Source organism: Macaca nemestrina, chromosome 11, assembly GCF_043159975.1.
Source record: "Macaca nemestrina isolate mMacNem1 chromosome 11, mMacNem.hap1, whole genome shotgun sequence".
In the NCBI taxonomy this organism is placed as follows: domain Eukaryota; kingdom Metazoa; phylum Chordata; class Mammalia; order Primates; family Cercopithecidae; genus Macaca; species Macaca nemestrina.
This window is the reverse complement of record NC_092135.1, coordinates 52782957-52927135: the sequence shown is the minus strand read 5'-3', so window position 1 is coordinate 52927135 and position 144179 is coordinate 52782957. Positions and strand designations below refer to the sequence as shown.

Genomic DNA, 144179 nt, shown 5'->3' with positions numbered 1-144179 from the left:
TTATTTCAGAGCATGTGTTCTTGAAAGATTAATGCAAATCTAGGCAAACTTCTAGGCCAATTTTGGAGTATATTAAAAAATGATCATGAAAATAAGCGTGTCATGTAATCTGGATTTCCTAGACTTGGAGGTTTTAAGTGAAATAATTTTTATGCTAAGAAGAAAATATAGTATTATTATGATTAAATATAGTACCACAAATATTTACCTAACATTTGGCATTTGAAATTATGTGTGTACTTTTATATTTGTGTGTCTATGTGTGTGTGTGAGTGTGTGTGAGAGACAGAGAGAGAATGACCCAAAATATTCCAAACTGAAGATTTTCTGACACGTTTTACCCTTCAAGTAAATTAATTCTAATTCTATAGAGGAATGTTGAACCTGTTGCCTTGCTGATGTTTCTCAAGTTTGAGAAATTGCATCCTGTCCATGTTGGCTAAAGAGAAACACATTCGAGTAAAGTAGCATACATGGAAACAGTGCATACAGTTAGAAAGTAATCAGAATCTTACTACCTGTTTAACTATTTCAATGTTTATTTAAAATTTGAGTTGGTGCCCACACCACTAGACGAATGTGCTTTCTACTTGTTGATATGGATGATAGCGTTGAAGTTACTTTTGAAGTTTCAGATTACTTTTGAAAAGCAACTTCATTTTTCCTTATTTGTTAATCTATTTCTTACACAATTTCTCTCAAATAATCTGTTTATTATATATAATATTTTGTTTATAATATAAAATGTAATTTTAAAGCACGTAGTTCAATGTTCTCAGGCATTTCTCTTTTAAGATGGTGTAAGTATACCACTGATTTCTGCTGCTTCTTTGCCTAAGTTTCCCGTGATGAAATCTGTGTTACCCTTAGCATTTACATTATGGGTACTTAGGTCAGGCTGATAAATAAAAGTTTATTAAAAAATAAAGCAAAAGACAGAAAGAATTGAATTCTTTGCTCACAAACATGTAAAAAAATTATGATTCAAACTTATATTGGAGATTTTTCTAAAAGCAAGTTTGTATAAACTATGAGTGATTATATTTCAGAGGCAAGTTTTCTGCTCATTGTAGCATCATTTTCTTGAGTAAAGATAAATGAGATCTTGGGAGAAGGTGGTTGGAACAGGAGTATGGTAGAGTGGTTTTAATAGATTCTCATTCCTCATGGAAGCTGTCTGCTTGATAATTAAAGCTTAGTGCATTGCCTTAATCTCATCACAAAAAGATTGTATGTAAATTATATTGTAATGAATTGATATTAGGCAACATAGGCTGCATAATTAAGTGTAAGGCTTTAATTAAAACAACATTTCCAAACTATGTGTGCAGGTACGTCATTTATGGATTTTATAAAAAATGCACGCCCTTTCCTTGCTGACTCAGAATCCTTGCTAATGGGACTAATTGTCAAAAAAAATTAACCTGTTTCTAGTATGAGTCAAAAACAAAGTAACATATCAAATTTTAAAAACAACTAGCTAAAATATTTTTGCTTATTAATAAGATTTAAAAGTGTAATAAATTGCTATAGAACAAAATTTAACTTTTTTAATGGCTACACTGTCACTGAGTAGTGTTAAACATTGAAATTATGGGTTTACTGATAGATGTGTTATAAAAGGTCAATAAAATGAATGTTTCTGCGTGTGGAATGGAATGGATGATTAGTTTCTTGAATAATAATTTGGCCATAATTGAAGTCTTTTAATATTACCCAAATAAATGAACAATCTCCATCATATTATAATATTGTTTTTTCTGTGCTATATATCTACTGAGTTTATGATGTAACAGCAAGAGAAAATGTGTCAGGAAATAAGGTGATTTTATTTTTAATTTATACACAGCAACTTAAACTTTTTAGTACACAGTTCAATATGTACAGTTCTGTAAATATTGAAAAATACATAGTGTCATGTGACTACCATTACAATCAGGACACAGAAAAATCCCCTCACCACAATTAAATGTCTTATCCTGTCCGTTTGTAGTCACATCCCCCGCTTTCCCTTATTCCTGGGAAATAATGATCTATTCTTAGTCCCTATACATTTGTATTTTTCCGGAAGTCATGTATATGAAATCCTACAAGATGTAACTTTTTTTTTCTGGCTTTTTTCACTTAGCATACACCTTTCTAGATGCAGTCATATTTTTGACATTCATCCATTGTTCATTTGATTTGAATTCTGACAGGTATTATATTGTCTAGGTGTGTGAGAATGTTTATGCACTCACCCATTAAAAGTTATTGAGATGTTTTTAAATTTCAGTTATTAATGAGTAGTGTTTACACGTACATTTGTAACTTTTTGAGAGAATTTTTTTTCTCTGATGAAATACTTAGAGCAGGACTGTTAATTCCTATGGTAAGTATATGTTTAACTTTAATTAAAACTTAACACACATAGAGTGGAAGAAAGAGAAATTAGACCCTGATGACATAACTTGAGCCCTGAATTTTCTAGAGATTGAAGAATAGTTTACTCTTGGGTTTTTCAGATGATTTTCTGCACTTGCAGGCCAAAATTTCCAAATATATTACCAAATTCTTCTCAGTGCACAGTTCCTATGGTGCCCAATTCAGTGTTTTTCAAACTTGCATGATTATTAAAATCAGCTAGTGTTTATTAAAAATGCAGATGTCCAGATGACTATCCTGAAAATTATATTTTATTAAGATTTCCGTTTTTAAAAAATTGTCCTGATGTGAATATTATGATCTAGAAGTTCATATCATCTAGAAGTTCTGTTAGTTCGAGCTAACACAATAATAGTACAATATTTACAATATTAAAAACTATTAATATGCTACCATATTCCACTTACTGAATATTATATGATTCGCAAAATTGCTTAGCAAACCAGTATACAGCTACAGAATCATGGAGTGCTACAGATAGAAAAGCAGTAGATACAACCTGCTCCAACAGCCCATTCTTTACAGTGAGAAATTTGTAGCTGAGAAAAGTCATACACATAAATCCCACAGGGAGTTAGCAGAACAAATACTACAACATGAGCCTCCTGCTAGTTTCAATTTATCTTGCTACCAAGCTCACATGTCTAAATTAGAAAATTATGAGAAAAAATACATAAGTAACAAGATACTGAAAAATCCACCTTTATAAGCCCAAAAGGGCTTATAGCATGTTGTCAATTCTTAGCATACTGTTTATGAATGGGGACTCATTGTTTGATCATTATAACAAAAATGAATACTTTACTTTTTAAACAGACTCTAAAAGCTTATCCTAACTCATGCTGTGATTTTATAATCATAATATTTAATACTTACATACCAAGTATCTTATTTGTAATAGAAAATTGAGAGATGTTATTGATGAAAGGATTTTGAGAGTAGATAAGTCATTCATTTTTTTTTTGTGAAACATTAACCCAATAAATTGCTTGAAAAATCAAGTGATCCCAAAGCAACAGTCCCAAACAATAAACTCAAAGGGTTTTACATACCAACTAAGAATTTTTCAAATTTATTTCCCAGTGTTCTGAAAAATTTATATGAAGTAGATTAGCTCCAGAGGTTGCTGATTTAAGGGGTTAATTAACATCACTTGATAGATATAAGGTCCAAAACTTCTTCACATTATAAAATGAAGCATTATGAACTGAACATCCTCATTATTCTTTCTTCCCCTTGAGTAGTCAAAATCAAACTGATTGCCTTCTATAGCTCAAATTGTTAAAAAAAAAAAAAAAAAAAAAACTTCCATTAATGCTGCAGAAAGTGATATTTTAAATAATTTGTTGCCATTTTAAAACTCCAATATTATCCTCACTTTAGCAATGCATGTACTGAAATTGGTGTGATACAGAGATTAGCATGGCTCCTGTGCATGGATGACACACAAATTTGTGAAGCATTCCATATTTTTAATCCAGTCAAATGATTCAAGATAAAATGGCCATATTAAGAAAGAATCAAACTGATATGATAGGGCTGAAGAACCCACTACAAGAATTTCAAAACACAATCAGATGTATTAACAGCAGAATAGACCAAGCTGAGAAAAGAATCTTAGAGTGCAAGGGCCAGTTTTTCAAATTAATTTAGTCAGGCAAAAATAATGAAAAAAATTAAAAAGAATAAACAAACCTCTGAGAAATATGGGATTATGTAAAGAGGGTAAACCTATGACTCGTTGGCATCTCTGATGGAGAAGGAAGGCGTGTAAGCAACTTGAAAAACATATTTGAGGATATTGTCCATGAATTTTTTCCCAACCTTGCTAGAGAGGTTAACATTTGAATTTAGGAAATTCAGAGAACCTCTGCAAGGTACAATACAAGATGACCATCCTCAAGACACAGAAACATCAAATTCTCTAAAGTCATTAAAAAGAAAATATATTAAAGGCAGCTAGAGAAAAGGGACAGGTCATCTACACAGGTAACTTCATCAAGCTAACAGCAGGACTTTCAGCAGAAACCCTACAATCCAGAAGAGATTGGGGACATACATTCAGTATACTTAAGAAAAGAAATTCCAACCAAGAATTTTATATCCAGTCAAACTAAGCTTCACAAGTGAAGGAGAAATAAAATCTTTGTCAGACAAGCAAACGATTAAGGAATTTGTTACCACCACATCTGCCTTACATGAGGTTCTTAAGGGAATGCTAAACATGGAAATGAAAAGTCACTACCAGCCACCATAAAAACACATTTAAGTTCATAGAATATTGACACCGTTAAGAAACTCCACAATTAAGCCTACATAACAACCAGCTAACAACACAATGATGAAATCAAATCCATATACATTAATATTAACCTTGAACATTAATGAACTATATGCTCACTTGAAATGCACAGAGTGGCAAGTTGCATAAAGAAGAAAGACCAAGTATATGCTATTGTCAAGTGACCCATCTCACACACAATAACACCTGTAGTCTCAAAGTAAAGTGATGGAGAAAGATCTATCAAGCAAATTAAAACCAAAAAAGAGCAAGGGTTGCTATTCTTATTTCAGACTAAACAGATTTTAAATAAACAATAATCAAAAAGAACAAAAAATGATAAACATTTCAATTACATAACGATAATTACATAATGATAAACATTTCAATTCAACAAGAAGACTTAACTATCCCAAATATATAAGCACCCAACAGTGGTGCATCCAGATTTATCAAACAAATTCACAGACACCTACAAAAAAAACTTAGATAACCACACAATAATAGTGGGAGACTTCAACACCTCACTGACAGTATTATAAATATCATCAAGGCACAAAACTAATAAAGATATTTGGGGACCTAAACACTTGATGAAATAGATCTAACAGATATATAGATACATGTTATATAAATATATATTATATATACAGAATATAATATATATTATATATAATATATATTATATTTATATAGAATGCTTCCCCCATTAACCACAGAAAATACATTCCTCTTATCTGCACATGTCACATACTCTAAAATTGACCACATGCTCAGCTATAAAAAAATTTCAAGAAATTAAAGAAACTCAAAGTTATATCATCCGCATTCTTGGACCACAGTATAATAAAAAATAAAAAGCAATACCAAGAAGATCTCTCAAAATCATACAATTACATAAAAATGAAACAAGCTGCTCTGAAATGACTTTTGGGAAAACAGTGAAATTGAAGCAGAAAACAAGAAATTCTTTGAAACTAATATAAACAAAGATACAACATAGCAGAATCTCTGGGACACAGCTAAAGCCACGTAAAGAGGAAAATCTATAGTACTAAAAGTGCACATCACAAAGTTAGATTTGTTAATTTCAAATTAACAAACTAACATCACACCTAGAGGAACTAGAAAGACAAGAGCAAACCAACCCGAAAGCTAGCAGAAGAGAAAAAATAACCAAAATTAGAGCTGAACTGAATGAAATTGAGAAGGAAAAAAACAATAAAAGATCAAGAAAACCATAAATTGGTTTTTTGAAAGCATAAATAAGATTGATAGATCATTAACTAGACTAACAAATGAAAAGAGAGAAGAACCAAATAAACACAATCCAAAATGAGAAAGGAGACATTACCACTGAACCCACAGAAATACGAAAACATTCCAGGACTAGTATGAACACTTTTACACACACCAATGAGAAAAACACAAAATAAGAAATGAATAATTTGCTGGAAGCACACAAATTCCCAAAATTGAACCAGGAAGTAACTGAATCCCTGAACTGACCAATAACTTGTTCTGAAATTGAACTCATAACAAAAAACTATCAACCAGAAAAACCCCTGGACCAGAAAAAGTCACAGCTGAATTCTGCCACATGTATAAAGAACAGATGGGACCAATCCTACTGAAACTTTTCCAAAAAATCTAGGAGAGACTCCTCCCTAAACTAAATCTAAAGCCAGCATCAATCTGACAGAAAATCCAGGCAGACACACAACAAGAAAAGTAAACTTCAGACTAGTATTCCTGATGAACACAGATGTAAAAATCTTCAACAAAATCCCAGCAAACCAAATCCAGCAACACATCAAAAAGCTGATCCACCACAATCAAGTAGGCTTTATTCCTGTGATGCAAGGATTTTTCAACATACACCAATTAATGGATGTAATTTGTTACATAAACAAAACCACATGATCATCTCAACATACACAGAAAAAGGTTTGGATAAAATTCAACATTCCCTCATTTTAAAAACTCTCAGCAACCTTGGTACCCAAGGAATATACCTCAAAATTATAAAAGCCATCTATGACAGAACTATAGCCAACATAATACTGAATGAGTAAAAGCTGGAAGCATTTCCCTTGGAAACTGGAAAAAGACAAGGATGCCCACTCTCACCACTTCTATTCAACATAGTACTGTGAGACCTAGTCAGAGCAATCAGGCAAGAGAAGGAAAGAAAGACATCCAAATGGGAAGAGAGAAAGTCAAACTATTTCTCTTTGCAGACAGTATGAATCTGTACCTAGAAAATTCCATGATCTCTGCCCAAAGGCTCCTAGATCTGATAAAAAAAAACTTTAGCAAAGTTTCAGGATACAAAAGCAATGCACAAGAATCAGTAGCATTTCAATAGCCTTGAAAAGAATAAAATAACTGGGAACAGAGGTAACCGTGAAGGTGAAAGATCTCTACAACGATAGTTACAATGCACTGCTAAATGAAATAAGAGATGACAGAAACAAATGGAAAATACTCCATCCTCCTGGATAGAAAGAATCAGTATTTTTACAATGACCATACTACCCAGACAATTTACAGATGTAATGCTATTTTTATCGAACTACCAATGACATTAATTTTTTAAACATTTCAGTAGTTGTTGGGGTACAGGTGGAATTTGGTTATGTGAATGAATTGTATAGTGGTGAAGTCTGAGATTTTAGTGTACCTATCACCCAAGTAGTGTACATTGTACCTAATATGTAGTTTTTTAATCCTTCACCCCTTCCCCACCCTCCTCCTTCTGAGTATGCATCCAAGTTGCTGCAAAAAAAAATTCATTCTTTCTTATGACTGAATAGTATTATATGGTGTATATATATCATATTTTATTTGTCCATTCATTGTCCAATGGTTTTTTTCAGATAATTAGAAAAAAAGTATTCTAAAATTCATATGGGACCAAAAAGACTCCAAATAACAAAAGCAATCTTAAGCAACAGAACAAAGCTGGTGGCATCACACTATTTAACTTCAAGCTATATTATAAGGCTGCAGTAATCAGAACAGCATAGTGCTGGTACAAAAATAGCCACATAGACCAACTGAATAGATTAGAGAACCCAGAAATAAAACCAAGCACCTACAGCCATATGATTATTGACAAAGCTGATAATAACAAGTAATGGTGAAAGGACTTCCTATTCAATAAGTGATGCTGTAATAATAGGTTAGCTACATATAGAAGAATAAAACTGGACACCATTCTTTTACCATATACAAAAAACAACTCAAGATGGACTGAAGATTTAAATGTAAAACCTAAAACTATAAAAACCCTAGAAGAAAATCTAAGAAATAGCATTCCGGACATTGGATCTGGCAAAGATTTCATGACAAAGATTCCTGAAGCAATTACAATAAAAACAAAAATTGATAGGGAGGACCAAATAAAACTAAAGAGCTTTGGCAAGACAAGAGAAACTATCAAGAAAATAAACAGAATAACTAAAAATGCGAGAAAACATTTGCGAACTATGCATCTGACAATGGTCTAGTATCCAGAATATATAAGGAACTTAAACATATCAACAAGCAAAAAACATATAACCCCATTAAGAAATGAGCAAAGGTATAACTCCCAATGCAATCCCTTTGCTCATTTCTTAATGGGGTTATATGTTTTTTGCTTGTTGATATGTTTAAGTTGAGTTGATGGGTGCAGCACAGCAACATGGCACAAGTATACATATGTAACAAACATGCACGTTATGCACATGTACCCTAGAACTTAAAGTATAATAATAATAAAAAATAAAAAATAAATTTAAAAAAAGAAAGCAAAAAAAAAAAAAAGAAATGAGCAAAGGACATGTACAGACAATTCTCAATAAAAGACATACATGTGATCAATAAGCATATGGAAAATGCTTACCATCATTAACCATTAGAGAAATGCAAATCAAAACCACAATAAGACACCCTCTCACATCAGTCAGAATGACTAATATTAAGAAGATAAAAAATAACAGATATTGGTGAGGTTACAGAGAAAAAGGAACAGTTATACACTGCTGGTGGGAATGTAAATTATTTCAGCCACTGTGGAAAGCAGTTTGGAGATTTCTCAAATAACTTAAAACATAACTACCATTCAACCAAGCAATTCCATTACTGAACATATACCTAAAGGAATATAAATCATTCTATCATAAAGATACAGGCATACATGTATTTGTCACCACACTATTCACAATAAAAAAGATACGCTATCCTCCTAAGTGCCCATTGATGGTAGACTGGATAAAGAAAATGTGGTATATATACAACATAGAATACTATGCTAGCATAGAAAGAACAAAATCATGGCCTTTGCAACAGTATGGATGGATTGGAGGCCATTATCCTAAACAAATTAAGACAGGAACAGAAAAACAAACGGACAGAAAGAAGGGAACAATAAACACCAGGGCCTACTTGAGAGTGGAGGGTGACACAGCTGGTGCTCCACCAGTTTGTATAAGCAGTGACATTGGAAAGTAGAGTATTTTGCCCATAAAATAACTTGTAAATATTCACAGACATTTGGTGATCATTCTCAGAAAATTTTTAAAAATAACACTTTAATACAACTTTTATTCCATGGGACACAGCATCTGCAAGCACGAACTCATCATATTGACACATGGTACTGTCCTGGAGTTGTAATGAAGATGTACTCGATGACAAGTACCAAATAATTGATTATTGACATCTTTTGCCATTGAATTAATTTACCTTGAAACAGATCATTTATTAATGAAATAAGAAAAAATATATTATTTGGATTTCCTTCCTTAATTCTAGTAACCACCCAAAGCTGACAAGCTTAATATTACTTTTTCTAATATTATGTGGCATCGTATATTTTATGATCATTTGTCCTACTGTTAGAAAACAATGGTCTCTTTTCCTTCTTTAATGATTTTTTTAGCATTAAAATTACAACATAGTATAGAGTTTTTAGAATTTTTCCTAGTATCTTGGAAGTATGTTATATTTTGCCAATTTTATCAGCATTCTTCATTGTAAAATAGTTCATTAAATGTAACATTTTCCTTCTTCATTAGAACAAAAATAATGTTGGCAGATCAGACACATTGATGACTGTTATTTGTGGAAAATACTTAAAATCCAGTTTGAAATATATAACTGAATAATGTTGATGCATATTATTTGTAGTTAAAATAAGAAATATGTAGCAAATAAGAAATAATTATTTTAGAATATTAATAGTCTTTTATAAACACGGATTGACACAAATATACTATACTGGTATCTAAAAGCTCTCAAACAGTTTTGCAATGAGTGGTATGATTTCTAATATGTTCAACTATTCGTGGAAAATTTGGAACCAACTAGACTACAATAACTTCTCATTTTACCTGTTAGGTTTATTTCTAGAACATTCAGTGTCATTAAAGCCAGGGGGAAAAAGTATTTTTGTGTGAATTTACATTTTAAAAAATAATTTTTAAATAACTGTTTATGTGTGTGTGTGTATATATATATATAAAATATATATTTGTATTTATCAAGGCATTTGAAAGATAAGTGGTATGTGAAATCATTGCTTCCTGTTAAAAGCTGTGCTACACATAGCAGAATGCCTTGTTTCTGTAGCACTAACCAATTAAATACTAGCATTACCGTCTTATTATTGAAACAGAAAAGGCTCCCAAATTTATATAATGTCCCTTAGGAATTGCGCTGCCCCAGTGAGAGTCAGGACCTTGAACCTTTGGCCTCTTAATCGATCCTGTGTGCTGCCTGAAGCTCCATATTGATCGTGTCACCACTCTGCTTAATATACGTAAAATAAACTGCAAATTCCAATATCCTGCATCATCTTGCTCCAAACCCAACTCAGAATTTGTCTCTGTTAAGATACATTACCTTAATGCTTCCATTCATGAAGAACTCTTACATGTTTGAACTCATACTTTTTCTTTTATGTAGCATTTATACCGTTCTACACTTTACTTCTGGTATGTGTATCTCTGCTTTTATTTTTACATCATGTGGATTTGATATAGATGAATTGTTAGTTATAATTGATGTGTTCAGAAATTTTAGTCACGAGAAATAAATAACATAAATAAAATTATTCTATGCTGTAAATGTTATTCATATACTTACCTCCAAAAATAGAATAATATTAAGGTGTTAAGAAAACATTCTCTCATTAAAATCTTTTAGGAATACAGTTCATTCTAAAGCTCAAATAACAAGACGAAAAGTATAAAAATCCTTTTCAGATATTCAATTGCGTTTGATTATTGGCAATTTAATGAATAAATTTGCTTTGTTCTCAAATCATTTTTAATTAGAGAGTCATATTCTCACTGACTTCTTAAATTTTTCACTGCATTTCTCCTGGTTCAAAAGTGACAAGAAAGGGATTTATGGCCAATAAGAAAAAAACAAAGCCTTTCAGAATGAGGCTGTCCCTATATGTTTGCAGCTGAATCAAAATGATCTATAACTTTCAATGGGACCAATTTGCTACAAAGAGTCTGCAAGATTCTTTAAATGACAAAGAAGCCAGAAGTCACAGTCCCAGCTGTTCAGGGCACAACGTGAGTAAGTCACAGTGAATTGGATCCATAAAAACATTTATTTTTAAAGCGATCTACCATGGAAATGTGAACTCAGCTAAAGAGACTTGTTAAATTTGCTCAATCCCAGAGGCTTTAATATTAAACAAAAATGTGTTCTTCATGTTATATATAAGTCTTTGGACTAACAACAAAAATATACCCAGCTTTATATTTATTAAAGAAAAATATAAATGAATAAGGAATTGAGGAACTGAGAGAAATGCTAATAGATACAAAAGGGGAAAAATTGTACTTAGCAAGTTGCAGATAAAATAAGGAAAATCAAATTTTTACAGCTGGAGAGTAAATAAGTCAACAAGACAGGTTATTCCCTTCCAGGATAATTACCAATTGGGAAAACTGGGCCTAGCATAGAATGACTTGGGATTATACAAAAATACACAAAACTAAAGTTTTGATTCATCTCTGCCACTTGTTAGCTAAGTGACCTTGTTCAAATTATTTAATTTTTGTGGGACTTAGTTTCACCTCATTTCTTCTTAGTTTCTTTATTTGAAAATGTTATTGGTCTTTAACATAATCTGCCTATTATTAGAAATTTAAAGCCAATTTATAGTCTATATTAACACAAAGTTTCATGTTTGAATTGCTTTGATAACTGTTCTTCCTTTAATAAGGCTGGGCATGGTGGCCTATGCCTGTAATCCCAGCACTTTGGGAGGCCGAGGAGGGCAGATCACAAGTTCAGGGGATTGAGGCCATCCTGGCCAACATGGTTAAACCCCGTCTCTACTAAAAATACAAAAATTAGCTGGGCGTGGTGGGACGTGCCATGCCCCACCCAGCTACTTGGGAGGCTGAAGCAGGAGAATCGCTTGAACCCGTCACAGGGAGGTTGCAGTGAGCCGAGATCACACCACTACACTCCAGCCTGGTGACACAGTGAGACTCGGTCTCAAATAAATAAATAAATAAATAAATAAATAAATAAATAAAATCCTTTCACTGAAAATATCTTTGTATATCACATGCCTTGGTTTGCCACTTGAGACTAGTGTACATCTGACACACCATTTTGTTTTATTTTATTTTTTCTTTAACTTTTATTTTCAGTTCTGGGGTACACCTGCAGGATGTGAGGGTTTGTTACACAGGTCAATGTGTGCCATGGTGGTTTGTTGCACAGATCATCCCATCACCTTGGTATTAAGCACAGCATCCATTAGCTATTCTTCCTGGTGCTCTCCCTCCTGCTACCCCTCCTCAGACAGTCCCCAGGGTGCATTGTTCCCCACCATGTGTCCATGTGTTCTCACCATTCAGCTCCCACTTATAAGTGAGAACAGCGGTGACACACTGTTTTAAAGAGTAACATGATTTATTTCATTTGCACCTGTGCATGGCATTTTGGCTGAAGTATTTGCTAAGGATTCCTAGATAGTCCTAATGACTTTTTCAGGTTTTCTTACCCACTTGGTACAAGGAAAGTTCATTTACACACTAAGGCACTTATGCCATGTTCATCCTGGGTTCACAGAGAAAGTAAACCACAACCATAAGTCTAGATTTGAAGTCACCCTAGTCCCTCCCTCAAATTACAGGGAGTGTTGAGAGTCCAAGATACTCTGCAGTCAGCCCATACTAACTGCCGTAAAAAGCACACATGTGACTACATTGTATAAATTCATATTAAAACTATTTTTGCCTGAATAAAGGATATAACCGTCTCTATAAAGTAGTATAAGAAATTGTTACCTATATAACCGTAGCAAATTAATTTTTTTTCTGTTCATCATGAACAAAACCAAATTTTATATATGCATATATATGTGAGGGTATGTTTGTATATACGTGTGTGTGTATATATATATGCATATACATATACAATTTTCTAGTGTTAATTACATACTAATATATATTTCAGGTGAAAGTAAAAATGTCAAAAACAAATACTGAGGAACTGTAACTTCAGCGATAATATTTATATTGTGCTGACATAAGCCTCCCATCAAAAAACCCTATAAAATTTAATAAAATATGTGACATATATTTTTAGGCCTTCAAAAAAGTATATTCAACACTGCAAGTCCTAAAAGAAGAAAAGCTCATGGTTTTCCTACTGATTTCAGTAGTTCTCTACCTGAGAATAATTTCCCAATTATGACTCATTGAGTTGAAATCCAACAGATCATGGCATCCCCTCTAAGATGCCAAAGAACAAAAGAGCAACAACAACAACAGCAACAAAAACCTGAAGAGATAACAAAGAAAGGCCTGGGATGGAGTTTCATATTGGAGTCCATATGGGACTAGCTGGGAGTCCATGGCTAAGAGCTGAGCTGCCTGTCATCAGGTTGTGATTACCTGAGACTTACCAGAAAGCTGTTTCAACAAGGTTCAGAACAGAACACAGATGCTTGAAATTAAACAGCACTGATGCACTTTGGAGATTTGGCCTAAATGAAGTCGAGAAATGTTATTAATGCCTTATTAACACTTGAACATCCAGCTGAGGTACCACAAAAGCCATAGAAGTAAAGACCTACCTAGACTAAGGTTTATTCAAGACCTGTTGAAACAAAGCTTAAAACCAAACTCTGACATGATCTGCATGAGAGTATAGCCATGAAGTCGTGTTTCAAAGAGTAGCCAAGAAAGACATGACCACTAAAATAATGTTGTATCATAGCTGGGATCCTGGAGTGGAAGAAGGTTAGAAACAAACTAAGAAAATCTGAATAAACTGTGTACTTTTAAATTAAAAACAATGTATCAATATTGGCTCATTAATTGTGACAACTGTGCCCTACTAATGAATGTAAGTTGATAATAATGGAACTGGTTGTGCAATACATGGGTGCTCTGCACTATTTTCACAAGTTCTCTGTAAATCTGAAATTATTCTAAATTTTTAAGCACTATGTAATACCACTGCACAACCTATATAATGGTTAAAATCACTGCAAATGCCATTTGGCAGGACAGGAGATTGAGGCTCAAAATACATTTAGGGGACCTGTCAAAGGACACAGAGCTAGTAAATAAGTATTGGGGCTGGTGGTAGGCCGACAATGTGGGGCCTGAGTGCTTTTCACTCTGCAGCCTGATTCTGCAAATTTGTAGAAACTAAGTCCAGGAAATGACAGTCAATGATGAACTGCCCCAGGCAGCAAGTATAAAATGATAGGACTCCACTTATGAACAGGATTTAATAATCCTTCCTTACTCCTAGTTTTCAGTGTTTAATAAAATTGCCATAACTTTCTTCAAACATTTGCTTGCTTGATCAAGAAAGAAACCTTTTCTATTGGAAGTAATCCAATTACTATTAATTCGTTTTCTTAAAAAGCAAGAGGAATGAAACTATTCAAGAGCATTTAGAGAACAACAGGAACGATATGAAGATTACTCTAAATTTACAGTCAGTTTATTAGACTCTAAACTTAATATATATGTTTTCTGTATACAAAATGAGATTTGCTTATTGGGATACTCGCCTGTATAGACTGACTCTTGGGAGAAGACTGTGTAAACTTTTCTCTCTCTCTTTTTTTCAGGTTCTGTGATGTATTTGCCTGAGGCAAATTGCACATATCCACTTTTATTCCAGTAAAGCCAAACATCATCTTAAAAAGTTAAATGCAAATACTCCCCCAAAGAATGTTAAATCAACGTAGAATCCCTGAGTTTATAGTTATTATAGCTGTGGATCTCATGAATCTTTTAATTATGTCTTCTGGATTGCTAAGAATATGCAGTCCTGTGACGTTTAGTAATGTAATATAGGAAAATGTTTTGTACGCAGTATAATGCTGTATCCCAAATCCTTAGGGCTTTTTTCCTTGGGGAGTTGTACTTCCTCTGGATGTTTCTCGGTATAGTTTTCTGCTGTTGTTTAATTAGCCATCAGTCTTTTTGGTGTTTACATACATCCCTTCCCTGTTTTGTACCTTAACCAATGTGGGGCAAACCCATGCTCCCTGTGGGTAACCCAAACACATCTTACACGAATCAGCTATCCGTAGTAGAAATTTGTTAAAGAAAGTAGATTTTGGATTATTTTTGCTCTCCCAGCCTTTCACACACCCCCTTCTCTTTTGGGAGAAATAATATTGAGATGTTGCATCTTCAATTTTCAGGCAATATCCTTCAGTGAAGCTCACTCCAGCACAAGATCCCAAGGAGAGTCACGTGGGCTCATCTATGCCAAGCTTAATATTCCATCTCTGATCACCTGATCCATTGCAGACTAATCAAGTCAGAGGTAACGGATGTGTAAGGTGGATCTTGGAGGGACTACTAGAGGCCTAAATTAAGCCATATCTGGGAAGCAAGCTCAAGCTCTTGATTTTTCAGTTTATATGACCTAATGAATTTTTTTGACTGAAGCCACTTTGGATGGGAGTTGTGATGTTTGCAATTAGAAAATTACTATCAGATACAATGTAGGCAAAGGGAAAAGGAATACGGGGAACTGATGAACATGGAATAAATAGATAGCCCTACTTATAAAACATCACCACAACTGTGAAAAATCTCAGAACTTACCTTCTACCTTCTTTCTGGCTTCTCACCATATTTCTGGCTCCTCTTTATTCTATCACATTTCATCACGTTCTACCCTCTCTCCAGGAATCCCTCTCTGTCTTCCTCTGTAACTGACTAGTACAACTACACACTGGGCTTCATTTATTATGCAGATAAACTATAATTTTTTAGGAATTGGTCAGTTAATTTTTAATTTTTTAAAATTTAGTGTACATGCTCATGGTATAAAATTAGAAAGGCACTGAAAGGTACACAACTGAAAGAATGTTTTCCCATCACTACTGTCTCCCACATATCCAATTTTCCTCCCTAGAGATATACATGGCTACCAACTTACAAGAAGAAATTCAAGAACATTTTTGAAATATTGTATGGGTTTTTAAAGAGACTCAATAGATTACACTTTTACAGATAATTTTGAAGAAGAATAATTGCTTTTGTTATTTATTATTATATCATTATGCAAGGAATATAGATAATAATTAGATATATAATTTTATCCTTCTTAGAGAATTACATAGTAATTACCTTTTCTGTTTGTGCTCAAATTTATTTCTTAAAAGGGATGAATAAGTGTGCATGACTGAAATAAAATAGAAATAATGACTCTATATCCCTCAGTTATTTTATGTATTATTATAAAGTTTATACCAAAGGGATAAAATCAGAATATTTGTATAGTAAATAATATTAAACATATTTTGAATTATGCAGATAAAATGTCCACTTAAAGCTAATTAATTGTCTAAAGATCAACATCCTACTTTTCTTTTTATAATTGTATATCATAAAATTAAACACTAATTAGTCACTATCTCATTAGAATTTTTCAACCGTGATTTCAAAATTAAACCAACTGTAAAGTACTACCTCATATATCAAAAAAAGTAGAATGCCACTGAAATGTTATAGTATCATATTTACTTTCATTAGATTCCTGTTATTGGAGATCAGCATTCCCCTGGTTCAGTTGTCTCCATCCAGGCTCTGTACACATCCAAGAGGCACATATTCATATATAATCCTTGTAGAATCTAATTATTTTGCCCTGATTCTCATGTAGTGCTTTTCACTACTTTTGATTATCTGTGAAACACATGAAAATAGAATCAAATTTGTTTTTTGTAATAAGTTACCAACATTATTAAGCTAGGCCAGTCAGTTTTATCTTTTCATTATTTTGTAGCATAAAGTTGTTTGAAGGAATATACATGTTCTGACTCTAATTTAGAGCCTGTGCATCCTAAATCCTGGAAACTAGAAAAATTTCTAGTTATCACTGTGCCTGAATTTATAACACTTTAAAAACATTTATCCATACTTGGAAGCATGAAGTTACCTCTAGGGCTTGAAAAATCCCCCCAATTTGTCTGAATTCTTTTTTCTACTTATACATGATGAAGAGAGACATTTTGGCAACGCTGAGCTAGATTTCCCAATTGTCATTTAGCTATACTTCTTTGCATTATCATTCCATTGATTGCCTCAAGGGATTACTGTGAATTAATTTAACTTATAACAATCTAATTAACATTGTATTTTTAAATGAAATATAGGAATCTTGCAACACTATAGTTTCATTTATTTCCTCATCCTTTGCACTATTCTTTTTGTATATATTGTTTCTACATACATTAAAAACCACTACCATGTTTTTATGAAAAATTAGTTCATATATACATGTATTTTTAGAGAAATTAAAAGCAGAAAGGAAAGATTATATAGTCTTTTGTATTTACACATATACTTATCAGTTTCGTTCCTTCATTCCTTCTTGTGGATATGCATTAAAATATGGTTTCACTTCCCCTGGGATTAAACAAATCCCTTTGGCCTTTGGCCAACACAGGTCTGCTACTGATAAATTTTCTCTGTTTTTTTTTTTTTTTTCAATATGAAAACCTTTCTTATCTTATCTTGAATTATGAAAGACAGCTTTTCAGTCACAGGGCTGAAATTGTTAAAAACCAAATGACTAAGAAGATCTGAATTACAACACAAGTAGAACTTCCAGTCTCATAAAGTGTCCATTGTTAAAGTGAGGTCACTGATTGGGAGCAAATGGGATCCTATAAATTGGGGTAAAGACACAAAAGAAGACCCCAGTGAAGCTATGGACATTGAACACCTAAGTACTAATGAGTCTTCTTTGCCAGTAGAAGAGGTATCCCTACCGCAAGTGAAAGTGACCTCCTCATTTATCAGAGGTATTGGCCTTTCCAGTCCCAAAAGAAGTGGCTTCCATATCCCCAGTGAGTGATAGCTCCTTCCCACACTCTGCAGTATCAGCCTTTCCATCTCAGTATGAAGAGATTAACCCTACACTGACTGAGGAAACTATCATGGCCTCCTGGAGGCACTTACCATGCAAGACTGCTGATTCTTTTCAGGACCCATACCCACCCACCACCTCTCTTTGCTTCTAGACCTATAACTTTACTCAACTACCAGCGGACCTATAAAGACAAGGTTCAATATGTGACCCATTAGGAAGTGAATTACACTAAAAAATAACTACTTCATGTTTTTAATTTATGCACACAAAAACCAGAGGACATATGTAGAAATGGATACTAAAGGTAAGGAACAGTGGCGGAAGAAACACAAAGTTGGATCAGGATGAATTTATTGGCATGGGTTCACTAAGTGGAGAATCTGTGTTCAATGATGAAGTTCAGGGAGTTAGAAAGAGTTCTAACCATTTGTTTAGTTGATTAGATGAAACATGGACTAAAATGTGGCCTATAGTGAGTAAACTGGAAATGCTGGATTTGTAGAGTCAAAACAGCAGTTTGAATAGTCTGACTTACACAGGCTTATGGTGTTGGCTATTTGGTCATGGTTGTTCCTAGAAGCGAAATAGATAAGAAGGATGCTAAATTCTTTATCTATATGAGCAGAAAAGCTCTAGGTCAAGTGAACAAAAATCTGACCTAAATCATTAAAACAGAGTGTCTTAGTCCCTTTATGCTGCTATAACAGAATACCACAAACTGGGTAATTTATAAACAACAGAAATTTATTTCTCACAGTTCTGGAGGCAGAGAAGCCTAAGATAAAGGCATCAAAGAAACTGGTGTCTGTTAAGAGCCTGATCTCGACTTCCAAGATTGCACCTTGTTGTTGCGTCCTCTGGAGGGGACAAATGCCTTGTCCTTACAGGATGGAGAGTGGAAGAGCAAGAGAGTGCTCCCTTCAATCTTGAGCCTTTTTATAAGGCACTAATTCATTCAAAGAGGGAGGAGCCATCGTGACTTAATCACCTCCCACAGGCCCTATCTCTTAATACCACCACAATGGGAATTAAGTTTGAACGCATTAATTTTGGAAAGCACATTCAGATCACAACATAGGGTCATGGCTCAGCTCCTCAATGTATTCCAAGACTTGAGCCACTTTATCTACCCCCAAATCCCTAGGATAAAGGGGAGTTCAGCACTGCTTAGGAGAGTCCTCAGTACATTACCAAAAATGTATACTACTATTTCTCTCAACCTTCCCTAAAGGAACATATTGTCTTTTCCCAGGTAACTGTATATTGTGGAAAAAAGAAATAATTAGAACTTTTGAGGGTATCTGGACATTGGCTCTTAATGGTCAGTAATTCCAGGACAACCAAAACAATACTTTGGCCCACCAATCAGAACAGGTCTTGTGGAGGTCAGGTGATTAATGGAATTTTAGCTTGGGTACTTTTCACAGCAGGTACAGTAGGTCCCCAAACCCATCTGTGGTTATTTCTCCAATTCAGGAATGCAGAACTGGAATAAGCATACATACAGCTTGCATAATCCCCATACTGGTTACCTTGCAGAGCAATTCTCTGGATGGCATTGGACCTACCCAATCCTCCCTGCCTTTCTTGTTTATAGTTATCAAGAATGACTGTAGAATGTCCTGGGAGTTCAATATCCTGAGATAGAAAGGTAATGCTTGAAACAGCCCAGGCCTTGTTTCTGTCTCTTCTAGGGAATATAGTATACTGAGTTAGGGTGGAACTGCCTAGAAAAGCCCAGATTTTGTTCCTTTCTATCTTGGAAGCAGGATGTCCTTCAGATTTTTAACCCAGTGTGTCATGTGGTCCCTGAGCTATATAACCCAGGATGGACTGCCTTTTTGGGTGCAAGTGTGATACATGCAGTCGAGACTCCATCTCTGTCTTCCCCCTTGCCACAGCTTTCTTGAGCCTTGAGGGAATAGCTCTCAATAAATCCTAGGTTTCTTTTGTCACTTGCTGCCTATCTGTAAGTAATAAATTCACATTATGTAACTTGTTGTATATGAGTGTGTTCTGTCTCACCAGACTCAGAAAAGTTTATAACCAGTGTGCAGTAAATCTGTGTCACATTCCTGGCCTGTGGAGTGAGGATTATTATGCTAGGAAAGGCCAAGTTAAAGCCATTAGAACCACTTCTACTTAGAAAAATAGTAAATCAAAATGGAATATTTTATTTCTAGAAGAATTTCAGAAATTAGGGCCACTATCAAAGACTTGAAAAATGCAAGCTTGATGACTCCTAGCCCATTCCCCATTCAACTCTTCTATTTGGCCCATGCAGAAGACAGATGGCTCTTGGAGAATGATGGTGAATTAACATAAGCTTAATTGCATAGTGACTCGAATTGCAGTTGCTGTACCAGATGGGGTTTCATTGCTTGAGCAAATAAACACATCCCTTGGTACCTGGTGTGCAGTCATTGATGTAGCAAATGACATTTTCTCCATACCTATTCATAAGGCAACCAGAAACAGTTTGCTTTAGCTGGCAAGGCCACAGTACACCTTCAGCGTCCTAGCACATAATTTTATCAACTCTTCAGTCCTTTGCCATCATTTTGCTTACAGGATTCTTGATCACCTTCTCCTTTCATAACATGTCCCCCTGGTTCACTGCATTGATTATATTATGCTGACTGGACTTAATGAGCAAGAAGTAACAACTACTCTAGACTTATTAGTGAGACATTGGCAAGTCACAGGATAGTAAATAACTCTAACTAAAATTCAGAGGACTTCTGACTCAGTGAAATTTTCAGGACTGCAGTGGTGTGTGGCATATTGAGATATTGCATCTATGGTGGAGGATAAGTTGTTGCACCTAGCTTCATCCACAACCAAGAAAAAGACACAAGGCATAGTGAGCCTCTTTGGATTTGAAGAGGAACGTAATTCTCATTTGGGAGTGTTACTCCAGCCCATTTACCAAGTCACCCAAGAAGCTGCTAAATTTGAGTGGGGTCTAGAGCAAGAAAAACGTCTTCAATAGGTTTGTGTTTCTATGCAACCTGCTCTGCCACTTTAGCCATATGATTCAGTAGATGCAATGGTACATGAAGTGTCAGCTGAAGACAGGGATTGGATAGGTGAATAAAAGTACAGGCTTTTACGATTCTGGAGCAAAGCCCTGTTATCCTCCACAGGTAACTACTCTCCCTTTGAGGAAGCTCTCTTGGCTTTCTAATGAACCTTAGTATAGACTCATACTTATGGGCCACCAAGTTACTGTGTGACCTGAGTTACTTATCATGAACTGGGTGTTACCTGACCCACCAAGCCACAGAATGGGACATGCACAGCAATACTCACTATGAAATAGAAGTAATATAGATATGATAAGTCTTGAACAGGCCTTAAAGTAGTACACGCAAGTTAAATGAATTGGTGGCCCAAATGGCCATAACCCCTACTACTGCTACACTGCCTTTTCTCTCCCAGCCTGCAACTTTAACTTCATGAAGAGTCCCCAGCAATCAATTAACATAGGAAGAGAATATCAAGCCTGGTTTATAATTAGTTCTGTGTAATATACAGGCACCATTCAAAAGTGGACACCTGAAGTACTGCAGCACCTTTCTGGGACATTCCTGAAGTACAGATGTAAAGATAAATTTGCTCAGTAGGCAGAACTTTCAGCAGTTCAGAGCTGGTTTTGCACTTCCTTGGAAGGAGAAATGGCCAGATGTGTGATTATATATCAATTTATGTGATGTAGTCAATGGTTTGGCAAGATGGTCAGGGACTTAAGAGGAACATGATTTAAAAATTATTCCAAAGTCCTCTGAAAGAAGCAGCAGGCAGCAGCCTACATCATGAACCAGGTGGAAAACTTCCCACAGGAAACAGTGAACTTATTCACACACCCAGAATATTACTACAACAACAAGCATCTGAGAAAGCCATCACATAAAGATTCTTTGTAACCAAGGAACTCGTACACAGCCTTCACCACTGAAAGCACTCAAAGCCAAATGTAGGTGACAATAAACTATAAACATTAAGACCACATTCTCAAAGGGAAAAATAATTAAAAAATAAAATCCAATCAAATAAAAAATAACTTCAAAAATAATTAGAAGAAATAGTACACACAAATGAAAAGGAACCAGGAAAGTAATTCTGGCAATATAAATAAAATAGGATCCTACGACACCCCTGAAAGATCACACTAACTCTCCATCAGTGGATCCAAACCAAGATGAAATATTTAAAATGCCAGATAAAGAATTCAAAAGATTAATTATTAAGTTACTCAACGAGATCCAAAAGAAAGATAGAAAAAACAACATAAAGAAATTTTAAAAAGTATATATATGGAAGTTTTTCTGAAGGGTTAGATATTTTAAAGAAAAACCTATGAGAACTTCTGGAAATTAAAGACACATTTAAGGCAGTACAAATTGCAGTGGAAAGTTTTAACAATAGACTAGGCTGAGGAGAAGAAAAAATTTCAGAGCTCTAAGACAAGGCTTTCAAATTAACCCAATCAATCAGACAAAAATAAAAAATAAAGGAAATAAACATAGTGTCCAAGAAATATGGGATCATGTAAAATGGCCAAATCTAAGAATCATAGGTGTTTCTATGGGAGAAGAAACAGCAAAAAGTTTGCAAAACCTGCGAGGGAATAATTGAGGAAAACTTCCCTGGTCTTGCTAGAGATTTAGATATCCAAATTCAAGAAGCTAAATGCCTCCTGGGAGATTCATTGCAAAAAGGGCATCACCGAGACACAGTCATCAGGCTATCTAAAGTCAATGTGAAGGAAAGAATTCTAACAGTGAGACAAAAACATCAAGTAACCTATAAAGAAAAACCTATCAGACCAACACCATACTTCTCAACAGAAATCTTACAAGTGAGAAGAAATTGGGATCCTATTTTTAGTCTTTTTAAAAAGAATAACCATAAACCAAGAATTTGGTATCTAGCAAAACTAGGTTTCATAAATGAAGGAGAAGTAAAGTCTTTCTCAGGAAAGCAAAAACTGGTATTTGTCAATATTAGGCCAGCCTTACAAGAAATGCTAAAACAAACAAAAGCTTAAAACTGAAACAAAAGGTTGATATGCACAGAATAGGTACACTTGAAAGCATAAAATTCATAGGGCTTATAAAACAGTAACACAATGAAGAAAACAAAGTCACTAGATAGCAGCATAATGACTGGAACAGTACCTCATATCTCAATATTAACATTGTAACTGATAAAAATGTTCCACTTAAAAGATATGGGTTAGCAGAATGGATAAAAAATTACAAACCAAATATTTGTTGTCTTCAGTAGACATGCCTAACATAGTCTTATAGATTCAAGGTACAGGGGTAAAGAAAAGATATTTCATTCAAAAGGAAAGCAAATGTGAGCATGAGTAACCATTCTTACATTAGATAAACATACTTTAAAGCAACAACCTTAAAAAAATGAAGAAGGTTGTTGTATAATGATAAGAGTATCAATTCAACAAAAAGATATAACAATCCTAAATATATATGCACCTATCCCTGAAGCTCCCAGATGTATAAAGCAATTACTACTAGACTTAGAACAGAGATAGACAACAACACAGTAAAAATGAGGAACCTCAGCACTCCGCTGATAGCACTAAACAGGTTATTAAGGCAGAAAATCAACAAAGAAACATTAGATTTAAACTGCACTCTTAAACAAATGAACGTAACAGATATTTATAGAAGATTTTAACCAAGAAGAGCAGAATATACCTTCTTATCATCAGCACCTGGAACATTCTCCGAGATAGACTATATAATAGTCCAGAAAACAAGTCTCAATAGATGTTTAAAAATCAAAATCATATCAAATATCTCCTTGGACTACTATGGAATTAAAACAGAAATCAACTACAAAAGGAACCCTTAAAGCTATACAAATACATGGAAATGAAACAATCTGCTCCTGAATGATTTTTGGGTCAACAATGAAATCGAAATGAAAATTTAAAATTTTTTTGAAATGGTCAACAATGACACAAGTTATTGATACCTTTGAGTTACAGCAAAAGCAGTGCTAAGAGAAAAGTTTATAGCATTAAACACCAAAAAGTCTGAAAGATCACAAATTAACAAACTGAGACCACAAATCAAGGAACTAGAGAAACAAGAGCCAATCAAACACAAAGCTAGAAGGAAAGAAATATCAAAGATCAGAGCAGAACTAAATAAATCTGAAACAACAAAACTGCAAAAGATCAATGAAACAAGAAGGTGCATCTTTGAAAAGAAACAAAATTGATAAATCACTAGCTAGATCAACCAAGAAAAGAAGAAAGATTAAATAACCTTAATTAGAAATAAAAATGGAGGCATTACAACTGACACCACAAAAATACAGAAGATTATTCAAGAGTACTATAAACACTTCTGTGCACACAAACTAGAAAATTTAGAAGAAATGGATAAAATTACTGGAAACACACAACCCTAGCTTGAATCAGGAAGCAATATAAATCCGAAACAGACCAATAACAACTGGTTAAATTAAATCATGAATTTAAAAAATTGCCAACACAAAAAGCCCAGGGTCAGATGGAGTCACAGTCAAATTCTTCCAGAGATTCCAGAGGAATTGGTACCAATCTACTGAAACTATTTCAACAAAGGCACTATCACCGAATCTAGAAACAACAGAAAAACAAACAAACAAACAAAGAAAAGAAAAAAGCTCATGAACATAGATGCAAAAAATCATCACAAAATGCAAGGAAACCAAATCTAACAACTCAGGAAAACAAATTCACCATAATTAATTGAATTTCATCCCAGGGATGAAGGGATAGTTCAACATATACAAGTCAACAAATGTGATACATCACATAAGCAGAATTTATAATAAAAACAAGACTGGGTGTAGTGGCTCACGCCTGTAATCCCAGCACGTTGGGAGGCTGAGGCGGGCGGATCACAAGATCAGAAGATAGAAACCATCCTGGCTAACACAGTGAAATCCCTTCTCTATTAAAAATACAAAAAAGTAGCCGGGCATGGTGGCGGGCACCTGTAGTCCAAGCTACTCGAGAGGCTGAGGCAGGAGAATTGTGTGAACCCAGGAGGCGGAGCTTGCAGTGAGCCAAAATCGCACCACTGCACTCCAGTCTGGGTGACAGAGCAAGATCTGTCTCATTAAAAAAACAAACAAACAAACAAACAAACAACAACAAAAAAAAACCCACCACGTGACTGTCACATTAAATGCAAAAGCATTTGATAGGATCAAGCATCCCTTTATGATAAAAATTCTCACCAAACTAGGCATAGAAGGAACATATCTCAAAATAATAAAAGCCATATATGAAAAACACATAAGCAACATAATTCTGAAAGGGGAAAAAATTTAAAACATTCCCCCTAAGAACTGGAACAAGACAAAGATGCCCAGTTTCACCACTTCTATTCACCATGTTACTGGAAGCCCTAGCCAGAGCAAGCAGGCAAGAGAAAGAAATAAAGATATCTAAATTGTAAAATAGGAAGCAAAAGTATTTCTGTTTGCCAATGATATACTCTTATACCTAGAAAACCCTAAGAACTCTTCCAAAAGACTCCTAGATATGACAAATAGATTCAATAAAGTCTCAGGTTACAAAATTAATGCACACAAATCAATAGCACTGCTATACATTAACAATGACCAAGTTATGAATCAGATCAAGAACTCATTCCCCTTTAAAGTAGCTGCCAAAAAATGATATAATACCTAGAATATATTTAACCAAGGAGGTGAAAGATCTTTACAAGAACTACAAAATACTGCTGAAAGAAATAATGGATGATACAAACAATTGGAAATACATGTTATGCTCATGGATTGGAGGAATCTGTGTCATGAAAATAACCATGGTGCCCAAGGCAATCTACAGATTCAATGCAATTCTTGTGAAAATACCAACATTATTTTTCACAAAATTCGAGAAAAACAACTCTAAAATTGATATGGAACCAAAAAGAAGCCCAGATAGCCAAAGCAATCCTAAGCAAAAATAACAAATCTGGAGGCATCATATTACCTGACTTCAAATTATACTACAAGGCTATAGTAACCAAAAACATCATGGTACTAATATAAAAACAGATACACAGAACAATGGAACAGAATAGAGAACCCCAAAATAAAGCAAAATATGTCCAACTGATCTTCCACAAAGCATACAAAAATATAAATTGGGGAAAAAACAACCTATTTGATAAATGGTCCTGGGAAAAATGGTTAGCCAGATGTAAAAGGATGAAACTGGATCCCTGCCTTTTGCTATATATCACTATATATGAAAATTAACTGAAGATAGATTAAAGACTTAAAAAATAAAGACCTGAAACCATAAAAATTCTAGAAGAAAATCTAGGAAATACTTTCTGAGTCTTGGCTGAGGCAAATAATTTATGAATAAGACCCCAAAAGTGAATGTAACAAAAACAAAAATAAAAATAAATAAATTGGACCTAGTGAAACTGAAAAGCTTCTGCGCAGCAAAATAAATATTTATCAGAGTAAATACACAATATGCAGCATGGGAGAAAATACTTGCAAGTTTTGTATCCAACAAAGGTCTCATATCCAAAAATCTACAAGGAACCCAAATAAACCAGCAAGAAAAAATCCCTGATAAACCCATTAAATAATGTGCAAACGAAATGAATAGACATTTCTCAAAATAGATATTTTTCATATATAAATGACCAATGAACATCTGAAAAAATGTTCAACATCAGTAATCATCAGACAGATGCAAATTAAAACCACAGTGAGATACTACCTTACCCCAGCCAGAATGGCCGTAGACCATAATTAAAATGTCAATGAACAATAGATTTTGGTGTGGATATGGTTGAAAAGGAACACTTATCCATTGCTGGTAGACGTGTAAACTAGTACAGCCTCCATGGAAAATAGTATGGAGATTTCTCCAAGAACTAAAAGTAGATGTACCATTCGGTCCAGCAATCCTACTGCTAAGCAAAGAATTCACTATATCAAAGGAAAAGAAGTCACCATGTCAAAAAAAAAAAAAAAAAAAAAAACCACCTGCATCCATATGTTTATTGCAGCACAATTCACAATTGCAAAGATACAGAATTAACCTAAGTGCCCATCAACCCATGACTGGATAAAGAAAATGTGTATATGTGTGCGCGTGTGTGTGTGTGTGTGTATAAAATATATATGCAAATATATATGTGTGTGTGTATATATGTGTGTATACACATACACATGGAATACTACTCAGTCATAAAAAAAGAATGAATAACGTCTTTTGCAGGAATTTGGATGGGACTGGGATACATTATCCTAAGTGAAGTAATGAAGGAATTGAAAATCAAATACTGCATGTTCTTAGTTATAAGTGGGAGCTAAGCTATGGATTTGCAATGGCGTACATAATGGTATAATGGACATTGGAGACTCAGAATGGGGGAAGTGGGGAGGGTAGTAGGAATGAAAAACTACCTATTGGGTACAAGGTATGCTACTTGGGTGCACTAAAATCTCAGACTTCACCCCTATAAAATTCATCCATGTAACAAATAACCTCTTATATCTTTAAAGCTAGTGAAATTAAAAACTTAAACAAATTAGTGACAAAGAAATTTGGGGAAGAGATACACACATAGACTTATCTGAGTGGATGAAGGATGCTAGTGAAGGATAATCCTCTCAATGAGCAGAGCTTTGAGCAGTACACTTGGTTGTTCACTTTGTTTAGAAAGATAAATGACCTGACACACAAATATATTTTGATTCATGGGCCATGGACAACGGTTGGCTGGATGACAAGGAATTACAAAAAACAGGATTGGAAAAGTGTTGACAAATAAATTTGGAAAAGAGGTATATGATACACCTCTCTGAATAAGCAAAAAGCAAAGATATTTGTGTACATGTGAAGACTTACCAAAGAGTGGACCCAAAAGAGGAAAATTTTAATAATTACATAGACAAAATGACTCATCCTATGGATAACAGTTATCCTCTTTCCCTAGCCACTGCTTTTACCATTCAATGGGCTCATGAACAGTGTCATGGTGAGAGAGACAGAGGATAGGCACAGGCAAAGCAACATGAACTTCCACTCATCAAGGCAGATCTGGCTATGGCCATCATGGAGTGCACAATCTGCCAGCAGCAGAGAGCAACACTGAGTCCCCAAAATGGCACGATTCTTTGGGATCATCAGCCAGCTACCTGGTGGCAGGTTGATTACATTGAACCACTTCCATCATGAAAGGAGAAACATTTTGTTTTCATTGGAATAGACAGTTACTCTGGATATGTCTTCTCTACATGCAACACTTCAGCCAAAACTACCATCTGTGGACTTACAGAATGCCTGCCTTATCCACTGTCTTAGTATTCCACGCAGCATTGTTTGTAGTACAGCAGTGGACCCATACGTATTGAATTCACTGTTTTTATCATGTTCCCCAATATGAGTGGGCATCATCCAATCCTTTGAGACCCTGAATAGAACAGGCTCCTTTACGTCTGCTTTATGTCTGCTTTAGCTAGGCTATCAGTCTTCTCCTGTCCTTGGACTGGAATTCACACAATCTGCTCTCTGTTCTCAGACCTTTGGACTCAGATTGGAATTACACCATCCTGAAGCAGCTGGCTTGATAGATAGTGGAATGGTCTTGAAGCGCTAGTTAATGACAGCCAGTTGTCAATACGTTGCAGGCTGGGAAATGATTCTCCTAAGGGCTGTATATGCTCCTGTTTTTACCATAGTCAGGATTCACAGGTCCAAGAATCAAGAGGTGGAAATGGTATTAGTAACCCTCACTATTATCCCACTAGTGACACACTAGCAAAATTTTTGCCTCCTGTTTCCACAAGTTTATGCCCTGCTGGCTCAGATGTCTTGGTTATAGAGGGAGAAATGCTTCCACCAGAAGATACAACGTTGTTCCCATTGAACTGGACGTTAAGACTTCCACCCACCCACTTTGGGCTCCTCATGCCTCTGAAGCAATAGGCAAATTAGGGAGTTAGGATGCTGGCTGTGGTGATTGATCCTGACTCCCAGGAGGAAATTGGACTACTACTCCACATTGGAGATAAAGAAGAGTATGTATGTCTGGAGTACAGAAGATCCCTTAGGTTGTCTCTTAGTGTTGTCATGTGCTATGATCAATGTCAATGGAAAACTACAACAACCAATCCAGGAAGGGCTAATAAAAGCTCAGATCCTTTAGGAATGAAGTTTTGTGTTTCCACTCCAGGTAAAGAACAGAGACCAGCTGAGTTGCATACTGAGGAAAAAGGAAGTACAGAGTGGGAAATAGAAGAAGACAGTTATAAATGCCAGCCGTTTGACCAGTTATGGAAATGAGTACCATAACTGTCATGTTTAGCACAAGATACATTGACTTTACATCATAATATTTAAGTATTGTTAATTTCATATCCTAATATATAAGTTAAAGGATATAAAGTTGAAGAGTAAACATCATTTGCAGGATAGCTCTATTACATTAGCTGGAATGACCTCAGTACAGTTTTTATTTAGAGGTTAAGCATAATTTAAGCAATGTATAGGTACCAAGTTGACAAGGGGTAGATTGGTGATTGCTAAATTTTATATATCAGCTTGAATGCACTGTGGGGTGCCTATATTAATCATTATTTTTGGTGCATCTGTGAAGATGTTTATGGATAAGATTACCACTTAAAATCAGTGCAGTAAATAAATTAGGTAGCCCTCCCAATGTTTGTGGGCATCATCCAATCTATTAAGAGTTCTAATAGAATGAAGATGCAGTGGAAAGAGGAATTTATCCCTTTCCTTCCTGCCTGCCTGTTTGAGCTGGTCTTTTGACTGGAATTCACACCATCAATTCCCTTAGTTCTCAGACCTCTAGACTCAGACTGGAATTACACCATTGGCTTTCCTGGGTTATCAGCTTGCAGACAGCGGATGGCAAGACATCTCAGCCTTCATCGTGAGCCAATTCTTCATAATAAATCCCCTGTGTATCCTATTGGCCCTGTTGCTTTGGAGAACCCTTACTAATACAACTAGTTTACTACAATTCGTATATTTATAACCACATATGAAATGTGCCATTTTTTCTGACTGCCTTCAAGATTTTCTTTCTTCTTCTATTGAAGATAATACAGGAAATCATGGATAGAAAAATAAACAAGAAAAATAAACAAAACCCAACCAATTCAGAAAGGAAGAAATAAAATTGTTTCTATTTGCAGGTGACATAATCTTAGGCACCAAAAACTTGAGAGAATTCACAAAAAATAAAATTGTTAGAACTAATAAATTCAGTAAAAGTGCAGAATAAAAAATCAACATTCAAAAATCAGTTGCAATTCTATAAACTAACAACGCTCCAAAAATGAAATTAAAAATAAATCTTATTTACAATAGCATCAAAAATTTAACCAAAGAAGCAAAAGACCTTTACACTGAAAACTATAAAACATAGTTGCAAGAAACTAAAGTAGATAACAGTAAATGGAAAGGCATCCTGTATTTATGGCTTAGAAGGATTAATACTGTTAAAATATCCATACTATGCAAAACAATCTATAGATTCAGTGGAATCCCTGTCAAAGTTCCAATGGCATTTCTCAAAGAAATAAAAAAAATCATTTCTAAAATTCATATAGAACCCCCTAAAACTCATGTAGCCAAGGAAGTCATAAGAAGAACAAAGCAAAAATCATTTCTAAAATTCATATAGAACCCCCTAAAACTCATGTAGCCAAGGAAGTCATAAGAAGAACAAAGCTAAAGTTATCAAAATTCTTGGTCTCAAATGACATAACAAAAGTACAGTAATCAAAATGGTAAGGTATTGGCATAAAACAGATACATAGAACAATGTAACAGAATAGAAAGCCCAGAAATTAACCCATACATAATCAACTAATATTTGACAATGCTGCTGAGAATCTCCAATAGGGAAAGGATGGTGTCTCTAGTAAATTGTGTTGGAAATACTGGATATCCACATGCAAAAATATGAAATTGGATCTCTATCTTGCACCACTCACATTATTAACTCAAATAGGATTAAAAGTTAGAACTGAAACTGTAAAAGTACTTCAAGAAAAGGGGGAAAAACCCTTTGACAATTGGCCATCGTGATGATTTTTTTTTTTTATATGACACCAAAAGCACAGACAACAAAAGCAAAAATAAACAAGTGGCACTACATCAAACCAAGCACATAACTACACACGCAATAAATTATCTTTGTCTCATTTGTCATATAACTTTATCCAGGACATTGTCTCACTTTATCCAAAGATAATATGAAACATCTTTTCATTAATGTACAGATACTTGTTCTAGTTATTCACGACACTTGAGGCATTTTATTTTGCTAGCTTTTAACTTATTTTTGATATGCTAAAATAAAATAGAGCTGTCTTAATACATAATTTAATAACATGATGAACTTTGAAGTGTTCCATAAATAATTTGCTACTAAATATAAAGGAGTGAGTTGTGTTGATGCTAATTTAAATCAATAATTGTTTCACTCTCCCACTTGCATTTCATTGAGCTTTGTTTAGTAAAAAGAAATGGGTGTAGTTAAAGCTCTCTTACTGACATATTGTAAAATATATAATTTTGTTTATCACTCAGGATATATTATCCTTTTAAATGCCTTGAGTGGGGGAGATAAATGGGTAAAGGATTGCTGTGTGCCAACTTCTCTGTCCCCTGAAGTCCAACATAAACAGATTTACCTCAAACTCATGTTTCTTCCTACAAAGTCATGTTTCTGCCAGAGCCATTACAGAATTATCAAAATTTAAAAATCAGCTCTCTGATATGAAAAATACATCATTTTTAAGTTACAAATATAAAAAGAGCATTATTTTTTATTTAAGTATATAAAGAGCATTGTTTTTCAAGATAAAATTTGATCACTTATGAGTTACATGATGGTCTCTATACAACGATTTGAAAAACTATTACCACACATAACATGGATGACTCTAATAAACAAGATTCAATAAAATAAATCAGAAACAAAAGAATTCATAAAGTGTGACTCTTTTGAGACAAGTAGAAAAAGTCAGAACTAACCCATAGATACCAGGAAGTTAAAGTGGATGATACTCTGCTTCGTGATTTATTTGCTGATTCTATCTGTCTAAACCATCTATCTATCTATCTATCTATCTATCTATCTAATCACCTATGAATATTTTCTGATATGTACATTTATGATTTGTGCACTTTTGCTAAATGTTATAATTCCTTAAAACAAATTCCAAAAGTCTTTCCCAACTCTGTTCAATTTATAATTTTGCCTTCAACAAAATTTTAGTGATTAATTTAGTCTTTTGCTTCTCTAAATTTTATTAACATTTATCAGTTTTGCATACACTAGAAATTTGTTACACAAATAATATAATTCAGAATTTATATTGAAGTGGATAAAGAATTTGCACCTTTGCTCAAGAAGACAGATTATTCAATTTCAAACTCCTTCTAGAGTTCAATAGGAACTCATCTTTTCTACTTAAATATGATATATTTTGAAATATCTAAACCATTAATAAGGCTTTCAGACTGTGCTTAGGTGGTCATTTTCCTTACTTTATGCCTGGGAAAATTGTACTACATAAAAGTGCATTTCACTAAGTATTAATATTCTCCATGATCTCACCATGACAGGCTATTTTTTTGTTCTCTGGGCACTAATGTGATGGATTAATGTAGTAAATATGAAAGGCCAAGTCTTTGATGATCACAGAAACTCAAGGCATAGAATGTCCATTCCTAATTCCAAGCAAAGCTAGGTAAGAGTAGAAAAGGAAGGAGAGCAAAATAATCCATAAAGAAAATAAAATGAGGTTTCATTATTCCTATTGTGGAAGAATGTACCTTTTGGCTGTAGTATCATAGATGTTAATTATAGTTTTCACAATGGTAAGACACATATTTTTAAAGATCAATTTAAAACTTGAAAAAAGTAGAAATTATTTACCTTGAAATTGTGAGAGAAAAAAATAAAGCTAGTTAATTTATCTTATAAAATTTCAGTGAGCTGAGTACTTCACAAGCTAGTTGATTCTATTATCATGTCGAAACTGTTCTAACACTAGAAAGCGATTCCTCATATTGAGACAAAACACTTCTACCTGACAGAACTCAAAGCAGTAAAGACAAACTTGTGACTCACTTGAATCATCTCTTTTCCAAGGTTTTTGCATGTCCCTTTACTGCTTATTATATAACAGTGTCCTGACCCTTCATCATCCTAGGTTACATGTTTTCTAGATATGTGCTCTGATTTGTGAATACTCCTCCTGAACCAGTGTCCAAAGATAAATTCAAAGGCAGATTCCAAAAAACTTTAGCCCTTTCCATTATCATAGCAGGGGCCCTAGAACATGCTCACGTGTCCTTACGGTTTCATAAAAATTTCAAAATTAATATATTTTAATCTCAAAAGTTGCCAAGGACTGAATGTTTGGGTTTTGCATAATTCTTATGTTAAAATTCTAACCCCCAATATGACGGCATTTGGAGGTGAGGCCTTTGGGCATTAAGTTATGAATGAGATGAGTAGTTTTATATATGGGAACCCAAGGAACACTCTCACCCTTTTTCTGCCAGATAAGGATACAAAGAAAGGACGGTAGTCTGAAACTGGGTGAGAGTTCTCACCAACATCAGACAACATTGGCACCCTGATCCTGGACTTCTGACCTCCAGTACTGTGAAAAATAAATCTCTCTCTCTCTTTTTTTTTTTTTTTTTTTTTTTAATAAGGCACCCAGTCTATGATCCTTTGTTACTGCAGCCCAAACCAAGGCAAGACTGCGGCCACTTTATATTCCAACTTCCCCTTTGTCATAATTGCCCTCATGTCTGGAAGAACTGGAGGATTTGAGGGTATTTTAGGGATCTTGGCAAAAAGAAATTGAGTTAGTTAAGTGGAATACAGTTATGTGGTTTCTGAGCATTAAAGCCCATTGTAATAGTGACATCTATTTTGGTTGCTCAAAGACCTGCAGTCAGCTGGTCCACTCAGTACTGTGACACAAAGGTAGAGGGAAAGAAATTATATAACCAAATAAATGTATACTTCAGAGCAGCATGGATGTATATAGGTCATGGGGTTTGAGATGTACGGATATAAAAGTAGAATGTGGGAAATCCTCCCACATCTTAGCTTTTATATGTGAGGAAAATTTGATACAGATGTCTTCAAATTTGACAACAATTAAAAAAAAAAGTGACTTTCTCAATAATGCGTTGTGGACTAGAGAGCAATTCTTCTAAACTATCAATAATAAAAACAAATTTTGATCAACTTTCCTAGTGAAAAGACTGAAATAGCTATTAACTGTAGAAGGCATAATGTGACAAAATCATTTTCATATGAAGAGGAAATCAGGGTATAAAGCCACAATATATCCGAAAACTGTATCACAGAGGTATATCAGGCAGTGAATTCATTTTAAAAATAATGTTTTTTTGTTTTTTGGTTTTTTTCTAGATTTGGTGATGTCTAGTACTTGCAAGTTTCTTTTTTTTCTTTTTCTTTTTTTTTCCTTTGAGATGGAGTCTTGCTCTGTCCCCCAGGCTAGAGTGCAGTGGTGCGATCTCGGCTCACTCAAGCTCTGCCTCCTGGGTTCAAGCCATTCTCCTGTCTCAACCTCCTCAGTAGCTGGGACTACAGGCACCCACCACCACGCCCAGCTAATTTTTTGTAATTTTTTTTTTTTTTTTTCTTGAGACGGAGTCTTGCTCTGTCACCCAGGCTGGAGTGCAGTGGCCGGATCTCAGCTCACTGTAAGCTCCGCCTCCCGGATTCACACCGTTCTCCTGCCTCAGCCTCCCGAGTAGCTGGGACTACAGGCGCCCGCCACCGCCACCGTGCCCGGCAAATTTTTTGCATTTTTAGTAGAGATGGGGTTTCACCGTGTTAGCCAGGATGGTCTCGATCTCCTGACCTCGTGATCCACCTGCTTCGGCCTCCCAAAGTGCTGGGATTACAGGCGTGAGCCACCGCGCCCGGCCAGTTTTTTGTATTTTTAGTAGAGACAGGGTTTCACCATGTTGTCTAGGATGGTCTCAATCTCCTGACCTCGTGATCCACCCTCCTTCGCCTCCCAAAGTGCTAGGATTACAGGCGTGAACCACTGCGCCCGGTCTACTTGTACGTTCTTTAATGTGTGATTTGTTGTGATTTTTAAAATTCTAAATAAATATTGTTTTTCTATATAAAAAAAATTCAATGAGTTGAAAGGAAAGATACACTTTCACAGATCTCAAAAATCTCTGTTTCATTAAACTACCCCAGTGTAGGTTTTTTTTTTTTTTTTTCCTATTATTTACAACCCAAAACATTGAGTCCATTTCTAAAAGTGAGAGCTTCTTAGTCTGTTCCTGGGAACAGACTTAGAAATGAGTAAATGTTGATGAGATCTTGGGAAAAATCCTAGGTAATTTGATTATTGCAGAGTGACTTCTGAACAGGAGAATCATGGAGGAAGGATGACAAATTTCATGTGTGAATCAGAGTTTGTGATAATACATAAAGACAATTTAAAAACACAGCAATATTTGCAACATTAGCTATTTTATTCCCTTTCCATCACTAAATTATGGTTTTTGTCAAAATATATTTATGGGTTCTAATAATACCTTTGTGCAACATTTATACTTCACAGAACGCTACTGCACACATGACTCAATGTCCTTGCCATTTTTTTTTTCTCCTAAAATCTCACCCAAATGCTTTGGTCTTTCAGCTTAGATTTAAAAATTATTAACATGCTATTGAATTAAACCTTGTCAAATAGTTGAAAGTGTCATCATTCTTTCAAAGCTTGCAAGAGGGAGACTAATTTTCAGTATTCCATCTTCTCTTATTGATGTCCTCATGAAAGTGTTAATTATCAATTTATTGTTTAGCTTTGTTAGGTAACATTAACATAAATTTGTATCAAGGTAAATATTGTTACTAAGAAATGACTGGACCTCAGAGTTTGAAGAAAGGTATTATTAATGAATTGAAGACATGCTACAGTAAACACAGAGGATTGTAGAAAGTGTGACAGAGTGAGAAAAAAAAATATGAATTAGAATTAAAATAACTGAAAAATACAGAAAATATGTATACAGTCTCAAAAATCTGGAGCTAGAAAGAAATTATTTAGGCTGTTAGTGAGGATAAGAGAGCCCTTGGCGCCGGGCGCGGTGGCTCACGCCTGTAATCCCAGCACTTTGGGAGGCCGAGGCGGGCGGATCACAAGGTCAGGAGATCGAGACCACGGTGAAACCCCGTCTCTACTAAAAATACAAAAAATTAGCCGGGCGCGGTTGTGGGCGCCTGTAGTCCCAGCTACTCGGGAGGCTGAGGCAGGAGAATGGCGTGAACCCGGGAGGCGGAGCGTGCAGTGAGCCGAGATCGCGCCACTGCACTCCAGCCTGGGCGACAGAGCGAGACTCCGTCTCAAAAAAAAAAAAAAAAAGAGAGGCCTTGGCAAGGTTTCCCTTTTTATAAAAAGCAGCCCTCAGATCATTTCTTTCTAACAAACAGAAGCCTGAAAAATCAAGCTGCAGACAGAAAAGCCAGCAGCTGTACCAATAGGAAAAGGCTACTGGGGGCCAGGCAAGTTCAACATGGAGGTTCCATCTTCCCTTTTCTTTGTCAACCATGTGTACAGTAAACCATGTACACATGATGCCAGCCAAGTAGAGACACCATCTGCATAATAAAAGATTAGGGTGGGGTGGCCATCTTCTTTTCATACTGTGCAAATGGCACACCTGGTCTGATCAGTCTCTAGTCCCCTATGTAAATCAGATACCACCTCCTCATGCTCATCTATAAAACCCTGTGCATTTCACCATGTAGCCAGAAGACCCACTGGGGAGCCCCTCTTTCTCTGCAAGAGAGAAAGCTTTTCTCTTTCTTTCACCTATTAGACCTCCGCTTTTAACCTCACGCCTGGTATGTCTGCGTCCTTTACTGAATTATATTTGTAAGGTGAATATTGATAATTTATACTGAAATATGATAATTTTTCTATGGAAATAGAAAAAAAAGTGGTCCTACTCCTCAAGAAATTGATCTCAAATTCTAAGATTTCTTAATATGTCCCTTGATTGCACATACAGATTCAGAGGTTTTGGGTTTTTTTTTTTTTCACTTTTAGCAAATATTCAAATAACTCATACAAATCAAAAATTATTTTAATCATGTTTTTATAAGATGTTAATGTTTTACATGCAAATGCCTATCAGATATGATGTTGTAAGTAACTGAAATAATTTCAAAATCTGAATAACCAAGAGTCCAAGCATAAAAGAAATGAATAATCAGTGTTCACAAATGAAATAATTATTGACTTTAATCATTGCCTTTATGTTTTCTTAGTCCCCCCCTTCATAGTTGGTTAGAAACAAACAAGCAACAACAACAGCAACAATAAAAAACAGAGAGCACAAAGAGAAGAAATAAAGATGCTGTCAGAGATGGAACATAGTGACAGTAAAAGAAATGACAACTAGTAGAGGGGAAAGTAAAAAAAACTCCAACATAGACTCACAACTATTTTTATTCAGTTAATATTAATGAATAAAGTTTCTTTTGGCAGTGCCTTATCAAAAACTATGAGAAATATTCAATACTGAAAAAGGTGGTCATTAATATACACATTATAATTATCTCCATAATAAATGTAGTTTAAATTATTTTGTTTATAGAAACTGGAGTCAAGTTCCCTGGAAAATATATTTATGTGGAGCAGGTGTCCCCGAGGTACACACATGAATTCAGGAGCCTGAATCAATCCTTAGTTTCCATATAAGTGCTTGGACATAGTAGTCAAATTAAAAAATATCAGTTCGCTTGGGCTACATTAGTCCAAAACAAAGTAATGTCTTCAAATTCCTATAGCTAACAATAAAATGTTTATTTCTCTCTGCTATGGCAGATCGGTCTTGTATCAATTGTATATTTTCTCTGCTCTGAAACTAAGAGTGACAGCAGGGGGAAATGAGAGATGTGGCAGATGATGAGATAGCTCTTAATGTTTCTAAGTGGCACATGTTACAGGTTCTTTATTACTCACTTTTTATTTCACAAAGCAATTCTGGTAACAAAGTCTCAATTCTGTGATCTAAAATATATACTTCTTCTGTAGCAAGATGTATAAAGGGAGACTGGACATTTTTGAACAATAATATGATCTACCAAAAAGAAGTTTAGATCTTAATTTTCCCTCACTTTTCTAGAGTTATTGCCCAAGAATCTTCAAATGTAGGGCATTGTAATCATTAAGTTTACATTTCACTCAACTTTTCTCCATTTTGATGAAAACAAATGAGAGGATCAAGGTGACGTTGATCTATTATGTAGAAAAATCTATTGTTTATATTTATGTTTGATTTGATAACTGCTTTAAATGATTGATTTAGAGCTTACAAAAATAGCATAATTCTTTGCTGGACAAAAGGCAAAAATAATTTAAGGCAAAAGTACCCATCTAGGTATAAAACAAAGTAATCACTTAGGTAGCTAACATTCTTTTAAAATAGAAATGCATTGCTGATATTTCTTTTCATTATTGAAAGAAACTTTTAATTTGTGATAATTGTACATTTTGAGATAATTGTACATTCATATGGAGTTGCTAGAAATAACACAGAGAAATGCTGTGTACCATTTACTTAGTTTTCTCTAATGGTAACATTTTACAGAAGTATAGAACTATGTTACAACCAGGTATTGATATTGATACAATCCGCTACTCTTATTCAGATTTTCTGAGGTCACTTTTATTCATTTGTATATGTGTGTATTACATCTATGAAATTGCATCATGTGTAGATTTATGTATTCATCACCCAGTCAGCATAGAGAATAGTTCCATAACCACAGGATCTATTGTGTTGCACTTTTATTACCATACCTATCTCCCTGCCCACCCTCCCAGGTGCTAATCCATGGCAAAATTAATCAATTTTCTATTCTATAATTTTGTCATTTCAATAATTATATGTAAATGAATTTATATACAATGTTTAATCTTTGGGGATTGATGCATTTTTACTCAGTACTTTTCTCTTGAGATTAACCAAAGTTCTTCTATGTATTAATCGTTGGTTATTTTTGGTTGCTGAAAAGTACATAATGGTATAAATATGTCATAGGTTATATCACTCATTTAAGGGCAACTAGGTTATTTTCAGGTTTTTGTTATTACAAATTTTGTCATTTTATTATTTGTATTTTATTTGTTTATTCTAATTTTTATTCCTCTATTCCTCATTTCTTTTCTGTGGATTGTGTGACTATTTTTTAGAATTTTATCTTCAATGATTTCTAGTGTTTTTCAGTATACTTTAATTAGTAGTCACTAGTCAACAAAATACCTTGTGACTTACCATAATCTACTAGTATCAAGTGAAGTTTGGAAATTTGATTTCATTTAAGCTCGCTCTACCCTACCCTACTTTAACTATTACTGCCTTGAATATCAGATAGCATTATCATTTTTGTTTCAGTCATCAAATATAATGTATAAAATTCATGAGGATAAAGATAGTCTATTTTATGTTCCCATCTTTTTGCGCTTATCATTGTTCTTCATTTTGATGTTCCACTATTCTTTTCTAAAACCATTTTATTTGTGTTTGTTGAAATTTGTTTAACCACTCTTTAATGGTAGAGATGCTAGAGGCAAATTATCTTAGTTTCCTCAATCTGAAAATATTTTTCTTTCCCCTCATTTATAAAACATATTTTTACCAGATAAAACATTTTATATTTAAGATCAAATATATTTATTCACAGATATATTTATCTTGCCAGACATATCTGATATGGTTAGATTTTGTGTCCCAACCCAAATCTCATTTTGAATTGTAATCATAATCCCCATAATCTCCATGTGTCAAGGGAGAGAGCAGGTGGAAGTAATTGAACCATGGGGGTGGTTTCTCCCATGCTATTCTCACAATAGTGAGTTCTCGCGAGAGCTGATGGTTTTAAAAGGGACTCTTTCCCCTTCACTAGGCACTTCTCCTTCCTGCCACCTTGTGAGGAAGGTGCCTTGCTTCCCCCTTCACCTTCCACCATTACAGTAAGTTTCCTAAGGCGTCCCCAGCCATGCTGAACTGTGAGTCAATTAAACTTCTTTCCTTTATAAATCACACAGTCTCAGGTAGTTCTTCACAGCAGTATGAAAATGGACTAATACAATATCTTTATCTTGACAGATATGTACATAAATATTTTCTTTCAGCACTTGAAAAGTGATGTGCCACTTTCTTCCGCTTCCTGTGATTTCAGATTAGAAATCTGCTATAATTCAGATTGGCATTCCCCTGTCGGCAATGTGTCATTTATCTCTTGCTACTTTTAAGTTGTTTTGCTTTGTCTTTAGTTTTGAGAAGATTGATTATTATGTATATTGACATAGATTTCTTTGGCTTTACCTTATTTGGGATTATTTAGCTTCTTGAATAGTTTTCATTTGTGTCACCAGTTTCAGGAAGAATTCAGCTATTATTTATTTGGATACTCTATTTACCCTACTGTTTTTCTCTTCTTATTTCAGGAGTCTGATAGAATGAATACTGGACATATATCTCTCTCCAATGCACATATAAGTGTGCATGTGTATTTTATAGATAAATAGATGTTTTCTTTCAGCACTTGAAAGATGTTCCACTTTCTTCTGTATCCTGTGATTTCAGATTAAAAATCAGTGGTAACTCAAATTGGCATTCCCATATTGGCAATGTGTGATTTATTGCTTGCTACTGTAAAGTTGTTACCAAACTTAAAAGTAGCACAGGTTCCTGACTGAGTCAATTATATTAACTTGTCCTCAATGTCACTGAGTCTATCCCCTGTTTTCTCCAGTCTACTATTGGGTCCATCCATCAAGTTTTTATTTTGGTCATTATATTTTTCAGTGTTATAATTCCATTTGGTTTATTCTTAAAACACTTATTTGCCAAGATTTCTAATTCTTTATTTGTTTCAAATGAATGTAAAATTGTTTCTTGAAGCATTTTTATGATGACTGCTTTAAAATACTTGTCAGTATATCCTGACGTATAAAATATTTTTGTAGTGGCATCAGTTGATTGCCTTTGCTCATTCAGTTTGTGCTTTGTCTGGTTCTTGATGTCATGAGCTGTTTTTAGTAGAATTTTAATAAATAATTATTCTTTCTGGAAAATATTTGTTTTTGATATCATGGTTTTATACAGATCTTTGGGCTTATAGTACAGGCACTTGGATGTATAGGAAATAATTTAAGTGGAAGCAAGTGGTGCTTTTGCACCCATCACCTCATCACCCCTACAACTCTGAACCCCAGTGAGCTCTGCATGCAAAATCAGTTTCAGATGTCAAACTTTTTGTGGGAATTTCTGAGAAAGGACTGGTTTCTGCTCTTGTTAGTATAGTGGAGAAACAAATACAATTTTACCAATTATAGAATCTGTTGAAACTGAAAATTATGGAGGAAGAAAATAAAAAGAAATTAAAGAGATTTCTGCTTGAAGTAATTGTAGAATCGTTTGTTTCAGGCTAAATTCTCACTGAAAATGACTATGGAAGGTGGAAAATTTGAAAAAAAAAAGAATTCAAGACACTGGAGAGTTTCAAAAACATGAAAGAGATATCAAAGATATCATATTTAAAAAGATAAAGCAAATGCAGAGAATTGACTCCTACATTTGGTTGTGATGTCTCTAGATATGTGCTGATTCAAATAACCAAATAATAATTGCCAATGAAGAGAAAACAAACAACAACCCACTGCAATAAATAAAGTGATGGAAATCAAAGTGATAACATCGCCTGTTGCTGTGACTTGAGTCCAACTGACAGCAACCACAATGGCAACTTGTGCAGGCAGGTGGCATGACCCTTCTTAGTTGTTCTCACAGCATAGTCTTAAGAAATTGAAGACTTACTCTTAATACGAAAGGTAACAGTAGCCTCTGATATCAGAAACTGATCTGATGCTTCCACCTAAATGTCAGTGTCATTCATTATAAGCTGGCCATTTTGTTCGCTATTTGGACATAAACCGTCTTGCAGAATACTAAGATTGGATAAGGATATTCTGAAACTTTGATAAACAGAGAAAAAACAAGGCTATTTCACAAAGTCTCCTCTCTTGGCTAAAATGAGTGATTTTGAATTCTGCAACAAACACAGTTTTATCTTCGTTCCAGGCTTCCTTCCTTATAGGGTAGATTTATTGAGATACTGAATGATAGAATTGCCACTAATTAATGTCAGCATTCAATTTAGAGCAAATCCCTGCTTCCTTAGACACTCCCACAAATTACCTAACCAAAGTGCAAATACTATAGAAGTTTTACTCTAATAACTTTTACTGAGAAGCACATCTTCCCCAGCTATATATTGTCCCTCACTGCAACAAGTAATACTTGTTAACTTCAAGGTGTGTTCCTGATGAATTTTTGCTGAAAGTACTATTTTCTTGATAGTTTATTGACTAATTTTATTATATTCAGTTTTGGTGAGATTTTCGGTTAATTTTCTTTCTATGTTTGGCATCCTGGGTAGGAGAAATGACCTATAAAGTTAATGTTGCCTATGAAGTGTGAACAGTAGGAGGAGAATTTTTTGTGTTGGTAAGCTCTACTTGTTTACATGACTCAACTGCATACATGGAAAATTTTCTTAAAATTGGCCTTGAGTTAATGATATTTAAACCTAAAACCTTTTAAAATTCACTTGTAGTTGTGCTTCAAAAGCTCTGGTGGTTTTCATGTTACTTTTCATCCAATGATTTAAAAACTCATATTCAGGTGACTTGGTAATCTTAAAATATAACAACAGAAAGCTTATTCTATGCAAGTCATAGGCTGGACATTTTGTCTTCCAACATAGAGAGAATCAAGGGGCATTACAAGTTTTACATTCATGGACACTGAAATCATCCTTAGTCATTCAGGAAAAACCTAATCAAATTAAAATGGAAATAGTCCTATTTTAAAGTATTTGATGAACAATCTTTGCAGGGATGCTGTGAAAGATAGCCGGACAACTTAGAGACAACTTAGTTCTTAGATCATGAGATAAAGTGGTACTGCAAGAACAGACAAGCACTCTATCATAGGAATTCTAAGAAAGGATGGTGGGTATGGTTAATTAGTTCCATAGTTAGTTCCATTGTCATAAACTACATAATATTACCCTCTTGAAAATACTCATTCTAGCTTATAATAAATGGCAAAATCTCATTGAGACTAATTAGATTGAACAAAATGAACTCAAGTAGGAGGTCAGTTTAAGGGATAATTTTTCTTAAAAATAACATACCCAACAAAGTTTCATATTTGCAATTCAATTTTACTTGGGAGAATGAAACTTCAAAATATGAAGGCTTAGCAAAATACACTTCAATAAGAGTCAATGAAAACCAATGATAAATGAAGTTATAAATGCATGAATCTGTTTGGGAAGGACAAAATAGTATGTTTGGTGTCAAACTTAGAAGTACATTTAAGATGAATGTCATTCCCTAGAGTTCCATTCACCAAAAATGCTTTTTTCATTCAAAAATGATGTTAAGTGTGATTAGTTTAATTTTTTAATTACATTAAATTTAAATATAAAATGCAACAGAACATTAAATTCACATTCAATTTGTCTTGATGCCTTCTTTCAAATTCTCATTTTTCTTTCAATATAAACTTGAGTCAGATACAATAAAAATAATTTGTTGTCAAATACAAAGAGTATACACTGAAAGAATGTCTTTAATTTTGTCATATATATTTAATTTTATGTGTTTGTGTGAATATATATGTATGCTTACAAAGAAAAAAGAGACTCTAAATGTAGGTTCTGATATTACTTTATATATTTTTAAAAAATATATTTGGAGTATTTTGTGAGATTTAAAAGAATAGTGTGAAATAAGAAAAAATATAGTCAGGGAGAAATTTTATAATTAAAAACTCTTCCACTTGAAATATGTTAATAAAATGAGCATATCAAAATATTTTAAAGCAATTGCCACATAAATATGAAAAGAAAAAAACATGTAATAACACTGTTTAGGCAACTTCAAATATTAAAACTATTTTTCCTGAGACCAGTCATTCTTTTTACAAAGTGTGCCCTAACTAATGCATTATTTCATAATGTTGCTTTATGTTTACAGGACATAAATGCTTTTATCCTATATGTAGATGGGCAAATGAATATGTAAAGTTAGTGTTTGGTGAGTTTTTATGTTATTAATTTGTAACTGGTAATTATTCCTATAAATTTCTTATCGTATGTTTCCTTAGTCAATTATCTAATGTCAATTTCTTGTAGAATATGTAGTCGATGCCTCTAGGTTATCACCATTTTTATAAAGAAAATAATATTTTTTTGTGGTAAATATTACCTTTTCCCAAGTTCTAATTTCTAAGATTCATGAATATGAAAAGCACAGAGCAATCACAATAAACAACAATTAATCTGTAGGAAATACACTCAAGAAGTAATTTGTTTATATATGTCAATAATGTGTATAATACTAAAGTAATATGTAGTATTTAATCCTTATATTATTTTTACAAAACTAACTCATTAGAAGTACTAATGTGAATATTGGATTTTATACATATTGAAGTAATAACAGATATTGAATATATAATCTCTTTTATTACTAGAGGAGAAGAATCTTGAGATATTAACAGTATACTACATAGAAATTATGCAATATATCATAAGGTTTTGCTTGAATTATATTTAAACATTTCAAAAAGTGCATAAATAAGGATAAAAATGGTTTATCGTGAATTTCATATATATTTCATCTACATTAGTGGAAAGTATGCAAGCTAATAAGACTTCAACATTTATCTCCCTCTCTAACAATCCTATTTCAAACATCACATAGCTATATTCACTATGTCTGATCTTATCATGTGTTTTCTACTTCCCTTTTGTTTGTTTCTACTAAATTATTTATATATTTGCACTTAAATAATGTTATTTTCCTTCAGGGAGAAAATTAGATTGCTCCTCAAATATCATTGCTTTAAATCTGTGTTTATAAGTTCATAGGCACTTTGTAAAATTAATCACTTATCCATTAAAATCAATTGTTTTGAAATAACAAATAACATAATATTTTTGTATTGTATCAAGTACATATTATACATTTATTAAAACAAAGGCTAGAAAGAGGCAATTTAACGTGTGAACCTATAATTTAAATAATTGAAATTTTTGTTGATATACTAATGGAAAGAATTGTCTGTTACTTAAGTAGCTTTAAAATGGCAAAATGCCATATGTCATTTTGAAAGTCATACACTGGATAGATTAGCAACACAGTTTGAAACATTATCCCCTACAGGGGAATCTATTCACTCAATAGATTATAACAAGTGACAACTGCATCAAGTTGCCATTGCACAGCATAGTAAGCTAAGAAAAACCCCAAAACCTATCAGTTTGTTACATTATTCTCTTATGTTAGATTTTGGACACTATCAGAATCAATTTTTTTTTTATATTGAGACTTTAAAAGTTTTATTTATTTTTGTTGGCATATAATGGATGTACATTCTTTGGGGAAACATGTAGTTTGTTACATTTACATAATTAAATTAGGGTAATTGAATTGCCCATAACTTGAAATATTTTTCTTTATGCTAGGAATATTCAAATTATTCTCTTCTAGCTATTTTGAAATGTACAATCGATTAATGTTAACTATAGTCACCTTACTCGTATTATTGAACACCAGGTCTTCTTTATTCTATGTAAGTGTATATTTGTTTTTTGTTCGTTTGTTTGTTTGAGACAGAGTTTCGCTCTTACTGCCCAGGCTGGAGTGCAATGGCAGGATCTTAGCTCACGGCACCCTTCGCCTCCCGGTTCAAGCAATTCTCCTGCCTCAGCCTCCCGAGTAGCTGGGATTGCATGCATGTGCCATCACACCTGGCTAATTTTGTATTTTTAGTAGAGATGGAGTTTCTGCATGTTGGTCAGGCTGGTCTCGAACTTCCGACCTCAGGTGATCCTCCTGCCTCAGCCTCCCAAAGTGCTCTAAGTGTATATTTGTACATATGAATCAACTTTTTTTTATTCCCCACTCCTCCCTGCCCTTACTGGCCTTTGGGAACCAATCTACTTTCAACCAATCTACTCTCTATGTTCATGAGATCTACCTTTTTAGCTGCCACATATGAGTGATGAAATGATATTTTTCCTGTGCTTGGCTTACTTCACTTAATATAATGACCTGCAGTTCCATCCATGTTGCTGTTAATGACAGAATTTCATTATTTTTTCCTTATGGCAGAATAGTGCTTCATTGTGTATATATACCACATTTTCTTCATCCATTTATGCATGGATGGGCACTTATGTTGATTCCATGTTTTGGCTATTGTGCATAGTGCTTCAATACATATGGGAGTGCAGATATCTCTTTGATAATATTGATTTCCTTTCTTTTGGATTTATACCTAACAGTGGAATTGCTGAGAAATATGGTAATTCTATGTTTAGTTTTTTGAGGAATCTTCATAGTTTCACATAATGGTTGTACTAATTTACATTCCCACCTAAAGTATATAAAGAGTTCCCCTTTCTCCACATCCTCATCATCATTTGCTATTTTTCATCTTTTTGATGATAGTCATTATAACTGGGTGGAGATGATAGTTCATTGTGGTTTTCATTTGCATTTCCCTAATGATTATTGATGCTGAGCATTTTTCATATACCTGTTTGCCATTTGCATTGTCTTCTTTTGAGAAATGTCTATTCAGACCTTTTGTCAATTTTTTAATTGAATTATTTGGGTTTTTGTTATTTAATTGTTTGATAATCTTATATATTGTTATAATCCTTTATCAGATGGATAGTTTGCACATTTTCTTTTTAATTCTGTGGGTTGTTTCTTTACTCTGTTGATTGTTCCCTTTGCTATGCAGAAGCTTTTTGCTTGGTGTAATTCTGTTTTTCCATTTTTGGTTTTGTTGTCTGTCCTTTTCAGATCTTACACAGAAATTCTTTGCCCAGACCCAATGTCCTGGGATGTTCTTTCAATATGTCCTTCTAGTAGTTTCATAACTTCGGTCTTGGATTAAAATCTTTAATCTATTTCAATTTGGCTTTTGTAAATGGTGAGAGATACAGATCTACTTTCATTCTTCTGTATATGGTTATACAGTCTTCCCAGCACCAGTTATGGAAGAAACTGCTCTTTCCCTATTGTACATTTTTGGTGTCTTTGTTTAAAATGAGTTCGCTGTAAATGTACAGATTTATATTTCGGTTCTCTACTTCGTTCCATTTGTCTATGTGTCAATTTTTTTGTCATTTCCATGCTAATTTGGTTACTATAGTTTCATATGTGAAGTGTGCTGCCTCTAGCTTTGTTCTTTTTGCTCAGGAAAGCTTTTATCTGGGGTATTTTGCAGTTCCATAAAAATTTTAGGATTTTTTTTTTTTTTTTTTTTGAGATGAGTCTTGTTCTGTCACCCAGGCTGGAGTGCAGTGGCACGATATCAGCTCACTGCAACCTCCACCTCCCGGGTTCAAGCGATTGTCCTGCCTCAACCTCCCAAGTAGCTGGGACTACAGGTGCGTGCCACCACGCCAGGCTAATTTTTGCATTTTTAGTAGAGACGGGGTTTCCCTATGTCAGCCAGGCTGGTCTCAAACTCCTGACCTCATGATTCACATGCCTCAGCCTCCCAACATAGGGGATATTTTTCTTTATTTCTATGAAGAATGTTATTGGTATTTTGATAAGGAGTGCAGTGAATCCATAAAATGCTTTAGGTAGTATTGTCATGTTAGCAATATTAATTCTTCTAATGGATGATCATGGAATATTTTTCCATTTATTGTATCTTTTTCAATTCCTTTCATCAGTTTTTTATAGTTTTCCTTGTGTAGATAGATATTCCACATCTTTGGCTAAATCAATTCCTGGGTATTTTATATTCTATGTAGCTATTGTAAATGAGATTACTTTCTTGATTTTGTTTTCAGTATGTTTACTGTTGGCATACGAAAATGTTACTGGTTTTGTATGTTGATTTTTGTATCCTGAAGTTTTACTGAATTCATTAATAAGTTCTAACAGTTTTTTTGGTGAAGTCTTTAGGTTTCTCCACATATAAGATCATGTCATCTGTATACAAGGCTAATTTGACTTCTTCCTTTCCAGTTGAATGCCCTACTTTTCTTCCTCTTACTTAACAGCTTTGGCCAGGACTTCCAGTATTATATTGAATAAAAGGCTCAAATTTAAAAGTACTACTTCTCAATTCTAGTTGACCAATCAAATCACATAGAAAATTTCATGAAATTCTGATGCCCTTTCTCCTTCTTCATTGTTTCTGATAAAAATGCTGTATGATGGGCTCTAGGCAAGGATTTTTTTTTTTTAATTTACCATTACTAGTATAATGCATAGCCAGAGTTGAGCACAATTGACTTGAAATCAGCTATATAATTAAACATATTTTAGTTGATATAATTATAAATTATTATTCTTAGAACCCACCACATATTACTAATTATGACCTGTTATGAAATCAGTATAGCACTATGGTTTCAGTAGAAGGCAAGAGGGTTCAACTCTATGTAACAAATAAGTCAGTGTGAATTTCAAAGAAAGTTGAGAAGTTTTGATGTTTAAAAAGTATAATTCTTTTTACGGGCACAAATGTCCATTTTATCAATGAAATACTCTGTAGAGTGCTATATGAAAAAATAAGGTCTTAAATAAGACCAATATAGAAACACATGCTCTATCGTTTGATATTGGATTAATTACTTAATTTTTCTGAATCTTGATTTCTTTCTCTATAGATTATAAAAATCTCTTACAGTCATTTTAAAAATTAATTAATTTATGGTAATAAATAAATCATTTAGTAGTTACATAACAAATGCCAGTCTACCCTAGAGTATTTTCATTATTCGTGTGTGCTTTAGAAAAGTAATTATACAACTAAAAGTCAGACAGATTAATTCTTGAATAAAATATGTATCAATCTTTTTTGAAATCTACCTTGGAATTCTACGCTAATTAACTAATTAATCCAAACTAATTAAACCAATAAAATATGGATTGAAATTTCAAAAGAGTTTTATAAATGGACCGACTCATAAATATTACATCCCAGCCCAAGTCTATCCATGATAACATTAAAAATATTTTAATTAGCTGTCAGATATTCATAAATATATCAGTAATGTAAGATAAATTATATTTCCCATTGTTCAGTACTATTTGATGATAAGCAATATTTCTTTTTCCTTATTAAATGCAATTCAGTTTTTTTGACATTGACCACAAAATAGTATCTCCAATATATGCATATTCACATTATTTTTTTGTGTGCTTTTTATTTTCAGACCCGGAGTTTCTGCCCATGTCCAATACATTCAGGTTTCTTCTGCAAATCTGTACAGTCATAAGTGCTGACTAAAAATTTTGATAAAGGGAGATGGGCATATTAATTTCCCAGATATCTAGAATGGCTAGATTATAAAACCCAAAAGGTTATCGATTCTACAAATTGCCTGGCTGGCTTTGTTCAGATGCTCTGCCTACTCCTTTCAACTTTGGATAGGATTCAGGGATGTGGGACATATGGTCACCTAGGAAACAGGGGACTTTTGGAGTAACTCCCTCAACACAGGAATGTGCTGACATACAGCTTTTGTGATATAAACACCAAAATGCCTTGTTCATTCTAACCTCTTGCTCTTGCTGGCTACACTCTCTATGGTTTATGTCTACAAGAACTGCCTTAGCAATTCTTGAATATCGTAATTTCTCTTATGTTTATGTTTTTCTTTTGTGGTGTTACATATAGAGTTCGCTCAATAGGGAATGGCTTTTCATTTTATTTGCTCCTAGTTGGCTACTGTTAATTCCTGAAATTCGGCTCTGTTCTGTCTCTTCTAGGAAACCACCCCTACCATCTGCCTGCTGCCTGCGTAGAAAACCTGGCCTGTGTATTCTCACAGCATATCACTCTTACTCTATTTGAAGCACTCCTTTCAGTCTATAGATATTCTTTACTTCCAGGTAAAAATCTGGCTTATGGCAGTATCATTCTGTATTTCATAAGCTCATTTATGAAGATTAAACATGTCAATATGCATAAAATATATATAAAATGTTAATTTTAATATCTTATTTAACATATAATTATGACTCTTTTGAATACATTAAGACTAAAACTGCTGCTTTTTAGCAAAATATTTAAATGTGGCCATATATTTATTAAGACAGCAATCCAAGATCAATATTATCAAAGTAAAATTTTAAAATCTAATTATCTTGAAAGGACAAAGTAATTAAAAAATAATAAAAATCATAAATCACCAAATAAATATTATATATATCATTTAAGATACATCAATCAGTAGATACAAAAAGTAACAGCAGAACTGAACAAAAGGAATTCTTTACCTAGTAATAGACAGTCTAAAAAGATATAATTTATGAGAAATGATGAAAACAAATCTTATAAAGATAAAATTATTGTGAGATTTCATGACTATAACCTTCGTGACCTAGAGAGTCATGATTTAATGGAAAGAAAAGTAAATTATATGCATGGTTTATTTAATAAAGTCTGAGAATCAAGACTAAGCTCAATCAAAATAAAGGCTTATTACTCAAGCCAAATTAAATTTGATGTGAATGAGGAATATTTATCAGAATAGTAATACTGATGCTAATTTATCTCTTGCTAGAGAGTACACTAATCATTAGGAAAATCTATACTTATAATTTATACAAAAGAAAAATATTTTGACTTCATGGTAAACCCTACCTGAAACAATTTTTAGGTAAACTGAAAATTTAAAGCTTTCTTACTTGCTTTATAAAATTATTGTTCTGTGACATTGTTTGTTTGTTACAGGCAGAACATACTAATGAATGCTAATTACATAAACAAGTATACCAACTAGTATTAAACATTTTATGAGTGAAGCAAACATTCAAAAAATGAAAACATTTAGGTTAATTATATCTTTTCTATAGACACATTTAACTGTAAGAAAATGGAGCACATACAACTAAAAATCATTTCTTGAGATATATTGCTGCAATTTTTTCACTTTAAACTGTTTTGGCTATATTCAGGCTCAACTGTCCTCAAATATATTCCAGAATAATCAAATTTCCTGATAGTGTTATTTCCGAAAAACATTTACTGTGCTACACCCTGAAAGTGAAAATGAAAATGCATGACTATCACACAAGACATAGCGAATTAGTTTATTTTCCTCTCAGCATGAATTGTCAAAAATGAGTCATATTTTTTCTCTGTAATATATCTATTGACAAATATTTATTTAGCTGAGAAATAAATTTTTATGGTGGAGAACCAATGTTATTATCACAGTGGCAACATGCAATACAAACAGAACTCCAACCTTCTTTTGTTCATGATTTATATTCCAAAGATAACTGAAATTGCCCAAAGTATATTGTAAATCAAACTGATTTTGTACTTCTTTCCCAAGCATTTCTGACTTTGTCTTCTGTCTCTTGCATGTTTTTGTTTGTTTTTGCTTGAATAGCTTGTTCACATGGTCAAGGCAGGAGAAACATTCAGCTATATGGAAATGTAGATAGGTGACAGTATATTCAGGGTTCTTTATTAGTTTTATAAGCAGTTGTTCTTCCCTGAAATTAAACCTTTTTACCTAGATTATATCCTTTTTATGCAGAAAATGCCTACCTCATCCAGTCTGTGGTCAGCACAGTCTCCCTACTATTTCTTTCCCACAAATTTTCAACCCAGCCTTGGGTCAAAGCAATGTTGGAAAGTGCAGTTTCAGAAGTTTCAACTTATTTTAAAAATGTGCTTCTAACACACACAAACATTCATGAAAATGTATGGGATAAGGGCCTTATGCATTCAAGTTTGTCACTATAGTTGTGTGGAATGGGACAGGAAGGGAGAGGGACAGAGAATGAGTTCCAGTTGGAACACATTGTTTTTAAAACACTGATGGAGTACCAATATGAAATGCTCTGAAATTATGTGTCTGAACATCAAGAAAGTGGCCAGAGCTAGGAATAAATATTTGAGAGGTAGCTTTATGAAGCTGTAAGAAGGTTTAAGTGCACACACACACACAGCATATAATCAATGCTCTCTGTGATTTGACCTATGCTGATTTCTCTCTCTGCCTCTCCTCCATTTGATCATTTGAACAGTGAACAACTTGTATACCTCAAGTATCCCATATTTCTTCAAGATACTTTCTGGAATGTCCCCATCTTCTCTTTGCCTCCATAATTCCTAGAAAGTTTCTCCTCATTTAAGATCCTGGGGGGAAGTTTATATGTGTAAGATTTCCTATGGCCCTAAAGTAAGAATGATTCACTCTATTCTTTGTTCCTACGCTTAGGTATTTATCACATTCACTGCAGTTATTTGTTTAAAACTCAGCTGCTGTTATGCTCTTTTAAGACAAGTTATGTCTTATTTATCCAGAACATAAGCACATTTTAAAAATATTTGCTGAATAAATGAATGAGTTAAGTCATCAATTTAACAGGTTTTTGACTTACCCACTAGAGCATATTTCCTTTTGCAATAATTCACAAAATTTATCAACTAAACAGGGTACCAGTTATTCCAACGACTCGTATTTGAAAACAGATTTGATTTTATCAAAGTTAGTGTTTAAATTGGGGTAGAAAAATGTCAGAGTAATTAATATAGCTAACATATCTTCAAATTTTTCTCTAAGTGTCCATCAAGACTAACATTTGACATAGCAATGACCAGGAGATAATGTTTTCACAGATGTACATGATCTGTTACTTCTAAACTTGTCTTTGATGATACTCATGTATGCTTGCATTTAATTGGTACAGATTCATGGAGTTGTTGGGTTTTTTTATTTTTTGTTTTTGACATTTACTTAGAGTCTATTATATGCCAGGCACTGTGCTGGGTGATTCTGATCCCTATCTGGTGATTTCTAGAGGACACATGAAGAATTAAAATCTCCTTATATTTTAAAAACAACAAACTGAAAATATTTTAAAATCATTTTATGACAAATATAATCTTATAGCTGAAAACATAAATATCAGTAAGCTTAATGGATTATATGCAGCCTTAATATCTTTATTTATTATGAAATTTCCATGCATATTATAAAATATACTTATGTTGTTATTAGGCTACTGTCTAGTTCTTCCACTTAAAGTATGTTAAACAGAAATAAATATACCAAAAAAAGTGCCCATTGTCTTTGAATAAAACTCTTATTTTCTCTTGAACACGATCTAATTAGAATAAAATGTTTTAGGCCAGGTGGTGGCTCATGCCTGTAATCCAAGCACTCTGGGAGACTGAAGCAGGTGGATCACTTCAGGCCAGGAGTTTGAGACCAGTCTGGCCAACATGGCAAAACCTTCTCTCTACTAAAAATACAAAAGTTTGCTGGGCATTGTGGTGCACACCTGTAATCCCAGTTACTTGGGAGACTGAGGAGAATTGCTTGAACTCAGGAGGCAAAGGTTGCAATGAGCCGAGATTTCTCCACTGCCCTCCAGCCTAGCAACAGAGCAAGACTCTGTTTCAAAAAAAAAAAAAAAAAAAAAAAAAAAAAAAAAAAAAGAAAGAAAGAAAAGAAAGAAAAAGAAAAAAGTGTTTAATAATTAAGAAATCCATGAAAATAATTCTCATCTAAAGTCTATCTGCCATGTGGTATACACTTGGAAAACATCTAGCATGTTTAAAATTGTGTTTGTTTGAATAAACTGCCATCTATTTATATGGGTGTGATTTTCTAATTTAGGTTAATTGAATGATATAGTACAATTCAAGAGATTATGTTTTTGATTATAAACAATTTTGGAAATGGAAGATTTTTCCAATGCTTTTATTGTTTAACCTTGGATTTGATTTTGTAGACTGAGACATTGAAGGGTGTATATGACCCCAAAACCCAGTTCAAGAAGATGGCAATGGAACTCAACATTTTCAGGCAATGCAAAATTTATCATTATTTTTCTCCACTCTTTCCAGTGTTGCTGCCAAGAAATTCTAGGGAGTCCATGACCTCAACAGCAAAGGAGCCACAGGAGCCCCAATTCGGAGGAAAGCTAGTCTTCCTCTTAAATTGGTGGAGTGTCATTCCAAGAATGTGGGACAACTCCCCTCATCCATTTGCTTTTTTTTCTTACTTTGTTCTCCTGCTGCTTGGCCTAAGATACATGTGCATTTTCTGAATCACAGAAGTAGAGCAAGATAACTAAAGCACACATTTTTCTACTCAGAGGGCCAAAAGAAACCAGCAAATATCAGGGAGATTATACAGAGATAAAGAAGATGGGAAAAAACTAACCTCAAAATTTTTCTGTGAGCTCCCTGACTCCCTTCTAAGTGGAGCATACTGATCAACATACTAAAGGATTTGAAATCTGTACTAAAAGAGATAAACTTCAGATGCCAATATGATCGTTTTGTTAATTTCCTATTGTGCTTTAATAAAGTACAACAAAGCAGTTTAAAATGACACGAAGTTATTTTCTTATGTTTCTGAAAGTGAGAAGTCATATGAAGCTAAAATAAATGGGATGGCATAGTTGGTTCCCTCTAGAGGACCGGGGTAGATTCAACTTTTGCCTATTCCAACTTCTTGCCACCCTTTCTTGGCATTCTTTGGCATAACATATCACTCCAGTCACTTGCTTTCCTCATTGCATCTCTTATTGCTGTAGTCCAAATTCCCTCTACCTCCCACTTGTAAGGAGAGTTGTGGTTGCATTTAGTGTCCACCTGAATAATCAAGATCTCCCTTTCTTGAAGTCTTTAACTTTACCACATCTGCAAGATCCCCTCTGCCATATAGGGTAACATCACAGGTTCTAGGAATTAGGACATGGGTATCTATGAGGGACATTATTCACCCTGGCAAATACACTGAGTTACACACTTGAGGGAGACAAATCCTAGGAGCAGAGAAAATACTTTGAAAATGGAACAAGCATTAGCACCACAGGTCACTAGAAGTGGGTTAGAACTTTTGGCCTTCACCTAATAAAAAATATAAATATCCTCTATAAGGTTTAATTAAGACTTGGATTCCCCTAAAATACATTCAAAATTTCCAGGATAGAATATAAAACTTCTCTGGATAGAAAGAGTCAGGAAATTCTCATGCAAAAAGATAACAAAGCGGGAGATGACATAGATGTTAGAATTATCTGAAAAAGACTTTAAAGTCACAATTATAAAAAGAAGATGCACTTTTGAAATGAATGGAAGATTAAAAACACTTAGCAGTAAAATAAAACAACAGAGAACCAAATAAAAATTTGAGAACTGAAAAATGCAATAATAAGATAAATAACCTCACAAGTCAGGTGCAGTAGCACAATTGAGATATCAAAGGATCAGCAAACTTGGCAATTGAACTTGAAAATCAAACAAAGTGAACAAACTGCAGAGTAAAGCATTATTGAGCAAGAAATGATTAGGGTATCAGGGATATATGGGAAAACAACATAAAATCTAATATTTATGTCATCACAGTACTAGAAAAGGAGAAAAACATCAGTGCTGAGAAGTATTTGAAGATGTAATGGCTGAAAACATGGTGAAAGACATAAACCTATAACCACTCAGATATACCCAAATGTGGAACCAACAGAAATCCTAACTGGAATAAATTATTATGTAACCGCTGAACACTAAGACAAGGAAGAGTCTTGAAAATATCTAGAGGAGTTAATACATTATCTGTGGATCAATGGTTTTCAACAAGGGGCAATTGTTCCATCAAGGGCAATGTTTCGACACATATTTGTTATAACTTGAAGGGGAGAGTGGACAGAGGACAGAGACGCCATTTAACATCCTACAATGCACAGAACACCCCCAAACGCCCCCAACCACATATATACAACAAAGAATTATCTTGTCCAAAATTTCAAAAGTGTAAAACTAGGAAATACAAGAACAACAATTTAAATTACTGGATTTTCCATCAGAAACTGGAGGCCAGAAGGAAGCGGTATGATATTAGTAAAGTGTTTTAAGAAACCCTCAATCCAGAATTTTACATCTAAAGAAAATAAATTTCATGAATGAAATGAAGACAAAGAAAATGAAGGGGTTGTTTGTTTTGTTTTGTTTTGTTGTCAGTAGATGTGCTTTAATAGCTAAAGAAATCTTTGTGTATACAATAGAAATGACTCCAGAAGGAAACTTGGAAATTAGGAACCAAGAAAGAACAACCAAAATGATATATATCTGAGTCAATATAATGGATTGTTCTTTCTTGAGGTAAAATATGTTTGAGTGTTAAAAGCAAAAAAATTATACTTTAATGGGTTTTAATTGTTTATAGAAATAATACAAAAGATAATATAACATAAACAGTACAAGGTAAGGGGAACTAGATGGTGATTCAGAATTCTACATAAACTATATTTGAAGGGGAAAATACTGACTCTAACTGGAATGTGAAAAGCTAATTATTTGCAGTTTAATCCATAATGATACAAATTGTAAAACCTATATAAAGAGATACAGTAAAAAACAAAATAGAAAACTAAAATGTAATTCTAAACATTGTTCAAATAACATAAAAAGAAGGAAGTCCAGGCCTGGTAGCTCAATCCCAGCACTTTGGGAAGCAGAGGAGGGAGGATTGCTTGAGCCTCGGAGTTTGAGGCCAGCCTGGGAGATATGGTGAGACCTCATCTCAACAAAAAAATTTAAAAATTTTGCTGGGCAAGGTGATATGCACCTGTGGTCCCAGCTACCCAGGAGGCTGAGGTAAGAGGATTGCTGGAGCCAGGGAGGTTATCACTGTGATGAGTGAACCATGATTGCACAACTGCACTCTAGCCTAGGCAGCAGAGTGAGACCCTGCCTCAAATTAAAAAGAAAAAAAAAAAGCAAGAAAGAAAGAAGGAGAAAGGAATAGGAAAAAAAGAAAACAAACAGAAACAAATAATAAAATTATAAACCAAACTTAAATCATATCAATGATTATATTAAATATATATCTTTTAAGCCTATAAATTGAAAGACTTACAATAGATAATCAAATGACATTGTGCCCAAGCACTCACATTTTTTGAGTGCAGTCTGTGTAAACTATGAGTAGATAAGCCTTTTGTAAGATGTAAATTAAAAGTGTGCATAATGAAATGTACTTATAGAAAATTAGATTGTCAGTTGTGACTTGATAGAACTGTATTTTAATGAGAATTTATTATCAAAATGATCTCAAGGATTCTATATAAGTCATGAGATGGCAAAAATATTCTTTTAAGCTCTTAATATGATAATAAAAATGTATCGAGTGCTTATTATACCCAGAGTAATAGAATAACATTAGGCTAGTTATATAGAGGATACAATAGAAGTTTACTTTTGTGAACAATACATAGTCTATAGCACATTGAAGTTTATGTTAAGCTTTACGGTTCATTTAATAGAATTAGTATAAATGTATTCTTTCAAAATCAATATAAAAATTTATTGAACATAAACCATTTGGTCAGAAATACAACCACATTAATCTTTGAGGAAAACACTGTGCTTTCCATGGCAATTCACATAATGACCTAGTTTCCAGGAAGGTTTTATTTTCTATTTTTTGGTGAAAAGTGATGCTGCCTGTATGGAAATGTGCCTGGAAGAAATGTTTTTCCCTCAGGTAACTTGATCCAAACACTGCTGTAAATATTTCACAATTATTAGTGAAATCATGAAATGAGAAAACTCAAAACACAAACAGAGATTTTGCCTCAAAACATTGCATTATTTGCTAGTGGATTCAAGCTGGCACTAGTACCAGGACAGCAGGCAATACCCAAAATAGCAACAAGAGGCTCTTAGGCATCAGTTTTCTCCCAAATACTAAACAACTCTCTCTGTGTGTGTTTGTGTGTGTGATACTGTCAGGAGACATGAGGTAAAATATTTCTATGGGAACTGAAAATATTTGTGTGAATCCTTAAAAAATTATATATCAGTTTCATATAATGGAATCAGATGAAGACAATTTTAATTTGGTCAAGTATTTAAGGAAGACACTTAAGGAATTTTTTTCAATGTATTTAAGGGGACTTACTCTTTTTCTTCATTTTTACCTATCTGTAGGGTAATAAGTCTAACAAAAATAGATTATTGAAAGTTAGAAGTTAGAATGAGACCATGGCTCCCCTTCATTTAGCTTAGGATTCTGGAAAGGTCAGAAATTACAAGAGTAGAGATTTCAAGTCTTTCAAATGTACTTATGAAATATTTATTTCTTGTCACCCTCCACTATTCCACTTTCAACCCCTCATCCTCTCAACACTACATGCCAGTTTCCACAAAGTCATTGTGGATTGTTATTTCCTGAATTGTGGGGAATATAAATGCAATAGTAAAATATTTTAATGGATGTCAGTAACTTAAATGTGATCTCCTTGTTTCCTACTTGTCCGTGATGATGCTGGGAGTGGAGTCAGTTGTAAAGAGTAAATGCAATGAGTAAAATTGGTCCTTTTTCGATAACTTCTGTATAAAGAAACAAAAAATGGTATCATTCAGGGCCTTGCATGTTGTGATCCATATATACAAATGTATATATTTAACAGTTTAAGGAAGTGGACTCCTTCATTTTTGCCTTCCTACACACTTAATCTCTCTCCAAGAGTGCCGAATAGTTTTCCTGGAAAGCAAGGGGTTTTATTGCAGTTCCAGTATGACCTAGATGTGTCTAGGGAAAAAAAAAAAAAAAAGATTTAGAAAACCACTTATACTATTAATAGAACTGAAAATCTTCCTCAAGGATTAATTCAGTACTCAGGAGTCCAAATTCAGGACTAGTTTAACCTCCAAATAATACATAGGGTGCCCTTGGATAATTAAATTCAAACATCTAAAGCAGATCACTTCTCAAGAGAGGTAAGTTCTGAGGGAATCCTTGAGATAAACTCTTCAGAAATGTTGAGCCCTTTCTGTCTTTAAGAAGTTTGTGGTTGATGTGTTCACCCCAAAAAATCACTGAACCTTAGGCAATTCCACTTTCTTGATGCAAACATTGGTAATATAAAGCAAACTCAGTAGTAATATAAAATGGGGAAAATAGTAGTTTAGACTAAGTAATATAATGTGAAATGCATTTCAGTATACTATGTAGAGAGACAGAGAAGACCATCAGTGTTATAGAAAATAATAATAAAGTAATAGAATTCTAAGTATTCTCTCTATAAGTGTAGCCATACTAATACTGCTTCCTGGCTACGATTTTAATTTTTTTCATGTCAATGCACTTCCTAGGTTCTTATTCGAGTTATCCTCTCAGTTGTAAGTTACTAGTGTAAGTACTATATATAGAGAGAACATAAAACAATTATCTGTTAGTAAAGGAACTATATTAATAAAGACAATATATATAATATAGCAGTATATTATAAATTATGTAAAGGGAATATACATTAGTATCATATAATATGTATTATTAATATCTAAATTATATATCATATGTAATATATATAAAGGAAATCTATAAAGGTATATATATAAAGGGGGTACATTAATAAAGGGGATATTAAATATTATACATATTCTCTTTATTAACAGAAAATTATTTTATGTTCTAACATGACAATTACTAAAAACAATTTTAAAGTTTTATGCACATGAAAATGCAGTTTTTCAAAATATTTTTGTGCCTAACCCAAATTTGAAATAAACTGTGTAACCTTACTTTCTGGTTTCTTTTTAACCTTCATTTTAAGTCTATTCGATACATTTTCATTGCTCATTTGTTCCCAATAAAAGCTGGAACAATGATATTGAGCCTCTGCCATATATCCATTTCTGTGGCAGATCTAAAGTAAATTTTCTATTGTGATTAAGGTGAATGCAAGTTTTGCATAATCTAAGTTCTCACTTAGCATCTCTTTTCCTCCTATAGCTTGAGAAATTTTGCAGTATCTATTATAATTGATCAGTTACTAAAAATGTATGTGATTAGATATCCTGTACTGTAATGGTGCATGTAAAAAATAAATCAAGATTTTTGGCAAGTTTCGTGGTAATTCAGAAACTATAAGGAGGCAGATGTGGGGTTTATTCTCTCACTATTCTGGTGAAAATTCCTCTTGGAGTTTAAGAGGCATTAGCGGCAAAAGAAAGGGGGGACTGGCGGGAGAATGAAAACATGACATTGTGTGGCTGACACATCCTTGTGTTACTGATGAATCTTAAACAATTTTTAAGCAGTATTGTAGTTGATGTCAGCTGTTCCTATAGAAACACAGCTGCATGATCTCATTTGAAAGTCGGAGCTAAACATTGAAAACACATGGACATAAGGATGGGAACAATAGACAATGGTGACTCCTCGGTGGGAAAAGGAAGGAGGGGAACCAAGTTTGAAAAATTAATTATCGGGTACTATGCTAATTACCTGGGTGAGGGGGTGATGGGATGATTTTTTTTTTTTTTTTTTTGAGACAGAGTCTCGCACTGTCGCCAGGGCTCGAGTGCAGTGGCGCGATCTCGGCTCACTGCAGCAACTTCCGCCTCTGGGTTCCAGTGATTCTCCTGCCTCAGCCTCCCAAGTAGCTAGGATTACAGGCGCCCACCACCACGCTAGCTACTTTTTTGTAATTTTAGTTGAGATGGGATTTCACTATGCTGGCCAGGCTAGTCTCAAACTCCTGACCTCATGATCCGCACGCCTCATCCTCCCAAAGTGCTGGGATTACAGGCATGAGCCACTACGCCTGGCCGATGAGATCATTCTTACATCAAACCTCAGCAACACATGATTTACCCATGTAACAAACTTGCACATGGATTCCTTGCACCTAAAAAAATAAGTTGAAAAAAAAAGGAATTAAATTATGTCATAATCAAAATATATGTAAATTGATAAGTAGAATTTTAATTTTGATGAATGAAAGTCAAATTTTCCCAAACATAATTTATTGTATGTGCCTTTAAGAATTAAACTTGGAAACAGTGACAAAATCGTCACTAAAACATTCATTTTAATTTAAAAAAAGCATTCTTGCAAATAATTTCATAAGATTACATACTTGTTATGTGTGAAATGAAGAATCATGCCAGAAAAGCAAAATGCTAATTTATTATTATCATTAACAGACTAAGCGCATAAACATAATGGTATTTGTGAAAGAACTCTGTTGAATTTCTGATAATTTTTTTCCTTATAAAAATGGGATAAATATAATTGTTGATTTTATTCATTTAATCCACTTATTGGTCAGTTAGTAAAAATTTTTTTCAGCATCTTCTATGAATTTAACAGTACTCTTGCATTTCTGGTTCTCTTCTCGCTATTCTTTTCAAACCCCATTTAAACTGTAGTCATATGCAGCAGAGTTACTCTAGAAGGGCAACTGGAAATTATCCAGTTGAATCATTTGCGTGGTATATCATTCCATACACTAAATGCAGAATGTTGAAAAGCAAAGCAACATGCCATACAGGTCTCTGTTTAATTAATTCATTCTACTATTATACTATTTATTATGAATTGTCAAATTTTAAGACCTTTAAAATATTTATTTACATGTAAGGGAAACCCTCTAATGGAACCTAGTAATCATTTCATCTCTCTAAATGAAATTTCATAGAGAACTGAACGTCAAGACACAGAAACTTTCATATGGAATTTAGAAAGACTGAAAAAAGGAAGCAAAGACATATTTTTATGACATAAAACTTTATTTTATTGTGCTTAGTTTTTGTAACACAATGGGAAGTATTGTCAGCATGCATATCAAAAGGTGAATATTTAACATATATTAAAAAAGACTCAAAAAGATTTCATCTAGTCCTGCAGGATTGGACTGGGTGCAATTGTTTACTTATTATTGTAGCAACCATGTCATATTCATCTTTGAATCAGAAGGGCTTGCTGACAGTATTTAGCATAATTCAGGTTCTCATGAAGAAGCTATTAAATTTAATTCAGTTATAATTGAAACCAGTTTATGACCACAAACAAGCCTGACTTATAAATATGACCATAATACTCCCTAGAATTGTTATAATTTTGAACTTGTTTTTCTGTAGATTTTAAGTATGATTAAAATAAGGTAGGAAAAATAATTCCTAAAATGACTGAAAATAATTGCTTACACAGCACAGAATCTCCTGTAAATCAAGTTCCCATTTATGGCCTCACAGGATAATTGGAGAATAATTTAGATAAAAAATAATATAACACAGTGAATACTGGCTAAAATTAGCTTACGATAAAGATAAATAACCATTTAACTACAAAATAAAATTAAAAATAAAGTTAGACGGAAAACAAATATATGAACTACTTAAACTAATATGATTGCTGTGAGTCAAGGCAAAAAGGGAGAAAACATAGCAGGTTATACAATTTCCATTCTATAAGAAAAAGCAGTGCTTCAGTTTTGATAAAAGGCATTTTCCTGAAATTAAGTGTTTAAGAAAGTTAGATTACACAATGGTTACACAAAGTCCTTGAGCAAAATCATGAATATTGCTCTCAGCAATAACTTGATACTACTAGAGAAATATGGTCCTTACCACTGTAGGACAGTCAGTTTTTATTAGCCCTGAAGCCTAGGTAAGAAATTGCATATTAGTGATATGAGTATTTATAACTGAGGCCTCATGTATTTTTATATATCCTTTTCATCAATATGTTTGTTCAATAATTATTTGTTGAGTTACTATTCTACGACTGACATGTTAGGCACTAAAATCACCTTAGTTTTGTAGTTTAGAGTAAAAAGCTTGTCTGATCTTAGCAAGGAGAGATACATTCTCACTAAAGATTTTTACCTGACACTGATTTTTAGCTCTTTTCACCAGTTTTTAAACTCAATGTATTGAAAAAATATTTACCTTTTAATTAACCAAAGTAGCACTCAGAAATAGTTGAAAAACCCTAGAATCTTGGATGGTTTTTCATTTTTCCTTGTACCATTTCAAGTAATTGGCATTAATACAAATGCTTAGTGCTGAGTACATTGTGCTGCTGGGCAAATTACCAAGTCATGGCTACATATTACGACTTCTAAAAATTGAATTCCAAGAGTTATTTCTTTAGGAAATCAACATTGTTTATGGTTATTAAGCTTCTTTTTAGTAGTAAAAATGTCATTTAAGTATACTCTAATGGCTATACACATATGTGTATAATACCTAATACTTGTACATAAGTTGAAGGCTTTCAGGGTGTCAAGGGCACCTACTAGCAGATAAAATAAGGCCAGGCTGTAGAAAAACATATGTCTATCAGAAATAAATCATTATTGTGGGTATTAGCAGTGCTTTCCCCTTGCTGACTGCAGGGCACTAAAGCAAGGTCAGGGCTCCTAAATTATAATAATTGGAGAACAAGGACAATAAAGCCATTTCTTTCTTATGAAAAGCTTAGTTTCACAAAAGCATATTTTTTCAGTCTTCCCAAACAAATAATTCTAGATTTTTCAGGCAATGGCCCCTGAGAAGCATTAATGGAGTCACAAAAGGCAGCTCTATTAAAAAAAATGCCAATTGGGCTAACAGCGTGTGTCATGTGAAGCAGTGCTTTGTGAATTGAATTTTTCTTTTGATACTTTTGAGCTCTGAGTCCATCACTTAAAGAGGATCATCCACCACTTAAACAGATGTAATTTCCATTTTCTGTCTTAGCCTAGAAATCAATTGAAAGTGATGAACGAACAGGAAATTCTATTTGTGCCTTAAAGAAGCCTCTCATCAGTTTCGAGTTTCGTCAACAATAGAGACAGCCTTCACTATCCTGAGCTTAGCCTACCTTGCCAGTATCTCCGACAAGTCCCAACTCAAATCATTCATTACAGAGTGATCTCTTTGTTGTCCTCCAAATAAGGCAGGTCGCTTCCCATCCTGTATTTTTGCTTATACTATCTCATTTCTCTTGGCTGACATTCAGCCTGTTGAGGCAACCAGATGTAGTCCTTAAGAGCTTCAGCCTGGAACCGGACAGCTTGATTCAAATCCTAGGGCTTCCACTTACTAATTTTTGCCAGTTACTCACTTTGAGTCTCTATTTCCACATCTGCAAAGTGGAAATAATAATATTATATTTTCAAAAAATTGATGTGAAAATTAAATAATATGTATAAAAATTTTAAAATAAGACCTGGAACAGAGTAAGTGCTATATAGGTGTTTATTCCATTATCTCTTCAAATACTTTTACATTTTTCAAGTGCCAATTTGACTGTATAATCTTAAATTATTATTGTAGTCCTTTCAGATTTTTGACTTCTTCCATATTTCTAAAGTAATTTGAAATACCACATACTTGTATTCAGCGATTTTCTAATTGCATCATACGTTTTATCAATATTTATGCAAGGAAATTATTAGCACTTAAAGTATATAAAATTTATGTTCTCTCTATGCGTACTAAAGTTAGTCAATTTCTAGGAAAATACTCTCATTTTTATTAATATATAAAATCCGGTTTATAAAACTGAAGACTATATTCCATTAGTAACGACCAGAAAATATTCAACTTCACTCATTCTCTTATTTTGAAACTCCAATATGCTTTGAAGTCAATTCAGGGAACTTTTATTGCAAACATTGTATTTTGAATTTAAGAATTCCATTTATTAAAGTTTATAATTTGGGGCTGGTATTCTCCATGGACTCACTCATTAAGTACATAATTTTCTTTAAATCAGTGGATATGTTATTAGTAGCTTTTTAAACATTTTTATGTTAATTTACACTTATTCTGAATCTACTTTTATTGACTGTCATTATACCTGCATATGGGGCATGTTATTATGCTATTTGAAATCTTAGTGAAACATTAAGAATATTATGTTGTTCTTTAATATACTAATATTTACTCTCAATTTAAAGAAAACTGTGACTTTTGGTTTCTCAGAACACAGACAGCTGGTGTCTTGCATTCCTAAACAAAACAAAACTGGCCAACAAACTGAGACAATCTGCACTCTCACAATTTTCTACAATCAATTACAGGTTTGCGGTCATAGGACAAACAAGTAATCTGAAGTCTAAGGAAGTCAACTGTCTGCAATGAAAGATGGAACACAAGCAGTTACACACATAGGCAGATGCACCCAGACAATAGCAAATGTAATTCAAGGAAAAGTTTAATGAACTGGTAAATGTAGACTGTGGGCCAGCAAGAGAAACAAACATGTTTTTCCACAGGGCACTGGAAAACTTTATCGCACTTGAGAAAAAGGAACAGAAAAACAACCTCTATGTATTTGGGAAAAGGGCAGGATTGTATGCTGAACCCAGAACTATAGCTGGACAATGGGAAAAACCACTGAAATAAACACACTTCTGAAGCCTAGAAACATCATGTCTGCCTAAAATGAAACGTAACTACAACAACAGAGATTACTCATCCCACCACTAGGCTAAAAACACTAATTAATAAGGTGACAAGGGATTACTGAAGGGATATTTACTGTGGCACATAGAGATTATTTTCTAATGTGCACCACAAAAGGAAAACCTGGAGCTTAGTGTAGAGTTGACATTGAGAAAAATCCTCTGCCAAACTAAAATTCGCTGCAAATGAAATACGTCACAAAAGTACTTTGAGGCTTTGCATGCAGCGTAGAAAACCAAACCAGCAACAAACCCTAAACATAGCCCAATCCCTGACTTGATTGAGCCAAACTCTGACATAAGAAGCCTAGTAGAAAAAAAAAGTATGCCAATTTTATGGTATAAAATATAGTTATAATTTCCTAAGTTCTACAAAAAAAATTCAACGTCTTTTTTAACAAAGTATGTCAGACATAAGATATCCAGTTCTCAACAAACTTATGAATAGAAAAAATCTTGAAATAAAAGAAAAACACAGTTTTAAGAAGCAAAGCAACCAACATAACTAAACTCAGATATAACATAAATGTTGGAAATATCAGAATGGAAATTTTCAAATAACTATAATTGACATGTTAAAGATTATAATGTTACAAGTTAACAACATGCAAATCTAGATGGATAACAACAGGACAGAGATGAAAAATAGAAAGAAGAATCAAAGGGAAATGCTACACATAAAACAAATAGAGACAAAAAAATACATTCAATGGGCTTGTCAGCATATTCAAAATAGCCAGAGGAAGAATCAGTGAACTTGAAATAGAAAATATGAATTTTCCAAACTAACACACACAAAAACTAAAGCACTGAAGCGAGCCCCACCCATGATCTCAGGAGCAATTTAAAAGGGTCTAACATGAGTTAAATTGAAACCCAAGAAGAAAGTGAGAGACAATAGAGCATACAAAAATAAAATGTTTCAAGAAACACTGGCAAACAATAGTGAACAATTAATGAAAAACGCAAAACCATGAATCCAAGAAGCTCAGAGAAATTAAACAGCATAAATGTCAAGTACACAGACAAAATAATTATCAAACTACTGAAAACTACAGACAAAAAGAATATCTTGACAACATTCAGACACACACACACACACACAAACACACACACAAACACATGCCCACCGACCCCTTAGGACCAGTGATAAGAATTACATATGACTTCTTCTCCAAAGCTATACAATTATAAAGACTATGAAATAGAATGTTTAAAGTACTGAAAGAAAAAAGTCCTATCAACCCAAAATTCTATACAAATCATTTTATTTTTCAAAATTGAAGGCTACATTGTAAAGTTACTTGGCAAAACATTTACCAAAATAGTTAATTGCCACCATATCCTGAACTAAAATCAATGTTAAAGAAGTTTTTTAAGCAGAGGTAATATACCAGACAAAATCTTGTATCTACACAAAGAAGTGAAGTATGCTTAAAACGGGATACATGAAGATAAAAATAAAATTTATTTTTTCTTATTTTCAGTAACTAAAAAGGATGACTGACTGCTAAAAGTAAGAGAGAAAATTAGAGGAACAATGTATTGTGAGATTATAGAATACCTAAAAGTAAAATATGTGACAAAATAGAAAAAAAGGACAAGAAGGTGGATTAAGGAATAGCTTTCTGTATATTCTTATGTATGAAATAGTATAATATTATTTGAAGTTATATTATGAATAGTGAAAGATGTATACTGCAAACCACAGAACAACTAGAAGTAATTTTTTAAAAGGGGTATAAAAAACTAATCAGTAGAAGAGATATAGCAAAAGTTATTTTAAAAATCTCAGTGAGGCAGGGTGTGGTGGCTCATGCCTGTAATCCTAGCATTTTGGGGGGATAAGGAAAGAGGATCACTTGAACCCAGGAGTTTGAGACCAGCTTAGGAAACACAGTGAGACCCTGTCTCTACAAAAAATAAAAATAAAAAGAACAAAAAGATTAGTCAGGCATGGTGGCATGCACCTGTGGTCCCAGCTACCAGGGAAGCTGAGGAAGGAGGATTGCTTTAGCCCACGAGGTCAAGGCTGCAATGAGTCATGATCACATCAGTGTACTCCAGCCTGAGTAACAGAGAACTTGTCTCAAAATAACAAAATAAAACAAAGCAAAAACTCAATGAACTAGTAGAAGTATTCAGAGATGAAAAAAAGAGAGAAGAGAGTATAGAATTTAAAAATAGATGATAGCAAGTAAAATGGTAGATTTTAGCCAAACTATATCAATAAGCACATTAAAAGTAAGTGGTCTATAGATACCATTTATAAGACAAAGATTGAAAAGAAATTGTGACCCAACTAAATTATTTGTAAAGAGAAACACTTTAAATATAAAGGCATGTATGATAAGGATATACCATGCAAACTCTAATCAAAAGAAAGCTGGAATAGCTATATTAATTAAAAAAAGTGAACTTCAAAACTAGAACTACTAACAGGAATGAAGACAAACATTACATAATAATAAACGAGTTTGTAGTCTAAGAAGACAAAACAATCCAGAATGTAATAAGTGTTACAAAAGAGAATACATATCTATGAAATAACAGCTGGTAGAAATAATAGAATTATCAGGAAAAGAAACCCTGCATGTAAGTAGGGAGATTCCAACACTTCTCTCAGTAGATGATACAGCAAGCAGACAAAAAATAAAGTTAGATTTTACCTGAACAATCTATCAATGAACTTGGCCTAATTAACAGTTATAGAACACTGCATTCCAAATCATTAGAACCCACATTGTTTTCAAATAAAAAAGAGAACGTATTCTAAACTGTAAAATAAGTCTTAACACATCTAGAAGAATTGATATCATACAATGGTATGGTCTTTGTTCATAATGAAATACTCGATATGATTAAAATAAGGTAGGAAAAAAAATTCCCAAAATGACTGAAAATAATTGCTTTTTCGTCATCTAGGTGATCAATATCTTCCCTCTCTACTCTTATTTCCAATTTACTTTGAAGCATATTTTGTGCCTCTTGATTATGCCAGAACACTCCTTGAATTTCTAAAAATACACTTCTCAGTAGCTTCCCAGTGCTCAAAGTCCAAACTCCTCCCTGTAGCTTAAGCTGACCTCTGTCTAAAACTTTGCTGTGTTTTATAACATTTTCTTACAGCATTATGCTTCTGTCACTCTAGAATTTTTTCTTCAAATATTTTGTATTGTTCATTTCCCTAAGAAATTGAAAATCAAACAACACACTTCTAAATAATCTATGGGTTTAAGATGTAGACTTTAAGAAGTCTTAGAAGATAGTTTATGTGTACCATTCAAGTTTTATTTTGAAAAACAGAACTTCAAGTCAGTAATCTAAGTTCCTCTCAAAATAAAAAGAGAAAAAATGCAAAAATAACAATAATATATAGTTTCAAATATCTGAAAGGAGGATATTGAATATTCCCAACAAAAATAAATGATTGATGTTTCAGATGATGGATGCTATTACCCTGATCTTACCACTGTATGTTATATGTATTGAAGCATCACTATGGACTCCATGAATATGCATAATTATTATTGTCAATTAAAAATTAAATAATTAATTAAAAATGAGAAAATAAACAAAAGCCAACAGAAGAAACAATAAACAGTAAAAATTAATGAAATGTAAAAGGAATACAAATTGAGAAAAATCAGTAAAATTTATAGCTGGATTTTTGGGGAAAAGAATCAGTAAAATGAATAAATCTCCATCCATCCCAACCAAGAAAAAAGAGAGATGATTAGGAATCTAACAAAAGAAATTAATAATTATAAATCATAAATCTCAGGAAAAAACCCAAGTCATTACTACTGGCCCTATACACATTAAAATGGTTCCAAAATACTATGAACAAATCTATCTCCATAATTTCACAATCAAGACAAAATAAATTTCTTGAATAATATAAATTACCAAAACTCACTGAAGAAAAAATAGAATACCCCAAAAAATTGCGTGAATACATTGAACTCACAGTTTGAATGCTTTCAGGAAAACAAAAATAGAATAAACTGATGGCCTAAGTGGTATTATTGGCAAACTCTACCAAACATTTTAAGGAAAAATAATGTGAATTCTGCAAAATCTTTTCCAGAGAATTGAGTTGTCTTGAGTGTCAGTAAAAATGTAGGGTGAATTTCCCACTTTGTACTTCTGCACAATGGTTTTTCTATTGAAGCTCTTTGATCTTTCCACATAAATTTTAGAATCAGCTTTTCCGTGTCACTAAAAATCTTGACGGGATTTGGATTGGAGTTGCATTTAAATGTACAGATCATTTTAATAATTATAAAGGAGCTTCAATAGATAAACAATTTTGCAGAAGTACAAAATGCGAGTATTCACCCTACATGAATTCAAGACTTACTATAAAGTTCAGGATTATAGCTCCACATTGTCCATTGTCCAATGGTTAATTACACTTTGCTTTATAATACATTTTTATTGATACTCAAGATACCTCTATTTATTTTGCCAAAAAGATTTTTTATAACCACTGTGCCTTTGTGCTAATGCATAAAAATCTGCTTTTTATCATGGAAAGTCTGATTTCAATGATGTGAATTGTAACACCATAGAAAGGTAGAATTTGTTATTTGTATTAGATTAGAAGAAATAATTTGAAGATAAGCCTGTCCCCTACTACACATTTTTGGTAATTCTTTTAATACCATTTCTATCTTTTTAGAAAATGTCAAAGTTAGGAAGTTTTAGCTGAAATAGTAAAACACTGCAGGAGTGAATAAATTAACTCTAAGAAATGATTTCTAATGATGTAAGTTAAATTTTACAACACTGGGTAGTTATAATGATTAATATATTTTATGTACCTAGATTTTCATCAATAAGTATCTGTGACCAGATCATTATTCAATAGATTCAGAAAAGCACGGTAACATTTATGGATATTTATGTCACTGTTCTTGAAATAAAGAAATACCTTTCAATAATAGCTTTATCACAAACTATAACAAACTATTTAGTAAAGTTGGTCATTACTAAAGTATATGCTGACTGAGTCATCTTAGCTCAAAATGAGTTATTTAATAGATAACCTGTAACTTTATTTTGGTTTTAATTCCTCTGATTCTATAACTTATGTATATGTAGATGATACTACATCATATAGACATACGCTCTTAGGGAATTTACAATCCAAGACATGCAGCCATTAGTGTTATACAAAAATTCCTCTTCCTTTTTCGTCATCTAGGTGATCAATATCTTCCCTCTCTACTCTTATTTCCAATTTTCTTTGAAGCATATTTTATGCCTCTTGATTACGCCAGAACACTCCTTGAATTTCTAAATATACACTTCTCAGTAGCTTCCCGGTGCTCAAAGTCCAAACTCCTCCCTGTAGCTTAAGCTGACCTCTGTCTAAAACTTTGCTGTGTTTTATAACATTTTCTTACAGTATTCTGCTTCTGTCACTCTAGAATTTTCTCTTCAAATATCTTATGTTATTCATTTTCAGTTTGCACTTGCTGATCCATTTCTTTTCCTTCTGTGTCTATCTACTAAGCAGTGTGACCTGTAAGGAGAACAATAGGTGAGTTCAAAAGGATACAAGAGCAGAAGATCTGAAGGCAATGAGAGATAAGGTAGGCAATTTCTTATTTTACACATCTCTGCTTTGACATAGAGCTTCTGGTTGGTTATTGGGTCTTTCCAAGTTGTAGCTCTTTCCATGTGGCTCCCCTACTTCAAGATTTAAGATTCCAGGTCTTACTGGGCTCCAGGAACTGTATTTCTTTTGCTTATTCTTCTTGCCTAAGGGAAGTAACAAGTTTTCCACTCTTGCTTGCCTTTGTGTGAGTAAGTATACTACCACTCCTCTGTAAGTACTCTCTTCATTGAATCCATCTTAGTGGAATTTTCTTTTCTGCCAGGACCTTCACTGGTATGATGTCAAATTTTTCTATGCCTCAAGAAATCAGTTTTGTTCCTCCCCTTAGATAATTTATCTCTGGATCCTCAATTAATTGAAGTTTTTTTCTCTATTTAAGTCATTACCTCAAAATCATCTTCTCAAAAAAACCTCTTTTATGTCTATTACAAAATACCTCCCATTATTAATTTCTATAGAGTCATACTTGTTACTTTCTTCTTAACCCTTATTTTTATCTGAAATTATCTATTTTCTTGTTTATTTGTTATGTCTTCTCTTCAACTACTCTTACTAGAATATAATTTTAATGACAACAGAATCTTATCTCTTGTTTTCACTTCTGGCTCTGGATCTTTGGAACTTAAAACAGTGACTGATGCAGTCCTCAGCGATTAGAATGGATGACAAATGAGTATATGAACAAATATTTTGCTAAATCATTATACCCTTTGTAGCAATCTGCTTCAGCATCTGAGTTTTAAATTATTCATATGTTATTTACATTTCTTGGATAATTCTTCATTGGGGCAATTGTTTATTCTGTTTGTTTACATGTGACATTCAAAAGAATTTAAACATTTATAGACTTTTATTAAAAATCAAAACACACTTAATATAGAAGAAATTTGGACAAATCAGCTCTATAATAATCTGGGTGCCCTTATTAGGTTGTATGAATTTTCTCTAATAAAAGAGTTCTTGGGTTTTCAAATAGCTTTCATTCTATGCAAACATTTCCTAGTTCAATATAAATGGCATTTATGATAAACTGTGGGATCTTTGTTGTTGGCTAGACAAATGTTATAAATAATAGCTTTGATTGCCTATTTAAAGCCTTTCTTATTTTTAAAAGTTTTTATATTTAAATTATTTTAAATTCACAAAAGAGTTTCAAAGGCAGTACAGACAGTTCCTGCATACCATTTTTACAGCTTCCTCTGATATCGACATCTTACATAACCATGCTACATTTATTAAAACTACGAATTTAACATTGGTGCATTATGACTAACTAAGCAATCAGACTTTATGCAGCTATCACTAATGAATTTTTACACTTGTGTCTTTTTCCTGTTCAGGATCAAATGCAGGATACCACATTGTTTTTTATCATCATGTATCCCAGTCTCCTCTAATCTGTGATGGTTTCTTAGTCATTCCTTGTCCTTCATGACCTTAACATTTTTGAAGAGTGTTGGTCAGATAAACATTTTGTAAATCACCTCTCAATTCTGGTTTGTGTGATGGTTTCTTGTAAATGGGCTGGGGCTATACATTTAGAGGGAGAATACCATAGAGATGAAGTGCCCTTTCATCACATCACATCAACTGATATATGCTATTAACATGACTTATTATTGGTGATGTTAACCTTAATCACTTTGTTAGTGAGGTATTTGCCACATTTCTTCGTTGTGATTAGTGTAAATCATACTTTTAATCATAGTAGGTGCTTACTTCCTGATTAATAACACGAACTGTGTAACAAGTAAAAGCAACTTTCATTCTTGAACCAATAATGTTAATATTGTTAATATTGTATGTTTTAGTATAACCATCAGTTATTTAGAATTACACTGTAATCCCTGATACATGTCTCCTGAGTACTTAAAGGAATTCTTAAAAGCCCTGTTGCCTTTATTCTCTTATTACAGTGGGGAAAGTGATGAAAAGAGAGACGTGAGAACAACTCAGTACTCTATTTAGTTTCTAATAAAGTACAAGTGAATAAAACCATTACAGTAATTTTAGAATATATTTATCAGTATTTTTAGCATTAATGGATTTGTTTCTTTTCTGTTACTTTTAAAAATTAAAACCAGGAAAAGAATTCTTTGGTGGTTTTAACCTCATTTAATCTCCCTCTTAAAATACTTTGTGTATTGAGCTGCCATTGTCTTGGCAAAGGACAATATAGCACTCTTTGTCTCAGACATTTAGCAATGTCATTATTCTACTTCAATTTTTCCAAAAATATTCATCTATATATGGATATATAACCAGATTAAGCACACAGATTAGACATAAAAATTATATGTGATCAATATTTCCTAAAAATTTGCAGCATAGCTGGGAAAACAATGGTTATTCAAGAAAACAGTCAGTGAAGGCATAATAAAAAACATGTAAATTGAGCTACGTCTTTTATATAAGTGGAGAAAATAATATTTTAGGAAGTATGATTAAAGCAATGGGGTGGTGGGGTCAAAGTGGGAGTAAGCATTGGAAAGCTAAATTAAATCATTGAAATCTAATATATACAGTAACAGGACACAAAATAAGATACTTTTCTGAGTCATTAATCAATCAGTATTACATCAAGTAAAAATTAGTTTAGTAATTTTCCTATTTCCAAAGAATTATCATTTTTGGCAGTAGCTAGTTAACATAATTAATAAGGCTTCTTAACAGGTGCTAATGGCTAATCTGTAATTTGTTTGTATTTTTAGACAGTGATCTAAATAAATAGACATGATGAATAAAATTGGATATTGGGGAAATACTCTGGATTTTGTTACATTCTTCAATACGGATCTTAAGAAACAACTATTTTGACTAGTAAATTGACAGGCCTTCATTCATTAAATGTAAATCAATGACCACTAACTATTAGACACCCCAAACACCTAAAAATATGGCCCTGCTTGTGTATATATTAAATTTAATCTCACTTCATATTTATAAGGTTTAATCTAATATGGGTCTATTTCGTATGAGATTTCTTCTTTCAGTATGATTCTTTTTTACATGGCACCCAATGCAATACTTTTTTGCCTGATACATTATATAGTTTAAAAGCTTAAAAATTAGTATTTTTTATTTTTTGTATTTTTATTGATCTATCATAGCTGTACATATTTTTGTGATATGTGAGATATTTTGATACATGTGTACGATATGAAATTATCAAGTCCAGATGGATGAATATTTATCCATGACCTCAAACATTTTTCTTTGTATTCAAATACTGCAATTTTCTCTTCCAGCTCTTTTAGATACACAATAAACTATTGTTAACTATAATTTCCCCACTGTACTATCAAATAGCATAACTTATTCCTTCTAACTGTATTTTTGTAACCATAAGCCAAGTTCTCTTTATTTTCACTCCTTTCCCCTTAGATAAACCTTCATATTATCTAAAGCAGAAAAGATAACATTGGGTACAATAAGAAACTGAGGCTTATGGGGTTTAAATGTGTTGGCAAAGTTCAAAACCTGTAAGTGGCAGACATGGACATCAAAACAAGGTCAAATGATTTGAAGTGTAGTGGTGCTATATCTTCATATTTCAACCAGTACAAGTAAAATTCAAAGTTGTCCAAGAAATCAGACATGTCATATCTAGTTCTTTATTTAAATCTCATTTAAAAGTAACAGGAAATCAGAAAAAAAATTGTTTATCTTGGAGATAGAGTAATATTGGGTGGACTGGGATAATTGTCTGATCCCAGTGTAGGAATCTATTAACATGTTTTATCAGTAGTACTTGGCATTGATCTCTGGTCATGTGCCAGGCCTGATGAGAAAGGAAAAAGCCTATACAGCAAAAGTGTTGCAAGAATTAGTGAGTGGGTACCAACATGAGCCAGTAGAGCACTCCTGGAATTTGATTTTGAAGGTTGCTACATTAAGGAAGCTGGACATATTGCTGGATTTTTTTAAAAAAAAACGTTTTCAGGGTTTTTTTTTTGTTGTTGTTCCTAACAGGACATGGGTTTTACCAACGTAACAAGAACCCTAGGTTTGGTGGGGATGCGGCTAGAAAAACTTGCTTTTGGGATGGCATCTATAATTTTGGCAAATGTGATGGCCAGCGCTCAGCAAAATGGAAAGACCTTAACTGTCTTCTCAGATAGGAGAGGAAAAAATAGAGACTAAGGAAAATGGACATGCTGGAATGGATACATTACGTAAAGGCCAGAAGGTCCACCAAAGGACAATGTTCCTTGGGAGGACATAAATAACCCTCCATTTACTGATACAATCAAGAATGTGATGATGTGAAAAGTGCCAACATCACTGGGAATGTGAAAAGTGCCAACGTCACTCTCTTCTGTCAGCCATGATTGACAATAGGAAAGGCAATCACAGATCCATGTTTGCTCAAACTCAAGGGAAAGGTAGAGCCCCAAAGTAATAGAGGGCAAGTGACTTCACTTAGCCAGAAAACATGAACTGCAATTATCTTCATGACCGGAAAAATCAGAGGGGCCGCCAAGGAGATTTGATCCTCAGAGAGTTATGGGAGATGATTAATAAAGCATGCTGTCTCTAGGAGCAAGTATGATGGGTTACTACTTAGCATCTAAGATCAAATGGAAAGAAATAATAAAGAATCTGCCCACTGAGTATGGCCACTCTATTTAAAAGTCTTAATCCAGACTATCATTGATGGGTATTTGGGTTGGTTCCAAGTCTTTGCTATTGTGAATAGTGCCACAATAAACATACTTGTGCATGTGTCTTTATAGCAGCATGATTCATAATCTTTTGGGTATATACCCAGTAATGGGATGGCTGGGTGAAATGGTATTTCTAGTTCTAGATCCTTGAGGAATCGCCACGCTGTCTGTCCTGGGGTGGGGGGAGAGGGGAGGGATAGCATTAGGAGATATACCTAATGTAAATGATGAGTTAATGGGTGCAGCACACCATCATGGTTCATGTATGCATATGTAACAAACCTGCACGTTGTGCACATGTACCCTAGAACTTAAAGTATAATAAAAAAAAAGAAAGGAAAAAAAGTCTTTCTCCTTTTCTCAGTTCCTAAACATTAGTCAATATTTAGAACTAGAACCAGTTGTCTGAAGAGGTGGCCATGATCCTAAGAGAAAAAACACAGCACCACTATGACAAGTATTTACCACAATGATTTCCACATGCGTTCCCCAGTGGGACCTGTGGTCATTTGCTGTGGTGACTGAATGTTAGAGAAAGGAGAATAATATATTTCCAAGATGATTGAACACTGTGTTTGAGTTGATATTCATATCTGGAAACCCAAATCACCATCATGGCCTCATTGTTAAAGTGGGTGTGTATGGGACCAGCTAATGAAAAATGTCCAGGCTAAACTCTATTTTACAGGGTGCCCACTAAGTCTGTGAACGCTCCCAGGGATCATTTCTTCAGTACCTTAGTGCATAATTGGAATCGATGTGCTTGGCCGTTGGAGAAAACACCACAGTAGTTCCCAGGCATGTGTGGAAATCTCTGAAACTGTTATCAGCCCTGCCCCTAACTAGAAAGTATATAAAAAACAATATTATATATTAGGATTGTAGGATGATAAATATTGGTGTCACCATTAGGGACCTAAAGAATGTAGGGTCAGTTGTCTCTGTCTTATCTACATTTAACTAACCAATCTGGCCTCTGAAGGAACTGAGAGAATTCTTCAGATTGTAGACTACACAGTCTTCATCAAGCAGTATCCTTGTTAGCAGTTGCTGTGATATTACTGCTAGAGCAGATTAATACGGACTCAAGTACAGGGTACATGCTGTTGATTTACATAGTGTGTTCTCTTCCATTCCAATTAAGAAACTGCTCCCATTCTAACGGGACAAATAAAAATATTCATTTAGACTTTTGCCTTAGAGTTATAATAATTCTCCTACTTTTGTCATAATATAGACTAAAGAGATCTGGACAGACTGGTGATCTCACTAAACATCAAACTAACCCATTGCATCAAGGATATATTGATTAGACAGCAACAGGTAGTACACTGAAGCCCTGGGTAAGACACAGGAGCTCCAGGGGGTACAAGATAACGTCTCTAACATTCAGGGAACTGCCACTTCAGTAATATTTTTAGGAGTGAAAGGGCAACGACCATGTGTAAGTTAATTTACCTCCAATTAAGTTATGAATGTTCTAGATCTTCCATCTCTTCATACAAAGAATAAAACAACTACCTGAAAGGCATCCTTGGGCTCTAAATGCAATATATTCTCTACCTAGGAATCATGTTCAGGCCATATATCAGATGACATAGAAAGTTACCAACTTTTGCTGAGTATAGAGTTCTAGAATGGCCTACCTTTCTTTCTGGAAAGATACCATCCATTGTTTTCTCACTTGCATTTTTTTCCAGCAAGAAATCTGCTATCATCATTATCTTTCTCCGTGTGAAATATTTTTTCCCCCCGGCTACTATTAAAATTTTCTCTTTATCAGTCGTTTTAAGAACTTTAATTATTATGTGTCTTAAGCTAGTTTCCTTCATGTGTCCTGAGCTTAGGTTTCATTGAGTTCTCCAAATTTTGAAAATGTTTGGGCATTATTCATTTAAGTATATATTTATTGCGTTTTTTTCTCTTTTGGGGGGACTCTAATTTCACCTATATTAGCCTGCTTGAATTGGCCCCCAGATGCCATGGTGTCATGGTGTTTTGTGTATTTGTGTGTGTGTGTGTGTGTGTGTGTTTGATTGTTTTTGTCAGTCATTTTACCCTACATATTTTATTTTGAATATTTTCTTTCGGAATGTCTTCAAATTCACCGAAGTTACCTTTTGCAATTTGTAATGTGCTTTTAATCCCATCTATTGTATTTTTCACCTTAGACATTGTAGTGTTTACATCTACACGTTTGAAATAGGCTATACTTATATAGACCATGACTTTACTAATTTTTTAAGATATGGGATATAGTAATAATTTCTGTTTTAAGTTATTTCTCTCCTAACTTTAATCGCTGTCAATCTTAATACCTTTCTATTTATTTTTTTCTCTTCTTTCCAGATTGTATTTTCCTGCTCCCTTGCAAACCTGATAATATTTTATTGAACTACTGTGAATTTTAACATATGTGTTTCTGGAGAAATTTGTAGTCATAAATAATCTTTAACTTAGTTCTGAAATACAATTAACTTAATTGGAAATCACCTTTATTCTTGAATGATACCTTCTCTAGGTATGTAGTTCTGGGGAGATTGTTTTTTTTAACACTTACAAATGTTATTCTACTCTCAGAGTCTACCTTATCACTCTCCATGACTTCTAGTGATAAGTCAGCCTTAATTGAATTTTGCTTTCTTGTACGTAATTTCGGTAATCTCATGGCGCATTAAAGATTTGATGTTTACACTTGGTTTTCAAAAGCTTAACAATGATATACCTAAGTGTGGGCTTCTTTGTGTTTATTTTACATTTCATTTAGCATAGCACATCTGTAAATTTGTGTTTTTATAAAATTCACGGGTTTTTGGCCATTATTTTTTCATACATATATTTTCTCCCCTATTTTTCCATCTATTCTCTCTTTGGAATACCAAATGCATACAGCTAACAATTTGATATCTAACAGTTCCAAAAGAATTTCTTCGTTTTGCTTCAAGCCTTTGTTTCATTGTTTTTTACCTTAGCTACTTAACATTGTTCTATCTTCAACTTTACTTTTGCTCTGTCATTTTTTTGGAGTATCAAGTCCATTTAGTATTTTTAAATTTTTTATTTTGTCAGTTGTATTTTCAGTTCTAAAATTTCCCTTGGTTCTTTTATACTCTTTCTTTACTAAGGATTTATATCTCTACTGAGAATTTCTATTTATTCATTCAATCTCAATACTGAGATTATAATCATTAAAAACATGTTTTGTTTTATTCCATTAAGTGTGTGTGTGTGTGTGTGTGTGTGTGTGTGTGTGTATTAAGTGCTTTAGTTTTTTTGTCTGTTATATACAATATGTGGTTCATCACAGGAACAGATTTGATTTATTTTTTCCCCATAAGATTGTGTTTTATTCTCTTTGTTCTTCAGATGTATAATTTTGGTTTGTAGAAATGCAAAATCAAATTTTGTTTATCTATTGAGAGTTATAATTTTTGTTATTTTATCTTAGGATATTTCTCACTCAAAATATCCAATCATATTAATTGTACTGGATCTTAATTCTATAGTTAGTGCTACTAAGTTGCTAAATATCTTTTTTCATGTTGGACAATTAACATCACATTCACTCCTTTAAGTAAATTCGAAAGTTTCCCTTCTTTTTGTATGTTCTGAATACTTTAAGCAGTATTGACACTACTTGATCTTTTAAGGGGTTGGTAGAATGTCTCTGAAAAAAACATCTAGCCCTTGTGATATTTTTGTTGGGGATCTCTTTATTTTATTGCTTCAAATTAATCAGTCTGATTTTACTATGATCATCTTTCTCTAATTTTATTTTTCTGATAAGTGTTTCATCTAGTAGTTCACATTTATTTGCATAGTTTTATTCAAATAATATTTAAATTTTCTTTTTCAAGGGTTATTTGTTCCGTGCATTTTACTAATTTTCATCAAGTAGATCTTTCATAGATTGTGAGAAGTGTATTAATGTCTGCTACTTTTAATGTGCTACTGTTTCATTTCTTGTAGTTTTTGCTTCCTGATAATTGTTGAGTTATTGGGAACAAAAATTTATCTGCAGTGTGAATGACAGCCCTTAGCATTTAAGAAGCAGCATTGTTATTCTATTCTGAAATCTTTAGTCTTAATTTCTATCTCGTCCATTATTTTTCCATTAAAAAAGAATGTTCTTATTTGTTTGTTTCTGCATTTCTGTAGTATATACTTGAACATTCTTCTTTTTAACCTCTATATATCTTTTTGCTTTTTAGGTTTTGATATTATAAATAACATAGTGTTGAAATTTACTGGCTAACCTAAATAATTTTGTTTGAGTGAGATAATCCTATCTGAATTCATCAACGTGATCAGTATATGTGCCCATACATTTGTAACAATTTTGAAGTCATCTTTATATATAGCATATAGCTATATGCTATTAATATACATGGTATGAATTTAGAAATAACATTTTCTATTCACTTTCTATCCATGAAAGATCTAGTTGATGAAAATTAGTAAATTGCATAAAAGAAAAAACCCTCAAAAGAGAAAATTTTAATATTATTTGAACAAAACTATGCAAATAAATTTCAACTACTAGATGAAATGCTTATTAGAAAAATAAAACCAGAGAAAGTTAGTAATAGTAAAAACAGACCAATTAAAATTTAAGAAATAAAATAAAGAACTCTCAAACAAAAATGAACAGAAAATGAGTAGAAATAGAATAGAAAGTGAAAAGAAAATGCTATTTTTGTATAGTATCAATTTTGAAATCATCTTTATAGATAGCATATCTGCTATATGTAGAAAATGAATAGAAAATGCTATTTTTAAATTCATACCATGTATATCAATATTTATAAATTTTAAGGAAATGGGAAAAATGTATATTATATCCACCTGAAAATTATAAAATATTTTTGAAGAAAACTAATGAAGATCTAAATTGATGCTCTTGTAGTGAAAAGTGTAAAGAAAAGTCATTTCTTCCCATATTTATCAATAGATTATCAATTTAATGCAAATCCAGTCAATATAGCATTAGATTTTTTTAGAAATTAATACAAGTTTCTAAAATTTTCCAGAAAGTAGACAGCATCAAAAATAACTATGGCCGTCTTGAAGAAAAGAAAGAGGAATTATACTATCAGACATCAAGACATTTTATAGTAATGTCTTAATCATTCTGATTTTTATTTTTGTTTTTTGTTTGTTTGTTTCCTCCTTTCCACCTTCTGTTTTTCATGTAGTAGTATCCATCATGTTAATTGCCCCATCTTCTTTCTAGGGTAGTCTTCTTTTCTCAATTTTTTTCAACTTGATCACCATAGCAGGCTTTGCTCTGGAGACACATAGCAGGCTTTGCCTTCTGTTCAATAACCTGCACCCACCTTTGCAGCCAGTTTCTGCCCTTTACTCACCTTGGGAAACTCTGCCTTAACTCACCTTGGGAAATTTCTACTTGGTCCCAGAGAGTAGTAGAATAGCTACTTTCTAATTTATCTTCCTTTTCAACCAAACTTATTGAAAACATGTATCTCTTTTCTTTGAAGAATTTAAAACATGTCAGTGAGGCTATTCCAAAAAGTCTGTTTAAGAGGTACCATTGTGTTTAGTTCTCTTAGTAATTTTCAAACCCTTAAAACTTGTGTTCTGACTACAGTAGCTGGGTACACTTTCTACTATCCTGAGATGAGTTCTCAGGAATTGGAAGAGCTTTTATCTCTAATTTTGTAATATTTTTTGTTGTTTTGTTTTTCTCTTTATTTTTTATCCTAATATTGGTATACTTTGTCTGATTAAGATTACTAAAATCCTTCATTTCCTACAAAGGAATTTTGGATCTTTAAATAAGTGGGGTTTTTATTTTTAATGTTGGGCTTTTCTGAGATTTGTACTTTTATCACACATACCTCTTAAATGCAGACTTTCAATGCATGTTTATCGAATGGATATTGTTTTCCCTTGTGCTTTCTTTGATCCAGTTATATTTTGTCTTTGTGGATGCACACATATGGTTTCAAATGAAAGGTTAGAATCCAATATGTTTTCTCTTTTATTTCAAGAAAACTAAGAATACATTTTAGTGCCATGTTGTAGCTATCAATTTATCGCAAGTGTTTAGAAACATTTACTCCTTCTGTTTGCGATAAATGTATTCCATTTTAACCCCTCAATTTACTTTTTCTCACAATGTGTTTTAATGTGTGAATTACTCAAAGTCTCCTTAGAAATGGATAATTTGTAAACAACATACAGCCACACACATACCCACACACAGACAAGAAGTCACTCAGGCTAGAAGATAATAGAAACATTCATTGAAGTTAATGTATATTTACCTTTAATTAGAAAAAGCAGAAGTTGTATCCCTTTCATACATAAAACTGCAGCATTTGCTGAAGATTATATTTGATATGTATTCCTAAATACATAGAAGATATGACCAAGTTAATCATTGGATAATATGGAAATTAATTTTAGTGTACTAATAGGGATAGTGACATGGAAATCAAATCAAATAAAAAATAAGACAAATATGGATAAATTTATAAGAGAAAAGGGATGACAAGAAGCTTTAAACTATACAAATTTTTACAAGAAAAAATTAATAACTTTTAAAGCTACAATTTTTTCACTGCAATTTGTAATTTTTTTAAAATCTCTGTGAGGGATAGTACCAATGTAGATACATGATGAATCTGAAAATGCTTGTTTAAAGCAAAAGATTGGACAGAAACATTTTATGGACACAAACATGAAAACCATCAAAGAAAACTCTAGTGGAAAAACACAAGAGATCAGTTTCCCATGGCTCTGTGAGGCCCAAAGGGTTTTCTACATGTTTGATGACCTATAAAAATCAACGATATAATTAATTTTTAAAACGCTAAAAGAGGCCGGGGGCGGTGGGTCACACCTGTGATCCTAGCACTTTAGGAGGCCAAGGAGGATGGATCATGAGGTTAGGTGTTTGAGACCAGCCTGGCCAACATAGTGAAACCTCGTCTCTACTAAAAATACAAAAAAATGAGCAGGGCAAGGTGGTGGGCGCCTGTAATCCAAGCTACTTGGGAGGCTGAGGCAGGAGGATCGCTTGAACCTAGAAGGTGGAGGTTGCCGTGAGCCCATATTGTGCCACTGCACTCCAGCCCAGAAGACGGTGTGAGACTCTGTCTCAACAACAACAACAACAACAAAGCTAACAGAAGAAACATTGAATTTTGTAATATCCACCCTAATATGACCTACTTAGATCAATATGTCAGTGGGCATTATCAAGTACACCAAAAGCCTCCATGATTTCAGTTTTCAGGTGCATCTGTTGGAATATGTGTGCACACGTGTCAGTGAGGAAGTAGAGGGGGAGAAGGAAGCCATAATTAATGTTATTTGAAACAAAGATGAACATAATATGGTTATTCAGGGACACAGATACCTAGTTGCTCTCCTCTTTATTAATTGCCTGCCAAGCAGTAAGAGTTTAATACTCTCCATGGGCCTACAAGTGACTGACTTTTTGTATTTCCTCTACTGCTTCATTTTCTCTTCTGAGAGAATAATGCATTGATGAGTACTGTTTTTAGTCCCCAGGAGAGTCACATGATAAAAATCCTGTGCTCACTTCATGGATCAATATGTCAGGCACCAGAAATTTATCAACTAATTTACTAATTGTTGTTAGTCTCTCTGAAGCAAAAACATGCCAGCTTTATTCGAATAGTCCTTCAGGAGACATCACTAAATGTGTCAATCTGCTGTCAATATTAAATTCACTTTAAACGTAGCTTTTCTAATCTTTGAAATATACATGCAGATTAGAAAGGAAGACACCTTAGACCATTCACAGTTGCAAATTGGAATTAAAAGTGGAAATATGTGTAATTATATTATTTGTATGGTACAGCAACAATATGACTTCAGAAGATTAAATCTTGGAATGAAATATGATAAACAGTATTATTTTTGTGAACCACAGGATAACATATGGGATTTAGGCCAATAGCATCACACTAAATCAGCCTTAGAATTTCACAAGCCACTGAATGTCACAGATGAGGACTGTTATTCATTCCAGCTGCTTGACATAATGAAAGACAATAATAAAAGTTCAGAAGTAAAATTAAAATGAAGATAGCTAAGCCTTCCTCTACTCTACTGGCTATAGTTATTAGCGGTATGGTGGTTGCAGAAGTAAAAGTTTCATGTTCATTGTAAGGATATGACTTGATGACAGCTGGTTAATTCTAACAAGACTTTCACAGGAATCTACTTTGCTAATTTAGATGAGTAAACACAATGCTCATATAATCCTCCTTGCAAAGAGAATCCTAAAAAGAATACATGTCAGGTGTCAATTTATTCTAAGTTTAAACCAAGTAAATGAAAGGACTAACAATTGTTTGCTAGCTCCTTAAAACAGGCTATTGTTTTTAATTTTTCTTAAGTTTTTGTACTGCACAACTTTTGATATGCATAATACATAATACTTGTATATAAACTGAAAGTTTTCAGTGTGTCAGGGGCACCTGGTAGCTGATGAAATATGGCTAGGTTGTATTAGTACATATATCTATCAGAAACAAATCATTGTTGTGAGTATTAGCACTGCTTTCTCCACGTGGGGTGAAGGGCACTAAAGCAAGGAAGGGGATTCTAACTTTACATAAAATTTAGTTTCTATACTTTGAATGCATGCTAATAGTAAAACATAGTAACAATGCAGAAATTTACAGAGTGAAAAAATGAAACTTCATTTTCCTGTCTTCTCACATGTATATAAAACCAAGCTTTACTTCTCTCCTTAAGGAACCCATATACACATAGAAAAACATACTATATAATTACATATATACACAAACACATATACAAATGTATGTCTTTGGTTTTGTACATAGTTGGTTTTCCCACATAAATTGAAAGCCATTTTATTACTGAATTAATAGACACAAACATAATTCTGTATGGATATAAATGATGTATTATATATATGTTTTTGACTTGTTATTTCTTTTTTTTTAAATTTATTTATTATTATTGTACTTTAAGTTGTAGGGTACATGTGCATAACGTGCAGGTTTGTTACATATGTATACTTGTGCCATGTTGGTGTGCTGCACCCATCAACTCATCATTTACATCAGGTATAACTCCCAATGCAATCCCTCCCCGCTCCCCCCTCCCCATGATAGGCCCCTGTGTGTGATGTTCCCCTTCCTGAGTCCAAGTGATCTCATTGTTCAGTTCCCACCTATGAGTGAGAACATGCGGTGTTTGGTTTTCTGTTCTTGTGATAGTTTGCTAAGAATGATGGTTTCCAGCTGCATCCATGTCCCTACAAAGGGCGCAAACTCATCCTTTTTGATGGCTGCATAGTATTCCATGGTGTATATGTGCCACATTTTCTTAATCCAATCTGTCACTGATGGACATTTGGGTTGATTCCAAGTCTTTGCTATTGTGAATAGTGCTGCAATAAACATACGTGTGCATGCTGCTATAAAGACACATGCACACGTATGTTTATTGACTTGTTATTTCTATTCAATAATATAAGCACACAAAGATTTATAGTATTTCTGAAATTTCTAAATAGCATTTTTATGGTGGATATAAGATCATTTATTTGACTATTTACTAAATAACCTTCTTTTTAAAATTTTTCACTTTCATAAGCAAGGCTGAAAAAATAAACATTTAAATAAATATAGGTATAGATAGAATAACGATACATACAGATAGATATAGACATATAATGAATGTATACATAAGTGGATATACACAAGTCACACAGACGCACATCCCTGATCAAAATGCATATTCCTCCACTGGTTTGAAATTCTGTCTTAATAACAAAGAAAACTCCCCGTGATATCTAAGCCTTTTCCTCCCCTCATTTTCTCTTCTAGTCCATTTTTTTCTATGCATATAGACGCACTGTAGTTTGATAACATGTCTTAATATAAAAATGGGAAATACCCTTATTGTTATTCCTTTTTTAAAAAAAATTGTAGTGTTATTCTTGCATTTTTAGTTCTCAAGATTAACTCTGAAGTTTTGCTTAGGGTTGCATTTTTAGGTTACTTAAAAGAATTAACCCTTTATCATAATAGTGTTTCTTGTTGAGGTATCTTATGTCCTTCAATATTTTAAATAGTTTAAATACTTGCATATGCCTTTTCAAATTTATGTTATGTATTTATAGATTTTGTAAGTTTATGGAAACATTATTTTTCCTATTATAATTTTTTATTTTGAGTTTTCGTAGTGAAGAAGGTGACGTTTTATTTTTATCAAACTTTAACCAATTCTCCAAGTTTCTTGTTTGCATAATAATATTTTCCTATTAATACAACCATGTGATTTACATAAAGAAAATTTTACTTTCTTTTCTAAATTTATACTTCTTGCGTGTGTATGTGTGTCTTATTTCACTAGTTATGGTCTTCGGTACAAAGCCAATTAGTAATGGTGGTGCTTGCTGTGCTCTTCAAATTAATGAAAACAGTTTTAATGTTTGACAATTAAGTATAATGCTCTTATTTTATAAGATATTCCTTAGCAAAATAGAGACTTTTTTTTACTGTAGTTTACTAAGAAGTTTTTTTTAAGGTTTTGAATACATTCTTTGTACCTATTGAGAAAGGTACACAGATCATTGATTATGTTTAGTAAATTGTTAATGTAGTGAGTCATATTTCACTATTGGATGCCATTGCGTTTGTGAATTATATCACTGTTGGTAAATGATAATTGTTCTTTTATTATACTATTCCTTTTGAATTCCAATGTTAATATTGGATGTTTTAATTTATGTTCCTAAAGTTTCTTAGTCTATTATTTCTCTGTCTTATCTTGGTCGTATAGGATTGTAAAAGTTTCAGCCTACATAATGATGTAAATAACAGAGAAAATTTCTGTTTCTTAAGAATTAGTTTTTCTTATACAGATAGTTACATGATTAAAGGATTTGTATAGGAATAAGTTATCTTTCCAATTTTTAGAATGGCATTAATCTAGTACAGCTTTCCAAGTGTCCTTGTGTTAACACTTTGGATTTTTCTGTATTATTATTCGATTCATCTGGATATTCGTATTAAATATTAAGCAGCTACCAAGCTGTAGACAAGGTTTGAACCCAAGGACCTGACATCAGAGATTGTAGCATAAAGTACAATCGTTTTCAAGTGTTAATTAAAATAAGTAAAAATGTAAGTGTCAGATAATACACTGATGACATGTTTCATTATTATTAAATGTATCACATTTTGGGTCAGAATGTGTTTATTATATGTTTTCTGTCATTAGGGCTTTCACTACTCAATTACATTTTTATTTTTGTATTAATTAATTTATGTATTTCAGGATTTGGGGAGAAGTTAAAGAGCATATATCTAGATTTTAAATAAAATAATATTTACAATCAGAAAGTTTGTTTCTCTTAATAGACACATACACATTTAATGTGCTATTTTGTATGTTTAGTCATATTTTGCCATCTGTTTTATATTTTTCATTTGATCAGGCTGCATTTTTATTTCTGTTTCTCCCCCTCCCTTTCATTATTTGACTTTTTCCATTTTTTGTTTGTTTCTCTAGGGATAGATCTTACACATTCTAACTCCTTAATTCTAGAGAGTACCAAAAAGAGCATATTTCAATAAATATTGAAAATTAAATTATTATAATTAGCTTCTATTTCTATTATATAAGATAATATGAGATATTCCATAATATGAGATATTAGGTATTAGATATTCTTTTCCTTGTCCTCATTACTGACCTTGTGAGCTTTTGCAGGTATAAATATATAAACCACAAATTCATCAGTTATTTTAACCCAGCTAAAAGTTTTTAACGGTTAGTTATATTCTTTATCTTTTGCATTCATAGGTCTATGCCTTATTTTGCTGGAACATTCATTCAAGTAAATTCTGTTACTAAAGGTTCATCTTAAGAAATATCTCTGTCATTAAATTTTCAGAAAATTTTTCCTATTTTCTATTTTCCATTCTTATAAAAATAAGTCTATAACACATTTACTTTCATATATATCCTATTTTTCTTTAGTTGTCTCTTTCACTTAGAAAGATATCCTTAGCCTCAATTTTTGAAAATCTTAACAAGTGTATTTGAATGTGGGTCTGTTTCATTAATTTAGCATTGCATTGTTCAGACTTTTCACTGTGGATACTGCATTTTCAGCCCGGGAAAGTGTTTCTTGTTTTGTTCCTGAGATGCTTTAATATCTCTTCTTCTTGGCCTCAATTGTCTGTCCATTAAAAATGTCCATAATAAATATGCTGTGCCTTTTGAAGCTATTATCTTCTTTTTCAAAACTCTTTTAATTACTCATATTATCTATTGAGTTTTTTCTTTTTTCTTAAAATATCAGTATCCATGCTTTTAATTTTCAAGAATTCTGCTTCATTTTGGAAAATTTTTAATTCTACCTTATTTTTATTTTAGAAAAATGGCATTATTTTGCACAGAATGCAATTGAAATAAAATAAAATCATTGATCATGCCTAAAGGGACAAATCTTAGATGAATAGGTTATGTTTTCACTTGAAAGGGGAAATAATCCGAGAGCATAAAGAAAGATCTAGAATTCTGTCACTAAAGATTTTGCTTGAAAGTTGCCATTTAGTGATCATTTTTTTAAATTTAAATTACAAGTTTGAAATTCAAAGTAAAAATGTCACCAGTAATTCAAATTTAGAAAGGTCTCCCTCTAGTTGTTGATATAGCTTGTTATAGATCTTTATCAAGAGAAGACAACTTGAGATACATATTTCTTTAGAAGTATTCCTTAAAGAAGTTCATTGGAAGGCATAAAAGTAAAAATTAAAATCTCTTAATCTTACCCTTATAAAATTATTACCAAGCTATTCTCAGTAGCCAATCCCCTACTTTTATTTTTCCAAATGTCAATAAATTAACCTGAAAGAAGTAGATTACATAAGTTATTATTTTATACATGGCTATTTTTGGTCTTGTTAATCAAGGAGAATCTATATCAAAGGTTGTAAATTTGTTGCCCAAGATCCACAAAGAGCACAGAGCACATATAGGTGTTTTGACATGATGGTACTAATTTTTTATATTAATTTGGTTTCCTACTTTTAAAAAGTGAGAACAACTTTATCTTTAAAAACCTCGACTTGGTGCTTCTCAAGATTTTTGAAGATTCAGAAATATCTAGCCCTAATTTCTAATTTATGCTTATCTTGTGGATCTGAGTAGCAGCTCACCTAGGTAATATCCTATTTTCCAGGGTCACCAGCACACTCTTTTTAAAATAAAATCTGCCTTTCATCTGACATATACATTATTTATTTGGATCCAGAAATTATTTGAGCAATTCCCAAACCACAATGATAATCATTTAAGCTTATCTTAAAAACAACTCAGTTTAAATCACATTCACTTAAATGATGAACTTCAAAGCATCCTGAAAAACTTGGACAATTTAGAAATAATCGAATTTTATATTGTGTTTCTGTTGAGCAATGCAAAATCAAACAAAAAAAAATAAGCAACTGGGGATATCAAAGCTCCTGGTCTAATATTTACTAACATATAGTAGGCATTCATCACATTGTCAAATTTTCTAGTGAAAATTCAGCTCTAACTTAGTCTGCAGATAGTAATATCCTTATTAAAGTACTTAAAACTTGCTATAAACCCTTAACAAACATCTGGCTTTTAAAGAAATTTTTTTCCAATTTTATTTCCTTTTAAAATATAGACGATATTTTAGAGCAGTTTTAGGTTCACAGCTAAATTGAGCAAAGAGTACAGAGCATTTCCATATACCACACACAAACTCACACGCACACACACACACACACACACACAGGCACAAACACACACAGCCTTCTCTAATGTAACATCCCCCACAAGGATGGTACATTTGTTACAGTTGATGAACCTACATTGACAAAACATAATCATCCGAAGTTTACATTACTGGTCACTCTTGGTGTTGTACATTGTTTGTATTCTTTGTATTTCAATAAGTGTATAATGACATGTATCATGATACTGTTAAAGTATACAGAGTAATTTCATGTCCTAAAAATTATCTGTACTCTGCCTCTTCATCCCTTCCTTCCTCTAACACCTGGCAACCACTGATCTTTTTACTGTCTCCATCATTTTGCCTTTTCTAGAATGCCATATAGTTGGAATCATTCAGTTTGTAGCATTTTAATATTCTATATCTTTTCATGCCTTGATAGCTCATTTATTTTTACCACTAAATAATATTCATAGTTTGGATACAGATGCATGACAGTTTATTTATCTGTTTACCTACTGAAGGACATCTTGGTTGCTTCCAAATCTGGCAAGTATGAATAAAGCTGCTATAAATGTGTGTGTAGGGCTTTGTGTGGGCCTAAGTTTTGAACTCATTTGGGTAAATATCAAAGTCCCCAATCACTGGATTGTGTGGCTCGAGTATTTTTAGTTTTGTAAGATACTCCCACTGTCTTCCAAAGTGCCTGTACCATTTTTTGCATTCCCACCACTAATGAATGAGAGCTCTTGTTGCTACACATCCTCTCCAGCATTTAGTGTTGTCTGTGTTCTGGATTTTCACCATTCTAATCGATGTGTCATAGTATTTCATTGTTATTTCAATTTGCAATTCCCTAATGAAATATGGTGGGTACATCTTTACATATGTTCATTTACTATCTTTTTATCTTTGATAAAGTATCTATTCAGGTAAAGTTGGACTGTTTTCTTAGCGTTGAGTTTTAAGAATTCTTTGTCTATTTCAGATGACAGTCTTTATCAATTGTGTCTTTTGCAAATATTTTCTCCCTGTTTATGGATTATCTACTTATCCTCTTGACAGTGTCTTTCACAGAGCAGAAGTGCATAATTTTAATGAAGTCTGATTTATCAATTATTTCTTTCATAGATTGCATCTTTGATATCACATGTCCCATAAATGCCTGCCAAACCCAGAGTATGTCTCAGCTATTCACAGCAAATATGACCTTTTATTACTTTTAAATTATAGCTCTTTTTATTCATCTCTGGCCATGGAGGGGTAAGAAATAATAGTCATGGAAGGTGAGAAAGGAGCTGACAGATCAAGGACAAAAGAAATCTATTGTACTCTCCCTTCCAGCTTCCCCTACCCTTGTTTCTTTGTTTCTATTTCAAGTTTGTGCTTTAAGCAAATCTGAAGAAGGGGATATTAACTTCAAATAAAACAATATTTTGACTATTTTTTGGAACATAAGTTTAATTATGGAATGAGAGTGTCCTTGCTTCTTTAAAATTCTGCAGGGGATTATTCTTTTTTTTTTTTTTTTAACCTGGGAATGACCGAAAAAGGCACAGGCCTGCCTCATATTTTACCCAAAAGTCAGGATAGATTGGATTGATATGAACAGAGAATAACGTTGTTTTCTGTTCACCTTATGAATCTCGCATTTTTATAACTTCGTTTATTATAAGTATGTGCTAGGGTAGTGTTGTTTATTTTGATCTCAGAAATACTCAGCCATGGAGTCATTTTAATCTTTGTGAGACAAACTGAAGATTGGGAATTTAATCACCAAAGTTTTATAGTTAGGTAATAGCAAAGGCACACTCCAAGAGTGCCCTTCTGAGCCATGTAGTATGATGGCTCACTAGCTGTGATTTCCTCTTTGAGCATTACAGGGAACGAAGACAGATGTTTGCAACGGTCTCGTTTAATGTAAGCCTATTCATATTTAAGATTCTTAATAAAATAAATACTATTGTTCTCAACTGCATAATCTTTGCTTTTAGCCTTGCATTTATAGGAAGGTGGCAGTTTCTTGAAATCTAGATGCTGCATATTTTTTAAAACAACTAAAATATACAAATAAATAATAAATTTAAGAATATATTTTGTTTTTTAAACATGGTTATTTGGTTTGAGATATTATACTTGTATCTTGCCCATTTTAAAATTAGGTAATTTTGCTTTTTTGAATTTTGCTAATTTTTTATTTTTAGAAATCTCTTTTTCTTTTGCTTCTTAATGTATATGTATATTTCATGAAGCCTTTTTTTTTTTTTTTTTTTTGTTTGGTGGGGTAGGGGGACGGAGCCTGGCACTGTCGCCCAGGCTGGAGTGCAGTGGTGTGATCTCGGCTCACTGCAAGCTCCGCCTCCCGGGTTCACACCATTCTCCTACCTCAGCCTCCCGAGTAGCTGGGATACAGTCGCCCACCACCTCGCCAGGCTAATTTTTTTTTTTTTGTATTTTTAGTACAGATGGGGTTTCACCGTGTTAGCCAGGATGGTCTCGATCTCCTGAGCTCGTGATCCACCTGTCTTGGCCTCCCAAAGAGCTAGGATTCCAGGCATGAGCCACCGTGCCCGGTCAGATCTTTCTTTATTTTGTAACTTGTCATGAATTACTTCTAACTGAAGATTATGTACACGTAACATGAATAGGATTCCCATGTGATATTTAGCCTGTTAAATCTCATATACTTTGTAGTCAGAGTGGCTTTTGTTTATTTATTTATTTTTAGAGACAGGGTATCCCTACGTTACCCAGGCTGGTATTGAACTCCTGGCCTCAGCAATCCTCCTGTCTCAGCCTCCCAAATAGCTGGGATTACAAGTGTGAGCCACCACACCCGGCCAGAATGTCTTTAATGGCGTAATTTTTTACCAGGAAAACCTCTTCCGCTTCTTTAAATCTTTTTTCTTATTTTATTATATTTATGGTCATTTAAGTAAAATAAAGATTTTATTCAAAAAATTAGTGGCAGATGATGAAATTCAGATCCTCTTGGAGTGTCCACATTTGCCCTTATTCATATAAAGTATACTTGACTTTTATGAAATACTTTCTTGAGAACAGAGATTTGGAAATGGGTACATAGGTGAAAGGCAGTGCTCTGGGTTCTGAAAGGGAAAGTGCTTCCTAGGGACCATCAGACGCCAGAAACGGGAAGTGAGCCTTTAGGAAAATTATCTTTAAACCAAAATACTGCTGAGAAGGTTTGACCTTTTTGTGGGTAACATTAAGTATATTTCAGTCATGCTCTCTTTTTATTTTTACTCCTTTTTAAGGTTTATTTCTCTTGTTTTCTTTCTTAGCATCAGTTCTGCTTCTGGCCTATGAATGGACATGTTGTTAATATCAAATAGCCCCCACATTCACTGAATCCCAGTAACTCATCATTAAATAGTTTACTAAAACTTTCTTACAATTTTAATTCAATTTCTTTTTATGAAAAAAGCACTTGAATTTTATTTTGAAACACTTCTGAAGTCACACTACATAGTAATCATCTTGGTTTCTCAATTATAAAATTGCTTTTATTTACAAACATAAGTTACTCAGTAATTATAAGTGGCTGAATTTAATAACAGAAGATAAAAAATAAATCATCTTTGTGAAATATTTTGTTCTGTCAACTAATTTTGGCATTTACTTTTAAAGACCTGATATGGTTCTATATGAGATGAGTTTTAGAAAATCTTTTCATTGATTTCAGTTGATTTTCTCTTAAAATGTCATATAGATTTTCTTGCTAATGTACCATGAATGCATCTTGTCTCTCAGGTGAGTAAATCTGAAAAGTCACAAACTTATTTTACATAAATGCATATGTGTAATTTTACTTCATTAAACATAAGAGATAAAAAAGAGTTTTTGTACAATTAAACGTTTTAAAGAACAAACATCAAAAAGCTCTGTAATCACCACTGTCTAAAAATAGAATGACTTGTCTTTACACATTTGCATATTTATAAACCACAACAGGTAGAATATTTAACATTATGACTTGAGAGATTAAAAAAAATCTGAAAAGGTACTGTATATCATACTTCAGACAATTACATGAAAAATTATAAGAATATATACTTAACTTTTATTGGCCAATACTAAAAATAGAAATTAAAGGAAAAAAACTGTTGCTCTTTTACATGAGAAATTTAAGTGTAAAGGCCATGCTGAAGTTGTAGGGCTAAAAATGAATAAATAAAAGTCATGACTTTGGCTCAGCTGTCAGTAACTGGGCAACAAGGAAACAGATTTAGCCAACAGGAAAACTGGAAATCCTTTTTACATCACAGTAAACATTTGGGAAAGCAGAAGCTTATGATAATTTGGCAGGCTTACAAAGTCCCTACTGAGTGTGTAGCTCTAGGAGAAGTGGTTGAAAAGGAGTCAGTATGTCAGAGTCTGTTGGCTTCTCCTTGCTGCTTTTAACTAGGTGTTTCAGAAAGCAGTATGATGCGGTATAAGCTAGCTGATCTGCAACAAACTGAGGATGAATGACAGAGAATCCAGGGCTTCAACTCTTTCAAAGGCTCTTTGAAAGGAACCTCTTTCATAGGAACCAATTGTTCCTATGGGCCCAAACAGCAGAAAATGAGACCCAAAAGACTAAACAGCAGAAATTGAGGCTGAAAAGACTTTGAACAACAAAGGCTCCTAAGAGACAGTCAAATGACACCTGAAAAGGGGCTTTGAGCAACAAAAGCCCATGAAGACTGTCAAACAAAGGCCTCAGCTTTGTGTACCAAAGGGTGGAAAAGAATGTTTCCTGAGCTACAAATTCCTCCTGGTTGTATTTATATATATGAAATAAATAACGTTATAAAATATATCTTCAATATATATTTTAGTAAAATAGTTAAAATGTGGAGTTACCATTATCCCTCTTTTAATAACCATTTTCTAATAGATATATTTGAAGGGAAAACTTTGAAAGCTTTCTCCGATTTGGTATTTTGTATATAAAGACAATAATGTTTTATTTAAAAATACGTATATTTCTTTGACTAGGATAGTAAGACCAGACAGTTGGTTGGTATGTATCCTTTCCAAAAAAGCATGAGTTAATTTTTATTTAACATAAAGCAAATATGTTTTAATCCTTTCTTTGTTGTTTCTTAAACAACATTGAATAAACAGGAACAAAAGCAAGCCCATTTTCTGGAACCTTAACGTGTGGCCAGAGCAGAATTCACACCTCCTTAATTTCATTATAAGTTTCTGGTCAATAGTTTCTCATATTTCTTCTGCATAGAAGAAGGCTATTCCTAAAAACTGCAGCACCTTGAGCCTGGAACAAATTTCGAGCTAGTCTTGGGAATTGAACAAAATAGCCTCTTAAATTCCATAAATGTCTCTGGATCCCATTTTGTGTATTCTGCATATTTTTTCTTGTGCTTTAAAATATTCAATTTATTTCAGATTATGTACAAAAGTAACGATAACAATCAAAGATAAACAAACAATAATAAATAACAATCAAAAAAAAACAATGTTCCTACCATTCTACCAATCTATTCAATTTCTTGCTATTTAATATTTCTATGAGCTGTGCTAGTTTTTACAAGAAATATATCAAAAACTTCATTTCTATATATTTAGGTTTAAATTAATAAAACCAGGAGTATCAAGTTAAGAAACTTAATTTCAAAATTGAAGTTAAATCCATCTTTTTATTTTTAGACTTCTGCTTAAGTGACTCAGACAGTGTTATAAATGATTAGGGAATTAATTGTCCTCTCAGTAGAAATAATTAATATCGGGACAAGCCACCATGAAAGTTCCTAAGCACTTTTAGACACAAAGTAGCCAACTGTCTTGCAGAGTTTAGATAACCTTTGTTGAAACTGGGAGGTTTGATCAGATGATACCTAGTTACAAATCACTGAATGTTTACTATTTACATGCAGATAATACTTTTGATGTGATATAAAAATTGAGAGTAAAAGCTTTGACTCTAGTGTTCAGTTGGTATTTATATCCTGCCCATATCTCTAATCTTCTAAATGTAAAATTCTAGTTATGAAAGTGGCAAAACTTTTATAAATACAAGACTGAATGTTTAAAAATGGCCACCACATACTAGAATAATAACCATTAGCAGTTGTCACATTCAAAGTGTTAGAAAAATATTAAGAAGTTAGTGTTTCCCTTTGGTGTACTTTGATGAAACTCATATCAAATACTATCAATAGGACTTTTCACTCCTTCAAACTACAAAGAAAATTTGGCGCCAGACAATTTTCACAGCTCTAATTACAGCATTGCTTTTGCAACTCTATAATTAAGAGTGAGCTACAATTTTCCTGCCTACTCTCAGCTGTAATAAATAAATAAATAAATAACTTTATAACTTTAGAAAAATAAAACTTGCTCAGAATTTAACATGGTGTTTATTTTGTTAGGTCTTCAGCATAATGGCCCCCAAAGTTGTGTTGAAATAAAATTTAATTCATGTCAATAGTTCTAATTTTCGGTAGATGTCAGTCTTTAAAAATGTGTATCTATTTCAAATGCCAGCTTCTAGTAATGCCTGTGTTTTTTTCTCTGTTCCTATATAATCATTTTCAGTAGTGTATCTGCATGAATCAGTGTGCCTACAAACAAGCTACTTGATTTCCTACTTTCTTTCTCTTTCAAAGGTGCTTGAATGTTTTTTTTATTTACCACTTATAAATTTATATTTCAAAAGAGTAATTATTTTAAGGTTATATGGTGCTTCAAATATCTCTTCAATTAATATTTTGATTCATTTTGCAATTAGCTCCTCAAATTATGGCTCTGTGTTTAAACAATTAATTCAGTCTATGATGCACTCTTCCCCACATATATTGCATGATTTTTAAAAATTTTGATGTAACTTCCAAACAAACAACACTCATTTGGCAAGGCAGTTTGGATTACTTAACCATACAGTGAGTATCCTAACCACACAGTTTGCATTCTTCGGTACAGCTTATACATAGTTCATAGTCTAGAGCGACACTCATGGAAGAATTCAGAGGGGAAAAACTGCCTCAGTTGCAGTTCTTGAAAGGGAGAGTTTAGTGTCACTTTTTGCAGGGATGGAATCTTGGAGAACTTTGCAGGCAGTTGTTTACATATACCAGTTTGAGCCCATATGGATCATATGCATGCACAGATAATCTGCTTTTGAGTTTCCATCAACTGAAACTCCAGAGTCAAACCTTTCTCTTACTTTAATCAGAAAAGGCTATCACCAAGTCCTCCTTCTCCTGGGTTTTTCACCATTCTGCCCCATTATGCCATAATTGCATTTCTTTTCCTCCAAATTCTTAACTGGATTCTTCTTCAAGTTTCTCCTCTCTCTCTCTCTCTCTCTCTCTCTATGTGTGTGTGTATGTGTGTGTGTGTGTGTGTGTGTGTGTGTGTGTGTGTGTGTGTGTCTTATTTTCCTCTTCCCTCTCTTTATAATTTTTCTTCTTTTATAATTTTTATTTTAGGTTCAGGGGTAAGTGTGCAGGTTTGTTATATAGGTAAAGTGCATGTCATGGGGGTTTGGTGTCCAGATTATTTCATCACCCTGGTAATAAGCACGGTACCTGATAGGTACTTTTTCAATGCTTACCCCCTCCTACCCTCTACCCTCAAGCAGGCCCTAGTGTCTGTTGTTAGTTCACTTCAAATAATAATCTCCAGCTCCCTCCATGTTGCTGCAAAGGACATGATCTCATTCATTGTCATGGCTGTGTAGTATTCCATGGTGTATATAGTATTCCATGGTGTATATGTACCACATTTTCTTCATCCAGTCTACTGTTGATGGGCATTTAGGTTGATTCCATGTCTTTGCTATTGTGAGTAGTGCTGTGATGAACATGTATATGCATTGTCTTTATGGTAGAATGATGTATATTCATTGAGGAATATATCCAATAATGGGATTGCTAAGTTGAATGGTAATTCTGTCCTAAGTTATTTGAGAAATTGACACACTCCTTTCCACAATGGCTGAGCTAATTTACATTCCCACCAGCAGTGTATAAACATTCCCTTTTATTCTCAACCTCACTAGCATCTGTTTTGTTTTGACTTTTTAATAGTAGCTATTTTCACTGTTGTGAGATGGTAACTCATTGTGGTTTGATTTGCATTTTTCTAACAATCATTGATATTGAGCATTTTTCCATATGCTTGTTGGTCATGTGTAGATCTTTTGAGAAGTGTCTGTTCATGTTCTTTGCCCTTTTTTAATAGGATTGTTTTGTTTTTGCTTGTTAATTTGTTTAAGTTGTTTATAGATTGTTGACATTAGACTTTTGTTGATGCATAGTTTGAGAATATTTTCTCTCATTCTGTAGATTGTCTGTTTACTTTGTTGATAGTTTGCTTTGCTATGCATAAGCTCTTCAGTTTAATAAGATCCCATTTGTCAATTTTTATTTTTGTTGAAATTGTTTTTGAAGTCTTTGTCATGAAATCTTTGTCAGGTCCTATGTCCTATCTCTCTTCTCTCTCTCTCTCTCTCTCTCTCTCTCTTTTCTGGACCACTTTTTTGATCTAATAGAGAATCTAACTTTAGAAGAAAACCCAAGTGGAAAAACAAAAAATAAAGTAAGTAAAACTTTCATATTTTGATTTTCTGTAAATCCCTGAAACAGCAACTACCCAACAGTAACAGTAGTAGAGAAGTAGTAGCAATAATATCAGTAGTAAGCCCTTTAGTTGTACCTATCTGTGCCAGGCATTGTTCTAAGTGCTTTGCATATAATAAATCAGTTAATCCTCATGGCAACCCTAACAGGTAGACGTTATCATCATCTCCATTTTATATAGGAGAAAACATTTACAAAGAGATTAACTAACTTGTCTGAGGTCAAAAGTCTGGCACATGCAGAAACAGGAATTTGGTTCTTTGCTCCATATTTATAAAAAAGAAATGATTAGCCCTAAAGGACCATCTATCCTCAAACTTTCTGTTAAAATTCAATATAGTCAGCATAAGTCTTCCAAGAAGACAATGATCTGCCCCATTGCTAAAGTGGACTTATAGCCATTCTTGATAGCACATAACCTTATAATATACATTGAAATTAGAATTTTGAATACATTATGTTTCCTTCTGTTGACCTTATTGGTGTATTTTATATCTGTAATTTTTTGTTTCATCTCTAGTTAAATTGGAAGCATTTTCATAAGTATGAATTCTAGCAAAAATATTTATGTCAGTTATTGTTGACAAATTTTATACCAAATATAAAAGTTGTACTATGATAGCCAAGATGGTGTCAGGTGACTTGGGAAGTACAAAAGCCCAAAAAACACATGAAATTCACCACTAAACTTTTTAGTAAACAGGTCTTTCCATATATGAAGAAAGTTTTCGGGCCATCTGAAACAAAACATGGTACCTCTTGATGTCAAAGATTATGACCAGCAGATACCTACCCTAATAAGAATATTTTTGGCTCTTCTGAGTATGCAAATTTGTCACCATTCCTTCTTGTGGCTCTAATTATTCTGGTTATTGTGATTTATTGTTTATCTCTTGATAGCTAGCTACAAACTGCTATGCCCTTGTCCTTATTTATCTATCACTTGTAAAATTTATTTTGATTGATTTGTGACTTTATTCAGCACTGTAATGAGAATGAAGGCACAGTGGTATGACTGAGTTTGATAACTAAGAACAGAATGGAAAGTAACATTGGCTCCTCCATTCATTGGCTTTGTGTCTTTCTTGCCTCTCCATGTGTCATTTTTTCCTTCTGCTAATGAAGGTGTTTCAGCTAACATCTAAGGATCAAATAGTCTGTGATTGTTTCCCCTACTAGAGAGTTAAAAAGTAAATAAATGTGTGTCCTTCTCTGAAAATAGGCTGCTTTCCCCTCAGTGCATTCATTTGTGTTTGCTCTCCTTGTTACAGGAGATGAATGTTATGTAAATAAAGATCTCCATCTTGGCCAAATGATTACATCATTTTTCTCCAAGGGGGAAATATTAGAAAAACTGCTACATAGTCTTACCTCTAGCTAGGCAACCCATTACTGTGAAGAGTTTAGTGTGATAATAAAAGCTTTTCACTACTTCTCTGTACAACACTCGCTTTCCACCATCCAACAAACATTTATTGAGCAACCACTTTCTCCCAGCCCGAAGATTTAACACAAAAGGACACACTCCCTCCCTTTAAGAGTTTATATTACAATAGAAGAAGTAAAACAAAAAAATACTAAAATTATTTGTTGAATGGTGATAAGCACCATGAAGAATAATAAAACAGAATAAGAGAACTAGGGAACACTAGGAGAATGTGTGTTCAATTTTTAAACAGTAGTGCGGAAAGACATCTCTGATAAAGTGACATTTGACTGGAGTTCTGAAGAAAATGAGGAAGTGACTCAAATGTCTATTTGTAGAAAAAAATCCTCCAGGCAGAGGGAATAAGTGTAAAGACCCTGAGACAGGAGCATTTTTGGTATGTTCCAAGAATGTCAGAATGCCAGTATGGCTGTTGGAGAATATACAAGCAGGAAATGTTAGAAGATAAAATAAGAGTTGTCATGGGAGCAAATTATGGGGTGCTGTGGGCCTCTGGAACACTTAGGCTTTGACTGGGTGAGAGGGTCTGCCAGTGCAGTGTTTTGAGCTTTGGAACTACACAGTATACTGATAACTGAAATCAGCCAATCATACTTAGCATTTCTATACATCTGTATGTAGGCATTCTTTAAACCCATTTTATTCGCATGTTCATTATGTTTCAAAAGAACCACTCTAGTTGCTGAGTAAAGACTATAACATCTCCTGTATGTTGAAAAGAAGGTTATTTAAAATGACTTCTGAAGAATACACATAATAAAATGAACAATTCAATGCATACTTCTGCATTTGAACATAGAACACAAAAAAAGTTTACAAAAATAATATTTTGAAATTCTACATGAGTGATTACGTTAATAAATTGTCTACATGAATAAATTATTTTAGAAAAGTTCACAGCCTGATGTTTTTGAAATTTAATAATGTATTGTCTTTTAATTTTTTTTAGTCATAGTCTTTACTAAGGTATATTAATTATAGGCAAGTTAATATGATTGTCATTTTTAATAGATGGAGAAAAATGTGGCACAGGCTACGTGACTTAAAACGTACTTATGGTCAGTCGGTTATATATACACCTTAAAATAACTGTAGGCATTATGTATGCATTCCTACACATTTGCATATAGGTAGTACATATTGCTTAGAGAATTTGAAAATGTATATATACACACGGATATATGCACACACACATACATCGCTTGGAAATATTTATACATGCGTATGTATGTATCCTAAGATCTCATTTAAAGATTTTTAGAATGTTTTAAAACTTAACTTACAGCTCTGTGAAGTCATTTTTTTCCCTTAAAATACTTCATCTAAAGCTCTAAACACAGTGTGGGCTCACTGAAGGCAAATGATTAGCATCTAATCACATGTTCTGAATATTTGGGGGATGCTTTCACTCCCAACATTGACAAATGGGAAATATCTTATTGAATATTTTACCTACAAACAATTCATATGCCACTCAGAAGGTCTTTTACCTAATCTTAGATTTTTTTCCTTCACAATTAATAATAGAATCTAAGTCAAAAGGAGGTTGGAAAATTTTCTACCTGTCAATCATTCTCCAAGTTTTCCACCTCATAGCATAATTATTAAATAAGATTATACACACGAAAGCTCTTTGAAAAGAGCTAGGCAAATGTGAATTATCATTTTCAGAAATTTCTGCTAAATCTTAGCTCTGCTTCCTAACTAGATGCATAACTTTGGAACATTCCTACAGTGACTCCCAGGGTCAGGAGACCTTTTTTCCCTTTAACTCTTGATGTGGCTGGGTCTTTCTTGTACCTCATATCTTATCTTCCTTGTCACCACCTCAGGGAGAGTTTCCATGACTCCCTAAACAAAATAGTTTCCTCATTATTCCCTTTCCAGAGCCCTGTTTCTTTCTTTACAAGACTTAGCATAGTTTGTAATACCTACATCCTAACTGATCCCTTCACCTGGAAGAAGCTTTATCAAAAGTGTCTCTGTAATTTGTTACTTTGTTTGTAGAACTCTAATTTTCATGAGGAAAGAAACCATGCCAATTTTATTCAATAACGTATCCACAATACTAATCACAAGGCCTGGCTCAGAACATTTGCAAAGCGAGGACAATAATAATTCATTTAGTTATATCAAAATATTGTATAATGATCAAATGAGATTATTTACATAAAAATGCCTCCCACTCTTATAGAAAAGGCAAATTTAAGGTGCTGTGATTATCTTGAGGAATTAAAGTTTACCAACAACCTTCAATGTGAGGCACAAAGAATACAGAAGTCCTGGACCAGAAAATAAATATGTTTTATCATTCTGGTTTTTGTCTTAAAATCCCAGTGTGGAATGATGGGAGAATACCAAGATCATGTGGACAATACCTTTCTTAAGATTAGAGGTAGGTAGATGAAAGGCAGAGGAGACCTACAACCAAAGCTAGACCACCGGCCTCTACTGCTCATTTTGCCTTTGACATTGCATGACTCAGAGTGGAAAAAAAAAAGTGTTCCCCAAAGCACAAATAACAGTTAATGTGAGTATAGTTATTTCATGGAAAAATGAAATGCAACCTGGTACCCTATAATCTCTTCAGTTAGCAAGTGACTTAATATGCTTTTTTTAACTTTTATTTTATGTTCACAGGTGCATGTGTGGGTTAGTTTTTAGATAAACTTGGATCATAGGGATTTGTTGTACAGATTATTTTATCACCTAGATACTATGCCTAGTACCCAACAGTTATTTTTTCTGCCCCTCTCCCTCATCCCACCCTCCTTCACATATGAATATCATATAGATTTTCATTCTTTTCATACCTGATTCATCTTTGGTGGACTACTTCTGATAGCTTTGTATGTTTCATATTTGTACAAAAGCAGCAAAAATTGAAAATTTTCAACATCTGTCTACAATTGCTCAAGACTTTTTGGCTTTATCACTGAGTCTTCATCAAAGAAGTATATATAGTTGTTTTTTCTGTTAATTATCATACGGTTTTACACCAATTTAGGACTACTGTTGCTATCTGCTAGCACCAGAAATGGATTTTGCTCTATTTTATATTCTGTAGCAGAAAGGAGAGAAATACGAGGAATTACACAAAATATTCTGCTTTTTGGAGGCCAGAGAACAATTTGTCCATCAGGACTACGAGATTAATGAAGACTACATCCTTTTAGGTTTACTTCCTGTGTTACAATCACATTTATCATTTGCTATCCCTATCTGAACACACAGGAAGTTGTATTTAAATTTTTATTTCTATTTATATGTTTGCAGATGTAGATATTTTAGTCAAAATCAAATGCATATTCTAAGACAAGGAAGCATAATTAAATACAAGGAACGGAGACAGTACTTATGGTTTGTATGAACAGGCGATGCTTGTTAGAGATAGCGGATGGTGGTATTTAGTCTGGAATGTCAAGACTAGTGTGATCTCAACAACTATATATCAAAATCAGAAATATTTTAGGAACATGAGATAAATATTTGACACTTTATTTTAAGAAAATACAAGCAGCCCAAATTAATATATGCAGAGGCATAAGAATAAAGAAGGCCATAAAGGTAATTTGAGTTTGAATATGGAAGTTCTTTACTATTATGTGAAAACATAACATCAAAAAAAAAAAGAAACAGTGGATGCTGACCAGGTTTTGAGCAACAGATTCAAATGATTAAGATTTTGGCAAATCAGCCTTGCAGGTATAAATTAAAGTACAAACAAAAATCATAGAATTCAGATTTTTGAACAGTCAAGAGATCAAGCAATAGGACCAGATAAGAATGGCTAAAACAAGAATTGTGGCTGTTTAAACCATCTAAGACAGAAGAACTCCAACAAGATGTTTTATTAGGAATATAAAGCTCAAAAACTATATGAAAATAGATATACAAGTTCATAAATTTGCTGAAATAATGATGTGCACCTAAATGAGGCATTTAAATTTTTCATCAACTGACAAATGATAGCAATTTAACAATGACTATAAATTGAGGTAAAGTCAATGGCAATTTAACTTTGCATTCTGAGAACGACAGAATTGAAAATATACAAGAATAGGATATATAAATTAATTGAGATAATATGTTAAAAATGAAAACAGCTCTAGACTACTCAGGAGATATTTTCTTACAAGTCAGCATGCTTCTATGAAATTGGCTTCCCTATTTGCAACATAATAAATATGGGTAGGCTATTTCACACAGCTTCTTCCAGCTTTCTTAAATTCTAAGACTATGACTCAAGAATTGAGAAATTCAAATTAGGTAGTTTCTAAGATTGCTTCCAGCTGTAAAATTACGTTATTCTACACATCTAGATTCTTACATGTTTAATTTTTTTAATTTACAGTTTTCTTAATACAATAATTAGATTTACCAATAATTGGATTAAATTATATTGACTTTTTTGGTGGTGTGTATATATATGTATGTGTGTGTGTTTGTGTGTGTGTGTGTATATATATATATGCAAATGTATTGAGGTAACATTTTTCCTAACATTAAGTTTAATCACTAACCCCCATAACTTTATTGTATTGTAATTGACATGTGTTGAACTACACAGATTTAACTATACAGTTTGATATATTTTTTCAAATGCATATGCCTGTGAAATGGTTAGTACACTCCAGATAATGAAACATTCATCACCTTAAAGAGTTTCTTGGGATCCTTTAAAGATGTCCCTTCAGTCACCGTTTACTCTATCCCCAGGCAACCACTAAACAACATTCTGTCACTATTCATAAATTTTTATTTTCTAGAAATTATGTAAATAAAAAACACAAAATACCAAAATATATACAGCTGACCCTTGGATAATATGAGCTTGAACTTCACAGGTTCACTTGTACGTGGATTTTTTTTAAACAAAATTTACACTGAATATTCCTGTCCAACTCTCCTGCCTCCCCTTCTACCTCCTCTAACTTTTCTGCCTCTGCCACCCAGGACAACAGAAACAACTTCTCCTCTTTCTCTTTCTCCTTGGCTTACCCAATATGAAGACAACGAGGATGAAGACCTTTATGGTGATATATTACATATAACAGGCAAAATATATGTGAATTGGCTGTTTATGTTATTAGTAAGGCTTCCAGTAAACAGTGGACTATTAGTAGTTAAGTTTTGGGGAAATCAAAAATTATACATAGATTTTTTACTGCATATGGGGTTGATGCCCTTAATCCCTGTGTTATTCAAGGGTCATCTCTACTTCTTTTCAGTCAGGCCTCTTCGCTCAGCATAATTATTTTGTGATTCATCCATGTTATAGCATGTGTCAATAGTTCGTTTCTTTTTGTTGCTAAGTAGTATTCCATTGCATGGCTATTCCATGAATATACCACAGTTTGGAATATATTCACCTTCTGATAAACATTTGGTTTGTTTCCAGTTTTAGAATATTACAAATAAAGCTTCTAGGAACATTTATGTACAAGAATTTGTATACATATGTAGTTGCAGTGTTTTCAACAAGAAATCTGTCATGTTTGTTCCTCTGCACATAATGTATCTATAACTACTTTCAAGAGTCTCTCTTTATTGCTGGATGTGAGCAATTTTATTTTAATTTACCTTTGTGCAGTTTCCTTCCTATTTCTTGTGCTTGGGGTTCATTGAGATTTTTAGATCTATGGGTTTATAGCTATGATCAAATTTAGATAAATTTTGGTATTGCTTCTTCAAATATTTTGTTTCCTAATCCTCCTTTCTCTCTTATTTGCTTCTGTCCCTTGGAGGACTCCAAGTATACATATGTTTAGGCTGCTCAAAATTGTCCAACAGTTCATTGACACTGTGCTCATTTTTGTTTGTTTATTTTTATTCTCTTTGCTCGTGGTTTCATTTTGTATCATTTGTGTTGCTATGCTTTAAGTTTGACTTTCCTTTTCTTCTGCCATATCAACTTCGTTATCAATGCAGTTATTTTCCACCCCATATGTTATTGTTTCATTATTCTAGAAGTTTGAATTGGGATTTTGAAATATATATCCTTCATATCTTTCCTTACATTTTGGAAAAAATGAAATGTAGTTATAATATTTTAAAGCCATCGTTTGCTAATTCTAACATTTCTGACAGTTGTGGGTCAGTTTTTCTGTTCATTTTGGTTTGCATTTTCTGGCTTCTTTTCATGTTTAATGATTTTTGGTTGGATGTCAGAAATCGTTAACCTTATCTTGTTATGTTTTGAATATGTTCATATTTTTATATTTCATATTTTTTTCTAGGAAAATGTTGTTTGTTGGAAAGACTTTAAACACTTGGGTTTTTATGGTTTATTAGTTATAAGCAGAGTCATGCCCAGTCTAGAGGAAATTACCAGTATTGAGATAAAATGTTTACAAGTACTCTACGCTATGTACTATCATGAGATCTTCCAATCTGGCTGGTGGGTACAGGCAATCTTCTAAACCCCATGTGTTGCCCTGTCGTTGTTCCCTCATATCCTTTTGGGAAATTCATCCCCCAGGCTTGCATAGTGTCTTCATATGCACTCACTCAATGATTAGCTGAATGCTTGAAGGGACTTTCTATAATTCCCTGAAATTCTTTCTAACCACAGCTCTCTACTCTCCTATATGCTCTTTATGAACTCTTCATCTGCTCGAGTCACAGTTCACTGGGTTTTGCGTGTGCATCCTCTCCCTGTGCCCTACTCTGGTAGCTCAAGAGAATAAGCTATATAACTGGGCTCATCTCATGTGTTTCCCATCACTTAGAAATTATCATTCTTCATTATCTGATGCTCACTTTCTGGAAACCACTGTATTTGTCCATTTTTGTGTCATTTCAGAATAGAAGCAGGTGAGGGGATGGTAAATTATGTCCATGTTTTATCTATGTTGGACAAAAGCTTTATTAAATTTCTTAGCTTAAGGGTCTCTCAATCTCAAGATTTTTAGAAAGTAGGAAGGATATTCTACTTTCTAAGAAAGTCTCAGTTATGCAGTTAAATATATTGCTATAAATTACCATTCACCTCCAAGTAACAAACTACCTATTAAGGAATATCCATATAAAACCTTTAAACCATACTCACTCTATGTGCTACATCAAGGTATACTTATCATCATAAAAAATCGGCAGTGTCCCCTAGGAAAAGATAACTGGCAACCAAGAGAGATCTTTCCAAGACGGCCTTTAACTTGGTGAACTCAGTAATGCCTAAAGTCAGTCTCTTTAATAACTCAGAAAATGAGTCATGTCAATGTGTCTAAACATAGGGTAATTGGGATTTTTAGTTGATGCAGTATATAGAATTATGGCATATGCAGAAATAAACAAATGAAAGCAAAAAACAAAAGAAATATACATGTGTGTAATATGTGTGTATATATAGCATATATAGCATATTTTATGGTAAATATAAAATACATATTTCACATATATGTACATATATTTTTTTATATTTCACATATATTTCTGTGTATGTATGTGTGTGCATGTATATATGTGTGTATATTTTTCATATATATGTATATGAACTATATATTTCATACACTATGCATATACGCACATATACACAGTTATATATTTATATATATACACACACATGAAATATATATATGTATATACATTTCACCTACTATATGTATACCAGGCTCTGTTAGATGTTAGATACATTGATAATGATGTCAAAATACTTATGAACTTACAAGGAGAAATATAATTGTCATGAAGATCAAACAGTCATTTTACTCTAATATGTTTGTCCTCTTTCTGTATGTAAGGAACATGAAAAGTCAGCAGCATGCCTAGTGATGAAGAATGTGTATGTTAAATGTAATAAAACAAGTTCATTGGAAATGCATTTACTATGGCAATGTCCATTTTTAAAAACATATTTCCAAATAGAATCACGAAGAATATAAATTTGAGTCTATAAACATTGACTCAAGTCTTGCCTTGAGTTGTTAAACATTACACTACATCTTAAAACATGATTTAATTTGAAAAAAGACTCTTCTCTATGTTAGATTCTGAGTGACATTTTGTTTTGTTAAGATAAAGATCAGTGTGGGCTTTGAAATAATATTGCATTCCAGCTACTAATTAAACTGACTTCCTTAGAGCATTTATAAATGTTTTACAAACCATTCTAAGGAATCCTAAACATTACTGTTTGGTTGAGGCTTTATTTTGCACAGATGATATTAGTGACACAAAGAGAACACTGAATGTGGTTGACAGACATTATTATCACATTTCATTTCAATGGTATAATTTGTAAAGCCCATTCAAGCTTTTCTGTATTTGATTCTACAGCATTAAGAAACTTCATAGTTTTCTTAAATCAATTGCATACATCTGCATGCCACAGTCTTTTTGTGGATCAGAATGACTTTTTTGTATTTAGAGATAATGTTACTGGATACTAAAGAGGCTTCAAAGAATGTAATTGTCCAGTATTCCCTTTATACCACCCAGAACGCTTCTGCCTTTGTAGTAGCCATGCAACAGTAACTAACTAGCTTGATTTTGCTTGAGGAAATCTGCCTCTATGCCTCTTAGAGAAAATTACTCTTAACCATGTTGTAAAAATAAAAATATAAAAAAAGCTAACTTCCATTCAAATTGCTATCCTATAAAAAGATCATTGTGTACTTTGGAAATAGTTTTATTTGATGAGGGGAAAATGTACAATGTTTGGCAGAAATTAGCTATCAAACATTTCAGATAATTTACGGAGAAGTGAAGTTTTCATAAATAATGAGTTGTCTGTTGATGGTGTTATTGTATGGTCACTATTAGACATGATCTCGTTCCAGGCAAGCCTCAGAGAAAGACTACGAATTGAAGAAGGGAACCTGTATCAAACTACATGTTTTTGAGAAAATTAAATTTCCATACTTACATAAGTAATAATAGCAAGGTAATATATATTAATATTAGCATATTAACATTTGTTCCTTTCAGACAAATTCTTATAAGAACCTTTAATATGAAAGCTCATATAAAATATACTTATTTTCAACTTGATTATATTTCATCTACAACTTATCTTGTACTTTCACTTTAAAAGCTTGAGTTTTATCATTTAGATCATTCAATCTATTTATCTAACATAATATGGCGGAAGTGATAATGTTCTGGGCAAGAGGTAAACAAACTATTCCTTAGAGATTTTATTGTTTTCATCAAACTGACTCAGTATGAATAGAATTTGAAGATGTATCAGTAAGAATACAATGCCTCATTTTTTAAACATTATGCTTCTGCTTCTGCCAGCAACTGGCCACTACATGTATTTGAGACATTTAAGATCATCTAGTTGCAGTGTAAGAGCCACTTTTTCCTTCAAGGGAAATAAAGATTTCCCTTAAACATATTTTTAAAACAACAGATGAGATCAATAACATTGAAGAAATAATATGAGCATAAAGTCTTTCAGCTTTACTTCTCAGGCTAGACTAGAGGAGACTTTAACAAGATATTGAGATAATAAAGAGTATAAGGTGAGGAATAATATTAATCTAATGCTTAACTATTAAAAGTCTACATTATAAAGGCACTAGGTATTGGGATGAATGAAGAAGTACTGTTTGGTAAGCATCCGTGATGAAACCTCTCCTAACTTTCCCTAAAAATCCCAGAAGGTAGAAGAAAAGAAAGGATATCCACTGAAATTTAGAACCGATTAACTTAAGGTATTTCTACTAACTGCAAAGAAAGACCCAGTTAAGAAAAACAAATCACTCGATACAGAGATGGAGAGTTATCCTTTTATGCTATGAAGTATAACTCTCACATTATCAGAGCACGATTTCTCAGATTTCTTTCTAAAGTAAACTTGCAAATATGGTTAAAAATGAAAAGCAATAATAAAACATTATATTTTAAGAGGAGAAATAAATTATAGCTATGATTTGATCACAAGAATCTGGGTATCAAATCTCAAAGTATATTAACAAACACAGGCAAAAAGACAAACAATACTAAAATTACATCGTACATACCTTCTAAATCATAAGTGAAGATAAATGGCAGGTAGAGTAAGTCATTGATGGTAAAGAAAGAGGGAGAAAGGATATATCAGAAAAAAAGAAATGTTCCAGATATCTATCTTCCCCTCTTTAAATCCATAGGAAATTATACAATAAATATTTTTTTATGCAAAGTCATGAGAAATACACAATAATCACCAGCAAACGAAGACAGTGAGGATATTCTAGATGGCATAAAGCAGATGACTGTAGACTGGGAGCAAAATCTACTTAAAAAAACAGAAGAACATACTACTCCAAATAGAAACCAGAAGGCAGAAAGTATTTAAATACAGAGAAAGACAAAAGAAAGAAAGGAAACACTAACGATAAGAAAACAAAAAAACACATTTATCTCCTAAAAGAACTCTGAAGAGAACCAGGAACAGAAGAAATGAAGGATGAAAAACATGAGACGTGGTTAAACTAAAATTAATTAAATGTAGCTCCCTACACTCAGAGCAGCCAACTTGAGAACAGGAACCAAGGCTAAATCACTCGACACTGCTCTCTAAAGTCATAGCTCTGACGGGACACTCTTAGAGTGACCATGGTTGCTAGGGCCTGATAATCAAAGCAGTGTTTGTGATAATTCATTCACTATATGCAACCTCATATCCAGACTCTCTCTCTCATATATCACCTGAAAACTTTAATAAAAAAATGATGTCACACAAAGAGCGTGACTTGTTACTGCTTAAGAAATATGCTCCACCTTTCAAAAAGTAATTTACCTCCTTCTCCACAAGATGTAAAAACAAAAGCAATCTTCTGTATTTTGAGAAAATATTGCCACATCAATAAAAGAGACAAATCAATATCAACAAACTGAAAAACTCCAAAGAAACAGAATTAACTTAAGAAAGCGAAGGTGTTAAAATGAGCAAAATGGATATTTCTCTGATGATTCGAGAAAAATAAATCATATTCTGAAATTAAATTCATGCAACAAAATCAAAAAGAGCAAAACAAAACAAATACCTTCAATACATAAAATTTAAATATTTAGTTTTTATAAAAGATGTTAGATCACTACCTCACACCACACACAATTGCCAGGATAATTAATGGAATGCCAATCAAGCTGTTTTAAAAAGTGAACTATACAAGCAATAGAAGACTTCAGGTAATGGTGTACTTATTTTTCCTTGCTGTATTTCCAGCGTCTAGAAAAGTGTATGACAGAGTAGGTGCTCCATAAATGTTTGTTAAAGCCTCAATTTCAATTGGCTATACTTCCCAGAATGCCTTTGTCTCACTACAAAAGCAGAAAAGTAAAACCAAGGAAGCTCTGTACTTGGGGATATTCACAGTGATTGGGGACTAACACTGGGCTGAAAACTTGCAAAAGCCATGGAAGTTTACACACTGAAATATAAGACCATGGCATCTTATTTTGTTTCAGGAATGCCAGTAGCTAAACATAAAAACCTATCCTTACCACTACCATGAAGGAGATTGAACTATTAATCTCTACAAAAATTAAATGTACCCAGAGTAAAAATATATTGTCACTTGCATGTCTTACAAAGAAGAAACTGGCTCACCACCTCAAAATCTGGTATGAATCTGGTACTCATCCAGAGCCTCCAATCAAATTTTTTTTAGTGTCTTCTTCTTCAAATAAACAGCCAAGGTTCACTTGACTTTTGGGAAAATAATCCATGTGAGAAATTCCAAAGATTACTAAAAAACAAAATAAAAATAAGCAAAGACAATGTGGGCAGCAAAAACAAATCTTCAAAATCTACAATATATCCATCTCTATCCACAAATTAAAACAAAGGATGCTATTTAAAAAAAAAAGAACAAAAAGAAATGTAAAATATAGATAGTTTTAAAAATGAAGAATAAAAAAACAACTCTGAGGAAACATTTATAAAAATTTTAAATAGGACAAAGATACAGATGACTGAAGGGAAAGCAGGAGTGAATTAGAGAATCAATCCAGGAAGAACAGTGTCAGAATAGTTCAGGCACTATGAACTAGCCACATTGGCTTGGTTTGAGAACTATATCCTTACCTTAATAGTTAACGTAGCAGTGAGTGTCAGTTATGTTGTTTATAAATTAGGGAATATAACAGGATATTCTTCATATTATTGTAATAAATTGAATGTTAATATTAGTAAAACCCCCAGAACAGAACCTGATATAAATAGTATATCAGTGTTTATTAACAATGTAGTGTCCCTTCCCACTTTTACTGACTTTACTTATCCTTAAACAGCTTATGGCTTGCTTCATTTACTCTTTGTCTGGAAAATTTTTTATTCACATTTTTCATAAGTACCTTTCTTAAACCATTTGTTTCTGATGAATGATGCAAGATCATTCAAATATCACCTCTACAGAGACTGCCCTATTCATCCTAAAACATATCCCCACGTCCCCTCCAATGCTTTACCTTACTTTTTTATTTATAGCATTTACTTCAACCTGAAATTATAAGTGCATTAATGCCTTTGGTTATTGCTTATATCTACCACTGAAAGATATTCCATGAGAAAGGAACATTGTTTATTGTTTTTATCCCTATATGCTCAATGCCTGGAAAAATCCCTGCCACATAGTGCATGCTCAGTAAATATCTGTTCATCACAACACAGCATAGTGTTTAAGAACAAAAACTTCAGAATCAACCTGTGTTTCAATTCCACTTCTATTTAGCAACTCTATGGCCTTCAGCAATTTACTTAACCTTATTTTAGCCAAACTGGGACAATAGTAGCACTCTCTTTAATGTTCTGATGATTAAATACAAATAAAGTACTTTGAGGTCTGTTTGGCACATACTTATAGATGTCAGTTATTATTATTAGCTAAAATCTTTTGAAGGAATAACACCACGAATGAATTTATGAAGAAATAAAGGAACAAAAAGCATAGGTAAAGGGGAACTTTATAGATTGTCTTGCTTAATTTTTTTTTACAACAAATATGTTTTTCTTTTTAACCATTTTAATGCTTAGAAAACGAATTTTAACAATAACAGGAATTTTAAAATCTGTATTTTTTTTTCTAATAGTGAGAAGTGACAACATGCTAGCAGCCCTCGCTCTCGACGCCTCCTCGGCCTCTGCGTCCACTCTGGCAGTGCTTCAGGAGCCCTTCAGCCTGCCACTGCACTGTGGGAGCTCCTCTCTGGGCTGGCCGAGGCTGGAGCCGGCTCCCTCTGCTTGCAGGGAGGTGTGGAGGGAGAGGCAAGGGCAGGAACCGGGGCTGTGCATGGAGCTCACAGTCCAGCACGAGTTCTGGAGGGCATGGGTGTGGGCTCAGCGGGCCCTGCACTCAGAGCGGCCAGCTGGCGCCGCCGGCCCAGGTCAGTGAGGGGCTTAGCACCCAGGCAAGCAGCTGCGGTGGGTGTGCCAGGTCCCCCAGCAGTGCCAACCCACCGGCACTGCACTCGAGTTCTCACTGGACTTCAGCTGCCTCCCGGTGGGGCAGGGCTTGGAACCTGCAGCCCCCATGCCAGAACCACCCCACCCCCGCTGCAGTGGGCTCCCATGCAGGCTGATCCTCCGTGACCAGCACCCTGCTCCCCTGCTCAGGCGCCAGGTCCCATCAACCGCCCAGGGTCTGAGAAGTGCGGGTGCACCACCTGGACTGGCAGGCAGTTCTGCTTGTGACCCTGGGGCGGGATCCACTAGGTGAAGCCAGCTGGGCTCCTGAGTGTAGTGGGGACTTGGAGAACTTTTATGTCTAGCTAAGGGATTGGACATATACCAATCAGCACTCTGTGTCTAGCTCAAGTTTTGTAAATACACCATTCCGTACTCTGTATTTAGCTAACCTAGTGTGGACTAGGAGAACTTTTCTGCCTAGGACTCTGTGTCTAGCTACAGGATTGTAAATGCACCAATCAGCACTCTGTGTCTAGCTCAGGGATTGTAAAGGCAACAGTCAGCACTCTGTCAAAACAGACCAATCAGCTCTCTGTAAAATGGACAAATCAGCGCTCTGTAAAATAGACCAATCAGCTCTCTGTAAAATGGACCAGTCAGCAGGATATGGGTGGGGCCAGATGAGGGAATAAAAGCAGGCTGCCCGCAGCAGCCAGTGGCAACGTGCCCTGGTCCTGTTGGACAGGTGGAGGCTTTGTCCTTTTGCTGTTTACAATAAATGTTGCTGCTGCTCAGTTTTTGGGTCCATGCTGCTTTTAAGGGCCGTAACTCACACTGTGAAGGTCTGCAGCTTCACTCCTGAAGCCAGCAAGACCACGTACCCACCGGGAAGAATGAACAACTTCAGACACACTGCGTTTAAGAGCTGTGACACTCACCATGAGGGTCTGCAGCTTCACTGCTGTCACCAAGACCACGAACCCACCAGATGGAAGACGCTCCAGACACATCTGAACGTCTGAAGGAACAAACTCAAGACACACCGTCTTTAAGAATTGTAACACTCACCGCAAGTGTCCACAGCTTCATTCTTGAAGTCAGCGACTAAGAACCCACCAATTCTGGACACAATAGGAAAAAAGGCACAAGGCTTACAATTATTTTTCCCAGTTCTCAGTTCTCTCTGCACCAAACATATTATCTTCAGCCTTGAAGTTCATGTCAAGTTACTCCCAATGAGAATGACGGCAGTACAAACATACCAGTTACTTTGTTACTCTCTTTTAACCCCAAAACCCCATAATCCAAGGTTTGTCTTTCTGTGCCCTGCTTTTAATTTGGGAGGCTGACCCCTGTGGACTGCATCTCGTTTGCTTTTTCACTTCCAAGATTCGCTTTGGAGTCAACCAATAAGAGACACTAATGGGGGAATCAGAGAAAAGGAGAACAGAATGTGTGGTGTTGTACTAGTTGGCCTCTATCTCCGCTAGCTCAGTGCCCAGTACCAACAGTGCCAGTGGCTGCATCTGTCTATGGCCGCAGCTACTGTAGGACTGCCCCTGTCCTATAGATCCAAATTTTGCTTCCCTTGCTCCTTGAGGTACAGGGAAGGTAAATAGCTCCCTGCTATTGCTAATCCCTAGGGGTCTCATCATCCCTGGGTTAGTGTTTGTAAATCTGCCACCACTACCATAAATAGTCCCTTCATTACATAAGTTATTTCCAGTCAAAATCTTTTAAATACTCCATCTAATTCTTGACCAAGAGTCAGAAAATTATGTTTCGTAAGATAGCTGTAGCATGTGACATATCCAAAAGTTACGCTTTATTCACCGTCAGCCCTCATGGCACAAAGGTAGTAACCCTTTATGTAAGAAGGTGATCTGTTTCTGCTTCATCATCTATGGGCATCTACTTGTTTTGGATTTCTTCTTCTTTCAGCTCCTGAAGATTTTCATACTCAGATATTGTAAGAGGGGTGGAAGTCAGGCAAGTCTTCGAGCCATGTGACAAATGAAGTCTTTTCTTGATCAAGTCCACATGATGTTCTGCTAATGATTCCTGAAGAGAAATTAGGTTTTGCTAAATTCTCAGGAGTCATATTTTTGGAATTTACGTGACAATTTGGGATTGAAAATCACAGGGGAAAAATAATTTGGCATAAGCATGTTTGAAAATTTTTTATCTAGACAAATTATGTTAGGTTTCCTGGGTATACATTTCTAAGATGAAAATAACCACTAAAACCGAACTAACTTCAGCTAAGAGGGAAGATGAGGACACTTTGTGCTTGGTTTAAACTAGTCCTGTTCCTCCTAGTCACCATAGGCATTGTCTTTCCTGAATACTTGAAGTTTTGAGGGAAAAAGTGGCTCTAAGGAGGAATACCTAGAGAAGAAAACCTACGCCTGTGACAGTGAATATATATACGTGTGTGTGTGTGTATGTGTGTGTGTGTATATATATATATATATTTTTTTTTTTTTTTTTTTTCTGAGACAGGATCTCGCTCTGTCACCCAGGCTGGAGTACAGTGATGTAATCTCGGCTCAACAGTGAATATATTGTAAGTAAATACATATTTCTGTATTTTACGACATCCATGTTACATGATTTTGTAGAAAAACATCTTTAGGTTCTAAGAAATGAATAAAAGTGTTCACCTGTTTAATGATTGCTTATATTTGGTTAAATACTATATATTTAAGAATATTCAAGTTCCCCTAATGATGTCTTCATAAAAATTTTAGATTCTTTTGAGCGTATGTCCTAAATTTAATCAATCAGTAAAACTAGGTTAATATATTTCTTAAATGTAGGTGAAAGGAAAATATATAAATAATTTTATTTATGAAGGTTTTTATCACTTCCTTTAAAAATGCTATTTACAATGTTTCTCTTTTTTTCAGTTTTCTAACCTTAGTTTTAATGAAATAACAATAAAAATTTTTCCTTTTTCACATACAGCTTTCAATTTGAGTCTTGTTGTTTTCTGAACCAGGAAAAAAGACGGCTCTGTGATTTTATAAGTGGAACACTGAAACCACCCTTTCTGAGCCTTCAAAGGGGCTATTCCTTAGCACTTACCCTTCTTTGCTGTTCTTGTTAGTTGCATTCTGCCCTGTAGGGGTGAACATTAAGCCACATTAAAAACTTTTTAACAGCTTTGTTTATTTGTTTTTAACGCAGAAAGCCTGAAGTACACGGAGGAAAGAAGAAACCTATTTGGATGGAAGAAGCATTCCAAGTGATGGAATGTAGTAGAACATTTAAAGAAGAAAGAAGGACGTCATCTTGAATCGTAAGACCTGCTGGAAAAAGAAACAACAGAAAACAAGCAAGCAAAATATAGGGGAGAGAGCTGATAGAACAGTAAAAAGTTTCGTGGAATATCCCCACAGTTCGTTGTTTTCTGGTAGGGGGAAGAGAATGAGGGAGCTACTTTGGACATCCGAATCACTTTTAGCATACTTTGCTTTTCCTAGGTGCAAAAGCAGAGAGGCAAGAGGACTATCAGTCTCACAATGCTAATGGTTAATAAGAGCTTGGTGATGGTAGTTCAACCAGGGGAGAGAATTAGAGTGGTGTCCCCATCACCCACTTGTTTGTTGGCACCTTGTAGTCCTACACTTGTGAACTTAAAGTTCCTATGGCTGAAGGAAAAACTGATCTAACAAAGAGGAGTAATGCTTTAAGTCTTATCAGAAATATAAGCCCTAGGCGAAGGAGTGTATCCAGTGCCTTCTTGAAAAAAAGTTTTTTCTTTGAGACAGAGTCTCTCTCTATCACCCAGGCTGGAGTACAGTGGCACGATCTTGGCTCACTGCAACCTCCACCGCAGTTCAAGCGACTCTCCTGCCTCAGCCTCCTGAGTAGCTGGAACTACAAGGCGCCCATCACCACACCTGGCAAATTTTTATATTTTCATTAGAGGCAGGGTTTCACAATATTGGCCAGGCTGGTCTCGAACTCCTGACCTTGTGATCTGCCCACCTTGGCCTCCCAAAGTGCTGGGATTACAGACGTGAGCCACTGTGCCTGACCAAAAATAAAAAGCTTTTAATAGACTGAGGATGAAGAAAATAAGGGCACAGTACCATAATGAGTGTCTGGAGAGGTTGGAGTAGGAGACCAGGCAGAGTAGCTAGGGAAAATGTCAGGGAAAGGTGCAAATTGGATGCCAAGATAAGCTTGGCTTATTTCTAATTTTGCCTAAAGTGACATAATATAACTATGTCCCCAACTCATGCAACATCTGATCACCTTGAGATGAGAATTTGTCCGAGAAATACAGATGGAATTTATGCAGTAAGCAAAGTTGGAAAAGCATTTTTATCATTCTATAGTCGCTTAGTCTCTTTAGCCTAGGAAACCATGGGATACTTAATTCAGCCATCTCTATCTAGGCCCTGTTATTAATTGTGTATTGCATGTATGCTTACAGGATCACAGTTGCATCACGAAAATAATTTGACCCTGACTGTGAGATTTGGAGATGACGACACAATTGTAAATTTGTAAAATTTACTGCACCTACTCAGAGGGACATAAGGCAACTGTGTTAATTCATTTCCCATTTCAGAGGAAAGGAAAGACTATGAAAAATACCATACAAATAAATAGAACACAGTGATTAGGCTATCTGTTGTTTCAATAGTGTCATCAATCCCTGACTGAATCTTCTAGTCTGCAGTTTAAAATCTAGTTAGTACTTTGTTCAATATGCTATAATACACACTAGCAGTCTGTAGAGGGTCTCTATAATGAATCACTGCTACATTTACTGTCCCACCAATTTTCTAATAATTATGTCAAATCACCTTCTGGTTTCCAATTTTCTATTTTTTTCAGTAAGATACATGACTATAATCCAACATTTTCGCAATTCCAACAAAAAACATTTGAACACGCAGTAAATCACTGGAGGTTACCAGGGGAAGAAAGGACCTGCAGCCTTGACAAAGACGGATTTAGAAATATGCTCAGCAATACCAGCGAATAGTACAGGAGAATCTAGGATAAAGGACACAGACTGGAAAATAAACCATAAGTTTACAGTCCTAGGATCCATTCTGAATTCTCAAGTGTGAGCCTCAGTTTCCTCCTACAATAAGAATTATACACAAAGTAAAATATAAACTCTGGCAACCACCTCACATCTTAAACATACTTTCTTCCTATACACTATTTTGGTGTTGGGAACCAACATTCATCCAGTTGCCCAACCTTCAAATATAAAAAGCCTTTTTAATTTCTTTTCCTTTAATTATCACATCCATTCAGACATCAAATATTGTCAATTCTGACTCCTACGTATCTCTAGAATTCAGCCGCTTTTCTATTTTCGTTGTTGCTTCTTTAGTTCATGCCCCCCTCATCTCTTACCTGGATTATTATAATAGCTTTCTAATTGGACCTCCTCCAAGTTTCATTGTATCTTTGTATAACCTCCAGAGTGCTCACTAGAGTAATCATTCTAAAAAAGAAGTTTTCTTAGTCCATGTGGGCTGCTATAATAAAATACCATAAGCGGATAGCCTATAAACAACAAAGTTTATTTCTCACAGTTCCAGAGGCTGGAAAGTTCAAGATCAAGGTGCTGATAGATGTGGTATCTGGTGAGGGCTGGCTTCCTCACAGTTTTCCCACTGAGTCCTCACAGGGCAGAAGAGGTAAAGAGCTTCTTTTTGTCCTCTTTTATAAGGGTTCAAATTCCACTGGAGGGCTCTGCTCTCATGACCTAATTACTTGCCCAAGGCTCCACCTCCTAATGCAATGACACTGGGAGTGAGAATTTCAACTTATGAACTTGGGGGAAATACAAACATTCGGTCCGTGACAAAAGTTAATTTTTATAATCTATTTTAAATGAGCTACAAAGACAAAATTTTACAATGTAGGAAAAACAAACCAAAAAATCTAGTTCCTTCAGGATCTAACCTGTACCTGTCTCTTGTAAACATCTTTACCTACTGCTATTGACATCTTAATGTCCCACGATCCACTGAATGAGCCATGTTCTCTCTTGCTGGTCCTTCTGCCTGGAATACTTTTCTTCCTCTTGCCCATTTAGAAAGCACCTAATCATTCTTTAAGATTCATTCCGAGTATCACTTTTTCATCCAAGTTGTCTCCTGAACCCTTTTCCCAATCAGGGAAAAGGAAGTCCACCTGTTCATCTCCCAAGAATCATGGACATGATTCTACTACATAATTCTTATGTGTTACTTAAATTATTCACTTGTAAGTATCTCTCTATCAGACTCTGGCTACATAAACCTAGGGACCGCATATAACTCTTCTTGAAATTCCTGGGCTTTAATACAGTGCTTCATGCATAGTGAGGATGACATAATTATTTGCTGAAAGTAATATATGAGCTCTATACAAACATACAGTGGTTTTTCAGATACTGTGGCTTTTTAAGCTAGGTTGACATTCTCTTAATTGCACGTGTTGTTTAAATTACTTTTTAGATATCCTATATGAATTTCTTAATTACTTATTGTTGCAAGATTAACAGGGATGATAGCACGTTAAGGTGAACTGTTTTTTACACAAACCCCACTTTACAAACAGATTCCTTTTGGCTCTCAGAAGGTGCTTTCTGAGGCACCTAATGGAGCAGTGGTAATAATTAACATTTCCGATCATCCTAAATTAGAACTAGCTCAAAAGAGAGAAAGTGAACTTTAAAAAGATGTTTTCCAGAGAATCATCTGGTAAGAAGCCATTTCTGCAAAATAATCTGTCCTAATGAGGAAAAAAACAAGTGAAGTAAAAGTGGGATGTGGGCTCTGCTATTTTCAGCTCTTTGTTTTGCTTTCAACAAGGTGACTCTAAACCTTGCTGTGAATTTTGTACATTCTGTGTGAGTCTCATAATCTGAAAAATGGAAATGAAATCATGCCAAGCCATGGCACAGGGCATCAATGGGAGGAGTAACCTACATCATTAATGTAATGGCAGTTATCTCTGGAGATGGTTCTGTGAGGAAAAAAAAAAAGCATACATTAATTTGTTATGCTATTTTGGACACAGCTCCAAAATAAACATTGCAGACTGAATAAATAAGCAAAAATATGGTAAACCATGAACACATTATTGCAATTAGCCATTATGTGTTTTTAGATCCTAGAAAGAAAAGTTCAAAGAATGGGAACTCCTGGACTGTATTAAAACAAAAAAGAAAGAAACATGATGTGCTCTAAAAAGAAATATGTAATCTGGATTAATTCATAAAATAATAGGGGAAAAATTTTTCAACCAGAATGCTATGAATTTGAGTTGATTGAAGGTAAGAAAACACAAGCCTCTCAGTATCTCTCCATTTCTCCCTCCCTTTAGAGTTCACAAATAATTAAATAAATAAATGGTTATTAAACCTGCTCTAATATTTCATTTTGTACAATTTTTGCTTTACTGCACATATTTCCTGTAAATAAACAAAAAGCTGTTAGACTCCATTCTTCTCTCCTGACATGAGATGTCTAAAGAAAGGATAAGAATCCTTTTGTCATTTCATTTTGGAATGCAACTGTGCTGTGCATGGTACAATCACAGAACACATTAATGCATAGCTAATTCCTTTGTTTTCAGAACAACCTCATCTTTTAAAGCAGAGAAGTTTTCTCAGATGTTTTCCAGAATGCAAAATCCTTAAGTAAATTGGTGAGTTTCTTCAGTGTTATGAACCCAAAATGTAAAACACTTTAGATAAAGCTTTCTCCAGGTGAAGGGACTAGTTAGGATATAACTATTACAATTTATAGGTCTGGGATATTGGTGGATAACTGAGCTTCCCAATAGATCACTCAACATTAAATTGTATTTAGCTATCCTTATCTTCTCTCGTGAACAAAAGCACAGGGTGGACGTGTAAGTATGTGTGCACCAGACACTTTTTTCTGCCATTTACACTCCGTTCTCTGAGAGAATAAAAGATTTTATCAACCAAAAAATAAAACTGTGACTCTAAACCATTGTCTATGCCCCCAGCATAGAGTATTTCTGTGCCCCATAACTACTTGGACAATCTGAACATAACCTTTTGTTAACTTAAATATACTAGAAATTTTCTTTCTTAGTCATTTATAACAGCCAGCATACCATCATATGTATGTACACATATAACCAGTACCTTGCAGATTACAGTATAACTGATAAAATAATATTGTAAGTTAAAATATAACATAATTTTACAGTATAACTCATAAAATAATATTGCAAGTTATATGTTATATGTTATTCCCAATTTACATTTTTTTCAGATGAGAAAACTGTGGCTCAAAAGTTATGTTACTTGTCAGACATCACCAGACATTTAAGTGATAAGCACAAGATGTGAACATAACTCTTCTCTGTTAAACCTATTAGACCTGCACAGCCCAATATGACAGCCACTAACCACAAGTGGCTGCACATACCTGATATATGACTAGTTTGAAACAAGAAGTGTTTTAAGTGAAAAGTAGAGATGAGATTTTGAAAACTTGAGATGAATTAAAGGATGTAAACTTTCTCAATAATTTGTGTATTATTTGCATATTGAAATGATAATATTTTAGATGTACTAGGTAAAAGAAAATATATTATTAAAATGTATATTTCCTGCTTCTTTTTCTTTTTTATAATGTGGCTACTAGAAATTTGAAATTTTGTATATGGCTTGCATTTTGGCTCATTATATTTGCATTGGATAGCATCGTATTTTGCCATACTGTCTAAATCTCTATAGGAAAACTTCAGTTTGAAGTTCCTGAAGTTTCCTGCTTTGAAGAAGCAGGAAAAACACTTTTTAAACGTGAATTTTCCACCTCAAACTTACATATACACAGCTTATTTACATGTGTCAACAATGCTGATCACACTAGAAGGAAAATTATTTCTCTCAAGCATGAGCTTCCTAATGTCAATGTGAAGCGACATCACATTCTGTGCTTCGTATATTTCTTCTTTCTTTAAAATGACTGTACTGTGCTATGCTATCAAGTATCATCTGTTCTTGTGAGGATTATTTGTGCTGCAAAACTCAACACCTGGATGCTCTGCATGACTGGCCGGCTCTCAGGATAATCAACAGTATATGGAATTACATTCTTATACTGCAGGAAGGGCACAGTCATTTAGCAGCTGTTCTCACACTTTCATCTACCTAAGATTGAGGAAGAGAGCTTTTAAAACTATAAATTTCCAGGATTCCACTTTCATGGAATTTGATTCAGGAAGTTTGGGAAGTAGCCAGGAATGTTCATTTTGTTAGATTTCCCGAGTGATTCTGAGGTATGTAGCCTATAGATGAACCTTTGAGAAATATTTCCTTAGAGGAAGGACTGTGTGTGCATTTGGAAACGAAACAAATGTCTGAGCAAATCATGTCGATGTCAGTCATCAGAATCTGTCTTATTTTTATGAATTTGTTTATATTATCTGTATTTTATATAGCTCAACATGAATTAATATTATGTCAAAAAAATTGAAACTAATCAGAGATGGAATTATTATGGATAAATACATATATTTTAAAGCACTGAGTTTAAAAAGGGCAAATCTTTCTCAATTTCTGAAATTTCAATTTCATCATTTATAAAATGAAATATAATTGTATGCTTCACTACAATGTCACATGATATATTTTAAAGTGCTATAAATATTGTTATTAATTATTTAAACCTTATCTACCAAAAATACTTTAACTAGATGAATATCTGGTAAGATGCAGTATTTAGCATTCACTGTAGCTTGAAAATGAAATACAGCATGAGTTCCAAAACTGACTTTTGCATTGTAGAGTAAATTATTGAACATAGTTATTTATTAAAGAATACAAAAAAATGACTACATTGGCAAAGATGTGGTATAAGTATGATATGATATATGTGGCTGATTTATAATAATAAAAGATCAGTACATATAATAGAAAAAAAATTTAGTGCCTGTATATTAATAAAATCTACCAATTTTTCTACTTTCCCTATTTTATCTATCATATCATAGAACACTAGAGAACACTAAAGTAAATGTACTACACAATTCTTTCTCAAGAATTCATTTCAATAGGATTGAATGACCATAATGTGTAACACATCTTACTAAGTACATTATTATGAGAAAGCAAAAATCATGGTGTATGCCTTGCAGCATAAAGCCTGTCAAATACAAGGTCATGTATAGAATCAGTATACATTAAACAATTGTTGAATAAGTAATAAATAACTTAATAAATAAGCAAATGAACAAATGCAAATGTAGCAAAGGACTCTGTCAAAATTCAGAAGTAGATACATCCTCTAGCTACCTATGCACTCTTGTCAATGTATGTCAAATATTCCTTCTCAGGTGTCAATAGCCTCTCTCTGCATTGCAGGAGGAAGAATTTTGATCATTACACATTGTGTACACAGATCAAAATGTCACATGTTCCCCATAAATATAAACAAATATTATATATGAATAAAGGAACAAAAAAATAATAATTCTGAATACAAGGTTTAATATCATAGCTATAGCTACATGTAAATGTCATAGCACAAACTGAAGATTTTTATAAATTTGCAAAGTAACTCCACTTGCTAACTAGGTGAGTAAGGCTAAGAAACTAGGAGAATGCCCTTAAAGTTTTTAGACCACAGTAGAAAAGAGCTGTGGACCACACAAAATGTAAAATGATGGAATTCAAGTCTTTCGACAGATAGTTTTTCACTAGATCAGAGGAGTGACAACACTCAGTGCTTAAATTCACAAATTAACATTAATTAATAGATATGCCCAAACCGTCAAAGTCTCAGTCCCATCTAGACATAAGGCTGATATATCAGGGAATAACAAATAGGAAAACTAAGCAAAGGGGAGAGTCCAGCATTTGTTAAGGGTTATCTATACGCTGGGCCCTTCTGTTTATCTTAATTAATTCTGACACCAACACTGACAGCTAGGCATTATTCTAATTTTGCACCAAAGAAAATTAAGTTCCTTTCCCCTTAACTACCAAACAAAGCCATATGGTAAGTAAATGGTGGAGCCAAAATGTCAACTCTAAGTCTTCAATTTCCTGTGCTCTTTCTTCTCACCCTACTATCCTTCAAGGAAGAATATTGCTTCACAGCCATCTGAATAATTTCTGGGATGAGTGAACTGAGTTTTAACTTCCATCCTACCCATGTAGCCTATAGCCCTTCTAATGTTATATACCATACAGAAAAAAGAGACAATTATGAATATGAAAATGTCCTAATGTTCAATCCAAAGAAACTCTGAATTCCTCAGCAACATAGAAGGTGGCAGTAGAAGCAGGAAGAGTGAAATCTATAAAGACTTTGACTTATACAGACATAGCTTAAAACAGTCTAACTTCAAAGCCACCTACCTACCATGAATCCCCATGCTGATCACGTTCATTTCACCACAACAAATTAAAGAAGTGAGAGGGATATAAATAATTAGCACTGTGGCCAATTCCAGTAGGGTTTTCTGTCTAGCTATATGTATGTTTTCATTTCACAGCAATTTTGAAACTGAAAACAATCACAGAACTAAAGAGAACACTTATTTGAGTGCCTCTAAACCGTTCACATTCTGTGTTACTTTCGTGCAGTTACTCCTGATCTTTAGAGAAGGAACCAACTTTACTAAAATGAAAGACAGCTTTGGAAAATAATATATGCATTTATGTTAGAGAGGGAGAGGGGCAACTGCTCTGAAAGGGCAACCTCTAAGTTAGTTCTGATTTGGGCAGGTGAGAAAAGGTACCAAAGTGATAGTTGCTGACAGAATTCTGGGAACTCTGAGAAGTCACATCTTTGGGAAGTACAGGTAGACTTTGCTTCATTGAGCTTTGGCTTTGTTGATTTTTGCTGATATAGTGCTTTCTATAGATTGAGATTTTGTGGCAGCCCTGCTTCAAGCAAATCTATTGACACCATTTTTCCAATAGCATGCGCTCATTTTGTGTCTCTGTGTTACATTTTGGTAACTCTCACAATATTTCAAAATTTTTCATTATTATTATTATTATTATTATTATTATTATTATTATTATTGGGACAGGGTCTCACTCTGCCTCCCAGGCTGAAGTCCAGTGGTGCTATCTCGGTTCACTGCAACTTCTCTTCCTGGGTTCAAGCAATTCTCCCACTTCAGCTTCCTGAGTAGCTGGGACTAAAGGTCCATGCCACCACACCCGGGTAATTTTTGTATTTTTAGTAGTGATGGGGTTTCACCATGTTGGCTAGGCTGGTCTTGAACTGTTACCTCAAGTGATCCATATGCCTCAGCCTCCCAAAGTGTTGGGATTACATGTGTGAGCCAACGTGCCTGGACATTTTTGCTATTATTGAACTTGTTATGGTCATCTATGATTAGTAATCTTTAATGTTCCTGTAGTAATTGTTTTGGGGCACCAAGAACCCCACCCACATAAGACAGCTAACTTGATTGATAAATGTTGTATGTGTTCTGATTGCTCCACCATCTGGCTATTCCCTCATCTCTCTCCCTGTACTCCAGCTTCCCTATTTTCTGAGACATGGTAATATTGAAATTAAGCCAATTAATAACCCTACAATGGCCTTCAAGTGTTCAAATGAAAGGAAGAATATCTCTTCTCTCACTTTAAACCAAAAGATAGAAAAGATTAGGCTTAGTGATGAAGGCATGTCAAAAGCCAAGATAGGCTGAAAGCTAGGCCTATTGCAGTACACAGTTAGCCAAGTTGTGAATGCAAAGGAAAAGTTATTGAAGGAAATTAAAAGTGCTACTGCAGTGAACACAAAAAATTATTAAAAAAACAAAACAGGCTTGTGGTAGTGGTCTGGAGAGATCAAATCGGCCATAACATTCCTTTAAGTCAAAATCTATTTAAAACAAAGACTTAACTCTCTTCAATTCTGTGAAGGCCAAGAGGGGTGAGGAAGCTGCAGAAGAAAATATTGAAGCTAACAGAGGTTGGTTCATTAGTTTCATTAAATTTAAGGAAAGAAGCTTTCACCGTAACATGAAAATTCAACGTGAAGCCACAAGTTGTATAGAAGATCAAGCTAAAATAATTGATGAAATTTGCTACACTAAACAGCATATTTTCAATACAGGCGAAGCAATATTATATTGGAGAAAGATGCCGTCTAAAACTTTCATAGCTAGAAAATAGAAATCTATACCTGGCTTCGCAGCTTCAAAGGACACTGGCTCTTGTTAGGGGCTACTGTTGACTTTAATCTCATTTACCATTTGGATCTCATTCACCATTTGGACTTTAAGTTCATTTACCATGTGGAGCTCATTTACCATTCTGAAAATCATAGGGTCCTTAAGAATTGTGCTAAATCTACTCTCCTTGTGATCTATAAATGGAACAACAAAGCATGTATCACAGCACATCTGTTTACAGCACAGTTTGATAAATATTTTAAGCCCACTATTAAGACCTACTGCTAAGGAAAAAAAATTCCTCTCAAAATATTACTGCTCATTGCCAATGCATCTGATCACTCAAGAGCTCTGATGGAGATGTACAAAGAAATTAATGTTTATTTTGTGCCTACAAATATAACCATTCTGCAGCCCATGGATCAATGAATAATTTCAACTTTTGAATATTATTATTTAAGAAATACATTTTAGCCAGGCGCAGTGGCTCAGGCGTGTAATTCCAGTACCTTGAGAAGCTGAGGTTGGTGGATCACTTGAGACCAGGAGTTTGAGACCAGCCTAGCCAACATGGTGAAACCCTATCTCTACTAAAAATACAAAAACTAGCAGGATGTAGTGGCAGGCACCTGTAATCCCAACTACTTGGGAGGCTGAGGTAGGAGAAACACTTGAATCCGGGAGGCAGAGGTGAGCCGAGACGGCGTCATTGCACTCCAGCCTGGGCAACAAGAACTAAACTCCATCTGAAAAAAAAAAAAAAAGAAAAAAAGGAAAGAAATTCATTTTATAAGGCTATAGCTGCCATATATTGTGATTTCTCTGATGGATCTGGGCAAATAAATTGAAAACCTGCTGGAAAATATTCACCATTCTAGATGTCATTGCAAATGGAATTCATGGGAGGTCAAAATATCAACATCAACAGGAGCCTGGAAGAAGTTAATTCTAACACTCATGAATAACTTTGAGGGGTTTGAGGCTTCAGTAGACGAAGTAACTGCAGATATGATAGAAACTGCAAGAGAAATAGAAGTGGAGCCTGAAGATGTGACTGAATTGCTGCAATCCTGTAATAAAATTTGTACTGATGAGGAGTTGCTTCTTGTGGATGAACAAATAAGGTGGTTTCTTGAAAGTAGTCCTGGTGAAGATGCTGTGAACGTTGTTGAGACGACAAGAAAAGATTTAAAATATTACATAAACTTAGTTGATAAGGCAGCAGCAAGGTTTGAGAGGATTTAATCCACTTTCAAAAGAAATTTTACTGTGGGTAAAATGCTATGAAACAGCATCACAGACTACAGAGAAATCTTTCATGAAAGGAAGAGTTCATCTATGCAGCAAGCTTCGTTGTGGTCTTATTTTAAGAAATGTCCACAGCCACATTTCCACAGCCATCCCAGCCTTCAGCAACCCCCACTCGTATTGGTCAAAAGCCGTCAAAGGCATGGCAAGCCTCCACAAGCAAAGAGATAAAAATGTGCTAAAGGCACAGATGATAACATTATTTTTAGCAGTAAAGTATTTTTAATGAAGGTATGGATGTTGTGTTTTTTAGACATAATGCTATTGCACAGTTAACTATGGTGTAGTATAAACATAACTTATATAAGTACTGAGAAACTAAAAAATATGTACAACTCACTTCATTGCAATATTTTCTTTATTGCAGTGATCTGCAACCAAACCTGCAGTATCTCCAAGTTATGACTGTAGAGTCCACAGTGTAGTGGAGATTGAATCTCCATGGAGATGTGCCTGAAAATCTCTTACTACATGATGAATGTAACTCTTTGGGAACTGACAGGACATACTATCTAGCGAAGGAAAGCCTAGTCTGACCATACCTCCCCTCTGTATAGTTGTTTGTCCCCATTCCCTTTTACTGTGAAACATGCCATGTGAATCTCTGTTCTTGTGCTTGCCATAGTTTAGAATCATTGATTTATGTGCTCATCTTCCTTTATTTTAGTGTGAACTCTGGAGAGCAAGAACTTTATTTATTTTTTACTTCTTTACTATGTATTCACTTGATCCTCAAAACCTGAAACAGTGCCTTAGAAGGTTCAGAACATACTACTCTCAGCCACCAACTTTCCCCCTATACCCACATAGACAGTCCCCACTAGCAATTATCCACTGTCTCCTGAGATGATTGGTTTAGGGTTCACAGTCTAGGCCCTCAACAGCTTACTTCATTTCACGTTGTACTTTCTTCATATCTCCACAGGAAAGCTGGTTCCTATTCTATTGTCTCTTTTGTCTGTGGTGTTACATGCTCTTCTCTTACAAATGACACTTTATGCTGCTTTTACAACATCTTTCCATTAATTCCACTCAGGTTAATACTTATTGTCAGAATCAAGTTTAGTTTTTCCACTCAGGAGGGCTTTCCAACCTGACTTCTCAGAATCTATGTATGAGTTGGCTCATAGATTTGATTTCAATGACAAGGCTTAACTTATCTGTGAAAGATAACCAGATTCAAAGTAGGCACTAAAAATATACTGCTAAGTAAATATCTAAAATCCAGGAGGCCTTGCAAGGATGAAGGATAATATTAAACAAGAAATATATGAAGTATATGAAGAGTGACCCAATTCTGTGCATCTGACATCCATAAAGAAATAAAAAGCTTAACTTATAGTCTCAAAATAATAAAAAATAATTGTGAAATATACTGGTCTTTCTACTAATTTCAGAGATAATTTTTTAAAACACACACACAAGGCAAGAGAACAAAATCTATTTGTTTTTGTTTTTTTTAATTTTTGAAGATTCCTATGCTCAAACACAGGGAATTATGATATAAATTAAAATATAAAGTAGTTGTAATTTGCATGGGTTCACAAACCCTCATATGCAATCCCAGAGCCGTATACAATAGCATCCCCAATATGAGAGAATCAAGCTGACTTGGTTTCTAGGATGTCCCAGTGCTTGCTTTGGATTTGTTCACACACAGATTCAGATGCATTTTAATCTCCAGCTCAGCCCATATGGTCACCCCATGAGCATTCAGAATAATTCTCAGGTACATAGTCACTCAGCTCTAAAACAAAAGCATGAGCATATCAGGCATGTAACATTCATCATCTTCAACATAATAATTCATGAACCTTAAAGAAATGGTACAAACTCTACTGTAGCCTATTAATTTCCAATTCCATTTAATAGCAGGATCAAAAGCTGCCTCTTTTTCCAGTGTAAGGAACATGCACAGTAATAGAATAGATACTCAGAAATGCTTTCACCATCAAGCTGGGGTATGAAGGCTCCATCTGAGTAGGAGTTCAGGATCTGTTCTGTGATTTCTGTTGCTAGGCAACCACTTCCTTTGTCTGCTTTGTTCAGAACAGTTGCTTTATTTATACTTGGTTTTAATGATGCAGATCATAATGTGAAATTATAAAAGAAAATAGGAAAAAAAAATCAAAAATTGTTCCAGGGAATTTGGAATACTGTATGAAAACTAATGAATGTTGATGCAAATAGAACTTCTGCAAAAAAAAATCCAAAATCATAATCCAACAGGTCCCACCTACCTGAGACTTTTTGAGTGGGCTATATCACAGCGTAGAGTTAACCTTGTATATTAACTATGTCTGTCCAAAATAAAACCTAGCACCTAGGCAATAATGTAAAAATACCAAAAACAACTTGAAGGCAATTTTCAGAAAACAAATAACTTTTTTTAGTGTTAGATGTTGAGATAATTTTGAGATTAACGTGTTAAAAATCAAAAAGTAAACTTAGAAATGAAGAGAAATACAGAAGGACAAGGGATGCAGGAGATAAAAGGTATATTTATTCTAAATTTTGAGAAACCTTGAAATATATGATAAAGATTCCAGAAACTCTGATGTGCACATACCATAAAATTGAACTAAACTTCTTCGTTGACAAAAAAACTCACTATTTTCTACCACAGGTAAATTTAGAACAAATTATCCTCAATCTATTATATTAAAGATGATTATTAATGGAAGAAAAACAATGGCTATGCTTTGATCATGTTGATTGTTACTTAAGTTTTGCCTAGGCTTTCCATGTCTATTATCTTTTTCATTAGCTATTCTTATTTGTTTCCTTGCCCATTAATAACAGTGAACCTCTTGGGTGCCCACAAGGTTCAAATATATTAGTACTTCACAGATCTTAATTTGATCTTCAAATGACCCTAAAGAAGGCACTATTATTATTATCATCCCCATTGTATAGATGAGAAAAGTGAAGCACAGAGGTGTGAAATATGTTTCCCTGGGGCATCCAACTAGTAGGTGGCAAAACCAGGATTAAAACCCACATACTCAGCAGAACCTGCTCACTTACTAATCTATGAATTGTTTTGTTATTCCTCCCAACCCACTGCCTCAATACAATTTTGTTAATGACTGCTTTCACACTGAGTACCCCCCTTGATTTGAGTTTTCATAAAATAACCAGCTAACTCAATATTTTCTGTCTCCATCCATTTTTATTCTCAATCTTGAGCACTATGGGTTATAAAACATTTGGACTACTGCATTCTGGTTATAATAAGCCCTAGGTAAGATGTGTTCTATTCATGTCGTTAATTTTCACGCCTCTCCCACTGTTGCCTATAGAGTTTTGAGATGCTAGAAGACCTGAGGTATACTCATATTGTTGCTGTAGACTGGCTTGCTTGCATACTTATGAATGTCTTCAGGCTTTTAGTCCTTCTATTATATAGGAAGGTATTAGATAAATACCAAGAATTAAGGACCAAACACACAGGAGACTCCATATGAAGTATGATTATCAGTATTTTGGCTTATGAAATGTGGGCTTCCACTAATCTAAACCTAGGTCTCAGATGTTTTATTTAATGTCCCCACAATTAAAATTCTTAATTTTTTAACTCTTATTATTATTACATAAGAAAATTGTTTTGACTAATTTTTGAAGCAATAACAAGTCTAGGGTCATAGATATTTTGTGACCTTTATGTCTACATTAACCTCAAATTTCAAAGAAGTAAAGTTTGCATTTTACCCTATATAAAGGCATTACAGAAACAGGCAACAAAAGTGGGAGAGGAGAGAGGTTCTGATGCCACTGGAGTTTGTCATGCTTAGAACAAATAAGGCTGTGTTTCAAGAGAGGCCCAATTTGCCTTATTCCTTATGCCCTTGTCTTCTAATGAAATTCTTATCTCTAAGTCAATAGTTCTCCAACTTTGGGTCCCAGACAAATGGAGAACAGACCTCAAGAGTACATGTGGCCACTTGCTTCCTCGTTAAACAGAAACAGAGAAGCAAGGCAAAGCATACCAAGAAATGCTGGCCACAAAGAGAGGGGTATTAAACCTCTTTACAGCTTGTAATTTTCATGTGATTGTATGTAATGTTGTTTTGAGCCAAACAAAGCTCATTTCAATCCATTTACTAAATCATAATTTTTAGAATACAGAACCTTTTCTTTATCAATAATATACCTATGATTAAATTATTTATTAAAATTATTTGATGATGATTGCTAAAGTTGCAAGAAAATTTATTTATTTATTTTTACTTTTTTACTTCCATAGGTTTTTGGGGAACAGGTGGTATCTGGTCACATTAGTAAGTTCTTTATTCGTGATTGTGAGATTTTGGTGTACCCAATGTCCAAACAGTATACACTGAACCTAATTTGTATTCTTTCATCCTCCACCCCACTCCCACCCTTTCCCCCTAGACCCCAAAGTTCATTGTATCATTCTTTTGCCTTTACATCCTAATAGCTTAGCTCCCACTTATGAGTGAGAACATATGATCTTTGCTTTGCCATTTCTGAGTTACTTCACTTAGAATAATAGTTTCCAGTTCCAATCAGGTTGCTCCAAATGCCATTAATTTGTTCCTTTTTATATGGCTGAGTACTATTCCTTCAGATAGATAGATAGATAGATAGATAGATAGATAGATAGATAGATAGATACCACAATTTCTTTATGCACTCATTGATTGGTGGGCATTTGGGCTGGTTCCATATTTTTGCAATCGTGAATTGTGCTCCTATCAACGTGTGTACAAGTATCTCTTTTGTATAATAGCTTATTTTCCTCTGGGTAGATACTCAGTAGTAGGACTGCTGCATCAAATGGTAGTTCTACTTTTAGTTCTTTAAGGGATCTCCACACTATTTTCTATAGTGGTTTTACTAGTTTACATTCCTACCAACAGTGTGAAAGTATGCATTTTTCACCGCATCCATGCCAGCATCTATTACTTTTTTATCTTTTGATTATAGCTATCTTGCAGGAGCAAACTTTATGCCTGCGAGATAGCTATAATCAAAAGATCAAAAAATAATTGTTCTTTTAGACTTTCCTCTGGGATAATGTGTTTGGACAACCCTGAGTGTTTTATATAAGGTAATCTTCTTAATAGTTTTGATAGTCCCTCAAAAATAACAGAAATATTATTAATATTAATTCATATACAATGAAATATTTCTTGAAATAAATTGTTTATATTTAAATATAAAATGAAATATGTTACATTTTAAATGTAAAATATGTAAATAAAATAGATTATAGTAGATATACTATAATGTAGGATAGAAGGGACCTTGTGTGAGCTGAGTCTTGGACAGAAAAATGAGCTAACAATTCATTAGCTCATGCATTTTTTAGGTTACTATGGTACAGAAAACACATAAGGCTCAATTAAAGAATAGAAAGGTATAGTATAAAGTCTACCATCAGATATAATAAAGTGTCGTTGTTTACTGACAAGGAGAAGCATAGGGTAAATGAGAGGGCATGCAGGAAAAGAAGAAAATGATTTGAAACTTTTTATTTCTGTGAAGCATTTTGGTAGATGTTTTCTTCTAGCATCACATCATAAACCTAAACGAGTACAAGGGCCACAGTGATGTCAAAAATATTTGAATCTGGCTAAGTATTAAATCATAGATGATGCTAATACCCTAAATAATGACTCTTCCCATTTGCTGTCTGCAGTTAGATTCACAGCCCACTGAGTATGAATTGGGTGTTCATCTTATATAGCAATATGAGAAAATAGTTAATTTAAATAAATAACAGCAAGAAGGGTGTAAATACTAACACACTAAGCACTACTGTATAATATTTTATATACATCAATTAATTTAATTATATAATAACTGCACATGGTAGATACTGTTCTATGCTCATTTTGTGGATGAATCACTCGGAACATAAATACTTGTTCCAAGATCACATAACTATTATGTGGTATAGCTGGAATTAGAATCCCTGCAGTTTAGTTTAAGGATCCCAGTGTTTACACTGACCTAGGCTTATTAATTCTTACTTTAAACACATTTTCCTTTAAATAATTAATGACAGTTGAGCAAAATTTTATAGCTGAGACCCATGTTCCATAGTACAACTTGGTATCACAAATGAAATCCACTAGATTACAGATGGCTACCTCTGTTTATGAGATAGATCCATTTCCAGTTAATAAAATATGTTTTTGTATTGTCATATATCTTCTTGTTAAATATCAAATTACCTTTAATTTTATAAAAGCAATTATAGGCAAATAATAGCGTAAGTTTAAATTACAATGTTAAGGAAAGTTTAAAAACCTCAAGATTGGCTGGGCGCGGCAGCTCACGCCTGTAATCCCAGCACTTCGGAAGGCCGAGGCGGGCGGATCACGAGGTCAGGAGATCGAGACCATCCTGGCTAACACGGTGAAACCCCGTCTCTACTAAAAACACAAAAAAAATTAGCTGAAAGTGGTGGCGGAACCCTGCAGTCCCAGCTACTCTGGAGGATGAGGTAGGAGAATGGCGCGAACCCGCGAGGCGGAGCTTGCAGTGAGCCGAGATCGGGCCACGGCACTCCAGCCTGGGAGACACAGTGAGACTCCGTATTGGAAAAAAAAAAAAAAAAAGGCGCACAAAATTATGGTAACAGATATTTCAGCAAGACAAGTTATTTAAATATTGTCTCTTCTACTTCTGAAATATGTGCCCCTTATGATGTGTATGGTTAGATAATTTGAACAGTGAAAATTGGCTATGGAAATGTAGTACTTTCTCGTATATGTCAGAATATAATCGCTCATCATTTATAGCAAATTTCTGAGTTTATAACTTTATTTTATATTTAATTATTTTTGTATTTTTTCTTAATTTGTCCATATTTGCTTCTGCAACCCCTTAAAACAGAGTTATAGTGAGAGCTCAGAGCACCTCAAGCAGCTGGTGGTAGAATAGCTCAAGCTGTTTTTTGTTCTCTGATTAGTATAAGATCCCAGGATGAGGAATTAAAATAAATTAGCGTTAGACTAAAAGAAATTCTATGTAAATAAAAGCATGTAGTATATCACAACATTGCAACCTGTCTCTGCCTCAGAAAACACAACATAAGAGCTAGAAACAATTCCGAAATGCCAATAAATTGTGAACCTATGATTTGTTAGTTAAAATTACCAATTATATTTTGTACTCAAGAGCCTTACATGCTAAATAACTGTAAATATTGCGCCAAGTAAAGATGCTTTGCCTATGTAAATTTGTAGGCATCAAAGAGCACAGAATTGCATGTCATTCATCATCATTTAAAATCATTTTAAGTGTTAGATAATTAATGATATCTTTCTCATATTGAAATGTAACATCTGTCTAATTCTAGATAGGGCATTAAAATACACGATATGTGTTTAAACTCCATAGTGTTAATTGATCCATAATTAGACTGTGCAAATAGGAAACATGTCACTTGAGATGGATAATAAATTCATATTACTTGAAATATATGGAAAAAAATCCTGTGCTGGTATGAATGATAAAATTTGAATTGTTAACATAACCGTGAACTGTACACCCTGTATCCGCTTTAGTCAAATCACATTATTCCTAGTTATGACTTTTCCCCTAACTGGGAAAATTAGTTTCTACTGGTTTGTTTTAATTTCTCAGTTTGCTAACAGGCGAAATTTGAGAATTTCATGCTAACTTAAATACATACCATAAATGTTTATAAAAACAAAACTTAACACTCAATTGAGAAAAAAAAAATCTGTTTAAAAATACTCTGATAGAAACAAGGATTCTTTTCACAAGCTGACCAATTACACGTAATTCTATGGAGATCTGACAGATAAATGGATTCCCAACTGGAACATTTTTATTCTTATGCTGTTTTCCTTAGTTATTAAAATCTGTGTCTCCAGGATTTAAAAAGCTCAGTATTGCAATGATTGTGGATTAAAACTACAGCCATTTGGCATACAAAGAAGTTGTAATGCATTGCAGGAGGTACCATCAGCAAGATCAGCAGGGTGAACTTTATTAAAGTGTTTTTGCCACCCCTTGCCTATAAAATTCAAGCTGTTCTTAAACATTAGTCCTTATGTAGGTTGCCCTCTGGAAGTAGAAATTTTTGCAAAATTTCACAATGCAAGTTTGTTGCTCTGGGCATGTCAATGGGTTAAAAAACAAATAAGTAAAACCTCTTATTGGGCTTTAAACATTGTCATATTCTTTCTGTCTACATTTTCCCATTTTTTTCATAACCATGCTGCTACACTTAAATGAAAACAATTAAATTATAATTTTGAAGAAATATGTTATTACATTATGTGCTTTTCTCCTGTAGTATGTTTTCTATTCAACATTTTTTTTTTAACTTACATCTGCTACCTTACATTAGATAACCCTGCTCTGACATAAAGTCTGCTCTTAGGAGATGCTAAAAGTTGGATTATAGCACCAGATAATATATCTTGCAAAATCATGGCTTGGACCAAGTGATTCTCTATTAACTTTTAGATTGATCTGGTTCTTGAAGGCTGTTTGGTTGACTCATGTGTTCATCAGACTGAAGTTTATCACAGATTTCTGGCTTTAGCTTTTTAGATCTTGTCGATTCTCACAGCATTAAGCAAGCAAGCTGTTCTTTAGTGTTGTAAATTTACTGGTGATGCTTTTGGATATTGCTTAATGTGGCATGTGGGTAAAAAAAATAAGAAAATAGACAACCAGAGACAGAGGAGTGTTTGTGGCAAAATCATATCTACCTTTGTTCAGTGTCCAGGGAGCATGAGAACAGAGGATCTGATTTGATCTGCATAATCCTACTGAAAAGCATGTCATCGTCAATGATTGATTTTTGAATTGTAATAGTTAATTTAAAAGGAAAAATTGGAATAAAATAATAGCACGAGGCATTTTGATAAAATTAAAAGAAGAATTTTATCATCACATTTAAATTTCAAGACTTTGTAACAGCTGCAAAGCAAATTACAGATCTACATCTCTCCTAGCCTCACCCCATAAACAGAAAGAAGACGAGACTGCAGAATATTAGGAAATACATTTCCATGAACAAGTAGGATTTGAAAGCTGTCTGCTGTATTATGCACTGAAACTGAGGACCCACACTTTAACAGAATCTAGATGCCCGAAGAAACACTGACTCAGGTTACTACATTTTTTTCAGTTTCCCAACTTTCATGGTTCAAATATCTTAACCTGTATGCTGGTCAAAGAGCAAGAGCTCTTCCACATTTATTTTCCTATAGTAATTAAACTTATGTATTAGTGCTAGACCATTTTTTGATTTTCTAAGTCTTTATTAAGACACCCCCATAATCAAGCAATACTAGAATTTGGTTCGAAGTAATGCTCCCCAGATACCGATACAGGATCTTTTCCCCCTTTGCCCCGCCCAGAATTCTCACCTTTCAAAGAGGATCCTTGAAATTCCTAAAGGTGACCTGCTTAGAATTTTGTTTTGTTTTATTTTTAGTTTCCTTTTCCTTTTATGACTTCCCAAAACAAAAGAGTTTACCTCTCCTGCTCTGGTGTTTCTATTCTTCCTTTTGCCTCCTTTCCCCCAAGCCACCACTATCCCATGGATTCCAGTTCTCTATGGGTGAAACCATGCCTGCCTATGGGAGAAGCAGCAATCATGGATACGAAATAGGATTTTTCTCCTGGGAACTTAGTAAGTGATCTTATTTTATTTGTTTTTATCAATAAAAATGTAACAATTAAGATTCTTTATGGGTCTGTTATGCCTGAATATAAAAATAGCATGAATGTTTTAATCTTAGTCTCCCTAAACTAGTTAAGTATTATGCTGACTAACCATAATAGGAAACCCAACAGTGTTTACACTGTTCTTAGGTGTGAAGATTATACTGAGAATTAACCCCTTACTTTGGGATAAATGCACCAGTGGTAAGCAGGTAAAAAGTAGTAAGTGGAAGGATTATTAATTCACCATCACAGGGGAACTCGTTGTAGTAATACCTTACCTATTTCCATGATTCCTTGAGGCCTGATCCCATTGACCTTTCCTGGAAGAGTGGCCTTGGAAAAGATCCTGTTTTCAAGTAGACATGGTTGAAAAAGTGTCAAGATATCAAATCCATCACTGCCATAATGATTTAGAGAGAAGAAGCCTGAACCATGGAGACAGCTAAGCAGTTACCAATTTTCATGAATTCCATTTGAAGATGACAGCCTGTGCAAATATATTGCCTTCATTTGGATCAAAAACACTCCTGAAATGAAAGTAAAGTTACACAAAAGGAATAAAATTGTAAAGGAAAGAAAATTGAAGGGAGTGGTTATTAAAGGACAAGATTTTTTAACTTCTAGAAGTCATATACAGGAGGCTGCTGCATGTATACTAAAGAAATAAGAGAGTGTAACTGTTTATGAGAACTCAGGATATAATCTAGATTGTAATCATCAGGTGTATGGAGTTTGAAATGAGGGATGAGGGATAGAGTAAATTGAACTGTGTCTACTGAAGGACAGTGACATTAGACAGAACGAAATTGAACCCTAGCATGCCAGTGATAAACAATGTTTCACAAAATGATAATAAAACTATTCTAAAATTTCAAGAGTCAAGGTACAAAGTAAGAAAGACTTAGCTATGATTGAGGATATAATATTAATTATCTTGACAATGTAAAATTAAAATGAATAGAAATAGCATCTGGAAAGGAGGAAGAAAAGAGAAATAATTTTAGAGGCACTATTATTCTTATATTTACAAACAAAGAGTCAACAAAATTTTTTAAAGTGGCTGAAGCAATAAAAACTTGGATTATAATATTTAAAGTTACTTAAGAATCAATATCAATAAAACCATAATTTAATAATCAAACATTGACAAAATTAGTGGACAAGAAGGCAGGAGATAAAATTAGCTAAACTTTTAGTTTTTTAAGATACAGCCAGTGAGCACTGCCTGAAGTTGATAAATAAAGAAAATGTGGTAAAATAATATCTATAATTATGGAGGAAATCACTAGGAAAAATGGAAACAGAAAGACTGTTAAAATGTTCCTTCAGGATAGAAATATTAGAGTTGGAAAGGGTGGTAAAGGCAAAATTTAACCATAAAATTTTCTATACTATTTGGCTGATATTTATTATGTTTTATGACAGGCTAATAAAAGAAAATTCATTTAAATTCTAAATGTAAATGTGGTTCTAACAGTTGTTCTTTCTTTATTTGAACACAGTTTTCTCAGGTTGAAATGAGATAGGATCATGCCTGTTACACAATAAATACTTGATGAAATAAATCATGATTATCGTTGTTCTGCTTATTAACATCACTTTCCTTGGGTGGCAGGGTAGTTGGTAGAGAAGGAAAGTCAATATTCAATTATAAAGCATGTGGTTATATATCCACATTTTCTTGACTACTAAACTGGAACTCATTACTAGACAATAAATCCAACAAACAAGAAACCCAAGATCTGGAAAGTCATATTCCCATTGTCTTGTGTAAAACTTAGAAATCATCTAAGCAGCCTGTTTTGGGATTTCTATCCCTAACATTAACATCATCACAGAGTTTTGGGTTTCTCCAGACAAAAATTTGAGCTGAAAGTCAGCATCAACACAGAGGTTATAGAGTTATCGCACCCTCATTAATGTCTCCTGTTTAGCATTATGAAGATTCAAGCCATTCTGATTCATTTATTTTTTTTTAATTTTTATACAACCCACTAACAGGAAAGGATGTTCTGCATGTTGCTTCAAATTTTAACTTGAAGTAGTTTTCATTTATTAAAAAAACTTGTGGTTTTTAATACATTGTTCTATTTAAGTGTAGGAGGTTTTCATTGGAGATGACATTAATTATAAGTAAAGTTAATTTAACAGATGGGTGATAATGAGATACTTGAATCATCAACTGAGAGAAAAATACAAACTTAGAAGAGAATGACAATCACTATTCACTGGTCATTTGTAGGCTGTGTATCCAAAATTTTAAATGATCATATTTAGAATTGTATTACCTATTATATTGGGTAGAACATATGTATCATAAATATGAGTTATGCTTAAACCAAAATACATAATTTCGGTGATGCCAAAATAATATACCTATAAAAGAACATTGCTAATAAATAGACTAAAAGTAGAGGCTATAATTCTATTTTTAAAGCATGTTGCATTAAATTCTGTATTTACATTTAAATTCAGCACCATAAAATCATGTTTCTGTAAAATTTGAAGTGGTTGCATGCATTTCTTTAAATGTTGTATAAATATGAAGCATATCAAATAATAAATTATATGCCTAAAATACATAATTTTTGTAAATTCTGATGCAATAATATTTCATAGGTTTTAAAGGAAATTAAAGACATTATGAGGAGAAAGATAAAGAGTGATTTAGCAGGAATATGTGAATCTGCATATATATTGATAGATTAATACTTTTGAATATGTTAAGCCACCATTACTGTTTCCTAGCATGTTTGAAAGGTAAGGGACATGTTGATGGCACAGCTTTCATGCTCTAAACACAGAAGAGTCTCCTCTGGAAGGGACCATAATGAGTACATTCAAAGCCTTTCATTAAATAGACTCCATCAGTGTTCAGGTGTGTCAACATATTTTGCTGTAAGGAATTCCTTTAGTTACCATTCGTCAACTGGAATAAGATATTTAAACATGAATGACATGAATGAACATATGCCTAAAGGTTTTCAATTCTTTATGAATATATTTAATGTTGTCTCAATATTTTGATAATGACTTAGACACACACCTTAATCATGCATTCTGGACTATATATCTTGATAATTACATCCTAGCCAGGCATTACCAATTTTAACGCTAGTGTTTCAGTTTAGGGTTGATTTAAAATCAGATGACACAGTTTATTTTGCCTGGACTGTCTAGAAAATAATTCAGAGAGACTTAACTCCTAAGTTTTACATTTATGCCAAGTGAAATTCAAATGTTTTCCACAATGCTGCATAAGAACATATGTATGTGAGGCATGCAGGGCCGGAAACTGGAGCAGCTCAGAGGTAGTGAATAGCTCTTCAAGCCTGCAATAAAAAATGACCTCCAATAAAACTACATTGCAAAAAATTAGAAAGTAGCAGAATGGGAAGAGTAAAAAAGTCAAAGACGCAGAGACTGAAGAATGTGTGGTGGAAATAGCAAATGGGAAGCTGGAGTATTTCCAGAAGTGGAAGGGATTTACAAATGCTGACAGTACTTGGGAACCGGAAGACTATTTAGATTGTCTAGAGTTAACGGAAACATTTCTTAATTCTCAAAAAGCTGGCAAAGAAAAAGATGATACAAAAAGAAAATGTTTATCTGACAGTGAATCTGATGATAGCAAATCAAAGGAAAGAGACGTTGCTGACAAACAAAGAGGATTCGCCAGAGGTCACGATCCAGAAAGAAAAAATGTTACAAAGAGAAGTGGGGAATGGATGTTTCTCCGGGAATGGGAGACTTGTGTATGTATATACAATGAGGCAGACTTGAGGCGGGCAAAAGAGGCAAACATGATGAGTCATCAAATTGTAATTACTTCTTATGAAGAGCGATTGCCTTGACATTCTTGTCTAGAAGATGAAGCTAAACTATTGTTGGCATTGCTTTTTACATATGTATGACATATATATATATAAAATCTGGATCTTGGTTTTTGATTTACTAATGTGAAGAAATCTCTACATTATAATGAAAATCAAGTTTGATATGTTTGTTTTCAAAGTAGTATTGGGAGATTTGTCAGGGGATTTGGGTTTTTTTTTTTTTTTTTTTTTTTTGCATCAATCACATTGGTTACTTTCAACAAATAAATGAAACTTTATGTAGTTGCTTTCTTTATCAGAAAAGAACATTTGATACCATGGCATATTTTGTCCTCTGCACGAGGGAACAGCTTTTTTAATGTTGAGGGAAACTTCCTTAGTCATTGTACAATCGGTACTTGTGTTTAACTCATATGCCTAAGAATGATTCTGAGTTTTTGTTTTGTGTGTTTATGCTTAAAATACAAATGTACATGGTTTTCTTTTTGGGTTTATTTTTAAACTTTCACCAAAACAAAAACCATGGGTAGGCCCATGGTCCTGGGATGCCATAATTCTGTGCAACCTAAGAAATAAATCACTTCAAGTTAAATTGAAATTTTTCCTGAAGTTGTAATATTTCAAATTACATAGATGATTCTATAATTAATTGGACAATTTAAAATCATCCACATCAAAACACACATTTACACCTATATTCATATAAATGTGATTGTTTGTTTTCAAAATATCTAAAAGGAAGATTTTTATTACTACCAACAACCTCCTCACTCAGATGAGGAAACTAGACAAATCTTGCTGTTTTAATTGGCTAAGCAAGTGTTAGTCAAATAGACATATTTAAAGATTCCTCTAATGAGCCTTTCCTTTAGAAAAAGCTGTAATCCTTGTGCTATATTGACTAAAACATCATGCTTTGTAGAATGTCTCAGCCTTGGCTCATGGAAACCTAATCAGTTAAGTTTGGAAAAGGCAGTTTAGGACCTGCTGCCATAAATGGGTGAAGAGACTTGTATAATGTAAACAATTGACCTGCATGTGATTTCCTTTACCCAACCCATTCCTTACATGTAGGCTCATTTTTTTCAACATTTGAGTTACTGGTTTAGCAGAAGCCAAGAAAGTCAAGGAAAACAATAGCTTTGTGATAATCAGAATGTTATCCAGCTATGTATTCTTTATTTTAAATACTGGTGTATAGCAGTCAATAAATAGCTTCACATTCCTTTATATATAAATATATCATATGTATATATATGTTATTTACATATTATAATTTTTATAGTATATATTTATATCTAACAAATATATAATTTTTAATTGAACTGAATATACATATACAAATTTCAGTTTTCATGTGAATATGAGTACATATATTCAGTTCAATTAAAATTGTTTAAAATTTCTTGGATATGACACTAAAATCATATGTAAAAAATGTTAAAATTGAAAAAATTAGACCATTAAAATCTAACTCATCAAAATTTAAAACTTTTGTGCATGAGCTCATAAGCAACAGAGTAAAAAGGCAACCCACACAGTATAATGAAGTATTTGTAAATCATATATGTGATAAGGGATTACTATCCAGAATATGTTTTAAAACTCTAACAACTCAGTAGCAACAAAAACAAAACTGATTTAAAACTGGCCTAAAGGATGAATAGACATTTCTCCAAAGAAGATATACAAATGAGTAACCAGTACAAGATAATGTGCTTAATAACATCAGTAGCGATTTGCATTAGGGCTATGCACATCAAAACCACAATGAGATATCACTTCATGTCCATGAGAATGGCTAAGACATATTTTAAAAAACACACACATACACACAAAAACAAGATAAAATAACAAGTGTTGGCAAAGATGTAAGTAAGTTGGAACCCTTGTGCATTGCTGGTGGGAATCTAAAATGGTGCAGCCACTGTGGAAAATTGAATGGTTGTTCATCAAAAAATTAAACATAACATTACTATGTGATCTAGCAATACCATATCTGAACATAGACCCAAAAGAATTGAAAGCAGGGATGGGCCAGAGATTTGTATACCAATGATCATAGAAGCATTATTCACAATAACCAAAAGGGAGAAGCAATCCTAGAGTCCATCAGTGAATGAATAAATAAATGAAATGTGGTATGTACACAAGGTGAAATATTATTCGGCCTGAAAAAGGAAGAAAATTCTAACACATGCCTCAACATGGATGACGTTTGAAGATATCACATGAAGTAAAATAAACCAGTAACAAAGGAAAAAAGTGTTGCAGGATTTCATTTATTTGAGCTGCCTAGAATAGACAGATTCATGAAGACATAAAGTAGAATGGCGATGGCCAGAAGCTGGGGGAAGCTGACTTGGCAGGTTATTGTTTAATGTGTATGAAATTTAGTTTGGGAAGATAAAAAAGTTCCAGAGATGGATAGTGGTGATGGTTGCACTACAGTGTGAATTTACTTAATGTCACTGAAACTGACACTTAAAATTTGTTAAAATGTTAAATTTTATGTTTTATATGTTTTACTACCATTTTAAAAGTTAAAAAAAAAAAATCTGTTTAGAGCAGTGTCTACAGAGTGTAAGCATCAAATCAAAGGAAATATTCTGAAAGAGTTAATTCATAAAATATAGCATGGTAATTACTAGGGCAAAATTTGTCATTGACCATGAAACCCATGAATATTATAGTTAGAACAAAATGTAAAACATTTTTCAGAACACATATGAAGAGTTGAAATTCACCCTCTCAGAGGCTATTCTTATCTTAAAATGCTATGCATTTCTTGCCACAAAAGCCACTACAACTGAGCAAAAGCTATTCTAAGTGCACCATTCAAAAGACAAATTTTAGACAGAAAGGCATAGGAACTGCATAATCTAGTACAGGTATTTGTTTCTCTCAGAAGTCCACATTTTCAGAATGATTTTCTTGTGTCTTTTCTCTCTCCTGGGACTCAGCAGAGAGATAAGACAAAGAGCATAGTAATCAGCTACCTTTCTTCTCTAATATATTCTTAGAAACCTCCTGAAACAAATGACAGAACTTGACATTGCTCATCTAAACAATGGAGAATTATATTTTTTGAAACAAACTTTATTGAAATACAAGATACAGTTTATAAATTAAACCCATTTTTGTGTACAGTTCAATAATTTTGTCAAATGCACACATAATTTAATCTCTAACATAATCAAAATAGAGAGGATTTCAATCACCTCATAATGTTCTCTTATATCCCTGTTCAATCAATCTTAACACCCACCTGTGGCCCAGGCAACTCCCCCTCTGCTTTCT

At 33.8% G+C, this 144179-nt stretch overlaps 1 long non-coding RNA gene and 1 pseudogene across 2 annotated transcripts; both read left to right on the top strand.

Moving 5' to 3' along the window:
- The first annotated feature begins 3798 nt into the window (after positions 1-3798).
- LOC112428781 (U6 spliceosomal RNA) lies at positions 3799-3898 on the top strand (annotated as a pseudogene).
- Positions 3899-70824: 66926 nt separating this feature from the next.
- On the top strand, positions 70825-121064 carry LOC105493233 (uncharacterized). 2 transcript variants are annotated; one of them, XR_011609781.1, is made up of 3 exons: positions 70825-71076; positions 115411-115474; positions 116098-121064. It is a non-coding gene; the product is annotated as an uncharacterized lncRNA (long non-coding RNA). The 2 variants fall into 2 exon arrangements; XR_003020824.2 differs by lacking the exon at positions 70825-71076 and adding an exon at positions 114036-114217.
- The last annotated feature ends 23115 nt before the right edge of the window (positions 121065-144179 follow it).